Here is a 142,618-nt window from a genome sequence, read left to right on the forward strand (position 1 = left end):
GGGATGAAGCATTTCTTATTTCAGGAGGGAGAGAGTTCCAGAGGGCGGGGGCCTCGATGCTGAAGGCTCTGTCGCCGAATGTTCTCAGCCGGGTGTGGGGGGTGGAGAGCAGACCAGTGTCTGATGATCGTAGTTTCCGGGATGGAGTGTAGGGGTGGAGAAGGTTGGTTAGGTACTGAGGGGCAAGGACATGGAGGGATTTGTATGTGAGAATGAGGAGTTTATAGTTGAGGATTTTTGTGTGCTTTTGATCTTTTTACATTCTCATGTGCAATATCACTGTTCATTGTGTGCAATATTAATGTCCAACATGTGCAATATTACTTCTTTTCCAGTTTTTCTATACTTTACCTTTTTTATTTTACTTATTTTATTTACTCATTTTACTAAATGCATCTTACTTAATTGATATTCTTTTAGGCCTGTCATACAGCATTCTGTACAGCAGGGGACAGCCTGTGGCCATGGGAAATGTGGAGCCATGACAACATGTTGTCAAAAGTATAAGGACACCCTTGTCTACACTAGCATACCAAAAACTGTCAATAACCTGATATTTTCAGGTTGAATTTCCTTTCATTCTCACTGTGCAATATCATTTTCCACTTGTGCAATTTTGTTAATAGTCTGTTTATTGTCAATACTGTATATACTGCTCCTATTTTTATACTTCCTTCTATTTAAATGGTTCATATTTTGTTACACTTTGTTTAGCTCTTTTTGTTTACTGTGTTAGCTGATGCATCTTGTTTTTTTTGCACTATCCCCTTTGCTGCTGTACACTGCAAATTTCCCCACTTCGGGACTAATAAAGGAATATCTTATCTTATCTTATCTTATCTTATACTTTTTGTGTGCTTTTTATCTTTTTACATTCTCATGTGCAATATAACTGTTCATTGTGTGCAATATTAATGTCCAACATGTGCAATATTACTTCTTTTCCAATTTTTTTAGATTACTTTACCTTTTTTATTTTACTTATCTTATTTACTCATTTCACTAAATGTATCTTACTTAATTGTTATTCTTTTAGGCCTGTCATACAGCATTCTGTACAGCAGGGGACAGCCTGTGGCCATTGGAAATGTGGGCCATGACAACATGTTGTCAAAAGTATAAGGACACCCTTGTCTACACTAGTATGCATACATCTGCAGGACAGGTAATAATGCATACAGTGCACCTTCATAGACTAAGCTACTAGAGTTACCCTGCACTATACTAATTTTTAACAGTCTCTTCTGCACTTTTTAATAGTCGCTTCAGTTACACTGCACATGTGTTTTACCCCATACCCCTAGACCCATGTCCGCCCGTGACCCAGCCTCCTTCCCATAGGCCTTGGCGTTCCTTCAAGCTATCTCAACCTGATCTCAACATGGCAGCTTGGTCACAAACTTTCAAATTTTACCACTAAACAGTACACTAAAAGATGATTCTGAAAACATTTGAGGCAAGAAATAGGCATTAACGTAACATAATCTTGATTCATATTTGATCAGTGCTGCCTAGTTTGACCGTTTGGTTGGAGTTCGCGAGTGATTGACAGCCGGCTCTCATAAATAGCAGCTTGACAGCAGACCTCAGATCAGCTCTTACTGCTTGTTTTCCTCTGGTCTGTGAAATCTTGCAGATGCCGGACACCGGAGGACACCGGAGGACACAGAGGCACATGATTTTTTTCAGGTTTCTTATTTCATGTACTACTGTCACGATATAGCGACCGTTTTATAAAAATAACTTTTTTTAATCATATTTGCTCTGATCTCGCCTACTTCAACTTCAAAGACTAAATTATAACAAATTTGCATTTAGGTCTTTAATGCACATTTTTGCACACTATAAATATAAATCCTACTCACTGTACAGACAGTATATAGACATCTCCACATATACATATTGTACATAATCATCCAGTCCATGTACATCCATCCGGTATTTATTTCTTTGAACTATTTGTATTGTTTACAACTTCCGAACACTTGACTTGTAAATAGATTTTTAATTTAATTTTAATTTTTATTATTGTATTCTGTTATTGTTATTATTATTATTATTATTGTTATTATAGTCTATGTAAATACATTTAGAGAGCTGCATAAAAACAGAGTCAAAGTCCACGTATGTATACACTTGGCGAAATAAATCTGATTCCGATTCTGACTACATTGAGAGGGTACATACACTGAGAGGGCTCATCTCTTTGCAAATGAAATAAAGTATTGACTGAGTTCGTCTTTGCATGTGAGCTATTAATTAAAAATCAATTGAGTGTTTTTGAGAATCGATACAGTATCACAAAACATGATATCATGATACTCGATATTTTCAATATTTTCTTACACCCCTAATCGAGAGAATCATTAAGTTAGTAAACTGATTCAGTAATGTCTGTAATGCTGCAATATTTACCAAAAGTTACCTAAAATTAGCCACCATAAGTTACCAGACTAATTGAGGCTGTACAGTAGGAGCCAAATCCCTGAGCAGAGAGTACAATACATTGCTTATTAATTCAACTTTTCTTTTGTAAGAGTGATATTAACAATGTGTTATTTCTTCTTTTATAAGTTACACAGTGTTGCTCTAAGAATAGTCTCAATAATACAGGACATGTGCTTTCAACTTTTGTTCAACAGTTTCAACGTCACAAAATCAGACCCATAAATAAAATGTTTTTCCCAGTTTATTGTTACTGGCCTGCAGAAAGCCTTGACTTCAACCCCGTCCTCCATGACCCTGAATACAGATAAACATGTATTGACACTGGACAGATGGATAACACTTGGACTGCGTATGCAGCACTATACACCGTATGAACATTGTCATCTGTTATCATCAATGATTATCTCATAGCTTGTGGTGCTTCTTGGGTCCAGTTACGGCTATGGTTGACATTTTGGGGGGAAAGTTCAATGTCACATTATCTTTTTGAGAACAGCCACAAGTGTATGGGCTAAGGATTGAGGTAGTCCAAAGATCAGATGTGTTTATAACAGAATCTTACTGATTACATGCGCTCTCATCCGTCTCTCTGTCTCTCTCTCTGTCCGACTGCAGATTGTACTTCTCTCTCCATTCAAAACCCGACTTCCTGACTCGTTTTCTTCTCTGCTGGTAACACTGCTGTTTTTGAAGATGTCTAAAGAGGAGCACATTGTTTGCGGCGTTGACGAGTATTTCCAGGAACGAGGACCAACCGTCACATTTAGCAACCTGCACTACTGTGTCAAAGAGACACAGTTCTGCTGCAAGAAAGGCCCTGAAAAATACATCCTCAACGATGTAAGGTAGGACAAAATACATACCTGTGACTGTGTACGTGCACACACACAGATACACACAGTATAACAATATGTAATTGACTGCATTATCTGTCGATAGTGACTGTATGATTGCATGCCAGGGCTACCTGTATGACGTAACACTCCAGGTTCTTCTAAATTACACTATGGTTGCTATATATATATATATATATATATATGTATGTATATATAGTTTATTTCAGTTTCAGTGCTACTCTTCCGATGCTACTTCCTGTTGTGCAGTTATTGTCAAAATAGAACAATGATGGTATTTTTGGATCTAGAGCTGCAACAATTAATTGAGTAGTTGTCAACTCTTAAATTAATCGCCAATTATTTATTCCCCTGCGACAATATAGTCAGGGGTATATAGCTCTCCTGTCCGTTCATGTGTCACACTTTCGTTTCCGGAGCAGAACTCGAAAACTATTTAACTTCGGAACTTCAAATTTGGTATGATGGTTGACAGTGTGGTCTCGTTGTGCCTTTTGGGGGTTACAAGACCAGGGTGCCCAAAAAGTTTGACATTTTTACAAAAGGGCGAAACCTTTGTCCCTACTTTAGTAGGGGTCAAGCAGTGAGCGGGGGTTTGTGAGTCATGCTCACTTTTGCCTTGTTTGATAATCGATTAATCAGTTTGAGCAATTGTTTTAAGAAAAGAAAAGTCAAAATTCTCTGATTCCAGCTTCTTAAATGTGAATATTTTCTGGTTTCTTTACACCTCTATGACAGTAAACTGAATATCTTTGAGCTGTGGACAAAACAAGACATTTGAGGATGTCATCTTGGGCTTTGGGAAACACTGATCGACATTTTTCACCATTTTCTGACGTTTTATAAACCAAATAACTAATCGATTAATCAAGAAAATAATCGACAGATTAATCAACAATGAAAATAATCGTTATTTGCAGCCCTACCTGGATCTAATAATTAGTGAGAAATATAATCCGTTTCTGGATTACCATCTGGTTAATAGTGGAAATAATAAAGAAATATGAAAACAGTAATTCAACCATGGTTTCATGAGCAATACGCTATCAGGTGTTTGTAGTTGTATATAATAATTTTTAAATGTAACCTGTGCTTGTTTTACTTGTGAATCTTTAAAGCTTAAACATGAGAATGTTGCAAATTAAAGGTTTATCTTTGGCTCTTAAAGCTACAGTGTATCATGGTAGTAGGACATCATTTATTTTAGATTGTTTTATTATTTTAAAGTGATCTCTGTAAATAAATTGACTTGATTTTCTGATGGGTTGTTGCAGTGGCATCATGAGACCCGGGATGAATGCCATCTTGGGCGCCACCGGAAGTGGTAAAACATCGTAAGAAACATGTTCATGTACATTCAAACCATAGACTGTATATATAGATGGACGACGCATCTCCACTTCCTCCCACTGTACAAAAGTGAAGCCAAAATAACCCGGATACGGGAGCTATATTTATGATCAAATTGTCACATGTTCTATTACACAGACTCGTGATGGTTATAGAAAGTTGAAATTACATCTCCTCTCGTACAATTCCTGAGGCTCCAGCTGCGACTACTTCACTCAGAGCAGCTGTCAATCATGATGTCTCAGCCTTTTTATAGCATCAAATAACTAATTAAAACCAAATCTATCTGAGAAAGTGAACACTTGAACGTACATCAGTGTGATAAAAAACTACCTAAAGAGACAGAAACCATCTCTGGGAAAAAAATGATTTGATGTGAACTTTGACTTTTTAGTTTGGCTCATGTCCCATTCACTAACATGGAGGGGGTGGGATTTATGACCTATACTGCAGCCAGCTATCAGCGGGCAATTGAGATGTTTTGACTTCACTTTTGGGGATCTGTCATGTCGTCCATCTTTATATACAGTCTATGATCCAAACACACGCATGAACAACCCCAACCATATTAGTTTCTTTCTCTTTTTGACAGACTCCTGGATGTAATCGCAGGAAGAAAAGACCCAGCTGGACTGAAGGAAGGAAAAGTGTTGGTGGACGGCAAAGCCGTCACGACTGACCTCAGGCTCAGCTCTGCCTACGTGGTCCAGGTACACAAATACAAACACACATTCTTTGACTTGTTATACTTTGGATTCCTCCGAGTGCTTCGTGCCTACATCATCCATGTGTTTCCAGGATGATATCCTGATGGGCACTCTGTCTGTGAGGGAGAACCTGCTGTTTAGTGCCAACCTGCGTCTCAACCCTCGGCATCACACCTCTGCAGATAAAAACAGCAGGGTAGATACCATCATACAAGACCTGGGCCTAACAGACTGTGCAGGTACTAAGGTACAGTGCCACACACACAAGCTAATAGCTGCACATCACTTACTGCACAGCAGTGTTGGAAAGAGTCAGTATTCCCAGTATTGAGGGAGAACGCTGTAACCTGCAGCTGCTAAATGAGCTGCGAGGGCAAGTGAGCAGCATCTATGTAACGTTACGTTCACTAAAAGTGCTTGTTTTTGCCACCGTCAGGCTCAGATTGTTATTAGAAGTGTCTGACAACAATATGGAAAGGACCCTACAGAGAAATAAAACATTTTTCTTACCTTTATCTTGATCTGGTCTGTTTGTTATTGTTATATTTTAGATAACACTAAACTACACTTTCTGTACTCCAACACAACAAACTCTGCCCGGCTGGCACTCGTGTTTCCACAATGGATGTATTCCACTATTCCACCGTTGTCTTCTGGCAACATGTCACCTCGCCAGATCTCACAACGAGACTACTCCTTGAGCGAGACTCTTTCCATAATGTTGTCAGACATTTATAATAACAATCCTGTCATAGCACTTTTAGTGGACATAAATGATGATGCCAGCTTGCCCCAATAGGATTACATTGCAGCCTGGGAGCAGCTGCCGTCTACCGCACTCTCCCTCAATACTGGACCAGTTTCAGAAATTGTTGTCCCTATTAGTCAATTAGACACAAAAACATGGGACAAAAGAGTCCAGGTTGAAAAATACCGAAGTTACCCTTTAAATACTGACATTAAAATAGCCCAAAAAGTACATATTCAAAAACAAGTTCCTCAGTTACATTAACAAGAGCATTTTTTATCCTTTCCATTCAGTTTAGCGCCAAACTGTTTTTTGTGTGTATGTTTTGTGTGTGTGTGCAGATAGGGACAGAGTTTCTGCGTGGCGTATCTGGAGGTGAAAGGAAGAGGTGCAGCATCGGGATGGAGCTCATCACCTCTCCCTCTCTGCTGTTTCTGGATGAACCGACCACCGGACTGGATTCTAACACTGCAAACTGTATCATCAATCTGCTGTGCAGGTACAACACAATAACTAGATAATCCCACATTAGGCAACACATACTGCACACATACATAAGATACTAATGACAAATGAAGCACACAATGCTGCTGAAGAAGTCAAGGTTAAACGGTGGGCAACTTTATTACTGGTGCCCCATACATCAGCATCATCTTCACATCTACTGCTGTCTTTGTGTTTTATGTAACAACATGGATGCAAACAAATTCCCTTATGTGTGTCTAGGCTGTCCAGAAGAGGGAAGACGGTGATCTTCTCCATCCACCAGCCACGCTACTCCATCTTCAGACAGTTTGACCATCTGACTCTGATGCATAAAGGGGAGGTGGTGTACGCAGGAGCAGCAGACCATTCACTGGAGTACTTCACAAACCTTGGTATGTGTGTGTTAACTATGAAAGGGTGCAGGACCTTCACTATGAATGTGCTGTAATACAATGGGATGAATCCTTATATAGAAAAGGGAAAGATATTGTATTGCCATATGAATTCCTGATGCTTGACAGTCGGCTACCTCAATTTAGCTGCTGTTTTCACAATATTCTACCTTAAAGGGATAGTTTGGGTGTTTTGAAGTGAGGTTGTATGAGGTACTTATCATAGTCAGTGTATTACCTACAGTAGATGACGGTCGGCACGCCCCCAGTTTAAAGAAACAGACAGGAGTTACCGTACGGGAGCAAAGCAATGCACTGCTGTGGACGGAGCTGGCAGCAAAACATATTTTAGACACCTCGAAAGGCCCACCTAAAAAAATCAATATCAGTTTAAGTGTACACGATATTTAGAATATTTTCCAAATGGGAACTGAACTGAAATTGAAACTTATCTAAACTGTTTTTGTTAACAGAGTCTGCTGGCTTTGAAGAGAGCGTAGATAAGTTTCACATTCAGTTCAGTTCCCCGTCGCAAAGGGCCGTCTGACGGCAAGATAAAGCAGTGAAAATAATCTAAATATAGCGTACACTTAAACGGATTTTTTAGGTGAGCTTAGGTGAGGTGGCTAAAATGCGTTTTGCTGTCGGCCCCGTCCACAGCAGTACATTTCTTTGCTCCTGTGTCAGTACTCCTGTCTGTTTCTCCAAACTGGGGGTTAATACTTTAGGTAATACACTGACTATGGATAAGTACCTCATACAACCCCACTTCAAACCACCCGACACTGTCCCTTTAATATGAAACAAAAAATAAACTGGTTGTCTAGATGGTGAACTGCTGTTCTATTCAAATTCTCTAATACCCTGTCAGGATATTGTTTGCTTGTATAGAGGCACTTATTACAGTGTTGTGGATATTATGTATTTGCATGTGTGTGTGTGTGTTTATACAGGCTACCAAATTGAGTCCTTTGACAACCCGGCTGATTTCTTCATGGACATCACAAATGGAGATGCAAAATCAACATTAGAATCACTTACTGCAGGTAAAACTACACAACACACACACACAGTTTACATATTAGCACCAACAGGGGCTCTAGGCATGGTTTGTGGTGATTTGTGGCTGTCACAATAACATATTTTCACTACAGAATTATCGTGGAATTCACAATAACGATATTATGGCTATACTATATATACAGTATATATAGAGAGAAAATTAGAGAGAAAAAAATAATAATGCTATCAGATTCATCAGTCAAATTTATCTAACTTTGTCTCTTTTTTGGCAAATAAATTACACTCAAAATACAAGTGTAGGGAGGTGGAGAGAGAGTCTGTAACCAGATCTGTATATATAAAATGATTTAAGAGGCGCTGGATTATTTACACAATATTATCATATGTGTATTATTATACCCCATGCGACAACCTAGTCGGGGGTATATAGCACTCCGTGTGTTCGTCCTTCTGTCCGTTCGCGTGTCACACTTTCGTTTCCGGAGCAGAACTCGGAAACTATTCAACTTAGGAAATTCAAATTTGGTATGATGGTTGACATTGTGTTTTAGTTGTGCTTTTTGGGGGTTAGAAGTCCAGGGTGCCCATTAGGTAATTAGTTCATTGCCATTAATTCCATTAGTTCCAAAAGGGCAAAACATCTGGCCCTACTTTAGAGGGGTTCAAGCAGTGAGCGAGGGTTTGTGAGCCATGCTCACTTTTGCCTTGTTAACATGATATCAATATTTCATTTTTAAGTATCACGGTTATCGTCAATACCAGTATATCGCGCCACCCCTAGTTAGAATACAACTATGTGTGTAAGTCGAATTAGGCTAAAATTGGTTGTAATATTAAATTTTAAAAATATAGACAATGAAATACTAGATGATTAAAAAAAACACTTGTTGTCTGTCTGATGATGGTGACAAGATCTCATGTCTGTGCAACAAGTATGAAGTTAGAATCAGGAGGCGATGAGTTTCGCAGCCTCTAATAACTATACTGAAAGGAAATCACTGTGACGATGTCCTCCAAGAAATAGAATTTATCTTTTCTCAAAATGTCAAACTGCTTTGAGAAGAGTCAACGACTGCTATAAAACAGTTTACTATGCTATCCTTATTTACAACATGATGTATAATGGCCTCTCTGTTTCCACAGTAGAGTGTAAAAACCCACTGGCAGCCAAATACCGCCAGTCCCAACTGTGCCAGAATGTGCTGGAAGAGTTGAGCCATGTGAACCAGAGCGTTGCTGAAGGGGCCAAAGGTCAAGACAAGGCAGCCGACTACGCTACCTCTTTCCTCTATCAGGTCAGCCAACAATTCAGAAAACACATTAAAACATTGAATAAAACATCTTTCTTACATTAAAAAACTATTTCAAATAATTACCAGTTTGAGGGAATTAAAATCTCTGAGCCAAAACTGAAGTGAGTTTATGATGTTATGAGTTTAATGACTGTGCCAGCCAGCTGCTCAGTCAGTGTGCTTGGCTGCCCGCCGAACGAACCCTGTTTATAACTATAAAATACAATTTCTGTCTGTGCGTGTGTGTGTGTGTGTGTGTGTGACAGATGCGCGTGGTGTGTGGCAGGACAGTGCTGAACTCTCTGAGGAACCCTCAGACCTCTTACGCCCAGTTGGCTCTCAACATCTTCTTTGCAATTCTCGTGGGACTCATTTATTACCAAATGCCCTTAACAATGCCCGAGGCTTTACAGAACAGGTACAGTACGCACAACCTGCAGCATCACAGCCAGCCTAGTTTTAAATCAGTGTATCTGCTCTAAATTCACCTCTGCACTCTCTTCCTACTGTAAATGTCCCCTTTCCTCAACCCATCAAGGCCAAATTACAACAGAACTACTTAATGAATATAGAAGATCATATCAAAGGTTTTTCTTTATTGAAAGAATCAGCAATATCATCAATCCAGAGATGTTCACCCCCTGGACAAGTTGGCTCTGAGATACGTAAGGGATAACGTACAGCGAGCTGTTGGGATCCACCCCTCCGCTCTATTAATAATATATTTATACAAGCATAATATATGTTCAATGTATTCACATATTACTATAATGAGATACCTGTACAGTATCTATTTATTACCTTCAATGATCATAATTATCCTATGTTTACCGTCATTATTATTATAATCAGATGTATTTATTTTTTCTTATTCCCTTATTGATTTTTTTCCCCTATGCTTTGGCAACACAGATGTATTGACATGCCAATAATGCAAATTGAAATTGAAATTGAAGGTTTTCATAGTACATTATAGCATGTTGTAGGCAGTAATATGTGGTGACAGGGCAAATGTGAATATCTCCATTTCATAAGAGGCTGTGAGAATAATGGCTTGTGCTGTCAAGCCAAGAATGACCAAAATGTCACAAAAAGAGAATGTAAGCGGTCGTGTTTGATGGCTGAATTCAATTTGAAATACAGTAAATGAGTGAGATAGGTCGCCACGATGACAAGATGAGGAAACAAATTTTATAATGCTGTAATACTCGCAGGTTTATGGAGATATAACCCAGGTCAAATGACTGTTGCATAACTATCCATCATAACTGGTATCAGATAACAGATCTCTCTCTCTCTCTCTCTCTCTTTCTCTCTCTCTGGACGACAGGAGTGGAGCGTTCTTCTTCCTTATCATCAACATGGTGTTTGGGAATCTCTCTGCTGTTGAACTCTTTATCAATGAAAGGGCGATCTTCATGTAAGTGACAGATAAAGCTTGCTTGTGTGCGTGCTGAAGTGCAGACGTATGCAGAAGGTGCATCACTACGAAGAGCCCAGATAGATTTATGCGGATCACATTTCTCTTTTTACTGCTTTTTGAAAGATAAGGCTGGTGTTGTTCTAGGTTTTTCTAATTGTAAACAAATCCTGTGAGAAAACCAAAACCAACAATACGTTAGTCTGTCTCAATAATACTTTAAACGAACAGCGTGTAACATTTCGGGAGATCTATTGGCAGACATGGAATATAATGTTCCCAACTATGTTTTCATTAGTGTATCACCTGAAACTAAGAATCTTTGTGTTTTCGTTAGCTTAGAATGAGCACTTCATATCTACATAGGGAGCGGGTCCTCTTCACGGAGTCCACCATGTTGCTCCACCATGTTTCTACAGTAGCCCAGAATGGACAAACCAAACACTGGCTCTAGAGAGAGCCTTTTCCTGCTTTTACGTTACCTGAAAGCCACCGTAGTTCTCCGACACGCTTGGGAAACTGCGGTAACATGAGCCACAGAGTGCAAAACTGTGGTACCGCCAGCCGCCACCTGACTTACGTTGCTCCTAAAGTAACATTATTATGATAAGGATGGCCTCTGAGCGAGGTGGACGCCGTTTACACGGTTATGCACTTGGCGGCTCATGGTACTGCAATCTTGGAAAGACTGGGGTTCTTAGCTGATTGCAATCTGCAAACACACCACTAGATGTCACCAAATCCCAAACACTGTACCTTTAAGTACTTTCCGGCTTCCTTTTCTGTTTGTGGCACTTTTTCAGTAAATGGTGAATTTGTTGGGGACTATTTTCAGCTGTGGATTAATACACATTTGGTGCTATAGTGAGTATTTACTGGACGATGTATGTGGGATTGAGTCAAAGTAAACTGCGTGCTGTGTGTTCATGGTAATGAAGGAACATGTCACCCAGTGCAACAGTGTGCCTGATTTATGTGTTTTTAACAGTTTATGGAAAACAATAGAGCTCTACGGCACAGATGAATAAGCTATATGAGACCTCGGCTACACAGACAAGACTTCTTTCATGGGATTTGTTGACAAAATTGAAAATATTGAATATCACAAGCCTGATAATGTACAGTGGTAGCTCAACAGTGTGACATGAATTGTATCTGTTTTTCAAGGATTGTGAGTGAATACTGTAAATCCTTTACAATCCCATGCTTTTAACTCTGTCATTATGTTTGTATTTATGTGTTTCTTGAGAGTCTTTGTTTGACTTTGTTGATATTTGTTGCAGTCACGAGAACTCCAGCGGCTATTATCGTACTTCCGTCTACTTCCTGTCCAAGATCTTTGCTGACCTCATCCCCAACCGCATCATCCCCATCTTTGTGTTTTCAGCCATCGCCTACTATATGATGGGTAATTCTCATACATACACGCCAAGAATACTCACCATATTGTGTCATGTGGATGAGGAGCCAGTCAGCAAGTGCAGAGAAGAACAGGTGCTGTTTTATTCATGTCCTTGAGACGACTGTTGTACCTTGTCTGCTGACTTTAGGACTGCAGAGACGAGTGCCTTTGTCATTTTCACCAGTTGACTTGAGATTGTGAACAAATTATGAAGTGAATAAGTCCATAACTCTTTCTGCACAGGCTTGGCTTCAGGGGGTTCAAGTTTTGAGAAATAAAATCTAGATGACAGGGAGCTGCCTGTTCCAGTTTTTTACGTCTTCCTAATTTATGCTCCCACTGTTGATCTCTTTTTGTCTGGAACCTTTCATTTGACCTTTCTGCCATGTCTGAACCCACCAGGGGGAATCTGCTAAGAGCAAGACTATTTTATTAAATTCATACTCATTTCTGTCTCCCTGTTTTCATGTATCCACCACTCTTTCAGGATTGAAGCCTGCCGTTGAGGCCTTCTTCTGTTTCGCTCTGACCATGTCTCTGGTCAGTCTGGCAGGAGTCGGTCTGGCCTTCCTCGTCTCAGCGAGTGTATCTTCATTTGCCATGGCTAACATCCTCATTGCTCTGCCCTTCGTCTTCATGATGGTGAGATGTTGAGACCATAGACTGTATACATGACAGCTCCCCAAAAGTGAAGCCAAAACATCTGGACCGGCCCCTGGTGGCTGGCTGCAGTATAGGTCATAAAGCCCGCCCCCTCCATGTTAAGATGGGACATGGGCCAAACTAAAAAGTCAAAGTACACGTCAATTACATTCTTCCAAAGAGGGTTTCTGTCATTTTAGGTAGTTCTTATCATGCTGATGTCAACGTAATCTCATACAACGGTTTGTATGATATCTTACGAAACGTTATTTCTCTTTTTTCATGTGTTTTCCTACGAATGTCCAGCATCAATTTCCACTCAAGATAAACTTCCGTCTTCACAGGAAACAACTTTGCTTGGTTAAGGCAAGAAAACTACTTTGTTAGGTTTAGAAAATCTCATCGTTAAGTTATGCCACACCAAAAGTGGCGTAACTTAAGTACGGAAGTTACGTGACAAAAACTACTTTGTTAGGTTTAGGAAAAGATCGTGGTTTGGGTTAAAATAACACCGGAAGTGGCGTAAATTAAGTACGGAAGTTACGTGACAAATAAATCAACACTGACTTCCGGTTTCACACTTGACACAAACGCAGGTCTCCTTGGTGAAAGTCCTGTGTTTTTTGACCCACCCATCCACCTTTCTACGTGGCGTTCGCCGCTCTTTATACTTTCTCGTTCACAATGTTCACACGTTCACAATTACTCTGGAATTGTACGAGAGAGGAGATGTAACTTAAACTTTCAACAACCGTCACCAGTTTGTGTAATAGAACACATGACAATTTGATCATAAATGTAGTTATAGTGATATTATGGTTAGTTGTTGTGTCTTTCTAGCCAAACAGCTACCGTGGTGCTAACATAGCAGCTATGTGGCTAACGCTAGCAAGCTGCAGCCGTGCTCGGCTCGTAATTGGCTCGAGTGGGTGTGTGGGCGGGACCTCGACGGCTCCATCGCCCGATCACTACTGCGCCACAGACTTTGGCTCCAAATGACGTCAAAATCTCGAGACGGCAGCTCCCGTATCCGGGATATTTTGGCTTCACTTTCGTACAGTGGGAGGAAGTGGAGACGCGTTGTTATATATACAGTCTATGGTCGACTTACACAAAATACACATGATGTGCACTCTTGAAGATATATAGTAGAATTATTTTTCACGTGTATTCTTTGCAAATTTCTTTGCAAATTTCCCAACTGTGGGACCAATAAATGAATATCTTATCTTATCTTATCTTCCCTCTTTCCTCCCATGTTTAGGTGTTTGGTGGTTTTCTCGTCAACCTCAACGCCATGCTGAGCTGGCTCTCCTGGCTGAAATGGATCAGTATCTTCAAATATGGACTGGATGTAAGTTATGGAGGCAGAGTGAGAGCAGAAGGGTGTGGTTGTGAGACTGAGATCATGGGGTTGTATTTAATCTGGTCTTTATCTGTAGCGAGGAAGTTGTTCAGCCCAATCTCTTTGTCTTTCTCTCAGGCTACATTCGTCAACGAGATGTCAGGACAGTTTTTCATCAGCAACAAAACCTTGTGAGTGCTGAGCGATAACATAGACACTCCTTAAAACACAATACCCCCCCCCCCCCCCCCCCCCCCCCACACACACACACACACACACACACACACACACAGAGACACACTGAGCCTCTGTTATTTGTGCTGCAGGATACCAGGGGAGGTGTTTCTGGAAGCCCAAGGCATCGACTACTCTGTGTGGGGCTTCTGGCAGAATCAGGTGGCTCTGCTGGGAATCATATTGGTCTGCATGTTCCTGTCCTACGTACAGCTGCGACGAATCAACCGCTGGAAATGATGCCCATCTGTTTACGTATCCATCAACCATGCACTGTCTTTATCTTATTTATTTAACAGACCTCAAAATGAAAAAAAGGGGGTATAAAGAACATAAATCTGAGAAGTAATTGTTTCAGATGTGAAATAAGCTTTCTAACGTGATTATTTAAATATTAAAAATCACAATATTCATTGAACATTACACTGTCTCTCTCTCTCTCTCTCTCTCTCTCTCTCTCTCTCTCTCTCTCTCTCTCTCTCTCTCATTCTCTCACATAAACAAACACACGTGTTGTACCATTTGACTCCCAGGTGGATAAGCTGCCCTTAAGCACACTTGGTCTGTGCACGAGGGAATGTACAGCAACCGCCAAGCCGTCGTCTAAGTCCTCACAAAGCTTCTTACAGTGAGTGACACAACATTAGCCACAGTAAAGAAAAGATGTACAGAATCTATATATTATGGGGAATCTTTTAGTTTAAAAAAAAAAATCACATTTCTCAGTTCTCCAGGTAAAAAATAGTAGTCAATGCATAAAACTTTACCCTTTTTACTAACCCATTTGTGCCCAAAGACTATATTTAGTATGATACGGAGAAATGCCACAATATTTGTTCTGATTAGGGCTGTCAATCGATCCGATTTTCATTCACATATCTTGAGGTCAGAGGTCAAGGGACCCCTTTGAAAATGGCCATTCCAGTTTTTCCTCGCCAAAATTTAGTGTAAGTTGGAGCGTTATTTACCCTCGTTCGCGACAAGCTAGTATGACATGGTTAGTACCTATGGATTTTTTAGGTTTTCTAGGTTAATATGATGCCAGTATCTTCACTCTAGCTTTAAAACTGAGCCCGCTACAACCTGAAAAGTCGTGTTAATGCTTTAAAGAAATTAGTGGCATTAAAACGAATTTGCGTTAACACGTTATCATTGCGTAAACTTTGACAGCCCATAGTTCTGATTGGTCAAAAGTCTTGAAATCTGGTACAGACATACTTTGTGCATGTAGCCAACAGTACAACTTCTTTTTTTTTTTTTTTTTTTTTAATATTTAGATCACATGAAAAATTACACTATTATCAATAATCAAAGTAAGGATTTTTGAAAAATTATATTATTATATTATATTTCCCATGGGGCATGTTTTACACTGCATATATATGCATATATTTCATATTCAATTTGTTATGAGCTCATAGATACCAAATACGTGATTGTGATTGTCATTTTATTTTTAGTGTAATATACCTTTTTTGTTACAAACTTTATGCAAGTTTTACAAAAATATACTGATAACTCATCAACCCATCAGATTCATTCTGTAAAACTGGATTACAGGGCATAGAAAAAGATTCACATATGACAAAAATGAACCCTCAAAAGCTTCAAGGTTGGAGAATCATCATTATTCCACTCTTTCTGACAGCATCACATACTGTATATATATTCTGGATCATGTTGCACCAGCTATATGATGTTTACACTAAGTGACCAAGACTCCATGATTTTTATGGCAATAAATGGAAATATTCTAGATGTCTGGCGCATCATTTGAAATTTTCTTTCCCCGAAAATTCAGCGTATTTGAAATCTTAAGAATCCCTCCTAGAACTTTAAATAAAGTTCTGTTTCAGGTTTGAATCATGTTAGCTGCACAATATGAGTTTGAAACCAGCTGTGGTTTAAAAAGACAGCCCAGGTTTCATCCCTCTGAGAGACCCTGAATACTACAGTGTAGAGCTGCCAGCTGCACTCTCACCTCCTTATTCACAGCACAGTCAGTGAAGAGTTGTCTTTCCAGAGTATCACATGTAAGAATCTCCCATGTACACATTGGACACTCATAAAATAGTCAGTCTGACTGTGGGTATAAGCCACCGCACATCTCACGCAGCATTCTCCTCCCTTTCCTCTATCTATTTTTGCAAGGTACCGAACCGCTGCATCCTGTACTTAGAACCATCCAAGACGATTGTGATTGGTTTTTAAAGAAATACAAACAAGCCAGAGCGTCTTTTCCCCCTATAGGAAAATTATAATGTGTGGAGCCAGACCTTTCTTTGGTGCTGACACAGTACTGTGGAGATAAGTTTGGCTATAAGGATCACCAAAAAAGAATCTTTATCAACACATGGTTGCATGTGTCATTCAGTGTGTTAGAAACCTACGTTAATTTATTCCACCTTGTTGGAAATACAGAACAAATATTTTTAATGGGTTGACTCAAATGTTCTGTAAATAACCCAATAAATTATGATGCTCAAGTTTAAAACAAGTTTAAAAAATAAGATCTGTTGGCAAAATACGTTTAGTACTTATCAGGTGTTGAAATGTGCAGAGCAAATTTGAATGTCTTAAGTTTTACTTAAAAAAACGTTAAAGCCGAAATGGACAAGTAGTCAAAAATGCTCAGAATCACCAAAATTTGAATATCTACAGTCTCATGACAAAATGAGCAAAGTCCATATGCTGATGAAGACAGTTGGAAGCTTAAGCTAGTAAGTGAGCTGACCTTGAGATAAGATTGTCAAAATGTAATGAGGCAATATAAAAATTAAATCAAGAGTTCATTGCTATGGACTTCTGAGAGGAATTTGCAGAGTCCAAACCTCTGCATTTAACCCATCCGTAGGAGCAGTGGGCTGCTGTAAAGCGCCCGGGAAGCAACTTTGGTTTCAGTGTCTTCCTCAAGGACACTCTGACATGCAGACAGTAATAACCGATAATCGCACCATCAACCTTGCAGTTAAAAGACGACCACTCTACCTACTGAGCTACAGACGCCCTACTTACTTCCCCTCTGACTTTGAGAAGGAGGTGGATCAACAAAAAAAAAACAGCAGGACCAGAACATCATGAACTTGCTAAAATTCTTGCAGTTTCATAAAAACTTCAACACTGTCACAGTGGATGAATATCTTAGCAGCACTAAGCCCAGTAAATGAGAAACAGAGCACCAGCACATCTTCACATAACAACTAGCCAACACAGAAACAGAAAGTTCATTCTCAGGTTGGAAGACGACACCACCAACACTTTTTAGAAACTTTTCACACGGCTTGCACTGTTATTCAGGCTGTGTACCACCGTCACCGGTGTGTTTTCCAACCCACGGAGCCACTCTGTACATTTCAGCACCACCCGCTCATCCACTCTGTGGTCTTCCTCCTCATACTCCACATCGTCATACTTGTGTTGCTCGTTCAGAAGTGAGATTTTCAATATTGAAGTTATGTCTCTCAGTTCAGCCTCGCTGTTTTTAGCAGTGAGTCTGCTGTTTGGAGTGCTGTGTCTCTGCGTTGCCGGTTGATGCCTTTTAGAGGCGTTTTCCCTCCTGCGTCTGGAATCCAAGGCGCCTCCAGAAACGCCTCCTCCACTTCCGGCGTTTCTGGACGCTGAATGTTGGCGTCTCTCAATGTTCCTCCGCTGCAGCAGCAGAACGGCCTCAGGTGTGAGAGTCAGTGTGAAGCGGATTTCCTCCTGATTCCTGGCCCTCGCCTTCACCTCTGGTTCACTCTTTACGGAGCTCACATGTTTGAGCTGCGGTGTCTTAGACAGGGAATCGCCGGAGCTGGAGAATGGGAGGCTGTCTGTTTGTGATGAAGGTAGCAGCCTCTCCCTTCTCTTTGCATGCAGCTCTGCCGCTGACACTCCTTTGGCGGTTGGCAGATGACTCCTAGGTTGACTCTTCTTTCCCAGCTGCTTGAGGTTCGAAGCCAGTCGCTCCTTCACCGAGCTGCCTTTGTCTTCTCTTTGGACCCTCGTCAGAGTAGTGGTAGATGCAGATTTGTTGATAGGCCTCTCCTTCGCAGTCAGTCCTGACACGGAGCGTACAATCGACACAGGTGGGATGAACGGCATTTTGGCAACACACAAGATCAAATAGGAGAGGAGTTGAGTTTTGCAGTTGAAGGGCTGGAAGAGAAAAGAAGAGGGCACTAAGGAGGAAACCGATTGACCGAGGGAGGCGAGACACACTGGTGCATCCTCGGCCATGCAGGGGTCAGCAGTCAGTGTGCTGCTGCTGGGATCCACCAGAGCTCACCCACCCGGGAACAGCAGACATCCTGACATGTGACTTGTACCTGAGCAGCAGGAGGGCTTGGCATGGCACGCTGCAGAAGACGTGCATGACCTCAGGAGAGGGGAGCGAAGGGTTTTACTGCATCTCAAATGCTCATTACTCTGAGGCTCAAAGATCTAAAATAAACCTGCACTCTTCTAATCCTCTGGTGTGATGTCAGTGAGGGCACGTTTACACACAGTACACATGCAGGCTTAATCCACACAGGATGTATTGATGGCTAGAGTGAAAGTAAGCTGGGGATCTGTGTAGAACTGCAACGATTAATCAATTAGTTGTTAACTATTAAATTAATCGCCAACTATTTTGATAATCGGTTTGAGTCATTTTTAAGAAAAAAGATTCTCTGATTCCAGCTTCTTAAATGTGAATATTTTCTGGTTTCTTTACTCCTCTATGACAGTAAACTGAATATCTTTGAGTTGTGGACAAAATCAGACATTTGAGGACGTCATCGAAATCGATATTTCTCACCATTTTCTGACATTTTTTAGACCAAACAACTAAGGACACACCGATCCGACTTTTTCAGTTCCGATAGCGATAGCGATACCTGGGCTTTGAGTATCGGCCGATACAGAATACCGATCTGATACCGGTGTTTACAGTAATTTAATAAGCTGTATGCCTCACTGTGTGGAAGTAATCGTTCTTTTATGTGTCAGGCCTGACTTAAAGATTACTTTCCTAACTTTGTAAAACAAAAATGTAACAAATAAATTCATAGATAAAATTGATCTGAATTGTTATTTATTATTAAAATAAATTGTAAACCAGCAACTTGGTAAAAAATCTTCAAAATTAACAGAAATTACAATTCAAGTGTAAACCTTTTTAATGCAGCAACAAATTGGTCAAAACTGAAACGTGAAATAAAATTCCAGTATATAATGTAGATAGTATATAAACATAGAACTGAATTGAATAGATCGGCCCCACGCATTGTCACAGATATCCAATCCAGCTATTTGAGTCAGTATCGACCGGATAACTGATCCGGTATCGGTGCATCCCTGCAAACAACTAATCGATTAATTGAGAAAATAATCAACAGATTAAACAACAATGAAAACAATTGCAGCCCCTGGATCTGTGCATTGAGCTCTGTGGCGAAGGTAAAATCTGTTAACTAAGTCTAACTCATGAAAGTTACTTCTTGTCCTTAAATATAGTAGTTTGATGAATAAATAAATAACTCAAGATCCACTTACTAGCTTTTTCCACAGCATTCAACTGCATCTCCTGGTCTTTATCAGCAGATGGAAAAAGCTAGTAAGTGAATCTTTTTTGTCAAATGTTAATTTAGTTTGCAGGTATTGTTTGTTTGGAGCAAAATATACACATCTACTCGAGTCCGATCTCAGCATTTCCTTCTGTTGTGGGCTTTCTTTTATAAGAAAAAGGTAACACCTGCACACTACTCCTTGCCACAATATTTGTATTGTCTATGTTTCGATCCTACGTGGATCTTCATCAGGTCAAAGTGTTTGAAAAGTGGAAACCACTCCCATATTTATGCAAACAGCACACCAATAGGCAAACGAGCTCCGTGATGGCAGTTGTGGTTCATCCAAAACACCATTGTGATAAAACATCCACAGAGAAGGGTGTTTAAAACCCAATCTCTGTACATATGTTAAAAAAAAAAATTCTTAATGTAATATTTTTAAATGTAGAAATTGTATTTCCTGATATATTTGATGATGAATATGACATGTTTATAAATAACATGTTTCATATTTAGAAATATATTTATTAGTATGGTGTTTGTATTTCTGTTTTTATGTACTTTATCAAATTAACTGTTAGTGGATGTTTTATCACAGTGGTGTTTTGGATGAACCACATCTACCATCGCAGAGCTTGTTTGCCTATTGGTATGCTTTATGTATAAATATACGAGTCATTTCCACTTTTCAAACACTTTGACCTGATGGAGGTCCAAGTAGGATCAAAACGTAATAAAAATATTGTGGCATCTAGTGTAGGTGTTACCTTTTTCTTTACCGACGCTGTTCTGATGGCCTCGCACCTATACGTGATGTTTGTACAATTAATCTTCTTTTGCTTTCTTTTATAAAGACAGAAGACATGGGGGGAAAATTGCCACAGAAAACATTTATTTGACATGATTTTGTTACAAAACATGATTAAAATTGTTTTTAAAAAATGTGTGAGTGTGCGAGTGCAGGTGTGTGAATTTTTAGGATGGGTTACGGGTTTTGATTTTTGTTTGGTTTATATGTTGTCATCAAAATTTGTCAATAAAATTAATATTAAAAAAAAAATAGTTAAAAAAGATCACTAAATTCTACATGAAAGGAACCAACATGTCTTCACCTTATCTAGTAAACATCTAAACCTAAGTTATCCTGGCTGTGAAAAAAACACATTAGCATCACATTAACTTGTTTGTAGTTCACTGTGTTGGTGTTCATTCGCAGCATGTCCTCCAGTCTACGTGGAGGACCTGTTCACAGCGAGGACAAATGTGATAGGCGTCCTTGAAGTAGTTCACAAAAAATGGAATCAGGCAGCATCCAAGCACCAACCTGTGAGACAGAAATAATACATCAGTCTACACATTTTGAATATGCGATTGATCCTTGGTAATTAGATAACCAGATTTGGGTATGTGAATGAGTCTCTCCTCACCCGCATAACACAAACACAAGACACATCAGCCAGGCGTGCCTCCCGACATGGTAGGTGACATGCGAGGTGACCTGATCCTGACAGGTAGGGCATGTTGTCACAGCCGGAATGCGAAACAGCTCCTGTTCATAGCTCACAAACCCCAGCCTGGGAGGAGGGCCAGGGCCAGCAATCGCTAGAGAGAAGACACAGGGGGATGAAAATGTATGCTTCAAAATGTAAAGTTACAAAATCAAGATTTTCCCTCAACTTAAAGTGGAGATGAATCAGTCAACCAAGTTAAGCTGGTTTACTAAATGGATTTCCACTCTAATAAACAATTATATACAGTAACAAACATGACAAATGTCAACATTTAAAAGAAAAAAGGAAGCTTTGTTTCATCTTTTATGGCCAGAGCGCCGCCATGTTGCAGTACTCTAGCCTGTGACCTCACGAGGTTGGTTGGCTCGGCTGAGTTACACTGATACAATGGTAGAGACCGTGAAAGACGGACACTGAGGAGACACAGGACAGAAGAAAACAAAAGAGGGGACACTATTGTATTGTTCCTGTATGTACATTTGAGTTTTACAATGTTAAAACTAAGGACAAAACAGTGCATTTCATAAACTGCTGCTGAGACGGAGATCTGTAAGTTGCTGCAGCGCTGGCTAGCGGCCCTGAAAGAGCCCACCGACAGGCACTGAGTCCAGCTGCAGTTGACTGTCTCCCCATGTCCCGTCCTCTCCCCTCACTAATCACCTGCTGTCTCATTCAGACCGTTCAAAGACGCTAAGAAAATAAACGCTGAAAGCACTACTTTATTCTCAAGCCCACGTTATAGCGTTTGTTTACGTTACTTACGTAGCTTCAACATTAACATACCAAAGCTCCAATTACACAGTGAAATTTATCTCCAAAGCAAACACTAGAGACATCATAAACGGACTGTTTTGACCTTGGTTTTAACATTGTAAAACTCATCTTTACATCCAGGATACAATACAATAGTGTCCCCTCTTTTGTTTTCTTCTGTCCTGTGTCTCCTCAGTCTCCGTCTTTCACGGTCTCTACCGTTGTATCTGTGTAACTCAGCCGAGCCAATCAAACTTGTGCCGTCACAGGCTAGAGTACTGCAACATGGCGGCGCTCTTGCCACGAAAGATGAAACAAAACTTATTTTTTCTCTTAAAATGCTTACATTTGTCATGTTTGTTATATAATTGTTTATTAGAGTGGAAGTATTTTAGTAAACCAGCTTAACTTGGTTGACTGATTCACTTCCACTTTAACTTTAGGTCACACTATAAATCCTTAACATTATCTAATCAGTGCTGTGTGAGAGATTGAGAGGTTGGATTAGCATGGTATCATCATCCAAAAACAAAAAATGTGTAAATTCTACTTGTGCCTTGAATTGTGCAAAGAAAACATGTGCTCAAAATGTTTCTGAATAATATAATTTTTAAAATTGTTGCATGTCGTTGCATTCCATGTAAAGAGCAAAACTACAAGTAGAATTAAATCAGTATGTTTAAGTCACTTCACACTCGTGATTTACACACTTTCAGTAGTTTTGGACAATACAACACTATTTAATGGACGGACAACAACACTTTTCAACTTAATTCAGTCTAAAGGGAAGAATATCACTGAATTGTGAACAAAGAAAATGTGACATTCAGGCCTACTCTCCATGTTCAAAATGGAGGCAGATGTTAGGTGAGCATGTACCTGTCACAGGTGAGTGAGTTTGGGTGGAGCAGCCCAGATCAGGAGAGAAGGAGAAGGGTGGAGGTTGTGGAGGACTGAAAGGTGAGTTGATGTGGTAGATCCTCCCATCTTGCCCTGATTGACCTCGATCTGGAAAAACAAATATACACAAGTTGTTTTTTTAACTGTGAAAACTGATAATTTCAAGCTCTGTACATCAGGTAAATTGAGAGGGTATTTTACCTGTTGATAAGTACGATGGAGGTGTACGAAACTGCTGAAATGACTCCATTTAAAAGGTTGATGTACCACAGAGAAGAGAGTGTGAATGTGTTTTGATGTTTTCAGCTAGCAGCAGTTCATCTGGAGGTCTACCAGGTGTGATGGAGAGGTACTAATTGAGATCTCCTCTGATTGGTTTAAGGACCTATTACCCACAAGGCAATGGGGTGGCCTTTAAAAGAAAGCAAAAGTGATTTGGAGGTAAAAAGTTGCACATTTTTGTTGACTGCTCCTTTTGTGAAATGTCTCCAGAAACAATGCTGCACCTGTTCTGGTCCAAACACCAACACAATTTAGAAGGATGTGTCTTGTTATGTTACTGTTAATATTGACTCTGATTTTTTTGTTGTTGTTGTACTTGCATAATTTACTGTTTGGTTTCTACAATAACAAATGTAAAAAATGATTTTATCTAAATTTCATATTCATAATAAGTGAAAGCAAGTTTCAGGATGTAATTTGCATAAGAACAATTTACATCTGTGTCACTCTTTAACTTTTGTAAGAAATGTTTCACTTGATGGATCAATTTAAATGACACCTCTTTTATCTTATTTGTTAGAAGGAACTTTTGTGGTAAGGACCAAACTTTCCTCCAATCAATATCACTAACACAATTACTCCAATAAAATATTGCTGCCAGAATAGAAACCATGTTGTCCTGAAACAAGGCCCTTATTGTGGTGTTCATTCTCCTTTTAAAAGAAAAATAAACTTTAAAGGCCCATATTGTGCTCATTTTCAGGTTCATACTTGTATTTTGTGTTTCTCCTAAAACATGTTTACATGCTGTAATGTTAAAAAAAAAACTTTATTTTCCTCATATAATAATAAATTACATAATCTGTCTTAAATGCTCCGTTTTAGCGCATTTTGACAGAATTGCAACAGGATTATGTTGCTAGGCAACAGTTTGGGTCCATGTGTACTTCCTGACAGTTTATGACATTAACATACACTGCAACAGGAATAAACGTGGATACATTTAGAATGTTTACGTTTAAAACTGTGTAAAGGGTCTAAATATTGTACATTTGTGACATCACAAATGGACAGAAATCAAAACGCACAATTTCTGAACACGGGCTGTGTGTATTTCTCCGTATATTGAGCTTTTTGATACTTTCACAGTATTAATAAAGCACTGAAACCTGCTTTATAATATAAAAGACATGAAAATCTCCCTTTTTACAATATGGGTCCTTTAACTGATGGAGATTGAATTGGGTCAGGGGGTAGAGAGTAGTTTTCTTAGTAGTGCATATTCCATGGTATTCCCATATATACAAGTATGGTGCTTTCAGGGCCCCTGGGAAACGGGGGATGTATCTCAGTCCACACTAAACTGTGCCATAGCCACTGACTGCTGAATGCTGTGTGAGATTAGTCCACACTAATGCACTAGATGGTGGTGTTTTGTAGCCAGTTAGTCCAATGTGTATGTTTCTATTTGACCCACTAGAGGAGCTGTTTCTCAGTAGTCCTAGTTTGTGTGTGAGAGACGTGGATGTGAACGAGGTTTCTCTCAGAGTTGAATGTAACACAGCCACCGTGATGAGGCTCAGCTAGCTGTCAGACAGGCATCCACACACGGGTTAGCTCTAATAACGTTACCGGATGCTCCCGGTCGTCTCCTACCGGCCGTCTTGACACATCCCCTCAACATCACCTGGACGAGTTCGTGTCGACTGACCAGAGTCCGCGAATTCGGGTCCAAATCCCGATCCAACCTTTTCCCCTTTACAGCTAGTAGCGTGATTTAGCTTCACCGGCTAACCGAGAGAGAACCGGACTGACGAGGTGAGTTAGCATGACGGGCTAGCGGGATGTAGTGCTGCTTCCACCGGGAGGAAAGGCTTCTCTTCTCTAAGGAAACACCGGGGTCTGACACAGAGACCAGAGGCCGAGTGGTGAACGTGTGGACAGCAACACGTCTTTATAAATGTGTCTTATAATGAGTGATCTGGCTGCTAGGCCTCTCTCACACCGGTCAACAGCACGCGAGCAGCTTCATTATTAACTTGCTGGTTATGTTTGGCTGTTAACGATTTACCGAGTGAAACGCTGTCATGGCAACAAGATAGCAGCTAGATAAGCAAGTCAACTTGTTTAACTTTAACATGTTTGACACGCCTTTTCTCTCGTAAAGTTATGACTTTATTCTCGTAATATTATGACTTTATTCTCATAATATTACGATTTTCTTTCTCATGAAGTTATGACTTTATTCTCGTTTTATTGCGATTTTATTCTCATAATATTATGACTTTATTCTCATAATATTATGACTTTATTCTCGTTTTATTGCGATTTTATTCTCATAATATTATGACTTTATTCTCATAATATTATGACTTTATTCTCGTTTTATTGCGATTTTATTCTCATAATATTATGACTTTATTCTCATAATATTATGACTTTATTCTCGTTTTATTGCGATTTTATTCTCATAATATTATGACTTTATTCTCGTTTTATTACGATTTTATTCTCATAATATTATGACTTTATTCTCGTTTTATTGCGATTTTATTCTCATAATATTATGACTTTATTCTCGTTTTATTACGATTTTATTCTCATAATATTATGACTTTATTCTCGTTTTATTGCGATTTTATTCTCATAATATTATGACTTTATTCTCATAATATTATGACTTTATTCTCGTTTTATTGCGATTTTATTCTCATAATATTATGATTTTATTCTCATAATATTATGACTTTATTCTCGTTTTATTGCGATTTTATTCTCATAATATTATGACTTTATTCTCGTTTTATTACGATTTTATTCTCATAATATTATGACTTTATTCTCATAATATTATGACTTTATTCTCGTTTTATTACGATTTTATTCTCATAATATTATGACTTTATTCTCATATTACAACTTTTTTTCTCATAATATTGTGACTTTATCCTCGTAATATTAAGATGTTTTACTCGTAATATTACGACTTTATTCTCGTAAAGTCTCCTACACGTCTGTATATGTGTCTTATGAGTGATCTGGCTGCTAGGCCTCTCTCACCGGTCAACAGCACGCTAGCAGCTTCATTAACTTGCTAGTTGTGTTTTGCTGTTAACGATTTACCGAGTGAAGCCGCTGTCATGGCAACAAGATAGCAGCTAGATAAGCAAGTTAACTTGTTTAACTTTAACATGTCATGGTCAAATACAACTTGGTGATGTTGTTTTAGCTCACATTGGCTAGTTGAAGCAGCCTTGGGTTTAGCTAATGTACCCAAAGCTAACAAGTGGAAACATTGCATTAAAGTTGTTCCAGTTGAGAAGTAATCAAACATACTTTTTTATTATCTATATATAATGTTGTCTGCTATCTGTGGAGCTTTACAGCCAGTACAGGCTAAAGTTTAGTTCAGCTGCTGTTGCTCTGTTGGTTTGTTTTGTTGCTAGTTGCTAAACTAAGTTCATTTAAATAAGTCCTAGCAGCTTTTGCACATATTTATGGAAAGGTTATCCCTTTTCTCATTTATGATGTCTTTTTTGACCTGATATTTCAGTGTTTTTGTATATTGTTCTTGTGGCCTTCTTTTCTTTTTGCTGGGTCCTGATCCCAGTAAGCATTTGAGTACTCTTTGTCATGTTTTTGGTATGTCTGTCTGTGCTCTTGTCTGTGCTCTACCTTATTGTCAATACGGATGTCATCCTCTATTTTTGCTGCAAAACAAATCTACCTACGGGTACAAATAAAGTCACCTGAACCTGAACCTAAGTTTTGCTGTGACTTTGCAGAGTTCCCCTGAAGGACCACACCCAGACAAGATGTCCCTTCATCAGTTCCTGTTGGAACCCATCACCTGCCACGCGTGGAACCACGACAGGACACGTAAGGATCAGATATCTCCTCCTTTATTGGAGTTATACTGTATCACTACTAACTTCTACACCACACACACTTAAAGGTCCCATATTATGCTCATTTTCAGGTTCATACTTGTATTTTGTGTTTCTACTAGAACACGTTTACATGCTGTAATGTTAAAAAAAAACTTTATTTTCCTCATACTGTAAGCCTGATTATGTCTGTATTTACCCTCCTGTCTGAAATGCTTCGTTTTAGCGCATTTTGACAGAATTACAACAGAATTGCAACAGAATTGCAACAGAATTGCGTTGCTAGGCAACAGCTTGGGTCCATGTGTACTTCCTGTCAGCTGATGACATTCTCATACGCTGCAACCAGGAAATAAACTGGGACACATTTAGAATGTTTACGTTTAAAATTGTGTCAAGGGTCTAAATATTGTATATTCGTGACATCACGAATGGGCAGAAATCCTGACAGCTTGTTTCAAATGCAGAGTTTCTGAATACGGGCTGTGTGTATTTCCCTGTGGATTGAGTGTTTCGATACTTTCACAGTATTTATATAGGACTTAAGCCTGCTTTATAATAAAAAAAAAACATGAAAATCTCACTTTTTTATAATATGGGACCTTTAAGAAATTACTGGTTACAAGTATTGCGTTGGAAAACAAATGTCAGTGCAACTTCAGCCACAAAAAGCATATTGTTCCACTGTTTGTTTTCAGGATTTGTGAACTTTTACTCTGAGTAGTCCTGCTTGGTAATTGGCTGATACCAGAAACTGGTCTAGCTTGTTTTGTTATGTGTACTTCCATCCCGTCAACCTGCTGGTCTTTACTTTTTTTTTCCTGCAGAGATTGCCATCAGTCCAAATAACCATGAAGTCCATATCTACAAGAAGAGTGGCAACCAATGGGTTAAGACCCATGAGCTGAAGGAGCACAATGGACACATAACAGGTATTTAATCAGACTGCATTAGATTTCTGTTTTCGTATGACTAACCCACAAACACAGAAGTGTGTCATCAACACCAGTTGACACACATGTCTGAGTCTGAATTATCTATTTGTATAGAAGCATACATCAGACCGGCAACACGTCATCCAGAGTAGGCTTGCATGACCATGCCCCTTTTTGGGGGGAAACAATCCCGTGTCCCTCGTTGACGTTAACAGAGTAAACAGAAGTTGATACATGTCTTCAAACTTCTACTTTAAACAAACCGCTAATAAGTAGTAACAACGCTATGCCGAAGAGTTGCTGTGTAGTTGGTTGCACCAACAATAAAGTCAGAAACACTGACCTCTGATTTGTTCCCCCACCATGTCCTAAAAAAAGATATAATAGAGGGTCTTTATGGTTCAAAGCTATAGACCAGTTTGGGGGAAAGAAACTCACTGTAACAGGAGAGAAAATAACAAAAAGCTGTTGTGTGGCGGGTTAACCGAGGCTTTCACACTGAGATATGAGGCACATACGATACGTGAATATTCACTGTCAGTGTGATAAATTGATAAAGTGATGCTGGTGACAGTGACTAGCATGGCTAGCTAACATTAGCTTGAATGTGAGGCTGCTGCAATAATACAGTGATACATTAACGTAATAGCAGCATCAGACTGTCGTCTCCAACTAAACTTATTAGACGTGTATAAAACAAACGTTTGTATAACGAGATGAATGCATACAAATTTGTCAAAATTCCAATCCAATCAAACGTCAAATTGCATTGAAGTCTATGGGATCTTCGGTTTTCTATCTCCCAAAAGGGGGCGCGGCCTTGACATTTTGCAAAGTACCCATATGTGCCAGTCTTGTGTATAATTCACTCCATGATTGTTGTTAATAGTCAGCCAGTAATTACATAATCTCTCTTCGTTGTATTGTAGGTATTGACTGGGCTCCCAAAAGTGACCGTATAGTGACATGCGGAGCAGACCGTAATGCCTATGTGTGGTCCCAAAAGGAGGGGGTATGGAAGCCCACACTGGTCATCCTCAGGATCAACCGAGCCGCCACCTTCGTCAAGTGGTCTCCACTTGAGAACAAGTTTGCAGTTGGCAGCGGTGCTCGACTCATCTCTGTCTGCTACTTTGAGTCTGAGAATGACTGGTGAGACTATTTGTACAGTTAGTTCATCTGTTGACATCGAATACAACAATAGACACAAGGTTACGGCCAAATTGATATTTCTGATTATTTTGCTAAACGTTTTGATTGGGAGTACAAATAAGTTATTCTTGCACTTTAACATACTGTACATTGTAGTGTGTTGTCACTTTTTTAAGTGTAGTATTGCAGTTAGGTTGTGTTATTTATCTTCTTCTGTAAAAAAAATCCTCCACATTAACTACTAATTTATGACTTTGGGACACAGCAACAACCCTAAGGCTGCATTCACACCAAATCAGGCATTGCTTAATTAGCGCAGGGTTGTGTGGCGTTGTGGGAGTGTCACTTAAATGACCCATTTAACGACAAGCGACTCCCTCATGGCAGGGATGTACAGCTCTTGATTGCTGGTTATGTGATTGGCCTTTCTCCAAAAGTTGATTCTGTTTCAACCTTTCATCTCAGGCCACTGCGTTGTTGTTTTTTTTCCCCAACACCCCCTGCGGTCCACACTGTCGCAGCCTAAACACACTACCCGCATTCAAATGCTTGTCATGACTGGCGTTTTCACCGCAACGCCTGATTTGGTGTAAATGCAGCATAAGACAGATGTTGTCACTGTATTTCCAAATGACTGATAAAGATCCAGTTCAAGGCCCGAAAAGTTCTACTTTCCAGCACTGCGCCAGTCTGTTCTGTTTCACTTTACTCATTGATTCAGTTTTTGCGGGTGTAATAAGTCTCTCAGGGCTCCCTGATTCTTCATCTTCATTTTTGTTTTGGGCACATGGATGTATTGTGTTAAATTGACAGCAGACATTAAAACAAACAGTTACGTTTTGCTGAACTACACTCATAATTGTTGCTGTCTCCCATTTGAAACATAACATTGGTATATAAGATTCATTGATCATTCAATTTATACATAAATATTAGATAATGCTGAGTTTTTTTCACATTCATATTAAAAATGTCTGTGCTGTTTCAAATGCTTCAGGTGGGTGAGCAAGCACATCAAGAAGCCAGTACGCTCCACCATCCTCAGTCTGGACTGGCATCCCAACAACATCCTGCTGGCTGCTGGATCCTGTGACTTCAAATGCAGGTGAATGCCGTCAACAGTGAAATGGGACGAGAGATGAAGAGTAAATGATTGAAAGCCTTCCATCGTCCTCACTCGCTCTTTTGCTTTGTGTTCTGTTTTTTTTTTTTGCTACCACTCTCCCCACCCCTCCCTCTCCGGCCTCTAGGGTGTTCTCAGCCTACATTAAGGAGGTGGAAGAGAAACCAGGCCCCACACCCTGGGGCAGCAAGATGCCATTTGGGGCTGTGCTAGCAGAATTCGGAGGAGCGGGTCTGTATCTTTGTCTTTTATGTGATATAAAAAAAATCCTTTTTGCAGTAACCCTTTGAACTAAACCATTTTGTTTCTGTACACTTTGTGTTTGTTAGGTGGAGGGGGTTGGGTCCACTCTGTCTCTTTCTCAGCCTCTGGTAACCGCCTGGCCTGGGTCAGCCATGACAGCACTGTCACTGTGGTGGACAGCTCTAAGACTGCCAGGTATGTTCATTTCTACCCATAAAGGGATCTTGTTTATGGTTGTAACCAGCAGGTTTCAGATTAAACATGCCCTGTGGATATTTATAGTAAACAAAGGTTTTGTTTACATTTAGTGTAAACGCATTGTCTGTGTCCTTGAGACCTGAGAAATGTGTTCAGTGCATTTCCTTCATCATAAAAATTTGATTAAGCATTTAAAATCCTGTATTGTTTAATGTTTACTAGGTCAACTAATATTCTAAATTCAACACCGAATGCACCGCATGACGGGAGTCATTATTTTTGTAGTGAAATGAGGAGGTATCATATAGATAACTCCTCATTTCAACTTCGTGAATCAGCCGTTCTTCATCCATTGTGGAGCTTTCAAAGCGAAACGACACAAGTAAATAGAAACAGGGTGTTCAACAAAAGTTCAGCTCAAGATGACGCGCTGTGCAGTGCTGCGTCACTCGCGGCCAGTTAGGACACAGTGTCATGGAAACAATGCATAAAAATAGATATTCAAATTGGTCGAACCTATGTGTTTTTTTGGAATGAATATTCAAACTTAATTTTTGGCCAATCTTTACAGCCCTAATGTTCACTAGCTTGCTGTCTTCTTCTTTACTGACTTTGATGGTGCATTGCTGCATTTTTCTTTAGGGCCGTGTTAAAGCCACTTGTTGATCAGTTTCATAGTGTAAAACCATTGTCAGGACTGCGCTACTAGAGGTTTAAAACTCCTCAGATTAACTTGAATTAACAAAATAAATATTGGGAATAATTTGTTAAGCTTTTTGTCAGCCACATGAAATTAAGATGGAAAGATAAGTCAGAAATGATAATTACTATACAATAAATTAAGATGTTGGCATCACATATGCATTGTTAAATATTTCAGTGGGTCAATATTAAGTGCCAGTACACTCACTAGCCCTTTCACACTACCTGTTCAAGGCGGGACTGTTGCGTCGTTATTCTGCTTCGCTGTTCTGTATGAAAGGTATGGAGTCAGACTTGGGGGGGAGGGCAGAGGTGTTCCGTTGCAGAGCCGGTGGTGGAGGTAGTCACAAAGCCAAGCTAATGTCTGTGTGAAAGGGACAGCCAAAGCGGAGGGACTACACACACACACACACACGCACACACAAACACACACTAGACGCTGTTATGTTAAACGTCACGTCTCTTTTGCTCCCGTGATGCCGCAGCATTATGCCACCATTGTTTGGTTCAGTGTGAAAAAGCAAAGCCGACCTGAACGCGGATTTTCTTTACGGCAGTATTGCGGAATCTCTGCGTAAAAAGGGCTCGAGTGACTAGAGTTGCAATGAAGGAGATAATGCTGGAAATGCAGACAGTATAGTCTAAAAGGATTGACATGAATGAGGACTGTAAAGTTTCAGCTAGAGGAAGAAGATGATTTAGAATGTGAGCTGGCACCTTGTTTTCAGAGCAACTAAAAATAAAAAAGGAGATAAAATGTTCATCCTCTAAACCAAACAGGGAGATGGGATTTCTCTGTTCAAGCAACAGATGTGTGTAGATGGGAAATGAAAAGCGATTTCATGATCTCCAAAAAATGACTAACCCCTTTCATAAAATTAAACTCTTCGTCCACACATTCATCATGTTGAAAAGACGATCCATCACAAAAACAAACATTTACAAAATGAATGTGGTGATATTTATAGAATACCTTTTTGGTGTATTCTCTATATTATCGGCCACTATACATAAGCCATGATTTGTAATCTGATCAGCTGCTCACTGTACCAGTAAGGTGAGAAAGGTAAACAACCACTTACATAATGACATGCTCTTGTCAACAAATTGCAGGTGACATGAATTGAGGGGGCAGTGCAAAAATTACAACACGTTCAGCCTGGAAACCTGCAAACACTGCAGCGAGCCCAGTTTTATGTTTTTGATCACAAAACTGTCATTTCTGTGGCAACAACAGTTTTGAAATTGTTTACAGTATGCTGCCTGTTTTAATCTTTTTACAGTACAATAATACCAGTTGATTCTCAAGATGATAATCAATTTGTTTGTGTTTAGTCCTTCACAGCTGAAGACGGAGTTCCTTCCTCTCCTCAGTGTCATTTTTATCTCAGAGAACAGTCTAGTAGCTGCGGTAAGAATAAAAAACATACACAATACATATTTCCATGCACAAATATACAGTAATGTCAATTTTAAATGAATATCCTCTGCGTCTTCAGGGCCACGACTGTTGCCCCATGCTGTTCCGTTGCGACGATGGTGGAGCGCTGACATTTGTGTCAAAGCTCGACCTCCCAAAGCAGAGTATCCAGAGGAACATCTCCGCCATGGAGCGCTTCAGGAACATGGACAAGAGAGCCACCACCGAGGACCGCAACACTGCCCTGGACACACTGCACCAGAACAGTATCACGTGAGTCGCACTGACTGGAATTATTGAAGGGCAGGACAGGGAATCTATCTTCAGACACCTTCACAACAGTTCTTATTTTAGGTTTAGATACTCGCAGATGTTGAAAATGTTCAGATTTTATTTCAGTAAAAGTTACCCAAAGATAGAGGAGTTTTAGTTTTCAAAGTTTTCACAAATTAGTTTGAATGTGTGATTACAATTTTGAGTTGCCCCTGTGCTTTACACATTGTGTACATACTGCAGGTGTAAAATGAAGGGATTTTGAATGTTTACAATTTTCAGTAATAAAGAAAAAATAAGGAATGAGTCAACTTTGGTCAGTTTAGTGGCTGCACTGAGAGGTGTTTGTTTGTTTGTTTGTTTGTTTGTTCTCAGTGAGTGGACACTACATATTTGAAACACCTCTCGGTATAACACAAGACAAGTCAACAGCACGACAGTGGGGATGATGATTCATGATTTTCGAAATTTCAAATTGTAATTCAATTATAGAAAATGTAATAGTTTATGCGACTATGTATTGTCTTAAAAATGACAATTTTACAATCACAAAAATCGAAATAAACCCTTAATTCATCAAGTTAAATGTGAAAATGTGCCAACCATAAAGTTGAATCAACACTTCTCTAAAACAGTGTTCAAATTTCTTGAAATGTGGCACAAACATCCTCTTGGACTCAAGGACGAACTGATTCGATTTTTGTTGTCAAAAGTCAAGGTCGCTATGACCTCACAAAACACACTTTTGGCCATAACTCAAGAATTCATAGGATAATTATGACAATTTTGCACAAATGTCTAACAGGATAAAATAATGAAGTGATGACATTTTGGACAGACATGGATGTAAACTGCAACTTGACTGGTTGGCATAGGCATACAACCGCGACGCAGTAATTCTAGTTAACTGTTTGTTTTTTTTCTAAATCCCTACATAAACCGAAATGTAAAAACAACAGAACATGTACAGGTTTTCCGCCAGTGTATTGCAAGCTTGGCGGCCCACCAGGTCTAAATTGACTCCCCGCCAGGCCTAAGCATCGGGGAATTATGTATTTTTATGATGTTTTTTCAGACTAAAATGTGTTATGCAAGAGACGAACTCCTATAAGGAATAACTCGTAGGTTGTGTGCTTAACGTTGGCGAGTGTCTGTGTGCGGTACAGACGGAGAGAGAGAGAGCTAGGGAGCATGTGTGTGTGACGGACTGATGGCGAGTATGATGGTAACCGTATAGCTGTGAGCGTAGCGTTGGATGAGCCCAGTGATGTTTTGTTCCGCTAATAAGCGCATTACCCAAAATGTCTGACTTTTCCATTTAGGATCAGAACCATTACACTCTTGTCATGGTCCATCATTATGATTTTCTATATTCTAACTTCTTCACCCCTTTAATACTGTCTTTATGTATCTGCATATCTGGTCCTTAGCCAAGTGTCTATCTATGAAGGAGACAAAAGGGATTGTCGCAAGTTCTGCACCACAGGCATCGACGGAGCAATGACCATTTGGGACTTCAAGGTACAAACACACACACAAATCACAAATCCTCTTCAGGGATTAATGTTCCCAGATTCTCCCGGCTCTAACTCTCTTGTGTATTTCTGTGTTTACGTCCTCAGAGTCTAGAAGCGTCTATCCAGGGTCTCCGCATCATGTGAAGAAATGTTGTGAATGAATGAAGAAAACGCAGCAGGCCTCACTTCTCCCCCTCGCTCCCCTCCCAGCCCTCACCCCCTCCGCTCTTGCGACGCAGCCAGTAACACACACACACACACACACACAGCTGACCACCTAACCAAGTGTCTGCTGAAGCACTGATCAGACCGTAACACACTCTTGTTGGGTGTGTGCAAACACTCTCTCACACACACACACACAAACACTAAAGTACACAAACACGCATACACTACACGCACACACACACTGAGCTGACGTGTGACATCACTGTTGATTTTTTTTCTGTTTGTTTTTAAATGAAGGTTAACCAGGTGTCAAAGTGGGAAGGTCCTCTGACACGTATTAAAACGTGACGTGAAATGTGTGTTTTTATGTTCTCTAACCTCCTGTACCAAAAGTTGAACACTAAAAGGTGTGTTTTATCCAAAAGTCAGACTGTATTTCACCTCAGATCAACCTGAACATGATCTCTGAATATCAATGTTTAGTAGAACGGAGGACGTGATGCTTTACTTCCTGGAGTCTAGTAAATATTCTCCAGCAGGTGAAGTCATTGTTTAGATTAGGACCCGGGTTATTGATATTCTGAGGACATGTTGCTGGTTGGTTGTACAGGATCTGATGGTGGGGAAAGAAAGCAGCTGTCTAAACTGTGTGCGGAGTCACGGCTGGCCAGCACCAAGCTCTGTAGCTACAACACTAAAACCACACAAGATGGAGGATTTCTATGTAACTGATCATGAGGTAGACATGAAATAAAGATGAAGTACATTTACAGTACAAAACTCACTCGACTGCTCTCTTCCTTTGTCTTTGCCTCTGACAGAACAGATACCTTTAGAGGATGTGCAGTACTAGTTTGTTTTGTTTTTAATGTGCGTTTCATATCTGTGCTTGTGTGCTGATTTCTCAGGCAAAGAGTAGTTAGAGTATCGGTTGTAGAAGATGACTCCTAGATTCAGAGTCTCTGCCAGAAAAGTTTGTTTCCTGAAACGTTAGATGAAAATTACCATGTTGTGTACCATGCTCTAAAGTAACAATCTGTGTTTCTTCATTGACCTAATTGTGCATTTATTACAAAATGCTTGAATTACACAAGGAGGCAGCTGGAGAAGATACCCCTGAATCTTCAGTAGTACTTCAGGTTCATATCATTACTCTTCTAAGCAGCCATGGATTTTCTTTGTTTACTGTATTTGTAATGCATTTTGAACAAGTCTTAAATGTTTACAACCGTGCTGGTGGCTCTGTGAGGCTGTACTTAGGTACAGCTGTGCTCTGAATGCTAACTAAAAGGACCTACAAAAGTCCAGAGAGGCCTTAATTCAACACTTTTTATTCGCGTTTTGTTAACTTTTCTTTTTGGCATCCGTAGTGTGGCCCTGGCATTTTTTATTAATCAGAAGAAAGACAAAAAGAAAAATATTTCCCAAGTTGTGTTGTATAAGGAGGAGTCAGAGGCCTAGATAATCTGGGAAAGTAACTGTTAATATTAAGTAAATGCACCGTCATTACTGTACATATGAACTCATGTACTGGTGACATAGTCTGATTTGTTACTTTATCTATTTGTTTTGTTGTTTAAGCCATGCTAAGATCATGGCTTTAGGATGGATGGTGATGTCAGTCTGTCAGTGGACCACCAAACTGAAATATCACAACAGCTATTTGGTGGATTTCCATGAAATTTTGTTTGCATTTAAAGCACACACATTCATCTACACGAACTACCATGAGGTTATATTTGTCCAATTCTTTGGTTTATGACCAAATACCTGCAAAACAAATGACATCCCATCAGCCTCAGATGTACTTTGTTTACTGCCAATACCCATACTACCATACTATTTAGTATGCCAGAAAAAGATTAAGTATGTCCCAATAATAGAATACCAAAAAATACCAGGATGTCCTATTACATCCGGTCGCATTTTGCATTATGTAAGACACCATGCTTTTCCCATTATTCTGTTAGCTAACAATGACAATGTTAACATGCTGATGTTTATGCTCTACACTGCATTCCAAATCTCATACTTTTTCTTTTTACTTTTAGTACTACAGCTGACCTTATAAAGTACGTACTGTTGCATGGAGTATGCGAATTAGTGGGACATACTACCTTGTCATAACATTCTGAAATTTGACCCTCTTGCTCATATATCCGCTGCAGAGGATTGTGGGTCAGAATAGCCAGAAAAGCATGCTGGCTTGCATACTGCAAAATGCAACCGGATGTAGTAGGACATCCTGGTATTTTTGGCATGCTGCATTTGACATACTATGTATTGGGACATACGTAATCTTTTTCTGGCATACTAAATAGTATGGGTATTGGTAGTAAACAAAGTACATCTGAGGCTGATGGGATGTCATTAGTTTTGCAGGTATTTGGTCATAAATCAAAGAATTGGTCAAATGTAACCTCATAGTAGTGTGTGTAGATGAATGTGTGTGCTCTAAATGCAAACAAAATTTCATGGAAATACACCAAATAGTTGTTGAGATATTGCAGTAAATGACAGACATCGCCATCCCTCCTAAGAGCAGGGCAAAAACAACAAAATAAATTGTCTGCTGTGTTACTTTATCTATCTCACCAGTACACTATATAGCGTCATAGTAATGAGGGTGCATTTACTTAAAATTGAGTTACCTTCCCCGATATGTCGTTATTTAGGTCTCTACCTCCTCTAATGCAAACAAAACTCTAGAAATATTTTTCTTTCTTTATCTTTTTTTCTGATAAATAAAAATGGCCAGTGTCAGACTCTATGATACCCATGAGAAAAGTTAACAAAATAGAAATAAAATGTGTTGAATTAAGGCCTCCCGGGTCCATTGTAGGTCCTTATAGTTAGTAAAAAAAAGAAAGAGAGAGAGAATAGAGGGAGTTGGCCCTTTAGAAACACCCGCTCTTCACATTGTCCACTATGACAAATATTATAGTATTTCGTTTTAAATAAGGAAGCTTTACTGGCACAGAAGAAAAGTGTGTGAGATTTAAGATTCTAAGATTAATTTGTTTGCACAATATAACAAAGCAACAGAAACAAAAGAAAAGAAGTTGTGCAGGTGAGATTAAAAAACTCCAGAAAACATTAATGCCTGATTTTGAATTTCAAGAGGGAAGTGAGGGAATCTCTAAAGGGGAAGCATAAAAACTTTGGAGTTGGGATATCTGAACTGCTTTAAAATCAGGAAATATAACTCAAAATACACGAAAAACGGAGCAAATTTATTCTACAGTCAATAGCTTTTTTTCTTCTGACGCCACCCGTTCCTCCCCCCTTTTGCAGTTTACTTTTCTTCCCTCCCCGTCTCCTTGTTCCTCTTTCTTTATGCAGAAGTGCCCATACGTCCCTCCCCCTCCTTTTCCGTGTCTTTCATGCTTCTTTTCGCTTCCCCCTCAGTTTCCACTTCCTCCTTTTTGTAGAGCATTGTATTGTGTTCATGCTCCTCCCTCTCCTCTCCTCTCTTCTCCTCTTTCCCCTTCTGTTTCTGTTAAAAATGAAAAGTCTGCTCCCATTCTCTCACATTTTCCAACTGTTACACCCATTTTCTGCCTCGAGCGTGAGCCTGCTGAAACTTCCTGTATGTCAGAGCGTCACTGTACCCTCCTCCACTTCCCCCCTCTGACCTCTCCTCAGCTCAACTTCCCTCTTCCTGAGCTCACTCTGTCGTTGGCGTTCGCGTTGACTGGCCAGAGTCCGCGAGCTGAACACCCTCATCTCTATTTGATCCACCACCTTCCTCTGCCTCCCTCTCTCTCTCTCCCTTTCTGCAGCTATTCACCCATTCATCTCTGCCCAGCCCTCAGGGTAAGTAGCCTAGAACATATTTAACAGTTGACTGAGTATGTTTAGACATGTCAGTAACGCGTACTCGCACATACACACACGCACACTTTGTAAGTGTAATGCATTTTCAGGAAAAAGTTAAAAGTGTGCAACAGGCACTCAAACCCACAATCAGAGCACAGACGCAGAGACGCACAGAGCACATTTGGATGTTATTATGTAGAATTTAGTTTTTGAATTAGAGCGTGAAAAATGACTGTGATGGAGATGGTTGTCTTTATTTCCTGGGTGTGTGTGCTTTTAGTGTAAAGTTCATTTGGGGGATGTGTGATACTCTGCATCATTCCTCTCATGCTTCTGAAAGTCTGGATTTCATTAACACAACCTGAGAGATAAGCTCAGTGTTTTTCTGTGCTCAGAGAATCAGCTGATGATGTGTTTTTTACATCTCAAAGTACCTCAAATAGTCTGAAGCAACTCTTGAGAAATGTATCTCGATAAATAAGTCTGCAAATTGAATTATAGTTTGTCACTTTGTGTGTTTTCTTTCCCTTTCTGCTTTTAACAAGAATCTTTCAACTTCTGTTTTTCTAGACTTGACTGTTATATCCTAGCTCACCAGCCGCTAGTTCCTCACACCCCTTCCTGGTCTGCTTCTAACATCTGATTGGCCATGTCGTACTACAGTTTCCTGCTGGAACCAATTAGCTGCCATGCCTGGAACAAAGATCGTACCCGTAAGTCTTGCTCGCCGTCTCTGATTGGTCACTCGGGGCTTGTGTTTCCGTGGCTCTGAGTCGTCTCCTCTCTAAACTGCAAACCATTTCAATCACAAGACATCATGGAACATCTTGCTTCAACTACTAGAGTCTGCGCCAAAGAACAAATAGTGTAATAGTCGGAGGTCTGTGATTGGCTCCCAGGTGGGAGAAGGTATTTCCTGTTTCCTGTAGCAGTCAGGGTGGCGTCCGGGGGCCTTTCTGAGAGGCTCTTGTGCTCTGTTAGCTGCAGGAAACTAAAGCCATATTTGGCTGTTTTGATCAGAGCTTTGGTTTCTGGGCAAAGCGGATGTAACAGGCTACTGTGGTGGAGTCATACAGTCATATAGTTCCACTCAACTTGTAAGCTGAAGTTTGCTCAGCTTGCAGGCTGAACGCTCACCAAAAAAAGCACAGTAAAGCACCCACACTGCTGCTCTCAGACGAACACGGCTTCTGACTCATCTGCTGACTAAAACATGTGCAGGGTTTGCTTCAACATCATGGGAAGGAAGGTTGCAGTTCTCGCACATCGTCTATTTAAAGATACCATGTGTCTGTGTGCTGCCTGCAGGCAGATACAGACTGCTTTTCTCCAGTTTTCTCTGTTCTCATGAACCAAGTCAGCTGTTCTGTGTTCCGCTCCACTGATCAGACCCACAAACTTCTCCTGTCAGTCTCTCTGTACTTTGTCCTCACACTGATGAATATCCTGTTAATGTGTTTCACTGATTTGCAGCGCTTCCTCTGTGGATACACAGTGTGTTTAAATGTGTTTCTGTGCTCCAGAGATCGCCCTGTGCCCCAACAACCACGAGGTCCACATCTACAAGAAGGATGGGGCCAAATGGACCAGGATCCATGAGCTGAAGGAGCACAATGGGCAGGTGACAGGTGAGACCCAGTCACACAATCACAGACACAGGGATTTAGCTTTAAAGCTGAAGTCGGTAACTTTGAGCAAATATGATAAAAAAAGGATATTTTTATAAAACGGTCACTATATCCTGACAGTAGTACATGAGACAGATAATCTGAAAAAATCATGTGCCTCTGTGTCGTCCGGTGCTCCTGGTGGCATTTGCAAGATTTCACAGCGCCGAAGAAAAACAACCAATCAGAGCCGAGGAGTCTGTACTCTAATGCTGTCAATCACTGCCCACGAACTCTGATCAAACTGAAAGCGCTGATCAAATATGAATCAATATTCTGTTACTGTAATGCCTATTTCTCACCTCAAATGTTTTCAGAATCATCTTGTAGTGTATTGTTCAGATGTAAAATGAGAAAGTTTGTGACCCAGTCGCCATGTTGACAGTCGAACCAAAACCAAGCATTGCCCACCGGCTGGAGCGCGCTTTCCTTTATTCTTCCTTTACACCAAAGTTTCACATTGTGGTTTTATGTTGATGCCACAGACTCATCCCTCCTCGGCACAACACAAAGCGCCTGGGTCAGTCCTTCATGCTGGTAGCCATCAGGCTCCACAACCAAGGCTGACCCCCTTATGACAACTATTAGGACTTTTAAGAAATTTAAACATGCACTATCTGGCGCACTTTACACTCACTTTACACTATACATCCTATATACCACTTTATTGCTGACTGCACATATGTACATATTACATTTATTTATTTATTTATTTATTGTACATACTACATTTATTTATTGACGGACTGTACACACTATGTTCACCCATTCACTCTGTATCTTTTATATCTCTATTATTGTCTTTAGAATTTTTGTATACCTTTACCTCTCCTGTGATTCACTCTGTTTGCTGATGTTGCTGCTTTGACACCTGAATTTCCCTCCGGGGATTAATAAAGGTCCATCTTATCTTATCTTATCTTATCTTATGTGGAGGCCGAACTATTTCTGACCGGGAGCAGTGACTTCTTGGTGTCTGTTTCTAGTCTTTGTGCTAATACAAGCTAATCATATGAGCATACAGACATCAAAGTGGACCTTTAACACTTCCATCTTCCATCTCACTTCTTAAAAAGAAAAAAGAAAAAGCATTCTGATCTGTCTCTTTAACACAATTTTAGCTGTTCATCTGGGAGGATTGCATTTCCAATTTGTTAGCTCTTGAATGAATGTAACATAATTATCAACCTTCTCATGTAACTTGCGGTAAGAAAGCAAATAAGCGTATCTCCCAAAATATAGAATTATTCCTTTAAATATATATCATGATGCATGCACAGAGATCAGATAACAATAAGAGTTTCTTTCTCCTGCAGGTATCGACTGGGCTACAGAGAGTAACCGTATAGTTACTTGTGGAGCGGACCGTAACGCCTACGTGTGGTCCCTCAAAGAGGGCACATGGAAGCCCACCCTGGTCATCCTCAGGATCAACCGCGCCGCTCGCTGCGTGAAGTGGTCGCCACGAGAGAACAAGTTTGCTGTAGGCAGCGGCTCACGCCTCATCTCCATCTGCTACTTTGAACAGGAAAACGACTGGTGAGGTCTTTAGAGGACAGCTTCCTGCTCCTCATTTACATGAAAGGCTGCGTTTAATGAACCATACGCTTCTAGCATGCTGTGCTGTTATTTCTAGGTGGGTGTGTAAGCACATCAAGAAGCCGATCCGCTCCACCATCCTCAGTCTGGACTGGCATCCCAACAACGTCCTGCTGGCTGCTGGATGCTGTGATTTCAAATGCAGGTATCTGTGGATCAAAAGAGGCACACTGATGTGTTACTACACTTGTGATGACATTTTAATGACTACATTTAATTCTTTCAACTACTACTTCTGTCTACTCTGGACATCTGGCACATATTGCCTTTCTGTCCCTCCTTATCTTCCTGAGGTTCCTCCCATTTTTTTCCTGATAAAGTTATTTGTGTGGAGATTTTCCTTCTTCGAATCAATGCTCCAAGGATGGATATTACTGTGCTGTACAGATTGTAAAACCCTCTGAGATTTTTTTTGCTTCATGAATAAACTTCAATTGACACAGACCCCTAATGTAGCTCTAATCAAAATCATAAATACAATCTCGGTTCATGTCAATACAATCTCAATTATCGGTCTGACGACAGATAAGCCTTGGGGTCAAGCGACTATATTTCTGAGGTTCCGGTGTAGCCAGCTGATATCCGGGCCAAGACGTCCTTTTCCGTGCGCTGATCATTGTTTACAGTCCGGTTAGCTACTTGAGATGCGAGACTGGAGTTGAGAGACGACGTGTACGACCGGATTGTTTCACAAGTAGCCAGTTTACAAGCTCATTTTAAACCAATAAAAAGCTAAATCATCGTCAGACGATAACCGGTGGGTTCCCAGATTGCATCTCGGCCAATGGGTTCCGCCTCTTTTGCTCACCACACGGTTTGTTTACTGGCTGCATTCAACCAAAGCTTGCTCCAACATGATTGGTCAATACTACTCAGACTACAAACGGAAACCAGAACGCTTCTGATGCCAAAATCTTGTCCTGTTTAGTACAGATTCTACATGTAAATGCAGAATCTGTCTATAGAGATTATCATAAATATAAACAAGGCTTAACTCCTAGTCTAATCTAAATCAAAAGTCCAACCCAGTGGGCAACTCCGGGTTCTTAAACTTTCATTATTTCTAATAGCCAGCAGGGGGCGACTCATCTGGTTGCAAAAAGAAGTCTGATTGTATAGAAGTCTATGAGAAAATGACCCTACTACTCACTTGATTTATTACCTCAGTAAACATTGTAAACATGAGTTTATGGTCTCAATCGCTAGTTTCAAGTCTTCTTCAATACTTGTATTTAGCTGATTTTCATAGCACACAAATACAACATAAAGACAGCACAGAATTAATAATAAATCAAATTTGTCTGGACACTTTCTTCCTTTTATCGTGTTCACATCCACCCCCTCTCGCCCATAGGGTGTTTTCCGCCTACATTAAGGAGGTGGAGGAGAAGCCCGGCCCCACCGCCTGGGGCAGCAAGATGCCGTTCGGAGAGATGCTGTTTGAGTCCGGCGGGTCTGGAGCACCAGCTGAGACCTCAGCTGGAGGTGGAGGTTGGGTTCACAGTGTGTGCTTCTCACACTCCGGCAACCGCCTGGCCTGGACCTCCCATGACTCCACTGTGTGTGTCGCAGAAGGAGGCAAGACTGGCACGTAAGAGAGGGTGGGGCAGCATACCTGTGTGTGTGTGTGTGGTGTGTTTTGTGTTGTGTGTTTTGGATGTGCACTCTGACCTTTTTTACGACTCCACAGGGTGAACAGTCTGAGCTCTGAGACTCTTCCTCTGCTGTGTGTCACCTTCATCACTGAGAACAGCATAGTAGCAGCTGTAAGTATTCAATACATATCCAACATTTATTCTGTACATATTCAGTCATTGATTAATACGTTTATTTTGTTTTATCCACATTTACTTATTTTATGTGTGTGTTTGACTGACTGATTGGGGAGCTGCTGGACAATGGTTACAAATCCATTCAATCAGAGAACCAAATGTGAAAAGTGCGATACAAACAGACTTATTGTAAGAGTCTGCAGTTTATACAACCAACACATTTCAACACTGAGCCCATAGATGTAAAACAGTTTTATTTTGTTTTATATCTATGATATGTCAAAATTGCCAGAAAAATATCATAGAAAAATATAATAAAAAGATATAATAGAAAAATATGATATGGCAGAGTGACAAAGAAAAATACATTTTTCAGACCGCAAGTTACAGGTCCTGACCGACGAGGTGCAGATGCATTCTTCAAACCTTTAAAGGAATTTAAACATGACAGAGAGAAATGGATTTAATATCGAAGTCTGTCAGTATAAATGTGCTTCAGTTACCACCAACTCTCTGAAGAAGTTAATAATTTCACTGTAACTGTGTGTGGCTGTCAGCGCTGATCTCGTTTGCATAGAAAAGTACCAAGTTTGCACCAAAAGTCTTTATATTACCTAATTTACATATGTGAAAATAGCACAGGAGCACCGAAACGCTATTATCTTGCCAGCACAGTTAGTGATGCATCTCATCCTTTGAAGGGGCTTTGAGAATTACACGTTAGTTTAGTTTTGTCTTAATTGTGCAGGTTTAGCAGCCGCAAAAGCCACGCAAAGCTTTTGTGAATTCACCCCTGAGTGTATTACAACTTTATTGCTTGTCAAGAATGTGATATTTCTTCTTTCAAAAGTTACATACTCTTGCTTTAAAGCCACGATGTGTATAGCTTTAACATTTGTTTACTTTGGCGCCTCCCAGTGGTGGTGTTAAAAAAAGCCATTATGACAGACGGGGACACATCCTGAAACAAACGCCAAAATAATTTGAAATATTCTACACATAATGGCTTTGAGCTTTCTAGCTATATCTGGATGTCACCAAGCGATACTTAGTCTCATATTACCATAGTGATATTATATCCATATATAGAGCATCTTCCAGCTCCATCCTCATGTGCTTCTGTTCCTCCAGGGCCACGACTGCTACCCGGTGCTGTTTGTGTACGACGGTGCCAAAGCCAGCTTGACATTTGGTGGCAAGCTGGACGTTCCTAAGCAGGCGGCCCAGAAGGGCATCAGTGCCAGGGAACGTTTCCAGAACCTGGACCGTCGGGCCTCAGAGACCAAGAGCACCGAGATGGATCTGAACACCCTGCACAAGAACAGCATCAGGTGAGGAGAGAAAATGAAGTGCATGCTAAGAGTCTGGACTGCAGGTACGTCTTCAAAACTGTTGGGTTTCGAATTAGATGTATATTTCTAAGTCAAGAGTAAGTAAGATCTGATCTGAAAACTTGTGTAGGAAGTGAAATTAAGACATGTCTGATGAGTGCATATCCAAAAAAAGCATTTCATTTTATTTCACGGCTTATGATGGCACAATGTTTTTCTCATTAATGCAGGTAAGAGTGAAAATAAATGTCTTAATTTGGGATTTGGGGATTTTACTACCTTTGCAGTTTCCTCAAAGGAAAAACACTTATTTGTTTTTACACCTAGAAATATTAATTTATTTAAATTCAATAGTATAGCTACTTATTTACAATGCATAATTTCTTATTTATTTTATCATAATCTCTGTTAAACATGATTTCTTTGCAACATCAAATGCTTGTGTTTGACTTGTCTCAAACTATATTTCAGCCACATCTCACTGCTGGAAGGAGGACGAAACAAGTGCACCAAGTTCTGCACCACTGGTATGGATGGAGGAATGGTTCACTGGGATGTCAAGGTAACACACACACACACACACACACACACACACACACACACATTACAAAAATAACCGGATGTGGTCAAATGTTTATTTGTGCCATATCCTGTCTACATGATGTTTTCCCAGATAATATATATACAAAGAATATATGAATATTGTTTTTGAATATGTGTCACACTTTTTTTCAGACTCTGGAGTCTGCAATGAAGGACTTAAAGATAGTCTGAACCGAAGTTTACATCACTCCGCCCAAAGTATATTAGCTTCTGGTGATATGAAGAAAAACTGCTGCCTTATTACACAAAGCTTCTTGGCCTTATTTTAATCAGGTATTTTTTTATATACAAGTTAAACGATCAGACTCGGGTCAAACAGTGTTTGTAATCCCTCTGAAGCTCTTTGCTGAGCTTGTTAAACTCAACACTGTATACAGAGGGACTGACCACAGGTCTGCAAACGGTACCTATTAGTATAATCACAGAGAGCTTCGTCTGAGCTGAATGCTTAAAGCTGGAATTTTATATTAATCATGATGAAAGGCTACAGTATGTGTTAAAAGCTTATGCTGGTCATAATATGCATTTAATAAATGATTGCTGTTGCAGTGCTCAACAATGCTTGGTTCATTACAGCTGTGTCACATAGATTATTATAATAATGTGGAGGTTTTAACAACATGAGGAAGTTGAGCTCTATATCCTGGTAGTGTGGAGACGGCTTTGAATTAGCATTTGGTCCATCCTATAAGATAACATTTACAGAAAATGTAACAGTTCAATGAGAAAAACATTTTTTAATATAACCTCCCATGATAACCTGTTTAATGCACTACTGTCAGGATATAGTGACCGTATTATAAAAATAACTTTTCTAATCATATTTGCTCCATTTCTACTGCTGCTCTCTAATGTGGATTCTACATTTCCCATAACTTGCCAGTAGGCTATCGTTCATATGGACTTTTCTGGTGAATATGGTAAACACAACCCCATTTGAATGCACCATATCTTTCAATAGAGCCTAACTGCCTCGTAAAAGTCCCTGTTTTTCAAGCTCCATTCCTCACCTCCTGACTTTATGTATACAGAAAAAAATAAATAATATATATATTGTATATATATATTATATATATGATATTATATATGATATTATATATATATTATTTATATATAAATATAATATATGTTATTTAATACATATTTTTTTATTTAAAAAAAATATATATATACAAATAATATATATATATTATGTATGTATAAATAATATATATATATTATATATCTGTTTTTTTATTTATTATTTTTATTTTATAGTCTCCCCAATTTCCAATCGATAACCCAGATGACATCACTGTGACATCATCAGGCGGTTATCTTTTTGTCAGACTTGACAAAGCTCCTCCACAGCCACAGAATATATATTAATAACTGTTTTACTAACCAGGGTAGTGTTTCTGTTTTAGCTGAACACAATAATAAAACCCATAACAATCATCATCATTACATTATATAGCAGTCCTCCTCTCATCATCATCATCATCATCATCATCATCAACCAGCCTCAGATCAGATCAGTGCCTGCAGCGCCCCCCAGAGGCAGAACCCTGAAGTGCACTCAGACAGGAACAAATGGGCATAGCATTCTCCTCCTCAGCCATGAATCAGTCCCTCACAACATGATGTGGCATCCTTCAGTGATGAACAACAACCGTCCACACCGAGTCGTGATGAGGTGAGCCCAGCAGAGACACACAGACAGAGAAACAGAGAGAGACAGACCACCGAGCATCAAGCCCACCACCGTGCAGGGACAGCGGCTGTCCCCCTTTGGAGACAAGTCCCCCAGACGCCCACACTTCCGGACTGGAGCCTCTGGAGTGCAGCTGCTGGGTCGGGATGCTGCGTCCGTCTCCCGGTGCTCCCGGTGCTGCTGCTGCTGCTGCTGCTGCCAGAGAGACATGAGGATAATAAGACGACGACGATGCTCGTTACGTTACATTAGAGCTGCCACGTTACATCCCTGAAGTGGTCATTCGCTCATCACTCAGAGAGAGAGGGGATCCAGGCTTTAGCCATATTATACATACTGTCTGTCTGCTGTCAACTGTTGCTGATTGTCACTGTAAATGAATCTTATAAGGTAGGTGAAATCATCTTATTTAAATACATGAATGATGGAATAACATAGCCTCCTATGATTAGAAATATTTATAGGGAAAAGCACAAATGTCATATTAAATCACTATTTCCTCATTCACAACATCTCTTACTAAAAGGCAGGAAAAGGGTATCCAATATAGGCTCTCTCTATATATATACCTACACAAATATACTATGCTTATCTTTGACCTGTTAAAATCTATTATTGCTTGGTACTTTTTCCTCATATATTTTGCTGCCTGATAGTGGGTTTTAATGATGAAGATGAGGAGGAGGAGGAGGAAGAGGAGGATGGGAACAAACTGTTAAAAAAAAGTCAACATTTACATTTACAACATCTTATAACTGATGATAATACTCTTATCATTATTAACATACACACACCTGCCACGTCCCTCCTCCTCATCATCATCATCCTCCTCCTCCTCCTCCTCATCATCATCATCATCATCATCATCATCTTGCTGTCTCTTCTGTTTTATTCCCTTTTCTATTTGCACTCTCTTTCTGAAAACACACATCATTAGGCCACACATAAAACACACACATCCTCTCCTAATATTTGGACCCACACATGAATCAAATGGGTCCACGCTGTTATTTTATTGGGTTTGGTTCTGGATGGGTTTAAAAGGTCAAACCGAGCAGACCATGGGGCTGGAACTGCATAATTATTTCATTGCCAGTTAATGTGCTGATTGCTTTCTCCATTAACTGATTGTGCGGTGTGTGTGAAATGTCAGAAAATAGTACATAATGTCCATCACAAGTTCCCAGATCTCAGGGTGAAATAACATAGTCTATGAAATAACGTAGCCTATGATTAGAAATATTTATCATATTTGCTGCCTGATAGTGGGTTTTAATGATGAAGATGAGGAGGATGAGGAGGAAGAGGAGGATGGGAACAAGCTGTTAAAAAAAGTCAACATTTACATTTACAACATCTTATAACTGATGATGTGATAATACTCTTATCATTATTAACATACACACCTGCCACGTCCTTCCTCCTCATCCTCCTCATCCTCCTCATCCTCGTCATCCTCGTCATCATCATCTTGCCTTATTCCCTTTTCTATGTGCACACTCTTTCTGGAAACACACATCATTAGGCCACACACACAAACACACACATCCTCTCTTATATTTGGACCCACACATGAATCTGGGTCCATGCAGGCTGTTATTTTACTGGGTTTGGTTCTGGATGGGTTTAAAAGGTCAAACAGAGCAGACTTACATATATGCAGCTTACACCGATATAAAGAAGCTGTAATCAGCATGTTTGTGCTATTTTTGCTTGAAAAAACGACTGAAACGATTAATGGATTATCAACATTGTTTCATCTCTAGAGCAGAATCACTGACAAGACCTTTTAAACCCAAATGTTTTCTTTTCACTGTGAGCACAATCTCCTTAGCCTTTACTTAAAATCCAAAACTGTCTCCTGTGTGTAAAGCCTGGGTTCAATGTGTCGTCATGCTATATAGACTGAAGGCAAATGATCATTATTCAATATAATATGAGTTGGCCTGCACGAGTACACAGCTACAATATTTTAAATACTTTAATAATACAAGATAATACGTGATTATGTTTATTGTTTTGCTGAAAAATATGAAAATTCTTGCTTTGTTTGCGCGTCTGCCCTTTTTCCTCGTCATTCACATCTTTATACTTTTAAACAATTGATTAGTCAATGGACATAAAATGAATCAGCAACTATATTGATAATTAGTTGCAGGTGGATGTGGATATATATTATTCAAATGTGGATATTTGCTGGCTTCTCTGTGTTTTATATCATTTAAAATTTAATATTTTGCTCGCACCAAACACGGCATTTGAAAACGTGTGATGGGTATTTCTCATTATTTGTTTTATAGATATTATATATATACGAAACAATTAATCAAACAAATGTGCAAAATTCACAAATTAATCAGTAATAAAAAAATATTGTTTTGACATCTTTCATTCAAACATGCAATGAAGTCAGCTACGGCTATAAATATTGGTTATTTGGATATTTCCACAATTTTTTGTTTATTACACTTTGTTTTTATTGTTTTGATATTTCCACTATCATTTAAAAAACAAAAAATTAATGAATTCAGCACGAGGTGACATCTTCAGAGTGCTTGTTTTGTCACACCAACTAACTAAAACCCAGTATATATTAAATTTATAGTGATAAGCAGCTATAACAAAAGCAACAAATCGTTGCATTTGAGAAGCTGGAACCAGACAGTATATGACATTTTTGCTTGTGACTTAAACGATTCATTTATTATTAAAATTCTTGCAGACTAATTTTCTGTCCGTCGACTAATCAGTTATTTATCTAATTGTTTCAGCTCTACTGGAAAGGTTTTCCTTCTTTTCTATTAATGTATATACTTGATATACTGATACACAAAGAGCAGGACTTGACCATGAAACAGGCTGGAAGATTAATTCATGTTAACTGGACTATTTTGGTCTTCACGGTTCAATAAGACAATAAGCGCGTTCCTTCTGTCCGGCCTGCTGTCGTATATGAGAAGAGTGATCATGATGTTTCCGCAGCTCTGCTCCTCTCCGTCCACTTAGTGTGTCTCTCTGTCTGGCCTCTGGCCTGCTAATTATCAGCCAGCTTGATGAAGTCATTAATGACCCGGCCAAGCCTGCTGGGCCTGGCACTGACACACACACACACACACACACACACACACACACACACACACACGCAGACACACACACACACACACACACACACGCACAGACACACACACACACACACACACACACACACACACACACACACTCTCAGTAACTAAAGACAGTCTGTCAGTGGATGCAGGGAGAGGAAGCCTTTTATTTGGGACAGGACGGTGTATTTTCTGGGCTGGGTCAGTTAGTATTAATAACTCTGAATGAGTGTCACTCTAAAAACAGCTGCTTAAGGATTAGTGTAGGAGAAAGAAACAAATCAATTAATTAATTATTAGTAATTTTTTTTTTCCACTCCTTCAGTTTTACCTCCTGATCGTCTACAGAAGGATCAGCACTGTCGTTTATATGATTTAAAAAGGTTTGAAACAGCTGACGTGTGGGAGGAGAACATCATGTTCTACCGTTTCACACACCAGCACAGAAATATAAGATCTAGGGTTGCCCCCTCTTCCATTCGACCGATTAGTCAACTAATCGGTTTTGGTCTTAGCCGACGACGATTTCTTGTTTTTTATACTTTTTTCATGCTGAATGATTTTTAAGAAACTTATGAGCACGTCTCTGGTAAACACCAGATTTAAAGTGATGCTTTAGTGCGATTCTTTCTGGAGAAACTCAGTTTTCCAGATTTGTCGATTCAATGAACTAATCGATTAGTCCAGTGTTTATCAAAGTGTGGTCCGGGGACCCCCAGGGGTCCGTGGCACTCTGTCAGGGGGTCCGTGAAAATAATTTGTTATAAATTATAAAATTGTATCATTAAAAAGTGCATATCTTCAGATGGGACCATTTGCGCCAATAAAACAAGCATATTGTGTCCATTACTCCCACCCATGTTAGCTTTGGGCCAATAGAAACTCTGATATAATTGTGACACATCCCGTCAATCTGTCATGAATCAGTCACTTCACTCAGGGTGCAACAAACCGTTCCTGCTGCTGCTTAGCTTAGCTTATTGGCCAGCTGGCGAGCATGGAGAAATATTTGAGTCAGTCCACATCGTCAAGTGACGCTAAGACCAAACTAGCTAAACTGAGAAAATATGACGACAGTTTTATCAAGCGACAGCGATGGGAGACCAAAATGCGTCATGTGTTTTCAGGTGCCAGCGGTCGAAGCCATAAAGCCGGCCAAGCTAAAGCGACATCTGATTACAAAGCATCCAGAATATCAGGGCAAAACAAAGTGGTGTTAACATGATTCAGATTGAAATGTGTTTCTGTTTATCACTATCAAACAGGTCTGAGGTCCCTGGCCCCAAAAAGTTTGAGAACCCCTGGTTTAGTCGACAAAATCGTATGAGTGTTAGAGAAGAATTTCTTTGGTTGACAGCTCTAGTAAGATCTAAGGTTGGACTGAAACATTTGTGCAATTCTGTAGGCAGAGTTTTATCTTTTTCCCTTTTTTCCTGCACCTCTTAATGGATGTATATTTATGTTTATATAATGTATGGATGATGCTGTTGATCTTCTACCTTTGGCTGAAACATCTTAAGGTTTGAAAGAATGAATAGATTGTCCTATGCTCAAAAATTCACATATATATGAATCTTTAATTGGAGTGGTATTCCCTTTGATGGCTGCCTGTTTCTCACTCTGAGTCCCACCAATCTGAAGACTGTGTGTGTGTGTGTGTGTGTGTGTGTGTCTGTATGTGTGTGCGTGTGTGAGTGTGTGTTAGAAAGAGACAGAGACATCGCTAAATCTAGGTCTCTTATGAAATCTGGCTCTGCAAGATGCAGCATAAAAATAGGGAGGGGTTGTGGTTTGTGTGTGTGTGTGTGTATGTGTATGTGTGTGGTTTGTGTGTGTGTTTGGTTTGTGTGTGTGTGTGTGTGTGTGTGCACGTGGACGTCTTTGTCCATTTGCCTTCCTGCATGTTAATTCAATCATCGGGAAGCAGAGAGGAGACTTGGTCGGGGAGCAGGAGAGGGAGATGGGAGAGATGAGCAAAAGAAAGATGAAAGAAACGAGGAGTTTTCTGGTGTGGGAAGAAAAAAAAAAAAAGACAATCCCTGCTCGGTGGTTTCCATGACGACAGTGACATCACTGATGGGGGTGCTATACCTCCTGAGCTTCTCTGTGTTTGTTTGGGTTTCTGTTCAAAGGACAGATTTGAGTTTATATATATATATATATATATATATATATGTATGTATGTGTGTGTGTGTGTGTGTGTGTGTTTGAGTGTGTATGCAGGCACATCTGTACATGTGAATTGTTTATGAAAGAGATCATCAGGACAAACCCTCCGTCGGTTCAGTCGGTCCGTGGTTACCCACTGTTGCCAGGCAACAGCAGTCATGGCAACAAGTTGAATCTAGCGTTGCTAAGCAAAAGGACAGGATGGGGTGAAATTTTATGAGCACTATTGAGATACAAACATTAAAGATTTTTCAGTTGGGTTTTTTTATTCATTAATTTTCATTTTGTTTTGTTATACTAAGAGTAGATGTACAACATCAATGTGCTGTTGAATCTCCTCATTATTATGTGTTCTCGTTCTTGTTTCCCTGCTGGTTGTGTTAATGTTCCGGGTCTAGCGATGCCCACTTCTTTATAAAAATACACTTCCTCGTTCCTTCATGGCATATTATAAAAAAGGAAGAAGAAAAAACAATTATAGCTCACATGAAGCCCTTATGATTCCCACAAATTCTTCTTGTAAGGACATAAATAAATAATATTGTTGTTTTTTATTATTATTATTTTCAGCTGTGCTAGTTTGTAGAGTAGGGCTGCATGATTTTGAAAAAAAAATCAAATTGTGATTTTTTTTTACTGAGATTGCAATTGATATATCAGAGGGGATGATCATTTTTACATAATAACTTTCATTGAAAAACATATTAAAAAAAATATTATGGTGTGATATTTTCAGTGATCTACAAAACAAAGATGTTTTCGTAAGTCTGTAGAATATGATGTGTAGGCAGGACATCTCTGTAGCACCACAATATTTAATTTAAAATGGTATTTTAACACACATTTCGCCTTTAACAAATATTACGCCTCCTGCGATTTGAAAATTGCAGATATCATATTGCGATTTAGATGTAGATGTAGAGAATGTCTCCTTGTTGCATTTAAGCAAAACTAATCTCAATGCAGATTTTAGTTCAGATATTAAACATTGTATTGAAATATATCAAATTAAATCTGTTAATTTTCTGATGTTTCCAGGTTTATGAACAACCGTGTTCCTCCTAACAAGAGATACCAGCCCACAGAATATGAGCATGCTGCCAACTGTGCCACGCATGCGGTGAATGCACACACACGCACACACACACATACATACACAGGCCACAAGAAGTGATCATTAACCTCACAGATGAAATGAGACACAGGAGAAAAATCCAGCACTGTTACAGAACAGAGAAATGAGAGACAACGCCAGCTTCTTTTTAAAACTACACCTACATCATGTACTAGACTTCCTGCATGTTTTTGTCTGTTTGTCTATCTCATGTCTCATTTATGTTATGAATTCATCTAGTTATGGATAATCCCCAGCCTGCTGGGCAGCTCACTGTTGCACTTCCAGTCAGAGGACCAATGGGAGCGGCTGTCGGCCTGGGTGTACGGGGCGGGGCTCAGCTCGCTCTTCATCATCTCCACCCTGTTCCACACTGTGGCCTGGAAGAAGAGCCACCTACGGTACATACAAAAACACACATTTCAACACAATACTTGAACTGGATTGTAATATTGCTGATGATATTTATGGTTAAAAGATATAAGAGGACACTGAAAAAAGCAGCCTGCATGGCCCCTTGTAGACGCAAGTGAGCATCAGTCAAAAAAGTGAGGCGACACACACAAGACTGAACGTGATTGACAGCACAATATCACTATATATTTCACATGTTTGGCAGTAATGTTAGCTTACCTGTCCAATAGGAATTTTGCCAGCTTAGGGTCCGTTTTAATACCTAAAACCAAACAAAGGTCCCTCCATGAATCGAAGGCCCGGCTGATAACTTTTTTTTTTTTGTGTTTCCGTGGAGTTTATGTTTGAGTCTGAGTCGTGGTGGGGTCTGGTCATTTGTTGGCGTTAGCGGACTCCATTTCTAACCAAACGTTAGCTGTGGTTGCACACTCTTAGCCCTGAAAAGAGTAAAGGCACTAACGAGCGCGCATGACGTCAAATCCGTTAGATTTTCCCGGAAAAAACGGACCCACATTCTCCACTTTAAAAGCAGTCTACAGGCTGATAGAAAAAACCCAGAAAGTCATAGAAGGTCTCATTTTTAAGGTTATGTTACAACCTGTTCACACTGGCAATAATCTATTAAAAAACGTTTATACGTGTAAAAGCTTTACATACACTTCCTTTAATATGTATATCCCCACACACTGATGCTACATGTATAAACAGTGTCACTCAGTTGTCATGAGGCTGTTTGGTCCCTCTCTGCAGGTCTGTGGAGCACTGTTTCCACATGTGTGACAGGATGGTGATCTATTTCTTCATTGCTGCCTCCTACGCCCCCTGGTAAACAAACTAGCCTGCTATATGTATATTTGTATGTGTATATACAGTATTTGTAGTTATGTGTTCCTGCTCTATGCTCTACCAGGCTGAACCTGCGGGAGCTGGGTCCCTGGGGGTGTCACATGCGCTGGCTGGTTTGGGTCATGGCCTCGTTTGGAACCACCTACGTCTTCTTCTTCCATGAGAGGTCAGTTCATACGTTCATTCATTTGCTTTTATCCGTGTTGCACTTCTGACAAAATAATCTCAAGTCAAAGGTCCACCTATCAGCTTTTTCTGAGCTTACAACTGCATCCCATGATCTTCTTCAGTGATTTCCCCAAATTTAAAATCTCTATGTGTGGAAATGGTTAAGAGGTGTGTAATGTAACTTGACGCTGTAACAACGCATCACTTCTAAACTATAAGTGGACATGTTTAAACACCAACATACTTTCTAGACTTCAACACCAATTCACCTCCGTCTTTCTTGTTTTTAAGGAGTTGTAACATCAGTCCTTGTTTCCTGAGCTACTCTACTTTATCAAGCTTTGTTAAACATGTAATAAAATGCATTCCATTCATGCAAAGTTTCAAAACAACCTCTGGACAAAAAGTGCAGGAAATGTCAGTCTACTGTTTGAAAACTCCAATATATGGAGTAAATAAATGCGTGAATAAATGCATTTTAATGTGAAAGCAGAGTTGTTGACAATGGCTTTCGCGGTCTGCTAACATTACTAAAAATGTGAAGCACATGCAGGAAGTGGTGAAGTATCAGTGGTAGCTTCACAAACGTTAAGGATGAACACAAATGTAAACTATATTTAATGTGTTTTGGTGGCGTCTGGTCGATACCCAATCCACTTACTAAGGGCAATATCCATGCCTATAGGTCTACAACTTAATTATGAAAAGTCAATCCACAAACGTTGTTAGTCTTAATGTTAACCGCCATTAAAAGGGGAACATATGACAACCCAGTCAGTTTTTTGTGGGCTGACTAAATCAGAAAACATGTGATTCAACAAGCCATTCAGATTTGGTTCCCCTTCCTATGTCACATGCAGGCTCATTAGAATATATCGCCCACAGCTGCCCTTGCAAAGTATGTACTGTTGCATGCAGTGTGCATACAATTGGGACATACTACTTCGTCATAACATTGCGCCTTGAACTTTGACCCTCTTACTTATCCGTTGTGCAGAGGATTGTGGGTCAGAATAGCCAGAAAAACATGCTGGCTCGCATACTGCAAAATGTGACCGGATGTAGTAGGACATCCTGGTATTTTTGGCATAGTGCATTTGACATATTATGTATTGGGACATATTGAATATTTTTCTGGCATACTAAATAGTATGGTAGTATGGGTATTGGAACTCACAGTACCTTTGCAAAATTGGTAAAAAAAAAAAGTCAATCAGAGCAGACTGAGTTTTTTCAGGAGAGGGTCTTAAAGAGAAAAATGGAGCGCTTCAAACAGAGGTATATTCCGACAGACAGTATCAGAAAAATAATGTGTTTTTTGAACATTAAAACGTGTAATCATGTTCTAGTTGAAACCCAAAATACAAATGAACCTGAAAATGAGCATGAGTGGACCGTTGAGTTGACATTATTTTGGCCCAAAGTTAAGACTAATCTTCCATGCTGAAATAATCCTCTCTGTTTCAGGTATAAGATCACAGAGTTGATCTGCTATACGGTGATGGGAGTATTTCCTGCCCTGGTCATCCTCTCAATGGTGAGCATGCTCATCCAGACAAGTCAAGTCAATTTTATTTGTATAGCCCAAAATCACAAATCACAAATTTGCCTCAGGGGGCTTTACAAACGGTACAGGATAGGACACCCTCTGTCCTTTAAAGTACGACCCTCTCAGTCTCACCTGTAGTCTCTGAGGTTTTGTCATTTCCTCATTGTAACGTCTTGTGTGCTTCTTTGCAGCCGGAGCAGTCGGGGTTGTGTGAGCTGCTGGTGGGCGGAGCCTGCTACTGTCTGGGGATGGTCTTTTTCAAAAGCGATGGCATTGTCCCATTCGCTCACGCCATCTGGCACCTGTTTGTAGCGATGGGAGCAGCCATACATTATTACGCCATCTGGAAGTACCTCTATGCCCAGCCACCCAATCAGGTCCAGACCTCCAGATGACATCAGCGCTGACCTCTCAGGAAGTAGCTCCTCCGATTGAGCAACTTTCAAGGGGATGATGCGAGCTGTGTCCCAAATCAACGGTTGCCTCCTTTTGAAAGCAAGTGGGCCGAACATCCTCCCCAAATAAGACGGTGACGCATCACAGTAAAAAAAACTAAAGATGCATTTAAGTGATCCTTCTCAACTCATAAAGTAAAAAAACAAAACAGGTTCATCACCAGGAAGTTGCACTCAATCAGCCAGAACAGAGTATACAGCCACTCTAACTGCTCTGTGAGGCTGTGCTTAGGCACAACGGTGCTTTGAGCTAAATGCTAACACCAGCATGCTTACATGCTCACAATAACAATGCTAACATGTTAATGTTTAAAAGGCATAATGTTTCTTAATTAGCACTTAACACAAAGTACAGTGGAGTCTGATGGGTATGTCTTTAGTTTTGCAGGGGATCATCAAAGTTACAATTCATCGTGAGGGGGAAGTTAATGTCCGTACTGCACTTTATTGAAATCTATCCAATGCACATAGACCATTTAAAGCCAGAAATGGTAACCTCATGGTGGTGGTAGAGCATTGGGGATCACCAAAGTCATTAAAGGGATAGTTTGGGTGTTTTGAAGTGGGGTTGTATGAGGTACTTATCCATAGTCAGTGTATTACCTAGAGTAGATGATGGTCGGCACGCCCCAAGTCTGGAGAAATAGACAGGAGTTACCGCAAGGGAGCAAAGCAATGTACTTCTGTGGACGGGGGCAGCAGCAAAACTAAAGCTAAAGCTATTGTGTTACTTTGGTGAATCCGAAATAACCAAAGTCACACAATAACACAAACAAACTAACCTCTGTGTTCTACTAGGTAAATTACAGTTGTTTTTCAATGGAGTCTGGTGGCTTTAGTGAGAGCATAGATGGATACAACTGCTTCAGTTCCTTGTCGGAAAGGGCTATTTGACGGCAAGGTAAAGCGGTGAAAATGTTATAAATATAGCGTACACTTAAACTGATATTGATTTTTTTAGGAGGCTAAAATACGTTTTGCTGCTGGCCCCGTTCACAGCAGTACATTACTTTGCTTCCGTGCGGAAATCCTTTCTGTTCCTCCAAACTGGGGGCGTGCCGACCGTCATCTAGTGTAGGTAATACACTGAATATGGATAAGTACCTCATACAACCTCACTTCAAAACACCGAAACTATCCCTTTTAAGATACACGTTACAAGTTATCCATGAATGTCTGTACAGAAGTTTGTGAAAAATCCCTTGAAAAGTCAAGGGATTAGCAAAGTCATTAGGATTCATCCTCTGGGCAATTCCATACCTTCTGACCGACCGACATTGCCATCTCTAGGCTGCTAGCATGGATAAAGAACCAGTAGTCAACCTCAGGCAGGTTTAACGATAACTGAGTTCACAGTACCAGTTAGGACGTTTCACCTTAACACATGATAATAATAATGAATTTGATTTATATAGCACACTTTGAAATACATCAAAATCTCAAGGTGTACATGATGGACAACTGCAGTGTACTAGAGTAATGGTAAATGTCTCCATATTACCTCAGCTTATCTTAATTTATGCCTGGCTGCCATTATTTACATAATTTATGAGTTGATGAGGACATCTGAACGCACCATTAAGCAATTGCCCGGCATGCAGTGGATTGTAGGATACTGTGGTGGATACTGGAAATAATTCACCAGTTGTTTTTCGCCAAATGTGTCAAGAAAAGAAGGCTGCGTTTGGGGGACACTTTGCATTTAGGCATTGAGTTGTGAAAAGGCGGTGGCCCGTGAATCAGGACACAGCTTTTGTTTTTGTTTTCAGCGATCCCGTTTAGTTAAATCTTACGTTATTTTTGCAGGAACGTTGGTTTCATTCCAACGATCAGGGGTTAAATTACTATTCTTGGAGACTTCTCTCCATGTGGTGCACATCCAGATTCAGTGTTCAGAAGCTGAATTGAAGGCATTGTCTTATTGTCAAGAGGAGGACAATGTTTACAATTAGCTGACTTGACTATCACAATTAGTTTCAGGACATTATATAAAGTATTATCATCATTAAAGGGCCAGTGTGTAGCATTTCGGGGGATCTATTATCAGAAATGGAATATAATATTAATAATAATGTTTTCATTTGTGTATAATCACCGGAAGCTAAGAAGCGTTTTTGTTAGCTTAGAATGAGCCCTTCATATCTACATAGGGAGCGGGTCCTCTTCATGTAGTCCGCCATGTTGCACCGTCATGTTTCTACAGTGGCCCAGAACGGACAAACCAAACACTGGCTCTAGAGAGTGCCTTTCAGGTTTTTACGTTACCTGAAGGCCAATGTAGTTCTCCAACATGCTTGTGAAACTGCGGTAACGTGAGCCGCAAAGTGCAAAACCGTGGTACCGCCAGCCGCCGTCTGACTTCCGTTGCTCCTAAAGTAGTGTTATCTAAAGTAGTATTTACACTTGGTGGCTCACGTTCCCGAAGATTTGGAAAGGGAGGAGTGAGCGGAGGGGTACTCAGTTGGTTGCAATCTGCAACCACACCACTAGATATCACCAAATCCTACACACTGTCCCTTTAACAGAATATTTTTGTTTTGATTGCATTTAGGAGGTTGCAACATCAGTAATGTACTATTCCAACTCAGAGTGCTAGATAGTATTTTTACTGTTATTGTTACTAGTTGTGCTATCTACACTGTAGTACACTATATGGTTTAACAGCGGTTGTTTCAGTCAGTGATTTACTGTGATTTCTAAATCAAGCATGACTGTAGAAAGACCTTTTATTTTATGTTGAACATACAGATATTCATTGTGTGCTTCCACCTGTACCAGGCTCTACACAGTAGATTATCAATTATCAATAGCTTACTGTTGTTGATTATAGGTTTAGTAAGTGAAGATTTATACAGTATATATTTATTAATGACGTGCAGTATATGTTGACTTCATCTATATTTTCTTCTAATGTACTTAAAATATCAGCTGATTATCATCTGCATCTTAATGAATGGGACCATTTGATAGAATCTGTTAATGGTTGAACCTCAGAAGGGGAAACCACTGTCTGATTCAGCACTGCCAGAAGACTTACTGCCGTACCTGATAGCACACTACTACCATATACGTCTCACACTTGAAAGGAAACTGAAGCTATAGTATTGTTGAACAATCCGGCCCAATATTAAGGCATCTCAGGTGTGTGTGTGTGTGCATGTGTGTGTGTGCGTGTTTGTATGTATCCTATCTGACTCCCATGAATCCAAAGCCTGTAATCGGCAGAGTCTATGTTTACACGTGAACGCATGTACCTTGAACACATAAAAAGTATATTTGAAATATGTATGTGCTCTTAGTGTTAAGCTGTATGTGGTGGCACACGGTGTATTGGACGAGCTTGTATCATGTGATAAATGTGGCTAGAGGACCAAAAGGTCACACCGTCTGTAATATTCATAGGTGTTTTTTAAAACCTCTTGCTCCTGTTCAACATCTTTTCGCTGCCGTCTGTCTCTCAGGATTTGGATCATTTGGGCTTAAAAGCCTGTGAAGCCACATTCAAGGACCACTAAAGCTGCTCCGGTTGTTCGGCGGCTGTCTGTAGCAACGGAAATTATCAAATAGCTGTGAAACTGCTTTCTTTAATGCTGGCACCGCTCCATACAGCTTCAGTTGCTTACTCACTTCCCCAAGTAGTCCCAAAGGTTTTCTGCAAGCTTTACATATGACTAATATTCAGCCGATTAGACTGTTGTCAGGCTTTTAAATAGGCCTTATCAGTCGCTATATGCCCCATAGATGTGGGTCAATAGCGGCCTGCTACACCCACTTGTAGGTTTTTAATCTATTCACATGGTAGATCACCGAAAGAAGGTATAAAAGAAGACGACAGCGACTTCTAGCGACCGTAGTAATTATGACAGGAGCAGAAGCAGAAGTCAGGCGCTGTAGTATAGACAGTGTGAAACTCCCTAAGGGGTGGAAGTGGAATGATGGGACATAAAACACAGGGTTTTCACCCTGGAGACCGGAGTTCTCCTCCTGTGTGAAACAAACAATGTGTAGTTGTCTTTGTGTTCGTAGTTATTTTAACCCAAAACACAATATTTTTCCCTAAATTTAACAAAGTGTTTTTTTGCCTAAATCTAAAAAAGTTGTAGTTGTGTTGTTTAAAACTAAAGAAGTTGTAGATGTGTTGCCTAAACCTAAAGAAGCCTTTTTGTTTGCGTTCAAAATGTGACGTTTCATTCAGTTTACAACGTGTTAGAACGTGTTGCTTTTAAGTTTCACTTTCACCTTTACACCGTAGTAGACGTAGTAGGCCCCTACTGACCCACATCTATGAGGCTTGTAGCGACTGAAAACGCCTATTTAATGACCTGATAACAGTCAAATTGGGTGCTTAAATTTATAAAGTAACCAAACAGAACAAAGCTTTAAGGCAGATAGAAATTGATATACAACCACTAGCCTACATGTATTACTGCAGCAGATTAATGTTTTTAGATTATAATAAAGAACAAGAGAGCATACATTTACCAAAGCTGCACAACCCTCTAAATTTGCTGTAAGATCCACAATATTTGCATTTTGATTTGCAGCAAAATGCACTGTGATAAACACTTATGAAATGCATTTTCATTCAAGTAATTGCAGTAACTCTAGAGCAGTGGTGCCCAAACTTCTTCCCTTGGAGGGCCAAACAGGCAAAAAGCAAACACCTATTGTATTGCATTGTTAAGATGCAAAATGGGACTGGATCCCAAGTTTCCTTAATTGAAATGCCTTTTGCCCGTATGCCACTGTCTCTGCCTCTCCATTTTTTCCTTACCTCACTCGCGCCAGACTGACTTCCTGCGCAAAATGTCACTCTGCCCGCCATGCTCAGATTATGAAAAATAATTAATAATAAGGGATCCTATTAGGGCTGTCAATCAATTAAAATATGTAATCGCAATTAATCGCATGATTGTCCATAGTTAATCGCAAATTAATCACATATTTTTTATCTGTTCAAAATGTACCTTAAAGGGAGGTTTGTCAAGTATTTAATACTCTTATCAACATGGGAGTGGGCAAATATGCTGCTCTATGCAAATGTATCTATATATTTATTATTGGAAATCAATTAACAACACAAAAAAACTCACAAATATTGTCCAGAAACCCTCACAGCACTACTGCATTTAGCATAAAAAATATGCTCAAATCATAACATGGCAAACTCAAGCCCAACAGGCAACAACAGCTGTCAGTGTGTCAGTGTGCTGACTTGACTATGACTTGCCCTAAACTGCATGTGATCATCATAAAGTGGGCATGTCTGTAAAGGGGAGACTCGTGGGTACCCAGAGAACCCATTTTCATTCACATATCTTGAGGTCAGAGGTCAAGGGACCCCTTTGAAAATGGCAATGACGTTTTTCCTCGCCAAAATTTAGAACAAGTTTGGAACATTATTTAGCCTCATTCTCGACAAGCTAGTATGACATGATTGGTACCAATGGATTCTTTAGTTTTTTTCTAGTTTTATATGATAGCAGTATCTTCACTCCTGCTTTAAAGCTGAGCCCACTACAACCTAAAAATCACAAGTTGTGTTAATGCATTAAAGAAATTAGTTACGTTAAAACAAATTTGCGCTATTATCGCGTTAACTTTGACAGCCCTAGATCCTACATATTAGAGCATTTTTACCTTACAAAAAATAAAACAGTGTTAGTTATTATTTATTTTTTTTTGGACTAGAAACATCTGCTGTGCAAATCAAACTTTGGGCCAGCTTTGGCCCACGGGCCCCACTTTGGGCATCCCTGCTCTAGAGAAAATTAGGAAATTACCTTATTTTACAATATTAAGAGGTAATTTTTTAAAAAGTACTAGATCCACACCAAAAAAACAAATCACTTGTTCCTTAAATGGCCAAACTTTACACTTTATAAAAAAGATATATTGCTAACAAACAAAGAAATGGGACTGACAACATCTTTTTGGCTGAAGTAACAAATAATACTATCAAAGTATTATCGAACAAATCTGCACATTTTTAACAAAGCAGCAGCTGTGCAGGAACTGTCTCCTTTGCTGCCTAACTGCCCCTGAACAGGTCGTCGCAAATATACTTTGATGCAAAACTTCATAATGTTCCTTCCTCAATATAACTATTGCAGTTACAACTTACCAACCAGCGTATGAATGCATCATTATACTGTCGGGTCCAAAAACCAAATCAGCTAGTGACAAAAAAACTCAAAAATTCAACAAAATGCATTCATTACTTTCTGAGACATCCGGCCAACAAACGCACCGGGTTGAAAATAACTTGGAAGTAACACAAATCTTTGTTGTTATCATTGTTTACCATTTAGTTTTTAGTGATTAGGGAATGGTAATTTAATGTCAGAACAAATTTATTGTCACAGTGGACTGGGAATTAAATGAAACTCTTCAGATATATTCCCAAAATTAGGAGTACCTTTTAATATTTTAGGTGTTTACTTGAGCCTCTGAGAAACACCAAATGATGGAGCGTTTACTATTTCGGAGTACTCGGGGGTATTAGAGCCTATCACAGCTAGTATTTTGACTTGCCCTACAGGCAGGTTTGGTGACGGCGAGATGAAGTATTTGACGTGTGTCTGTCTTGTCTTGGTTATAATATCTGTCTCATTCAGACATACAGTGCCCACCTGACTTTGTATGGAGTTTTATAAACTCTCCATGACGCCTTCATGGACCCTCTGTACATTGTTTATAGACGCTCTGTGATTGTGGAGCTGCTGACTCTGTTCTCAGTGCTGCTGGTGTTTTCTTTCTGGTCGAACCAGACTGATTATATTATCTCATATTCTTTCTCTCTCTAGTTTTCATATTGTTTTGTTGTTGTTGTTGTTGTTGTTGTTGTTGTTGTGTGTCTGTGGTGCTTTCGTGCTGTGATAAGCTTATATGATGCCAACAATGCTTTTATCTTTTCTATTTCTCTTGTAATAAAAAAGCTTTTTCATTCAGTATATTCCTGGACTCAACATTTTATAATGTTTCAGAGCTCTTTGGAGAAACAACTTTTTGTCTACATAAGCTGAAGGTAAGACTGCAGCAGTTTATTGCTGACTAGTTGTTATCATACAATGAAATATAAAGATATAAAAATGAAATATAGCTATTTGGATGCTGCACATGCATTTTTACATGCATTGTTGACAGTGTAATCTTTGGATCATTGTGTGATATTTGGAATCCATGTTTTTAACTCCCTATTCTGAATTAACCAAACTTTAATGTCAACGATACTGAAGTAAATCAGGCAATTCGATAAGATTTAGGATCACATATCCCATATTTGAGAAGACGTTTGTGGTTGTGAAAAACACATTACTTTTATTAATATAAAACCAATCAGCATGTGGAGGGAATACAATCTATAATTTAAGGTAGTCATTCTTGTACATTCACCCATTTCACATTTAATGAGTGAGAGTTACATTTGACTACCATATATTTTATATACTTATATATACATACAAAGAAAAGAACACTGTACCTAATGTGAAACATGGAGGAGGCTAGGTTATGTTCTGGGGCTGCTTTGCTGCATCTGGCACAGGGTGTCTTGAATCTATTCAGGGTGAAATGAAATCTGAAGACTATCAAGGCATTCTGGAGCGAAATGTGCTGCCCAGTGTCAGAAAGTTTCGTCTCAGTTGCAGGTCATGGGTCCTCAAACAGGACAATGACCCAAAACACAGCTAAAAACACCCAAGAATGGCTAAGAACAAAACATTGGACTATTCTGAAGTGGCCTTCTATGAGCCCTGATCTAAATCCTATTGAACATCTGTGGAAGGAGCTGAAACATGCAGTCTGGAGAAGGCACCCTTCAAACCTGAGACAGCTGGAGCAGTTTGCTCACGAGGAGTGGGCCTACATACCTGTCGACAGGTGCAAAAGTGTCATTGAGAGTTACAGAAATCGCTTGTTTGCAGTGATTGCCTCAATAGGTTGTGCAACAAAATATTAAGTTAAGGGTACCATCATTTTTGTCCAGGCCAGTTTCATTAGTTTGTTTTTTAAAATGATTCTGCTGAACCACAATTCAAAAACAATAGCTGATTTTCATTAGTTAATTTTCAGTAAATTTTTATTTATTATTACTTTTGTCAGTTTCAAGTTATTTCAGTGACCATTGTGGGTTTTTCTTTCTTTAACAGAAGGGTACCAACAATTTTGCCTACGTGTGTATATATATGTAATATAATATATATATATATATATATATTATATTATATATGTACTATAATATATATATAGTATATATTATAGTATATATATAATATATACTATATATATATATATAAAACAAATTACACCTTCCCTTACATGTCCGGCATTTGAAAGATGATTAATATAATTACTTATTTCATATTTGTTTTATTATTATTTATTTAGCCTAATAATAATTAAACTATTTGTATCCTGCCACTGCCTGCCTCCATGTTGTGCTAGTCGTACCGCCGGTGTCCACCAGGCGGCGGTGTGTCTCCGTAAACACTCGGGTGGCTGCCAAGTCAGAGCAGGTGCGCCGAGGTGAGGCAGCTCGGAGACTGGAGAGAGAGCTCGGGTGTTTCCGTCGCAGCTCGGAGAACAGTGAACCACCGCTGTGTGGATGTGAGGAATGCGGTTGCCGGGGCGGCAGCAGCGGGCATTACTGGACACTCAGACGGAGCGGAGGAGATGTGCGTACAGAAACCGGAGCTCTCAGCCTCGGTTGGCTGTCCACCAAGTTAACGGGCTGTGTTTTTTGGATGTATGCGGGTGATACAGCACTGGACCGGCTGGGTGTTTGTTTCTCCCTCCTTATTGTCCAGGTCTATGTTGTAGAGGAGCGAGAGAGGAGGATTCCCCAGCAGCACCATGGAGCCACGCATTGCAGGCAGCGTGAGTACTAACGCAACAGACAGCCAGGAGAGGAGAGCCCTCAGGGGACTGGGCTAGTCTCTCCTGGAGCTGGAAGAAACACAACTTTTACAGCATATATTTTATTTATAGACAAACTACAGCTTTTTATACCACCACCCTCGTCAGTTGGTACATTTTAGTGTCATTATAGTTTGTTCACGTGTCGAAACAACAACGCTAATTGATAATTCATTGTGTGCTTGATGATTAAGACACACCTGCGAGAGGCCGACCTGCTGGGCGGTGTGTTGTAGCTTTTAGTGCCGCTACCTGACGACCCATCAGCGGATTCATTTCTGAGGATTTTCTCCTGCCTTTTGTTGCTATGGCGGTTGCTACTGACGACCACTGAGCCCAAACAGACAGATGAAGACCACATTAAAGGGCACAACAGCCACAAGTTATGCACAATATCATGTTTATAGCGTGTTTATCATAGGTTTCCTCAACGCAGTCTTTATTTCTGACCTTCATGGCAGTCTAGACAAGGACAGACAAGCGAGGTGGAGAAGTTGTTGTGACATGATGATTAATTGTAACACTATACCTCCATGGGTCACAAGACTACCACTTAAAGGTCCCATATTATGCTCATTTCAGGTTCATACTTATATTTTTGGGTTTCTACTAGAACATGTTTACATGCTGTAATGTTAAAAAAACAACGTTATTTTCCTCATACTGTCAGCATGAATATACCTGTATTTACCCTCTGTCTGAAACGCTCCGTTTTAGTGCATTTTGATGGAATTGCAACAGAATTGCGTTGCTAGACAACAGCTTGTGTCCATGTTTATTTCCTGTCAGCTGAGCAACCAGGAATAAACTGGGACACATTTAGTAATGTTTACGTTTAAAATTGTGTGAAGGGTCTAAATATTGTATATTTGTGACATCACGAATGGGCAGAAATCCTGCAGCTTGTTTCTGAATATGGGCTACGTGTATTTCCCTGTGGATTGAGTGTTTCGATACTTTCACAGTATTTATATAGGACTTAAGCCTGCTTTATAATAAAAAAAACATGAAAATCTAACTTTTTTATAATATGGGACCTTTAAGGCCTCCGTCTCTCTCGGTGTCTTGTGTGGACTGCAGGAGGGGTCTGTTGGTCCCAGGATTGAGTTAACTGCAGCCAAGTAGCCAGATTACTGTGGATTAGCAGGCATTTAAAATAGTCACGTTATCCCACCAGTGCCTGCAGAGTCAGCTACAACAACACCTTTTAGGCTGCCTGCCAAATATTTGCTGAAAGGAAATGATAATATATACAGTATATAAGTGGATAACTGCACAATCAAAAACAGACGTTGCTGCTTTCACAGATCTGCTGGCTGTAAAAAATGTCCAGTTGCTTCCTGCATGTTAACCTACATGAATTAAGGAGTTCATCGGTTCAAAAGAGTTCAAGCAAAAGCCAAGAGTGAAGCGTGACTCACCTTCTGTGGGGACATGAACTGGAAACAACACCTGTTTGTTGAGATATATACTTGACCTGGATGCACTGTATTGAATCAGTTGAATCAAGTTCAAGATTATATTTTTTCACAAGACAGTGCACTTAAATGTAAGGGAAACAATGCAACACAGTCAGAAACTGGAAAATGAAAAATATATATATATATACTATATTTTAAACGGGTGGATAGACAGAAGATAAATTGGCAAAAAGGCAAACATTTGTTGTATGGAGGACAGAACCTGCCAAAATAAAAAAATAAATCGATAAATAAATATCATTAAATGTATAGCAAAAATAATATTAAAAATAAATGTAGCCATTAATGAATTGATAAAATGTGACATAAATCAATATTTCTGTTTTAATTTGCTTATTTATTTATTTATCTTTCTATTAATTCACTTATTTATTTACTCTTCTATTTTATTTTCCATTTTACTTATTTATGTATTTATTTTTTTTATTTATTTTTACATTTATTTATATTTATTTTTAAATGCACATATTTATTTATGTATTTTTGCATTTATTAATTTATTTTGCATTTCACACCCTATTTATTTCCCCAAACTTATTTATTTCTGTATTCTTTTCTTTATACATTGTTTTTATGTATTTCTCCCTCATTATGCAAATGAGGGGGTGTCACTCAACGTGTGACATGGGGCCCAGGGTCCGCATATTGTTGGTTCCAACTTTTCAAATGTGATATTTTGCTGCTTTTCTCGGTTTTGGTTTTGTTTTGTTCGGTTTTGTTTAATTTAAATTTGATTGTACATTTGAGAACTTCATCTTGTGCTTTGGGAAACACTGATCGGCATTTTTACATTTTCGAACATTTGATAGACCAAATCGGTAAAGAAAAATAGTTGTTAGTGTGTCGGAGAAAGAAAAGTTATGCTTTTAAAAAGTGCAAAGTAGCTCTCCATTTTTTTAAAGAATTTAAAATGAACCTATACTGTTAATGTGGTATATTAAACACGGGATTTGAATGTAATATTTCCCATAGCTGATGATCAACCAATGTTTGGATTTAAAGATGTAGAGGTGAGTCCTAAAAGACTAAATGAGACACTGTGATTAAATGCTTCCAGTGAACTTAAAGTCTGAAGTCAAAGGTCGTTTAATGTATTAGGGCTGCGCAAATAATCCAAATTTGATCAAAATCGCAATGTGGATGAGGAGGAAATAGCAATATTTGTTAAAGGCAAAATGTAATTTTAAATTAAATATTGTAGTGCTCCAGCAATTCCTGGCCTACACATTATATTATACAGACTAAAGAAAACATATTTTTTTGGTACAGATCCCCGCTAAAATCACACCATAACCATTGTAATATGTTTTTCAATGAAAATGAGAAAAATTATCATTCCCTGTAATATCGCAGATCATATCGCAATTGCAATATCAGTCAAAATAATTGCAATTAGATATTTTTTCAAAATTGTTCAGCCTTATAATGTATTGGTAATCTACTACAGACACAACTGGATTTTTCAATAGTTGTTTTTATACAAAAATCCACTTTTTATCTGCAGGTTTTGTTGTGATCTCAGCTGTCTACGCCCAGAACGCAGTCAAAAAATATCTTTGGCAATAATATGATGTTTTGTGTGTGAAAACAGTTCTGTTAAGAAATCATTAAAGATCTAAAAACCACAGCGATATTATCTGAATCCCAGAGGATCTGGAAAACAAGTTGACCTCAATGATCCAGAACTCAACTGGAACTCTTCAGTTCTGCTGTAAACTGACATTAACATTGTGTTTTGTTTGCTTCTTCAGTGTGAAAGGTGACAGTTAAATGAAAAGCATCTGACCCTCAACTGTAAACCTTTACCGGGTGCTGCCGCACATTGGATTGACTATACGTAACAGCATCAAGGTACTTGCCAGATACACACACACACACACACACACACACACACTGGCACACACACTGGCACACACACATACACAGTTTTTGTTATCTATCATGGTCTGTTTATGGTGAATACATTTTACATAATAGATTTAGGGGGGGATTTTCTTTACCTTCCAGATCTACAAATGTTTCACAAGTAAGTGTAAGATGTAGCCGTGAGTCCATCATCACCTTTTATGCATGGACTTTTTGCGTGTGAGCATTTTGAGTGTGTGTGTGTGTGTGTGTAAATATTTGAATCCTTTACGATGGAGACAAAATAAAACATTACAAATGTATTTCCTTGCTCACCAGTTGTGGAGTTTGTGAACCCAACAGCAGCATCATGTTCTACGGATCTTCCTCTGGGGCCAGTATGTCCCTACCGTCCAAGAGCCGCCTGAAACGCCAGAGCAGGACCTTCACACAGGTACACACACACACACACTAAGACATACACGTACAGACATACACACTGCAATTTCGAGGAGTAAAGAAACCAGAAAATACGATTAAATGGTTATCAAAATAGTTGCCGATTACTTTAATAGTCGAGGACTAATCGATTAATTGTTGCAGCTCTAGTCCAGTGTATCCTATGCTAAAGGAGATAATAAAGGAAGCATTGAAGCACCTTTGCTTAGCATTTACAGAATTCGGCCAGCTCTTATCATGGCTTCTACTTAGATGCTTCTGGGTCATCTCACTCAGTTAGGAACCTTCCTAAGCAAAAAAGCCAATATTCCTGCAAAACGTCAGTTAACATTGTCACTGTGAGCATGCTGATGTTAGAATGAAGCACATTCAGCTCAAAGCTCCTCTGTTATTGAGTACAGCCTCACATAGCTGCTAACGTGGCTGTAGACTGTTTGTTCTGATTCATTGTAATTTTCCAATGCTTTGAGCACCACAAACACAATTCAGTTCACCTCCAGTATACTGGGGTTATGGCAGAAATCTCAAAGATGGATATCTCTAAACCTTGGCAAATAAAACCAAAACAATCTGCATGGCTTGATATAACTAGTGGCAAATATGTTTGTGATTTTGGTGAACCAACCCTTTGACCTTTGAAAGAACAGTGTGTAGCATTTAGGGAGATCTATTGGCAGAAATGGAATATGATATTAATAAACATGTTTTCGTTAGTGTAGAATGAGACGTTTATATTTACATATCCGGGTCCTCTTCACGGAGCCGGCCACCATGTTTCTACAGTAGCCCAGAACGGACAAACCAAACACTGGCTCGTCATAGGGTCATTCACGTTTTTCACGTTTTTGCGTCGGCCACCATAGTTCTCCTACACGCTTGGCACACGGAAGGAGTTTCAGTTGGTTGCAATGTACAACCTCACGAATAGATGCCGCAAAATTCTACACACTGCACCTTTCATATACAATGCAGGGAACATACCGTATACTGTCTGTGATAAAGTGGTCCTGCAGTGCATTCAGTATTGTTTGTCTGTTCACCAGGTCCTGTACCGTACGCTGAGTTACAGAGACCGTGTCCCAGTAGAAACTGGAACTAACACTCGTGGGGACCGACGCTCGACGACTGAACCCCCAGAGCGACCGACGGATGACCCGGCTGAACTCTCCACGCAGAGCTCAGCCCCCGGGGTGCTGAAGATTTTTGGAGACGAAATTTGTGCCGGTGCCAACTACAAGAGCGTCCTGGCCACGCCGCGCTCCAGCGCGCAAGAGCTGGTCAAAGAAGCGCTCGAGCGTTACTCCCTCAACAAGAACGCTGCCCACTCCTACGTACTGTGCGACGTGATCGGGCGGTTGGAGGGGGGAGGCGGGATAGGAGGAGGGGGATGGCGAACTGAATGCCTGCGTGCGATGGGGGACAACGAAAAGCCGTTGTTGCTCCAAGAGCTTTGGAAACCCAGAGAAGGACATGCTCGCAGATTTGAGCTGCGCAGGAGAGCAGAGGTGGAAGAATTCAATGCCAAGGAGAAGGACACCATCACTGCTGGTGAGGACGCACACACACATAAACACACACATATAGACAGACAAGTACACCCACGCACACACACACAGCAGCTGGTCTAATTCCCTTCCTTTCTTGACATGTCAAACTCAGCAGAAAAGCACAGCTCGTTACCTCCTCTGCTGTGTGTGCGTGCGTGCTACGCAGAATAAGAGCTTTCGTCACAGTTATTATCCTGTAGAGAAGATATTGTTCCTGGGTGATAACCAGTGTGACGAAGGCAGTGTTTCATTTGGGTTTTTATTAGAAACACACACACTTGAATGTGCAAATGAGCGCTTAAAGAAAAACACACACACACAAAACAGTGCAGTGGAAATGCACGGACAGCTGGTCGATTGATTGAGTGAAAGCTGAATCCTTTGCAACCGGAGGTGTAGATGGGTGTGGGCACTCCAGTGTTTTTATGAATGACACATTTCCTACTACAGACACAATATCAAATACCTGCTCACAGCTGTACTGCACAACACCTGAAAGTGATATTACAGCTCCCTCTATTCTGTAGATAGATTTCAATGTGTAAACAAAAAACAAACTCATTAAAACTACTGTTACGACTTCACATCTGCAATGCAGTAATATGAACGTGTGAGTCTGTTGAAACCGTGAAGTGACCTTTATGTTGATTGGTTCACAGATGATGGATGAAAAGTTTGCTATGCACACTCACTCGCCCCTGTGCATCCTGTTGAAGACATTTATAAACACCCAGTTATTGGACAACAGTCTTCAGAGAGTATTTTCAGTCTCACAGTCACACATTGCACTTTGCAGCCACACTAACATTTCTCATGAAGCATGCCAGGGTTTACTGGTTGCTATGTCAACTTGTGTGGCAGCCAGAGAGTCAGTCAACAATCTTTTTTTTTTTACTGTTGTACAGTTGTTGTACACGTTTTGGACAGGACACAAGACAATATTAACCAACCGTGTAAAAGCCATGAAAAAGCATAAGGTTTGTGTTGTATATTTTTTTTAACAATTCCCATGAAAAGACCAAAACCCATGATGGGTTAAGCTGCCTTCACATGATAAGACATTTGCTCTTCACTCATCGTGATGTAGAGCGCAAAGCCTTGCAGAGGCAACAGGTATAATATGTCACCAAAAAGAGCGCAAGGAATGCCATCCACTGTTTCTAGGCAACAACAGCAGTTGTTGCTGTTATCTCATTGGTTGTGCTTTGAAAGGTCAGCGACAACTGAGGTCAAAGTTAAAGTAATTTGAACTTTGAGTGCATCGCTTGGTGGCGATTTCAAGCGGTGCGCCACGGCAAGGGTAGAGCTTCCGCCTAGTCGGGCAGCACCACTCTCCCCATAGGAAAACAAAGGCACAGCCAGCGCAGAGCAATTATACCGCTGATCATGTGTAGACGGCTTTAGACCATCTCTCAAGGCTGTCTGACTTCCCTACACTGTCTGTATCATAAAAAAAATAGTTTTGTTTTTAAAAGGCCATTGAGTGCCTGTATTTATGCACATATTTAGCACATTAAATGTTCTTTTCTGCATGCGACAGGTCCATCCTTTTTTTTCATGTGTGCATTATCACTATGAAGCCTCTTTCCACTGTTTCCCATGGATTTAAAAAAAAGTTTTGGTAATTTCTTACAACAGCTGGTCACTTTAGTTTTTAGCAAACATTACTCAAGTAAAACTAGTTAAAACTTGTAAATAGTACATTTAGTGAGGATTGTTTTTTGACCCCGGATTAATACATTTTGTGTGCTAGTGAGTAGTGTTGTAATACTAAAAAACAGTCTTGATCTCAAGACCACTTTTTTGAAGGTTTCGGTCTTGTCTCGGCATCAAACGCATTTTTACTCAGTCTTGTCTCGGTCTCCGATAGAGGGATTTTATTTCAAGACCGGTCAAGGCCATAACTGCTTGGATATCACTAATCGGTTGGCAGTAAAAGATGGCAATAAATGAGGTGAATGAAGAGGAATCTTCATTTGTTTTTCTGTGGGTGTTTTTATGAGAATATGGATCTTTCAGATCAATTTGAGGAGTACCTATGCTTTGCATGTGAGACATTTCATCATAAGTGTGTCATGCGGTGTGGAACTCTCATTGGTCTGGTCTTTGTCTTGACCGGGTCTCAACCCCTCAAAGTCTAGGTCTTGTCTTGGTCTCGGTCTCCTTACACGCTTTCATGATTTGGTCTCAGTTTAGGTGGTCTTGACTACAACACCGCTGATAAGTATTTACGGCAGGACTATGCATGGTGGATTGACTCAAATAAACTGCAGTGGTCATTGTCATAAAGGAACATGTTACATGTTAACCCCACTTCAAAACACCCAAACTATCCCTTTAAATACGATGTGGACATCAATGGAGCTCTATGGCACAGAGGAATAAGCTATATCAGGTTTTAAAAACACATACTTGTTTATAGGATCAATTTGTTGTTGGTTTTGGTCTTTTCATTGGATTTGTTTATAATAACAAAAACAAAGATTATCACTAGCCTTCTCCTTTAAAAGCACTCCTCACTGTGCTCAGAGACATTTCAGTTACAGTTACACAACAAAAAATGTAATCACAGCAAAGAATACCTTCTGGGATGAAACTGTTCACACTAACCTTTTCTCTTTTGTGTTAAAGTATTTGGAAAACTCACACACCCGGGAGTCTCTTTCTCTTTACTTCTGTCTGTCACTTGTTGTATTTTTTTCTCCTCTGGTGTATAGTGTGAGCGTGCATGCACATGTGTGAATTGTGTGTATTGTTACACACACTTTTTTAATATGAGATAGCACTTTAAAGGTACGGTAGGATTTTCATTAATTACGTGAACACATCACAGCCAAATTAATTGTATTATCAACCTCCAATGATACAATCTACATTCCCAATTCTGCTTGTTTCAGTTATCATAAAATCAAAGATAAAAACACCCAAATTGGACTAAATGAAAGCACTAGCAGACTATAGGTGCTATAGTTTGTATGCTATTATTGCCTGACTTTGAATATGTCTTACTAATTTGACAGTGATATGTTAGAGGGGAAAATCCTGTACCTCATACCTTTAACTGTATCTCTCCTTACTAACTCACTAGAAGCACCACAGACTCTTTCTTGCTCCACAGTGCATGCGCGTCTTGTGGTGTGCGAATGGCGTTTGTGTATATGGGGGTTATTCTGTGCTTGGTGTTTTGGTGAGGGGGTGTTTTCTTCAGACTCCCCCCTCCCTCCCTAACCCCTCCCACCCTGCTGTAGGGCCCAAAACCTCCCAATTCCTGGCGGCTCTAATGGGTCGGTCTGGGCTGGGCAGACACAGGAGCTCCCCCCTGCGGTCTGGTCGAGCGGTACAGTCCGGCTCTAAAGGTGGGGACTGGCTTCAGGTAGGGTGGCTGTCAGTCATTGCCATGGAGACCACCTCTACCTGCGTTGTCACCAGCGCCACCCTCATTGCCAGTGATTCAACCAGTGTGAGTGTGTGTGTGCAGAGCCATCGCATGGCCTCAAATGAAAGTCATAGGGGGTTCACCTTTCATCAGGTTCAGTGTTGTCAGCCAACATGTGCTGCTCCATCCAGCACCATGTACGTCATTTGACTGGTTTGTTTTACTAGATTCCACTCAGCTCACACATGACTGTCATGTACTGTACTTGACCCAGACGTCACTCATAAGTCAAACATACATGCTAACAATGCACATGGCACGTTTCAGTACACGTTCTTCTTATTTCCTTCTGTGTCCTCAACCTCACTCTCTCTCTACCTCTTCCTTTTGCTTCTTTTTATTATTCGCCACCTGTTCTCCCTCTCTCTCTCTTACTCCTCCTCTCTGCCTCCCTGTAGATATTAACGCTCAGGCACGTAAGCTCCAAAGGAACAGGGCGAAGGGGACGCTGACCCTGCCCCGGTCCAGCAACTCATCCTTCTGCCGCAGCCTCAGCGAGACCAGCCTCAACCAGGTGGGGCCTCACACTGAAGTCCAGTCAGGAGAATTGATTATTATTATTAGTGCTGTCAGTTGAACCAAATATTTAATTGCGATTAATCGCACATTTCTTTTTATCTGTTCTAAATGTACCTTAAATCAAATCCATTGTTGTTAATGTTGGTGCACAGAAGGCGCGCTCAAAAGCGAGAGCAATGCTGCGCCCAGAGATAAAAATACATGTCATGTGATGAGGAACAACCAATCACAGCCGGCTGATATCTTCTTTTTATGTTTTTTACGGCAAATATATGGAGGAGAAGTTAATCATTTTAGTGCAGGGCTACCCAGAGCTTTACAAACTTTACTTGTTCCACCCTTTCTGTCCAAGGACATGTGGCTGATAGGTCAGCTAAACTGACACAGAGAAATCAAGCAGTTTAAACTGCATTTAGCATAAAGAATATGCTCAACTCATAACGTGGTAAACTGCAGCCCAACAGGCAACAACAGCTGTCAGTGTGTCAGTGTGCTGACTTGACTATGACTTGCCCCAAACTGCATGTGATTATCATAAAGTGGGCATGTCTGTAAAGGGGAGACTTGTTGGGTAGAACCCATTTTCATTCACATATCTTGAGGTCAGCGGTCAAGGGACCCCTTTGAAAATGGCCATGTCCGTTTGTTTGGATCGTTCTTTAGCCTCCTTCACGTTACGTACCAATGGATTCCTTAGGTTTTCTAGTTTCATGTGATACCAGTATCTTCACTCTAGCTTTAAAACTGAGCCCGCTACAACCTCCGAAAGATTGAATAGCAGAGGTTAATACAAAATTGTAAGTTGCGTTAATGCAATAAAGAAATTAGTAGCATTAAAACGAATTTGAGTTAACTTTGACAGCACTAGTTATTCATGAAACTGTTGCCAATCTGCCTGAAATCCTGAATGCATGTGTGTTTCTGTGTGTGTGTCTGCAGCTGGGAGTGGGAGATGAGCCCAAGCGTTATTACTCCACGCTGCCAGGGCCTTTAAGGAATCGAGAACGTGAGGCGGCCTCCAGCGGCCGGAGGAAAGAGGAGGCGAGTCAGGGAGGAGGAGGAGGAGTGAGGCACTCTCTTTACCAGTCCCCGCACCTCCTGCTGCTACAGGGATACAACCGGCAGGTGAGGATAGGGAGGAAGTTCATGTGTTGTGTTTAGAGACGTCCAGTATATCTGATTATGTGATGGTTGTTGTGCAGGACTGTTTGGTGTACCTGCTGAACAGAGAGCAGCACACAGTCGGCCAGGAGACTCCATCAGCTCGCCCCAACATCTGCCTCTTCTCTCCCGACATCCTGCCCCTCCACTGCCGCCTGCGCCGAGTCCCCGCACCCCGTCGCCATGCCAACAACAACAACAAGGGAGAGGAGCTGGGGGAGAGTCAGCGCTCCTGTGTTGCCGTCGAGCCGGTGCTCCACGCCACAGTTCTGGTGAACTTTTCCCGCTGCGAGCGCTCCACCACGCTGCGACACGGTGACCTCCTCTCCTTCGGAGCGCATTACATCTTCCTGTACAAGGACCCCACGGGCGCTAAGCCTTTGCCTGCTCAGACCTTGGCACGCCTTCGCTCCCTGGGGCAGGTTTACGATGCCGGGGCAGAGGAGGGAGAGGGCGGCGCTCAGACTTGTAAGATGTGCGGTTCTGTGCTGAAGGACAGAGCAGCACAGGTGTCAAGTGTTCCTGCAGTCAGACGCAGCTTCAAGCCTCACCTGGTAAAACCCAGCAGCGGGGGGACAGCAGCAGGAGGGCCCCTTAGTATATCAAGAGGGGAAGGAGGAGGAAGAGGAGGTCAGAAAAGACGGCTACAGCTGGATTTTGACCAGACTCATGAAGACCAGCTGTTGAACAGGATTGTGTCGCTCATAGAACCTGGAGGTCTGTGCTCTGATTTATAGAGAATGTCAGTGTTACTTAGACAAAGCAATGTTTGTATCTCAATGGATGTATTGTGATGCAATTATATGTTATTTCACCAGAATTACTAAAAAAAAATAGTGGTATCTAGCCATGCAGATAGTTTTGGTTTATATTTCTCTGACGATATTCTGCCGTGACTCCAATACAGTGGAGGTGAATGGGTTATTAATTTGTTTTGCTCAAAGCATTGAAAAATTATATTTTTATAGTTTTATATTTGGTAACATTTTTTATTTATTAACAGGGTTCCTACGCGGTATGGAATTTGATTTTAGTAATTTCCAGGTCTGGATAAGTATGGAAGAAAGATAAGCGAATATGGAAAATATTTGTGTCTATTGCCTATTATTTTTTTTTTATAAAGATCTTAATTGAGTTTCTCAATTTTCAGAATTGTCCCTACAGATATTTTGGGAGAACAGAATTGAATTCTGTCCTAACAAAATATTAGTAGGGACATGTCCCTACCGTCTATATGCAAACGTAAGCTCTTCTACTACATAAACTGTAATTAATGTTAAAACTACTGCCAAAAAATCGTTGGTTTGCGCCCTCTGGGCACTCACATTGAAATGTCTCTCCAACTCAAAGTCCCGGTCTGAATTTCAGTCATAGTCCGCCCCTGTGCAGAGCTGCCTGTACGTCCCAGCCTGCAAAATATCCCCTCAAGTGGAAAGTGTCCAACTATCTGCATAGGGCTGTGGACTGAACGGCCACAATGGGTAAATGCAAGTTTTCCAAGGGGCTGGCTCGACAACCCTATAAAGCCTGGTTGGCTAAAGGATTTAAAATGGGAAAAGAAAGATAGATGCAAACTTTGTGTAAAAGCATGGGGGAGGCAGCAATTGTAAGCCAGATGCAAAAGCAAAAGCCCTGTAGTCATGTCACAGCATCCTCTGCACCAAGTCACAAAGCTATATATGGTTTGAAAAATCGACTGAAAAGTCTGGAAATTTGAAAGGGAAAATGTGTAGGAACTCTGTACCAAGGAAAATTAGATGCAGAACAACAACAGGAAGACTAGAATGAGGTTGTTAAACACGAGACAAATGTACAGGTACAGTACGCAGGGATTTGGGCGCAGTCGGCCCTTAGTATTGACAAAAAAAAGGAAATAAGGACACAGGGTCAAACTGGTTCCTGAGAGAAACACTCCCATTTCATCCAGTTTTCTTCACTCTTGTATTTCTGTAGTCGAAGTTTATTTATAGTAAGAAGTGTCCGTGAAAAGCAACACCTCTTCCCAGAATCGGAGACCTTGTTACTCCAAATAATCCACAGACCTCGCTGTCAGCTGTTTTTATAGGAACTGATTCAGAGGCTGAAAGTAGTTCAAGTGACTTTTTTTTCTTCTTCTGTGAGCTGCATGATAATATAGATACCACTAGAGGTAAATGAGAAAACATTGTGCTTCCTAACTTTTGGAGAACTGACCCTTTTAAACTCCTTCTCAGGAGATGACCATAAGCTGACTCCTGCCTACCTGCTGTGTCTGTGCATACAACACTCTGCCTCAACGTTCCCACCTGGGAGTTTTGGAAAACTGCTGCTCAAGATTGTCCGACGAATCCAGACCGTCGCATGGGTCAGTGTCTACATGTCTGTCTCTCTGTGTCTAACTGTCTCTCTGTATCTGTCTGTCTGTCTCTGTGGTACTTTGGTCTCTGCGTAAGATGACCTCATGTGGAGAGAAACTGGTCAGCCATGTCAGGTCAGCTGAATAGTTAAACAGGGTGGCAGATCACATGTGTTGTACTGTATTACAAACACGCACACACAATATTCTGCTCTGTCTATACTATGAACTGTCTGTCTCCATAGCAACCTCTGCCACTGTAGTTTAGGGATTTAGATGAAAATCAAATGTACAGCTGACTCATTAGTTAACTTATAGAGTGTTACGTGGCAACAATTATAATACTCAATTAATCAATTAATTTAGATGCTAAATATTTGTTGGCTCCAAATTCTCAAATGTGAGGATTTGCTGCTTTTCCATGTTGTATATGATTTTTTAATTGAATATCTCGGACAAAACAGTTGTGTTTGACATTTTTAAGTTTTTGTTTAACATTTCATTGGCTTATATTCAATGGCAATGATTCATCTAAAAAAAAAAACGCATGATTATAATCAAGTCTCACAAATCGTTCGCTGCCAACTTAGAGCACAATTTTTGATGTTCAGTTCTGCCGACACATTTGGGTCAGTATTAATGTCTGAGCCCTACAAACTTTTGACAAATGTCTTCAACGTTGGAAACCAAAATGCTCAATCTACTGGTTGAGGCTGATTTTCTTTGAGTTGATAATGTGGAATTAGAAAGGTCACTGGGCTATAGCTTGTCATGTTTTTCTTTATTTGCTGTGTGCATCTTTTCTCTTTTTTGTGTTGTATTTTTATAAAAGTGTATAGATTTTTGATATTAGCAGAGGTGGTTTCAGATGAGGTGATGCCTCCTGTGATAAAACAGTGTGAGAACCCAGAATATGGTAACGAATATGGTATATAGCAAAAATGGATGTTGCAAAAAAAATTGAGGTGGGGGTCATCTTATAAATAGAGTAAGCTTCTATTCAGTCCAGTGAAGCACAACGTAATTATCAACATGCGTCTGTGTGTTCAATTTTGTAAATATGATAGTGGTATTCCTTTCTGCAGGTTAGTGATATGGTCATGAAGTGTGGTTCTCCTACGCACATCCTAAAAGTTTAATGAGCACTTAATTGCTATGTGTGTGTGTGTGTGTGTGTGTGTCTTGCAGGAGAGGACAAAGGATCTGGCTCAGAAGCAAGCTCAGCAGTGAGTATCGCTTTCCAACAGAAAGAGAGCATGTGTGCTCATGTACCGTTCTTGAGTATGTATGTCTGTGTGTTCAGTGTGTCAGTGTGTCTACCTAACTGTGTTTAACCCTTCACTCTTTGTATGTGTGTCTGTGTCCAAGTAGCCAGGACCCGTCCTCCCTGTCTCTGCTCAGTATCTCAGACCTGATCCCTGACCTGCAGACCATCTTCTTCTGGATGTCCAACTCCATCGAGATCCTCTACTTTATACAGCAAAGAGCACCAGCGTACACACACAGCATAGAGACACTGCAAGGTACACATGCACATGCACACGCACTCACACACACACACACACACACACACACACACACACGGAGAGTCTGAATGATGAGTGTGGAAACAACTTGGCTGAATAGTCATTACTCACACTGGCATACAGTACACTCTGATACAGCTACGTCCCTCCCTCCCTCTCAGCATATCTCTCTTCAGTAGGCCTCTATCTCTCTCTGATTTGTGTCTAGGGTCAAAGGAGTCGTTGCTATCGGCGACCATATCAGCCAACGAGGAGGCGATGACCATCTTGGAAGAAGTGATCATGTACACTTTCCAGCAATGTGTCTACTATATCACCAAGGTAATCTGTCACCGCGGCAACGGTGCCATCTTCTTAATGAGCAACGAGATACATTTTTTATCTTGTTTTTTAAAAACTGAGCTGGATGAATAATAACAGACCCTCATTCACACAGTGGACCTTATTGAGTTGTTATACACACACGCACAATAAATACTAGATGAGGTCAGATTATGAATGTTAGAGGTTATTTTGCAATTTCAGATCACCTCCATCATAACCCCCATCTGTTTGTGTGTGTGTGTGTGTCCAGGCTCTTTATGTAGTGTTACCAGGTTTGTTGGACTGTAATCCATTCCCAGTCGACAGCTCTGAGCCCTGCTGGAAAGGAGGTGTCGGGTTTCCTGAACCTGTACGCAGGGTCCTGCAGGTAAGCACATGGATTGTACTGTGTTGTAGTACAGTTAAGCATTTCAGGATCATGAAAATTGTATTGATTATTCATTTTTGATAAATTATATCTTGTTTTGTAGCTTAAATAGATTAGATTTGAAGGTTCTCTATGCGATATCCAGTGCATTAATATAGCAGCAAACAACTATTGTCTATGTAAAGATATAGAGGAGTATGTCTACCTGAGCAGAGAGTGAAGTCACTCTCCCTCTGTGTGTATTATCAGAACTTCTTACAGCTGATAACGCCGTCCTGTCCTACGGCACCTTCAGTGAAGGTCAAACATTTAAGTGAAGTAACAATAAGCAAAACACATTTTTGAATGGAGGGGGAATTTACTATAATGAAAGAATTGTCAATATAGTATATGACTATTTAATGGAGAAACCAAAAAAATAAAAGAATAAAATTAGGGACCTGAACATTTTGGGGATTTATTTTAAAATAAATTGGAAATATTAAGAAAAAAGGCGAAAAAAAACAAAACACGTTCAGTTTTCTAACGGTCTCTGAATTTTTGTCCATGAATTCCTACAAGAATTTTTTTTTTTTTTTTTTTTTATCAGTCTCAGAAATTAATATTTTATCATGGCCCTGTTGAAGAGATAAATGTTTTGTTGAATATGCACACTCGACATGACCTTGCTTTGGTGAACTTTTCTCTGCAGAAAAGATGCATAGAAATGGCAAAATGACAAAGACTTTATGTGAAAGAGGAAGTACAAAGTCATTTAATTTTAAAGGGGACCTATTATGCTTTTGTGCTTTTTCCCTTTCCTTTAGTGGGTTATACATTTTTTTGTGCATGTAAAAGTTCTGCAAAGTTACAAAGCCCAAAGTCCACTCCAAAGGGAGTTACTCTCCCCCACAGAAACACTGATCCTGAACTGCCTGAAACACCTTGCTTGAATTCCTGCCTTTTCTTCTGTAACCCTCAAACAGGGGTTTATTTCAAAACAATGACCCGCTAGCTGTACATTGTCCCGCTTATTACACGGCTACTTACTGAAGAAACCAATATTTTGAAACAAAAACAGTCTGCCAGAGTCCGACATCTGAACTGCGCCCATACATAGCAACGGTCTGTTATACATAGCAACGTTCTATTATAGAGAAATTACAGAACGCAGTGACTGACCATTCAAAATTGAGTATTCAACACAGCCGTGTAATAAATTGGGTTATGACCGACTGAAGTTAATCAGCAAATTATCAGCAGCATGTGTGTACAATTTCCTAACTGTCAAACACACTGATGCATCTGAAGGGGAGATGTTCTGCTAAGAATGAGACACACTGGTCCACAGGTCAGAGTGGACTGTTGACACCTTCCTTTAATTTGTTTCATGCAACGAAAAATATTGTCAAGGTCGAGACGGACAAACTCTGGCTTCCTTTTCCACATTTATTTATATTTTCGTTCTAAAAGTATTTGTTGAGACCTTTCTGAAATTTGCTTAACACTTTAAACCTACATGACCTGCCAGGGGGGCATTTCTTTTTAAGTCAAGATACTGAATATATCAGGCAAGAACTTGATGCACAAGACACTAGAATATTTCCATTTGATGGAAAAGTGCAGCCATAAGTCTTTGTACTCTGTGTAAACATCCTACAGCTTCAATCAAGAGATGGAAACTGCTGATACAGAATATATATGATGATATATATAGTTTTTTGTTCATATTTGACAGACACAAGCGTGTCTTTTCATAGCAACAGTATTTCTATGCTCACCTGTGTGTTTGCATATGTGTGTGTGCAGGTGTTTCAGAATGGCCAGGAGCTTTTGCAGGGCTACCAGGTCCACCCGGAGATTCAGGCTCAGATGTTCGCTTACCTCTTCTTCTTCTCCAATGTGTCACTGTTTAACCAGCTAATGGACAAAGGTAGGGTAAAAAGCATACACACTTGCACGCCATTAGACCTCCCTCAGAATTTGTACAGTTGTGTGTGAGAGAGAGAGAAAGAGAGAGAGAGAGAGCGAGAGCGTGTGTGTCCTTGTGTCCTTGTCAGCATTTTGACAGAGACTAACCCAGATTTGTCCTCAATGACCTTCTCCTATCTGCACTCTGTTTCTCCCTCCTCCTCCTCCTCTTCCTCCTCCTCCTCCTTGCCTTCCTTCCATCCATCTGGCCATCAGGGGGTGAGACAAAGAAGAGTAGAGGTGGGGTTGGATGGAGGAGAGAGAGAGGAGATGGAGGAGGGGAGGGGGGAAGAGGGGAAAAGGTCAGAGTGAAGGGTAAAAGGCTGGAAGGGCTGCTCATTTGTTGTGATGACCTTGCTAATAGTCTATTACCTTGTCTAAATACAGAAAATAGTCATTTACCGCCGGCTATATCCATGTGTCCGACCACCTATCACTTCGAACCTCTCCACGCAACCTCCCCTCTGTATCTTTAGCCAAACGTATACACACTCACACACACGCCATATGTCTTCATTAGCCGGTGTAGACAGCAGAGATCACATGTCTGGCAAAGGGAGGAGGAGAAATACCTTTATATTCATGCAGAGGCTACCCTCTCCCTCCTCATCTCCACCTCCCTCTCTCCGTCTGTCTGGCTTTCTCTTTCCCTCCCTCGCTCTCCTTTTAGTGGCTCATTGATATTTCTCCACTGGTGGTGTCCATGGTAACAGTGAAGTGAGTTTGTGGCAGGTAACGCTGACGTTGACACTGGGCGCTCTGCAACACTCACTCAGTCAGACCGGTATTATGGCAACTCAGGAAGGGATGTGATAGTTGGTGCAGATTTGTCCCGTATTTGTATGATTGTAATGTTTGTACCTGTGTTGTGACACCTTTCGGACTGTTTCTGTGTTGAGTGTGTGTTTGTAAACCAGCTGCTATGTAGCATTGTGACACATTTGCTAAGAGGTTAAGTGATGTCTTGTCCGTTTGCGATGCCTCACACATAGATTACTGTATGCCTAGACATAAGCCTATTACAGAGGAGAGTGTGTGTATATGTGTGCACCCAAAACATATGGCAGAATATTTGAATGGTTGTGTGTGTGTGTGTGTGTGTGTGTGTGTGTGTGTGTGTGTGTGTGTGTGTGTGTTGCCTCACATAATGCTGCCAGTTTATTGTCTGCCTGAAACTACCTGTCGTGTCTAACTTGAAGAGAGAGAAACTCTGTGGTATTGTAAATTGTCAAGTGACAGAAACTGGCATTGATTGTCTGATCAGATTCATGTGACCATACAGCTCCTGATAATAGGACTGTTGATTTTGGCTACATGCACCTGACACTATCTTTTGAGAATCCTGAATTGAACAGTGAAACTCTCTCATAGTTGTTTGACTTCTAAATATCTTGCCAGTTTTAGACTATTTTATTCAGGCAAATTCTTGTACCGCTGATTATATTTCGACAAGGGCTGTCCTCGACCAAATAAATTCTTAGTCGGTTAACACTCGCACGATTTTGTCGGCTAATCAATTAGATGATGTAATCGGCAGATCTGTCAAACCGAGTTTCTCCACAAATAATCACAAAAAACGATTAATCGACTAAAGAAATCTTAATCCACTAAGACTAAAACAAGGGGGCAGCCCTAATTTTGCCAACATTTAACATTTGAAAACTGTGGCTTCTTCTGTTGAATGAAAAAAGGGTGTTGATTATATCATAAAAATTAGATTTCTCAAAGTAATGGAATTTAAAGGAATACTTCACTCACAAAATGACCATTTGTATATCAATTACTCACCCTGTGTTATCTTGAATTCATGAAGAAAACCTTGTCTCACACACCTCCACGGTGAACGGAGAATGAAAAAACTGAGAAAAGTCAATCAAAACATCATATTACAAACTCACACAACTGGTGCAGTTTAATCCAACTCATTTATCCAGTGGTATACTCACTACTTCCCAAGCATATGGATGTTGGCTAAAACCTTACTATTTAAAACACTTCCGCATAAACAGTCTCACACTTGCGCAGGTGAACTACTTGTCTGTGTGAGTGTTTAAAATAGTAAGGTTTTAGCAAACATGCATGTGTTTGGGAAGTAGTGAACATATGACTGTTGCTCTCAATTCGTCAAGACTTTTTTTCTGTTTTTTGAGTAAAGTAAGTTTAAGACATTTTCTTAGCAGAAATACTAAATATTCACTTGTTCTAGCTTCTAAAAAGAGAAGATTTGCTGCTTTGTTTTATGTGATAGTAAACTTGAATATCTGCTTGTTCCACTGTTGATCAAACAAAGCAAGCCATTTGAAGATGTCACCATGGGCTCTACAAAATTGCACGGGTATTTTTCACTATTTTCTGCCATTTTAAGGACCAAATGATTCATCAATTAATTGAGAAAATAATTGGCAGATTAATTGATGATGAAATAATCGTTAGTTGCAGCCCTATATGAAGTAGATGACAGTTATTGTGTGGGTATGGAGGCTCATTTTACATTGCAGTTTGTATTTGGAGTGTGTACTTTTGTTAATTGTATGGTGCTTGTGTCTACTTGCTGAGTGCATATGGAAGGTAGCTAGTAGCTAAATCTGGTACATCTCTTCTCTTTGTATGAGATTAATTCTTTTGTACATAATCCTCAATTATAAAAAAAACAAAAACATATTGCTTTGGCATCTGTACTCACTCAGGTGTCATTGGCATTAGTCCAGTTGTTTGTTATTGTTTGTACCAAACCCCAGCAGAGGCCTGAGCTCACATTGGGGGTTCAGAAAGCTTAAATAGGAATTATAGCTGTAGTGAGGTAATGGAACGACAGATTGACAAACTATGGGATGCAATCTTGACAAAATACCAGATTTCAACTTATCGCCTGCTTAACTTGACACAAAACTTCCTTTCCGTTCTTTGAGGCGATACAGAGAAAGAAAGGATTACACAGAGTGAAGAATGCCGACTGTGTGCTGGCTCGTTGTGAGCTGAGCTCCTCTGCAGCAGTCGATTTGTATTCTGCGAGGAGCAGGTGGCTGGTGGCTGTTGCTATTGTTTCATTGACTTCAATATCAACTTACTTAAAAATTAATGTCTGTATTGTCGTACAACATTAACACATGCAGAGAAACACACACAGTCTGTCTTGTAATCTGCCTTTCTCTCAGACATGCACACACCCAAGAATAGAAATCTACTGCAGTGTGAAAAGAGAGAGACTGTGTGTGTTTCTCTGCATGTGTTTTTGTTGTAAGACAATACAAACATTAATTATATAAGTATGCCCACACACTTTGGTGTGTGTGTGAATGCATGATAGTATGTTATAAAAATGTCATAATATAGTATGCCATTAAAATGTCATGAAAAAAAGTAGGGATGCACCAATTTTTTCAGTCCCGATAATACCTGGGCTTTGGGTATCGGCCGATACAGAGTACTGATCCGATACCAGTGTTTCATTAGTTGTATTATTGTATGTAAGTGACTGGGATTATTCTTTTATGTGTAAGGTAACATCAGACTTGACTCAATATTGCTTCCCTGAACAAAATGCAACAAATAAATACATAGATATAAATTTACTGAATTGTTATTTATTATTAAAATAATAAATTGTACACCGGTTACTTGGTAATGAATCTTCAAAATGTACAGGAATTACAATCAAAGTGTAAACCTTTTTAATGCAGCAACACATTGGTCAAAACTTAAACGGGAATTACAATTCTTGTATATCATGTATAAAGTATATGAACAGAATTGAATTCAATAAAAATCATAGTATAGTATGTCAATAAAATGTCCAGAAACGTCATCGTTTATGTCTGTAAAAAAAAATTATAATACTGCATGTGTGTGTGTGTTCAGGTCCATCTCGCGGTTGGTTCCAGCGCTCGAAGGTGTTGCAGATTCAGGCATGTTTGCGGATGGTCATGGAGTGGGCAAGCAGGTCCGGTCTGGGACATCTGGCAGACAAATTCTTCACCAAACTCAACAGCACTGTGTCCATACTGGCCACACCCCCACAACAGCTCACCCAGGTACCACACACACACACACACACACATTCAACCACAATCTTATACAAGATTGCTAACTAGCACTAACTAGGTGGAAATACTGTAAGGTAAACAGGGCTAACCATATTAAAATGTATTTCAATGGAGGCCATCAGTAACAAAGTATTCCAAAAAACGGTAACAGAGAACAGGAAAGCTTTGATTGACTGTACTCAATTTTCTCGACTGCTTTAATACATCAGCCCGAGCTGTTGTTCATGAAGCAAGTCACTCTGATCGGCTATTGATTGATGATGTCTTTGAAAAGGTTTAACCAGGATCAACTTGTGACTGCTGGCTCATCGTCTCTCCTGCTGTGATTGCTTGGCTGTGTTAAAAAAAAGACCTCCCAGGACCTCTGATTAATTTCTACTCTCCTTCCTTTTTTTTCTTCTTTTTTTTTTCTTCTCTGTGTGCAGTTGAGTTGGCGAGCTTTGTCCAGTGAGCACCCGGCTCTGAAACCTGTCCAGCTGCACAGGATTCTCACCCAGTACCAGCTCACAGCAGAGATAGGCCCCGTCCCAACATGGCAACCCAGCAGCGAGGACGAAGCATATATATACAGAACAGGTACATCATGTGTGAATTTGTGAGCGTGAGAATGGACTTTTCAGTGAAGTAGACGACGAAGTAGTAGAAATGAGAGAGAGAAACAGTAACAGGCTGATGGGGGAGCTGTATGGATCAGGCCTTTAATGATGTATGTGTATAGATGAGTTAACATCAGTTTGTGTGTGTTTAGTGGACCTCCTGGAGAGCTTTGAGAACCACCCTCCCATAGTGCTGCCCAGCGCCGGCTTCAGAGTGGACCTGGACAGCGAGTGTGTGGAAGACAGCATCTACAGGCAGCTGCTCTACATCCGCCACTACCTGTGGGGGCTACGCACCAAGACACAAACACACACCAACACTCCCAGTGTGCACACACACTCCAACGGCACCAACACAGCCGACTGGCCCGACGTTCAGGTCAGAAAACACACACTGCATACTGTCAAATACACACACCTAGCAGTAATCCAGGCCATGTGCCTCGGCAGCTGTGGTTGTCGAGGAGTTCCTCATAATCCCATAGATGAAAGACAAAAACCCTCTACTCCAGCCAACCCGCACACACATACACATACTCACTCACAGAAACCTAGACATGGTTAAATCATGGTTAATCTGATTAGTCTTTAGGCTGTCTAATTAGTGGGAACGGCTGACTAGACCATAATCCCTAGTGTTACTGCACCCTCATATGTACACATATACACACACACAGAAACACATATACATTCACAAATATGTGAATTTGTCTGTAAAATAATTGTGCATCTCTTTAATCAGACTGTTATCTAGGAACAAAGCTTTTTGCGCAGCGCAACAAGAAAACTTTTTCATAAGAGAAAGATAAGAGGAATATTTATTTCCCTTCCATTTTCTAATCATTGCACCCTCGTTTTAGACCTCATACAGTCTTCTAAAGTCTGTCTGTCCAATCCCGACACAGAGGGAGTTGTTGCCTCCGGCCCACAGCAGTCCCCGCTCTGGGGGTCCTGGGGACGAGGTGAAGTCAGAGACAGGAGAGGAGAGAGGACGGGACAGACCCCCAGGCCAGTCACACACACACAGCCTCAGAAGGAACGGCACCATCCACCACACTCGGACAGCAAATCCAGACCCGTCCTGCCTCTTGACGCCTCCCAACACCCCGCTGTACCCGGAAGGAGGAGGAGGAGGAGGAGGAGGTCATATCGTAGGGCCCAACACCCAGACTAACGGCTGCACCAGCAGAACTGTGGCAGAGTGTAAAAAGACCAACGGACTCATCACCAACGGACTGGACGGTAAGCTGTATAAAGTACAGGAGCTGGACAAAAATAACAGGAACCCATAAGCAGTATATTGGAATCCAGAAACACCACAATTAACCCTCTGAGACCCACAATAGATCTGTTTTTTGGTCTTTTTTGGGGGGGTACAGGGAGTCTTTAGGGGGGGATAGCAGGTCAACAGTAGATGTCACATAGAAGTGGTGTACATCATCTGAAAGATGAGAACCTGAAGATTAATTTGAGATACAGCTCAGCACTGTGTGGCAAGTTGTTCTAGTCATAAATCAGAAATAAACATGATTTTATTAATTAATTTATTATTTAAAATATATTGTTTGGTGCAAAATTTAACCATTTTTTACCACTCGAGAATTGATAAAAATGATCAATAATCCCTCCAAAATACCACATAAAGACACCAAGACCTTGAGGAACACCATAGAAAAAGCCATGCTGTGACATTTGGTTTCAAAAACTTTTGACATTTTGAGTTTTCTGCAAGAATTGCATTTTTCGGTGATTAAATGGCGAGCACTTCTATTCTGGAAACTGCTCAGAAACCCCCTTATTGTCAATCTACCTAGGAAAGCCATTCATCCTCTGAATGTTCTAGGTCTCTAGTTTGTGTCTGTAAAGGTCAGAGGTCAAGGGACCCCTTTGAAAATGGCCATGCCAGTTTTTCCTTGCCAAAATTTAGCCCAACTTTGGAGCTAGAATGACATGGCTGGTACCAATGGATTCCTTAGGTTTTATAGTTTCATATGATGTACCTTCACTCTAGCTCTGAAACTGAACCTGCTAGAGCCTCTGAAAAACAGTAAAGTCGGTCGGGATCGCGGGTCTCAGAGAGTTAATGGCCTTAAAAATGACCACTGTGTAATCAACACCTCTGCCAAAGTCTTAAAAAAAAGACTTAACATTATAAGCTTTGCACAAGTAGTATTTTTCATAGGCCTATTGTACTAAATCACATATGGTGTTTTTTGTTATTTTGTCCACCTCAAATGTTCAGTTTAAATTTTAAACCTTGCAGTTCATTATACACAATATTAGGGATTCACCGATCCAAATTTTTCCAATTTGGAAACCTCAGGGTTTCTGTTGCTACTCAGTGCCACGATGGTACCGGTGCTATCTTTTTCCCAAATTTAAAATCTGTATATCTCGCTGCAGGGAACTCATTTTTATTTAAGGTAAAACAAGGCCAGAGTTTGCTGTGGCACTAAAAGCTGAGCCAGACATGTCATAGCAGAAACACTGTATTTGATGAAAGCATTAATAAAACTGTATTTAATGTTGATCGGTTACGTCATGGCCAACACCTGATCCTTGCTACTACTTACTTACTAATTAATTTCGTTAGTGTTTCAGATCGGTGCATCCCTATACCATACATTATCAGTTCACAATATACACACTGCATAAAAAACTGTGTTGCATGCACATGATCGTGAAGATAAAGCTGCTAGTATCACAAACAAATTCCCGCTGGAGCTGACCAATGTGAAAAGTGTTTACACTCTACTAGAAGACATTTTCTCTTATGTGGCTCCGTCTCCCTCTCTTGCTTGTGCTTCTTCATTCAGTAATTTTCAAAGACAACAGGACATATATTGATAACACCTGCACAGAATTAGTGACATTCCAAATTCACTTAAAGCTGCATTCATTAATTTTGTTTATATTAAAAGTTTAAATGTCTACAAGAAATGTTAAAGGTGTAGCAATTATCCCACAAACAAATTATCACCAACTCTGCACCAACAAAGATTTTTAGCCTCTTTTAGCTCATACATTTGGCTGCATAAACGTTCTGATAAACTCACTGTATGTTACCTGCCGAGCACCAAACGGCAGGAAAACGAATTTAGCAACTAGCTGTTGAAGAATGTGTAACAGTTGGAAATCAGAGCCAAAATGAGAGCTAATATTAGACTTACATTCATAACCTGTACTGGAACATGATTCCAATTGGTGATAATGTTGCTTCCCGTCCGCTGGATGTGTAAGTAGGCAATTATTTTCTAACATGTTAACCACAAAAAAATGTATAAGGTGATCATACTGTATCAGAGTTTTGTCTCCTTCTGGTTGTTTTGGAGTTCTTCTGTCCCCTAGTGGACAAAAAATGGTGGATGCAGCTTTAAATTTGCACTTCTTCTCCTTTGTGGAGTTCTGTAGTTGAAATGCTTGAGCCTGTTGGTCAGCTCTGTGCCTCACATGACCATCTCTCCTGTGCAGTTTCTACAGTGTAGTGAGTGTGACATCTGCAGGCTCTTGTGAGAAGCACATGTTTGTGTGTCAAATTAGCTTTGTAGCATTTCGCATGCGTCTCAGTTTCTGTTTGTGTGTCTTCTGCACAGCAAGACCTCCTATGTTTGTCCAACCCCATAGCGAGACCCTGTGTGTGTTTGTGTGTGTGTGCGTGTGTGTTTTGTGTGTATTTGGGTGTCCTCTGCAGGGTGTATTAGTGGGTGTGAGTTTCCTTTCCCTGTATCCTCCCCTGGCGCCCCTCCCCTTCCTGATGACTTGTGTGTGGTGTTTGTAGTGGAACTGGACAAGGGACCCTACGGACTGGGCATGGGACTCATAGACGGACTGGTGAGTAGACGGATATATAAAAACAGATTTGACATTTTATCTTACCTGTCAGTCCAGGTTTCAGCAGTCTGTTTTTGTGTTTGTGAAACAGCCGGTTCACTACTTTTGCAGAATATATTAAAAACACAAACGTCTTTAATCATTGAGGCCAGATTCTAAAGCTGCGTATTTATAATATTATACCAGATACTTTTAATATTAATATATACTGATACAATGCAACAATATTTTGGGAATAAAAATAATTAGTAATGTGGATGTGAGGACCAAACATTGAATATTTATTTATTTTTGCAATTATATCTTCATTCAATTTTCAATGAATGTGCATCTCGGGTAGATGCACAAGACTGTACTTAAATACAACATTAATACGTATTGATAAACTGTGAAAATGCGTATAGAGTAGTTTGTTGAAGCCACTGGAGATTTGCGGAATATACTTCCAAAGCAGTATATTCTGTAACTCTTAACTTTAACACCCACTATTTATTATTTTGTAAGCAATATATAAACATGTAATGAAATTGTTTGTAATACACTATAAGAAAGAAGTAGCCATAAGAACATTTGAAGTGTTTAGAAATGTACAGTGTTATCAATAATTACAACAATTATTAACATTATCTCAAATGAAGATCTTATGTATTTCTCCTATGAAAACTATGAAATTAAAATGTAAAAAAACAGTCATGTCAAAAAATGTCATGAAAGATGAAAATTGTATAGCATGTCTAAAATGTTTTGTAGAAAAAGTCATAGTACAGTGTCACAAAATGTCATGAAAAAATCATAGTATGTCAAAAAAAGTAATTATATAGTATGTCGAAAAAATAAAAAATTCATAATATAGTATGTCAAAAAAAATTAAATAAAATCATAGTATAGTATGTCGAAATATTTCATGAAAAAAGTCACTGGATTGTATGTTAAAAAAAAAAAAGTCGTAGGAAAGTATGTCGAAAAAAAATCATAGTATATAGTATGTCGAAAAAATTATGTCATAGTATATGTCGAAAAATAAAAGAATTCATAGTATATTTCGAAAAAAATGAAAAAGTCATAGTATGTCGAAAAAGAAAAAAAGTAATAGTATAGTATGTCAAAAAAAAGTCATACTATATTACGTCGAAATTTGTATTAAAAATTCATAGTATATTGTGTCGAAATTTAGTTTTTAAAAGTCATAGTATAGAATATCGAAAAAATAAAAAAAGTCAGTTTATTGTATCGAAAAAAAAGTCATAGTGTAGTATGTCGAAAAAAAGTCATAGTATAGTATATCAAAAATTTCATTGATAAAATCATAGTATAGTATGTCGAAAAATTTCATGAAAAAAATCACAGCATGTAGAATAATTTCATGAAAAAACATCTTAGTATAGATTTTGAAAAATGTCATGAAAAAAAGTCATTGTATAGTATATCGAAAAATTTTATTGAAAAAGTCATAGTACAGTATGGTGACAAATTTCATAGTATGGAATAATTTGGGAGTTTGCATGTTCTCCCCGTGTTAGCGTGGGTTTTCTCCGGGTACTCCGGTTTCCTCCCACAGTCCAAAGACATGCAGGTTAGGTTAATTGTGGACTCTAAATTGCCCGTAGGTGTGAATGTGAGCGTGAATGGTTGTCTGTCTATATGTGTCAGCCCTGCGATGGACTGGCGACCTGTCCAGGGTGTACCCTGCCTTCGCCCAATGTCGGCTGGGATCGGCTCCAGCCCCCCCGCGACCCCTAACGGGATAAGCGGTTGCAGATGGATGGATGCAGATGGATGGATGGAATAATTTCATGAAAAAATGTCATAGCATAATATGTCAAAAAAAAATTATGAAAAAACATGAAATTTTCATGAAATTTTTTTATGAAAAAGTCATACTATGACTTCTTTCGACATACTATGACCTTTTTGGTACTCTTTTGTTGACATGCCATATTATGACTTGTGAAATAGATCACGGTGGTAGATATCTGGTTGGAATACTGGAGGTTGTGGGTTTGATCCTTATGTGACACAGACTGTTTTCGGGTCTAACTTCTAATGACAAAGTCAAATATACGAAGAGAACAGAACCAAGTGCGTGTGGCATTGGTGGCTTGGTTGCTAAGTTCCCGGTCCTGGCTGCGGCAGAGCAGGGTTCGATCCCCACCCTCACATCGATGCCCGGTGCCCGACAGTGGAGTGAGACGAGCATCTCCTCCCAGGGTTTACCAGAGATACGATTTATGCAAATTATACTGTATTGTATTTTGTAACAATACAAATTATACCGTATTGTTACAAAATAAATATAATATATAACTCTAACCCTGAGTTCAGGGAAACGGGATGGTTCTCTTCCTGGGGTGGTGATTGCTTGACTGAATGGCTGTGGTGACTCCTTCCGCAACTGCCTTGAACACATGGTCGTGGCGCCAGCGGTAACGGCCAAGGCTTTATGGCTGCTGAGATGTTGAAAGAGATAATGAAGGGAAAATAAATAAAGGGTTAGGGTTATGCACTATACAGGTTAGGGTTAGGGTTATATATTATACAGGATAGGGTTATGTATCATACAGGTTATATATTATACAGGGTTAGGGTTATATATTAGGGTTAGGGTTAGGGTTATATATTATACAAGTTAGGGTTATATATTATACATTTCAGGGTAAGGGTTATATATTATACAGGTTAGGGTTATGTATTATACAGGTTAGGGTTAGGGTTATGTATTATACATTTCAGGGTAAGGGTTATATATTATACAGGTTAGGGTTATGTATTATACAGGTTAGGGTTAGGATTATATATTATACATTTCAGGGTTATATATTATACATTTCAGGGTTATATATTATACATTTCAGGGTTAGGGTTATGTATTATACAGGTTTATTTTCAGAAAAACAAACACAGGGTTAGGGTTAGGGTTTATTTTCAGTAATATTTGTTACAATTTCTGGTTTTCTGTTGCATAACCCCCCAGTCGTATCTCTGGTAAACCCTGGGAGGAGACGCTCGTCTCACTCCACTTTCGGGCACCGGGCATCGATGTGAGGGTGGGGATCGAACCCCACTCTGCCGCAGCCAGAACCGGGAATTTAGCAACCAAGCCACACGCACTTGTGGCTGTTCTCTTCGTATATTTGACTTTGTAATTAGAAGTTAGACCTGAAAACAGTCTGTGTCACATAAGGAAGTGAAAAAAAGGTCATAGTATGTCGAAAAAAGTGAATAAAAGTCATAGTATAGTGTGTCGAAAAATTTCATGAAAAAAGTCATAATATATTATGTTGAAAAAATTAAAAATGTGATAGTCGGAAAAAAGACAGTATAGTATGTCGAAAAAATAAAAAGTCATAGTTTAGCATGTCAAAAAAAGTCATAGTATAATATCTTGAAAAAAATTAAAAAAGTCAGTTTATTATGTCGAAAAAAATGTATAGTATGTCAAATTTTTTTTAAAAAGTCAGTATGTCGAAAAATGGAAAAAAAAGTCACAGCATAGTATGTTAAAAAAAATTCATAGTATAGTATGTCAATTTCTTTTAAAAAGTCATAGTATATAGTATATCGAAAAAATTAAAAGAATTAGGATTAGTAGAGGTTTTATCTCTTTATTTTTTAACTTATTTTGCAAGCACAAGGAATTACTGTATTTCATAGTAGAATAACTGTTGTCATTTTGATTCAGTGTTTAACACATAACTAATTACAAATGAATGACTCAATAAATTGTGGAGAAATTCCCACACGTGTGAAAGTTCAATAATGTTAGTTTTGTTGAAAAAAATTCATAGTATAATATTTCAGAAAAAATTAAAAAGAAATCATAGTATAGTGTGTCGAAAAGTTTTTTTTTTAAAGTTTCGTAATGTTTCAAGTGTCCTGTATACGTTTTAAAGCACACATGCCAGATATTAAGGAGCAAAATTAGTGGCCAAGTATTTTCATTGGTTGCAGTATAGATTAATCAATCAGCTCTACCAGATGCTCACCTCAATAATGGACCCACTCATACAGTACAACACCTCTCCCTCCTGCAGCACACTCCTCTCAACGCTCCAGGCATTTACATCCGGACTCTGATCCCTGACGGACCTGCTGCCTCCGATGGCAGACTGAGGATCGGAGATCGCATCCTGGCTGTGAACGGGACAAGTCTAATAGGAGCAGACTACCAGAGGTAAAGGGGATGTTCCAGTGGTGCTGTTTGTGACCTTAACAATGGGCTGCTGTAGATTAAAGATACTACCAGGTGATATTGACTTTGATGACAGAGTGAACAGTAGGAATGCCAATTTTGAATTTTTTTTCTAACCGACAAGATTAGTGCGTTTCATGCAGCGGTGCTGTGGCTTTAGGGCCTATCGATAAATCGATGCACAAACGGGTTAAATCCATCACCAGCTGTGACAAGTGACAAGCCGCTCCTCTAAGTTTTGCTCAGCTTTTTATTAAATTTTTTTAACCAGTTAAACAGTTAATTATTAACATCCCTAGTGAACAGTCATCCTACAATGTTAACTATACCCATGGCTGTCAGCCTCTTAAGCCGATTGATTGGTGCGAGCCCAGACAGTCATCGTTTCTCTGTCTCTGCTGAGCTTCACGTAACTGGACTCTCTTTCTCTCTCTACTTCCTCCTGTACGCTCCTTGCAGCGCGGTGGATCTGATTCGTCTGGGAGGAGGTCGCCTACGTTTCCTAGTGGCCAAATCTGACCCCGATGTCTCAGAGAAGATCAGTGCCTCCTCCTGCTGACCACCTCTGAGCAACTGCTGCTCCACTAAGACGCGCACAACACGGGACTAGAGGTAGGACAGCGAAGACGACGAGGGTTAAATGTGTGCACTGATGACCGGCGTAAACACACACCCCATGCGTACATACGCAGCATGAAATATGAATGTGAAACCTAGCGTCACCACAGCACAAAGCCAAGCAATCAAACTGGAGATAACGCTCCATGACTCCACTCCACAGCTGCCAGACCTGCTTCCCTCACGGCGACTCCTACTGGGTTTGTGTGACGGACCGAATCCCTAACCCACTGCGACATCAAAGGAATATGCTGCGAGGAAAAGTTGCCTAATTAATCAGCGTTTGAGGCGGGGTGAGGTCTAAATCAGCCAGTATGCAGTCTGTTGTGGTTTAAAGCACAGTAGATTGTAGGCTTTTACTTTCTCTTTAGTCAGTGCTCGAAGCATGTGCGCATATTGGACTTTTTTCCACCTGTATTTTAAAAATAATTTGTATTAGTAATTCAGACATTAAGTAGCATGGTAAAATAGCTACCCAGCTCTCAGACAAAAGGGACTCTGAAACTGTCAGACACAAACTGAAAATGTTCTTTACGATTCTAAAAGCATTTGCAGACAACAAGGTGAACGCCTGATGTTTTATAATCCTGTTTGTTAGCAACTCCCAAAGCACCATCACTGTCTGCTCAACAGACTAAACGATTGTGTATGAATGTTGACTTTATACTGGAGAGTGGGTGGAAGAGGAAGCAAACTCAAGACATACAAGCCCAGCTCTCCCATTTCACATTTAACCTCATTGCTGGACTCTATACCTCCACTGGGAAAAGAGATGTGCAGCTGTTGTGTGACATTGATTTATTAAATACTGGATCATCAAGACAACATGCTTCCCTTCAGAGTTTCTGATGCACAATCCTGGCGTGTATAAACCACACTTTTATTGTGTATATATGCTCTATGTATCTGGTTATGAGGTGTAAATAGTCGTTTGTAAATATTTAACACTTGGTCACATATTGTTTGGACATTCAAAAGAGAAACTGCATTTTGGGAACTACTCAATCACTTTTTTTTCTGAAATATATTGGTCACTAAAACCTGAAACCTACTGATGGAAAAAAAGAAACGGTAATTTATGGAATGACTCAAAATGTTATCAATTTAAGTATTATGAACAGGAATACAACATGTGCTCTGCAGAACTGCATGTTACTGCTCACACAGGTTGTTCGCTGCAGTTTTGCTTAAAAGGGTAAATACACCTAAATTACAGACAACGCTTATTTTACCACTAGTGGTATCTAGCCGTGCAGATTTAAGGTTTCAGGCTACGTTTTGAGATTCTTGTCTCTGAAATTTCTGCCTCTAACTCCCCCCTGGTTGTTCACAGTATTGTCAAAGTAAGGAATAATGCACAGCGGGTGGTCATTGTTGTGAAATAAACCCCGACAGGGCGATGCAACACCCCTGGGTTTACTTCACAACAATGTCCTGCTAGCTGTACATTATCCCCCTTATTACACGGCTAGTTACTAGAATTCAATCATTTGACACAAAAAACGGTCCTCCAGAGTCCGACATCAGAACTGCGCCCATAGCAACAGTCTGTTAAAAAGAAATAACAGACCGTAGAACGGCGTGATTGACCAATTAAGAGTATTCAACAAAGTCGTTTAATTATTACATTTAAAACGTTCAACAGCGGTCGTCTTTCCTGACATAGTGTCCCAGTTGCTCTGGATAATCTACTATGACCTCACTATGGTTTTTAAAATAAATATGTCTTTGTTGTAAAGTAGTCCCAATGAAGACTGTTCACTGTGAGGTCTGTGGATTATCCAGAGTAACCGCAATATTTTGTCTAGAAGAAGTTGCTGATTATTCTTTTAAAGTTACTTTTCAATGCGGTGAGCACAAAACAGGATTCATTCCACCTCCATTGTATTGGGGTGGAGGCAGAAATCTCAGAGGCATATCTAAAAATCTAGGCAAGCAAAATCCAAACCATCAGCACGGCTAGATACCAGACAGGACATGTTATTTGGCTGGACTGACCGTTTAAAAGAGGCTCAGCTAGAACAACAGGTCACCTTTTTATAAAGTCCTTAATTCAAAGATTGGGTCTCTACAGAAAAAAGCCAAAAAGAAAGGTATCACACCCATATACTATATTTGATTAAGTTAAAATAGCCAATATTTGTACCTGATAAATGATCAAAACTAATTGACTAATCGTTTCAGCACTAATGTTGACAATGGTTGACGTTATTGTTACTAGAGGTGTAAATCATAAGTTTCATCACAATACGATATATCGATTCTTTGGACAACCATTCAATATTTGCTGATATCCCAAAGTCTGCCACGATATGATTTCAATTTGATTCAATTCAGGGGCCTGCGATCAATATGAGACAATTTCATATATATGTAACATAATCAGTTACATTCATATCAACTCACAAAAAGCAACTAAATTAGGATTTGACAATTACAATTTGTTTTACTGGGCTCTTCCTTAAGAATTTCAAAATAAAGACGTATCTTAAAGATGATGTTATGTGTCAATGTTGATCGTTGAATCGATGAATTGTTACACTGTTTGGTTTACTGGTTATTTTTATTATGATTTACACAATGGTTAAAATTTAAGTCCGAACGTTGTTTCTTTTTTTTTCCATCAGCTTTGTTGTACTCTCCACTTTTGATTCTGTTCATTTCTTTGCAGTAACACATTTTTATTTTTGTGCATTTTAAAGTTTGTATGACATTGACCTCATGCATGTCTATTCTTCTCTGCTCATTATTTATACTGTTGTAAAAATGATGGTACTTAAGAATAAAGATTGTTGGATACTTGCATCTGTCTGCTTAGAAACCCAATGTCACCAAATGTAACAACAGGGTGACAGAGACTGGAGACCCAACATGGCTGACACCTGGTCACATAAGAGAAGACGATGTTAATACTTAGGTCAATGAGGAATTTTAATTTGTGCTACACATTTTAACAAATCACAAAAAAAACAGGAACATTTAAAAATACATATACTTCTCTATTTCCAGAATGTTTACGTATTGACGACAGCTGTTTTTACATATAGCAAAATATTTTTTCTTTTTTTCCGAAATCAGAAAAAATACCTTCTAAATAGCTTTGTCATTTAGCAGATAGAGCAGCATACAATCATTACGCATCTTTTTTTTTTTTTTTTTTTTTTCTAATGTGCAACAACAATCACTGAATTCTTGCGCAAATTGTGCCTGATTGCCAGCTAAAAATGAGGCCTATGCGAGGACATTCGGGAAAGCTAAAGGCAGAGTGAGAATGAGAGATTAGAGAGGAAGGTGAGGGGGGAGAAAGTGCTGAAGAATATCTAATTAAGGCAGTGTCTGTGACAGGGATTTGCCAACAGCGTGATGCCTCTGTAGAGACTGCAAAGACAGAAACTGCTCACTGAGGAGAGGTAGACTAGGAGAAAGGTTAATGCATTTAGGGGAAATTGAAAGCAGAAGAGTGGGGAGCCAGTAGTAGAAAATAAGTCAAAAGTACCATACAGAAAGAAAGAAAACAAGACGAGAGCAGTTGAAATTTGTGGTCATGTGTTGGTCCCCGCCCTTCCCCTGATAAAACTGATATAAGTCTACTGCTGCAACTTAACTGTCACTATTGTAGTGTTGCCGATCATGTACTGTTAAAGAAGCGCTGTGTTAAACTAGCTAAAAAGGTAAAGCTGTCTAAAGGTTAAAATAAAATGACAAAACAAATGTAGAAATATTTAAGGCTTTAAGGATTATTACAATAATGCTTTTCTGTGCTAAGACAAACAAAACTGTACGCACAGGCTGTTCCATTTCTCCTTTTACCACTACTGAAACAAGAGAAAAAAAAAATTAAAACAACAATCAGTTTGTCTACATTAGGTTAGCTCCACTTCAATCAACTCCAAATAGTTGCCTCTTTTTTGTTTGCCCTTCTCTGCTGTCCAATCACCCAGATCGTCCTGAATCTGAGGAGCTTCACACTGATAAACCAAACTGAGCTGAAGTGAAGCGAAAACTGCAAAGTCCTGGTTTGTTATTCCTGGATTTCCTCCGATCTCTTCTTCCAAAACAATTCCCACTTCTTTCTTTTTGTGCTTTACAGAGAAGGCAAGAAGGATAGACGCCTCACATTCTGGTCTAGGCCTTAATACTAATATCTTTATTTTCCAAGGCCTCGATCAGACAGAGGGTGTTTTAGCCTGAGTTTTTTTTGTAATTGTTTTCAATGACTGAAGCGTTTTGCATCTCTGAGCGCCTCGCATTTATCCGCTCAGTGCTCCTCGCGTTTTTACAGAAGAGCCCTGAATGCCTCGAGTTGAAAAGAATTCTACTCAGAACGCAAAAGCTCCCGACGTCGTTAGCGTTTTTTTCTAGGGCTGTCAAAGTTAACGTGATAATGCGTCTTAACACCACTAATTTCTTTAATGCATTAACGTAACTTGAGATTTTTATCTTATAGAGGGTTCAATTTTAAAGCTAGAGTGAAGATATTGGTATCATATGGAACTAGAAAAATCTATCCATTGGTACCACCTATGTCATACAAGCTTGTTGTGTAGGAGCCTAAATAAAACTTTTGGTGAGGAAAAACTGACATGGCCATTTTCAAAGGAATCCCTTGACCTCTGACCTCAAGATATGTGAATGTAAATGGGTCTTATGGGTACCCACGAGTCTCCCCTTTACAGACATGCCCACTTCATGATAATCACATGCCGTTTGGGGCAAGTCATAGTCAAGTCAGCACACTGACACACTGACAGCTGTTGTTGCCTGTTGGGCTGTAGTTTGCCATGTTATGATTTGAGCATATTATTTATGTTACAGTACCTGTGAGGGTTTCTGGACAATATTTGTCATTGTTTTGTGTTGTTAATTGATTTCCAATAATAAATATATACATACATTTGCATAAAGCAGCATATTTGCCCACTGCCATGTTGTTTTATTAAATACTTGACAAATCTCCCTTTAAAGGTACATTTTGAACAGATAAAAAATGTGTGATTAATTTGCGATTAAATATTCTAATCGATTGACAGCCCTGTTTTTTTCTCATTGTGGTGGTATTGCTGGATACCCGGAGCTTTATGACTTTACCAACCGTAGTTACGAAGATCTGAACAGAAAACAGCAGGAGGCAAATTAGTGTGGTACTTCAGATTTCGGGTAAGTTGTTTTCAATCATTTAAACTGTACTATTAACTATTTGGGTTGCGCACAGTTCATGGTTTGTAATAAGGTAACGTTAGCACTCATTCGGTGGTTGCCTAGCAACAATTAAAAAAAGACGCAGAAAACTGCAAAAAAAAAAAAGCTCTGTCTGATCAGTCAACAAAAAGACAGTGTTGTGTGCCTCACATTTTCCACCTGCAAAACGCGCTCTGTCTGATCGGGGCCTAAGAGAGATATAACTTGTTTTTCAGTAAGGATTGCCTTATGATGAGTACAATCATATTCTTAACAGTCTCCCAAGCCCCATCAACGGTCTGGGTATGCACAGCCAGGTCCTCTTTGTCCACAATTGTGTCAAACTACACAATATATCAACTCTGATCGTCACAGTTTCTTCTGTAAATGACTCTGATCAGAAGTGCAGGAGTTCTTTGGCCTGAGAGTGACGGTAACTGATGCATGTGATCCATCAACTTGAGGAAAGGCTGTATCTGAGATATTATCCAACATTCACATAGTAAAAGTAGTGCTGAAATGATTTTAATATGCATAATTCTCTCATAAGCTTAATATCCTTACTTGCGTTGTCAATGAACAAAGGATTACATTAAAAAGACTGTAAAGCTGAAAATGTCCTGAAAGATTTACTTGCTTTTTACATTCAGAATGTATTTGAAAGTTTTCATCTATTTTTGACCAAAATATGTTCCTTACAATTTAATTCCCTTCTGTTGAGAGAGGCTGCCTGTACATGTTTTTGGCCGTGTCGGCTGCAGTCATATCAAATGAGTATAAAAGGCGAAGCAGTTAGGGGACCATAAGGAGGCTGTCCATTGGGTACCTGGTAAGAGGCCCTGGCTTTTACTTCCGAGGGTCGTGGGTTTGTGACATCATGGCAACGATGACGGGCTGCTGAGCAGGCGTGACTTGATGCTGAGCAGATTCAGTCCCACCCTCGTCCTCCATCTTTGGCCGCTTGGCCTGGGGCTCACCTGGCTGCTCAGCTAAAGATTCTGCACTGGGCTGTCTGCTCACCAGCACTGGAGGGGAGCTGGAGGCCTGGGCAGCCAAGATCTGGAGAGGACTACTCAGGCCTAGAAAGGAAAGGAAGAGAAAAACAAGTTAAGTGGAGTAAGTATCTGGATGCCTTAAAATTCATTGATGTGGTGTCCAAAAAATAATGACAATGACTTTTATGACATAACATACTATGATTTTTTTTTGACATACTATATTTTTTTTATGAATTACTATAACTTTATGACATTTTTATGACATACTACACTATAACTTTTTATTAAATTTTTTTATCATACTAAACTATGACTTTTTATGACATTTTTATTATACTATATTATGACACTTCATATCTTTTTATGACTTTTTATGATTTTTTTTAAATACCATACTATGACTTTTTAATGACATACTATGACTTATTAATGACATTTTTACTATACAATAACTTTTTAATAAAAAAATGTATGACATACTATACTGTGACTTTTTATGAAATTTTCATGGCATACTACACTATGACTTTTTATGACATAGAATGTCATTTTAAGACATTTTTTATGGCATATAATACAGTGAATTTTTTTTAAGGTATAGTATTTTATGGCATACTAGGTCTGCAAATTACATATGAGGAGATTTAAAGCTTTCAGAATAGTTGAAATAGAGTTTCTCTAGTGCCTGTGCTGGTGTAGGTATAGCTAACTGCTTAAAAGACTCAAATGACATGAGTTCTTGACAGGGGAATGCATTATAGTTTATATTATATAAACTATAATGTATATATAGTATAGTATAGTCCATTTATTGCCTCCATTCAACTCTTGGTTTTCTGTAGTATAATCATAAGAAACAAATGCATACATCTATGAACTAAGCAATCAATCAATCCATAGATAGAGATGTAACCAAATCTATGGTTACAACATAATTCAAATATATGATGTCCAGAAAAAAACTAACACTGTCAGTAACGCATGAGGGAAGCAGGACTGGAGACACTTAAATGCCAGGTCTGTTTGCTCTGAACTGAACTGAAGTAATCAGTCTCCACCTGAGTAGATCTGAGCTCATCTAGAGTCACTTACTCCCATCAGGAGAGCTATGTAATAGATCTCTAAGCCCTCTAGGGGCAGTGTTCCTCAACAGTACAGAGGGAATCATAACAGTAGTCCAGGAAGGGACGCCACATTTTCTCAAAATAGTCGACAGACCCTCAGAGTATAAACCTAAGATCCTCTAGTTTTAAGTGCTGTATGACATCTTTTAATGATAAAATGTATTTGGGAGGTGATGGGTTTTCCCCTTTTAGGAGAACTAGAATGCATACCTGTAACTTTATAAAGATTGCTTAATCCCCATCTTTTAAGCAAAAACATAAATCTATTTTCATCATCGGGACTGGTCAATGTGTAAGGCACCGATTGGTGAAAAATCTTACCAGATGCATTAGCAAGGCTGGTTGCTGTGGCAACAGCAGCAGTGGTGTGTTTGCCGTTCTGAGTAACAGGACGAACAGGAAGTTGATGTAAACCTAGGGCCAGGTTTCGCCCATCCCCGCCCTGCACCGCACTGTCCACAGTCTGGATCACTCGCTCTCTGTTCAGCTGGGCTTCTTGATAGAAACACAAACACACAATGCAAACATGTAAAAGCAAAACTAACCAAATCGTTTATGGAAGTGCACATGTGTGATCCCACCAAAACTCAAAGATGTGGTTAGATTATGTTAGTTATATTATTTATTGGTTCATGCACATCCAAATCCTCAACCCTCGTGGTCTTCAAAGTGAAGAAACATTTACCAGACATGAACATAACTTCATATATATATATAACATTATATTGTTAACAAAGAACTTTACAGTATATACTGCACCAAGCTCGGCAAGTAAAATCTAGCAACATTCAAACGCAAGAAAATATGTCCCTATGTAATATAATAAGTGACACATGGTCTGGATTTTGACCGACAACGTTTTAAATAATTTATCTTCACAATCCTGCAGGAAACGCAAAAACAATTATAAAATACAACATGCTCACAACAGCTGTAAATAGTTAAAACTGGAGATGAGCAGATCAACTTATGTAATGATCAGGTACTAATGTATCACATAATACAGACAAATAGAGCACTTCTAAAATAGATTCTCATGGCTGTACCTCTGAGCTCGCTGTTGCCCTCTGCTCCTCCAACAGAGGGAGCGCTGTACCCATTCGGAGGGTTGGAAGTTAGAGGGGCGCTGGTAACCACCCGCACCATGGTGATAGAGGACTGAGTGGGGTTCTGGAGCACGTGGATGGGCTGGACTTGGCCGCCGCCACCTGGAATGAAAGCAAGGGCTTTCCCCGGGCCTGAGGGCAGGGCTTTCGGGTGAGGGGGTGCAGCCATGATGACATGCTGACCATGGGTAGGTGATCCTACGCAGAGACAGAAGCAAACAACAATCTCAGCTGTATAGTGTGTGTATGTGTGTGAAAGTCTTTCAATGTAATTTATGTAGGCTTACCTGGGGCACTCTGAGAGTACCTATACTCAGGTACAGATGACAGTTTGTTAGCCAGCTGTTCGTGGTGGTCGTGGGGGATAGGAGAGCCCTCCCTGCTCAGACATTCAGGAGTTTGCAGCCCGCTGGATGGAGGAGAAAGAAGTCCCTGGTGGGTCGGGGATGCAGGAGCACTCCTGAAAAAGAACAAATGAAGGGAAGAGAGACAGAAGAAAAAGGAGAGAGACCAAAGAAATCAATTAATACATGAAGAGACCTCTAGTAACATACAGAGCTCCTTCACTGCCAGTGCCCTCTGCTGAATATATCAACCTAGAAATTAGACTTACTTTGTTCTATCCAATCAAATGATAGCCAGGAGCAGAAGCAGAGAGAAGGGAGAAAGGGTTAACGGAGTCAAATCAGAAGCGACAGAGCATGTGTCTGAGTGTGTCCGACAGTCTTGTGTGTGTGTGTGTGTGTGTGTGTGTGTGTGTGCAGCTGAAGGCCACAGGTGACCCACTTACCTAGAGGAGAGAGGTCCAAATGGCGTCCTAAAGCAAGCCACCCCTCTTTGCCGTCTTTTCCTGAACGCTTGCTCCACCAACTTGCTCTCAGAAGCAGAATCCACACGCCAAAAACTCCCTTTGCCGGGCTCGTCCTGAGAGCGGGCCACTTTCAGAAAGTAGCGGTTGAGAGACAGGTTGTGTCTGATTGAGTTCTGGAGGGAGACAAAATCAGTATTTCTTTTTCACTGTCACACAAAAATATTATTTGATAGAATATCTCACACAACCCTAAACAGGACAAATATTTCAGGACACAATTTAATTTTTTTATTCTGAAATTACTGAAAGTAGTTGTAGCTATATAACTGTTGATAAGTCTTCTGATTTCATAATAGAGCCATAATCTTCTAAATGTTACCAAGCTAACCTTCCCATTAGGACTGGGACAATTCACCTATCTCCCGATTTGATACTATCACGATATTTGGGTACCGATTTGATATTTATTGCGATTCGATATTACGATTTATTGCGATTTCTGTTAACTTGTTTGACGCTAGACCATGAGAAAAAGTTGAAGCACACTTCCAGAGAAAATATCTAAAGTGATACATTAAAAATGTTTGATTTTCAGCATGTACGTAGTCAGAGATGTCCTGGAGTCAAAAATAGCAGTCACTTTGAATTGCCCTGTTGTTGAAATGTGCTATACAAATAAAGCTGCCTTCCCTTGTCTGCCTATCAGAAATTATTTATTATGTTTTTCCCAGCAACCCAAAAATCCTCAATAAGGACATTTCCCTCACAAATTAGTGGTATTTTCTTTTTAATTTAAAAAGGGACATGTAATGTTTTATACTTCTGGTGAAAATAATCCAAATAATCTTAATTTCATATGTATTTTGTAAATACAGTCCCCTTTGTTAACACCTTATTTTGAAAACTGGACGTAATCACACGTGTATACTTCTGCTAACATCACCAAGTCCGCTGTTAGCTCTTCGTAGCTCTCCCGTCAGCTCCGTTCTCTTTATACATCCATGGTCAGCTCCATCAGGACCGTTTGAATGCATTTAACATAAAAGTCAGTATATGGGTGCTGTACAGTTGTAGCGTTGGCTGATTTGACCACAGAGATGCGAGTGATGGCTGGCTTGACCGCACGTTACCGCAATACGATAACCTTTCCTGTCCATGACAGAGTTAGCATGCAGCTCTGCTTTTCCTGGTAATGTATGAAACCCAAAGTGTTTCCATACTTAACTGTATGTGCAGTGTTTTGAGTTAAAATGTGAGGGTGCAGGTCGTATCCATGGAGACCCTCCGTCGTTTTTTCCACTTTCTGCGGTTTGTTTTGGTGATGGATACGTAACCGATACGGCGTTACGTTATTCAGACTACAACAATTAAAGCGGTAACGTCCTTCTACCTCCGCAGAGACTCAAATGAAGCAAATATATTGATTCTGGCATTAAAAAAAATCAATTTCAAAATCGTAAAAAAAAATAAAATACATAGGTGAATCGATTTTTTCCCCCCAACCCTACTTCCCAGACTGTGTGGCTGTTAAGTTTGGATTGTCATGGCAAACCATGGAAAGCCATTACCATTCAGGTCAAGACAGAAAGACCCTACCTGCCAGCCCTTGTCTGCAGTGCGATAGTAGGGGTAGTGTTTGGTGATGTGGGCGTAGATGCCACTGAGAGTCAGTTGTTTGTCCTGGGCAGAAGAGATGGCCTGGACGATCAGCTGTGCATAGGAATAAGGTGGCTTGGACTCATCCTAAAGGAGATACAAGAATTAATATCCACACATTCTCAAGCACATATTGTACAAGCAAACTCTTTGAAGATTAAAAATGATGTATTCTTTGACAATTAACTAATTTCAATGTTACTGGGTCTTCACCTTGGGGCTGTCTCCACCAGCCGACTCCCCCCGCTGCTCACTTCCCCCACCTCTCTGCTCAACAATGCTTCGTCTCTGCTCAGAAACAGCCTTGGCAGCATATTCAGCTGCTAACTGGAGGTCAGAGGTCACGTTGCGTCCATAGCGATACCCTGATGACCCTGCCCCTCGTGGACTAGCCGGACAGGAGTTAGGAACACTGGAGAAGAGAGGAAAGAGTCTGTGTTAACGGCTTAAGGTGGTGGATTAAGGCCACTTCAGTCAGGGTAAAAATACATATGCAGGATGCATTAAATCCCTTCTTAATGAATGAGCAATCAATGATATGAGTCATAGCTGCTGTGGTCGCTACACAGCTTCATAGTATCACTTAGCAGCTGCTCCTGGGACAACAGGTCAACAAAGTCTCACTAGACCCTTTGGACAAATACAACCTATTATGTATGTGCATAAACAAGCAATGGGAGAGATTAACTTAATACAAAATTAACTGATGAGTCAAAATGAAGCTCGATTCAAGCAGATATGTATTTAAATGTCATCCATCAGCCTCAAATTGCTTCCTTACCCCAAAACAAAGCCCAAATTAGCAATAAAAACTTCCTAGAATCACTAATAAACCATTACACAAACAAATGGACTTGCATTTATATAGCGCTTTTCTAGTCTTCCGACCACCTGAAGCGCAGTAAATAGCAAAGCGGTCCGTTTCATTACTTTGTATTCATGTAATAAATATACAAATGTCAATTAGATGGTAATCTGCATTAGAAATGATGCACAACAACAAATTTGGTTATAATAATAATAATCCGCTTGCATTGATCTATTTGACCCGGATAGACATGATCACTATAAGCGGTTTCCACTGTATACCATTTCTGCCAATAGTCTTATCAATAGTTACACACTGGTGCTTTAATGGGATGCAAGAAATAAATAGACACAAATAAAAATAATAAACACACGTCTTTCTAATCTTATTATAATCTGTTAACTGTATTTTAATTTGAAAAATCTAGTGCCGCTTAAAACAATTATTCCATATCAAAACTGGTATTTTGAACATAATCCTTTTAGCACATTAGTGACAAATTTAGTGCAATAATACAAAGACATAATTTGTCTTACACACACACACAAGAGCTATTTTGGAAAAATGATTACAGCTCAGCGAACAGCTAGCAGTTCTAAACACAACAATGAGAAAAAATACTCAAAAGTATGTTAATTATTAACTAGGTTTTATCTGGTGCTGTTGAGACACAGAACACAAGGAAAACCCAGTAACTTATACAACACACACCTGCTTCTGTTAGTACAGTAAACACTGGTTTCTGGGAGAGTCAGTGTGCTTTGATTTGCCTTTGGCAACAGAGCCGAAGATACAGAGATAGTAACACACACACACACAACACACACAACACACACAACACACACAACACACACACGGAGAGAGATATGTTTGTATTTTTTGGCTGGGGAAACGAGGCTGCAGGCTCTGTTTTGCAAGTGACTTTGTAAGCTCAGCGTTGAAAAATGAATGAAGACAACCAGAAACTTTTAATGTGCTCAGGGACATCTTAAGTATTAAAACATGATTGTATCTGTATATCTACATACTTAAGCTTCATTAAAAGTTATGTGTGCCTCCATGAGGGAACACAGGTTTGTCTTTCCTTTGACGCTATAACAACAACCTTTTCACCCCCTCTGCATTTGTGCATGGGCCAGCAGAGTGAATGCTGGCAGGGGCAGAAGAATGTTATTGTATACAGTTCATTTAAGTTGCCAAACAGGAAAAGTGACTCTTAACACGCTGGGAAGAGACGCTGTTGGAGTTTAAGTGGGAGCACATGCTTTTACACAATACTTTTCTGTTGTATGTACTGTATGTGGATACTGTCAAGGAAGGTGGCACAACAATCTGCCCGAAAAAGGCCACAGTGAACGTGGTGGAGAGATGTATGAGCAAGCGTCTTTACTCTGTGTGTGTGTTGTGTGTGTGTGTGTCCACGTGCGAGAGAACAGGAGCTGAGTGTGGGGAGGGGGGGCTCTGAAAAGGAAACCACGAATGGACGGAAAAACGGCCTACAGGCAAAACAATCTGCCCGATAGCCAATCACGCGCCTCGAAGCTGCAGCCATTCCATATAAGGCAGGCACACACAAGCTGACATTGGTGGGGATGTAGAAACCAACACTGGCCACCAGAGGGTACAATCAGCACCGCCATGCTTGCCAGTAAGCACATGCTTGTATACATTTATAGAGCAGTGATTTTTAAACATGTGCTATCGCAGCTTATTAAGAGTGCAGGTTTCCATCTCAACAGATACACTGCAGCAGCTGATGAGCACACCATCAACCAGAATGGTGATTATCAGTGAAAATGAGCTGATAGAGTATGTGGTTGGTAAAAACATTGCAGGCCTTTGGGACAGTTTGACAGGAGTAAATCCAAAGGAAACAAAGCCTCACATGTTTGCAATTGCATACACATAAATAAACATGTACAGACCCAAGGCAAGGTGAGAAAGTAAATTGCCAATATACTCTGATAGTTCTAAAACACATATTGTATGATCTATCAAACCGTTATAAAGTGCTGTTTTGTGAAGCAGTCTAGGTGAATGTCCCTCCATCACTGATGCCCATTTTGAATAACAAGCAACCTCCTATCTTGCCAAAACAAAAAGTGTAAAATGTAATACACTTGTGTTTAATTGATAGAGCAAATCTTTATAAACCTCATGACTGATGTAGCATAAGGGCTGCAACACAATTATTTTCATTACTGCCTAATCTAACAATTATTTTGTAATTTAATCGCTTGATCTACAGATAAAAAGTAGGGCTGTCAATTGATTAAAATATTTAATCACGCTTAATCGCATGATGATCCACAGTTAATCAGGATTAATTGCAAATTAATCTCTCATTTTTTTATCTGTTCAAATGGTACCTTAAACACAGATTTGTCAAGTATTTAATACTCTTATCAACATGGGAGGGAGCAAACCATGCTGCTTTATGCAAATATATGTATATACTTATTATTATTATTAATTACACAAAACAATGACTAACATTGTCCAGAAACCCTCACAGGTACTGCATTTAGCATAAAAAATATGCTCAAATCATAACTCAAACTGCAGCCCAACAGGCAACAACAGCTGTCAGTGTGTCAGTGTGCTGACTTGACTATGACTTGCCCCAAACTGCATGTGATTATCATAAAGTGGGCATGTCTGTAAAGGGGAGACTCGTGGGTACCCATAGAACACATTTTCATTCACATATCTTGAGGTCAGAGGTCAAGGGACCCCTTTGAAAATGGCCATGCCAGTTTATCCTCACCAAAATTTAGCAAAAGTTTGGAGAGTTATTTAGCCTCCTTCCCAACAACCTGGTATGACATGCAGTACCAGCGGATTCCTTAGGTTTTCTAGTTTCATATGATGCCAATATATTCACTCTAGCTTTAAAACTGAGCCCACTATAACCTAAAAAAACTAATTTGTGTTAACGCGATAATAACACGTTAACTTTGACAGCCCTAAAAACATATACACAGTATATCGACAATAAAATGCTAATTATAACTTTATAACTCCCCAGTTTTTGTCATCATATTGCTTGTTTTGTTAGACATGGCTGGATGGCACCGACAAGCATTATTTTAAAATCCCTTTTAAATCATGGTTTAAATAATGTTGCACCAAACCCTAAAACTATCTTAAAATTAAGAAAGATTAAATTGAAACCTCTCTTAAAACGTCAGTTTAGTTTTTATTCTAAATCTAGATTAAATTTAATTCTGTTGCTCCAAAACTTTAAACTTCCATTTAAAATGTGATCCTATGAACTTTAAAGTGTCAGTAGGCAGTATATTTTTGTCAAAAATTCCATAATAACCTTTCAGCATATTGTAATTCAAGTGTTCTGAGAGAAAACTAGACTTCTGCACCTCCTCATGGCTCTGTTTTCAGGCTTTAGAAAATCTAGCCCGTGACGGGAGACTTTGACCAATCACAGGTCATTTCATTGAGAGAGAGCGTTCCTATTGGCTGTTCTCCAGTCATGTGACCAGAACTTGCCGTTCCTTCACCAGATTTCACAATGGCGGCGGCGTCACAAACTTTCTCATTTTACAGCTAAACAGTGCACTACAAGATGATTCTGAAAACATTTGAGGCGAGAAATAGGCATTAATGTAACATAATATTGATTCATATTTGATCAGCGTTGCCTAGTTTGACCGTTTGGTCGGAGTTCACGAGTGATTGACAGCTGCTCAGAGACGGCAGCTGGACAGCAGACCTCAGATCAGCTCTTACTGCTTGTTTTCCTCCGGTCTGTGAAATCTTGCAGATGCCGTTAGGAGCACCGGAGGACACAGAGGCACATGATTTTTTTCAGGCTACCTGTTTCATGTACTACTGTCAGGATATAGCAACCGTTTTATAAAAATAACTTTTTTTAATCATATTTGCTCCAATCTGCCTACTTCAGCTCTAACTTTACACTTACGGTTTCACTTTTGAAATGGCTGCCTTTTTGAGATGGATTGATTCAAGTTCCTTGAAGAAAGTCAAGGGACAGACTCAACCCAGTTGAGTTTTATGATACTGCTGCTGAATTTCTCTCAAGATACGGGTTCAACAGGGAAACTTTTATGGAGCTGAACAGGAAGATTGCAACAAGAGACAGTCTCTGTTTTCCTTATTGTGCTGTTCTCTGTTTTTTTTCTTATATTATTTGGCCATATTGTTCAATTAATTCAGCCAACAAGTTTTTCTCAAAGGAGGAGAAATTAGAGCTTCTCTGCTTAGCCATCATGAGTAGGCTAACGTTAGGCTAACTAACTGACTTTTTAGCGTTAGTTAAAGGAACAGTGTGTAACATTTCGGGGGATCTAGTAGCAGAAATGGAATACAATATTCATAACTGTGTTTTCATTAGTGTATAATCACTTGAAACTAAGAATAATTGTGTTTTCGTTAACTTAGAATGAGCCCTTCATATCTACATAGGGAGCGGGTCCTCTTCACGGAGTCCGCCATGTTGCTCCACCATGTTTCTACAGTAGCCCAGAAAGGACAAACCAAACACTGGCTCTAGAGAGAGACTTTTGCTTTCGCAGACTGCAAAACCATGGTATCGCCAGCCGACCGTCCTCCTACAGTAGTGTTATTATGGTAAGAATGGCCTGGTCACGTTATTGCAGTTTTGGAAAGGGAGGAGTGCGCAGAGGGATACTCAGTTGGTTGCAATCTGCAACCACACCACGAAACACTTCTAAATCCTACACACTGTACCTTTAAGGAATACAGCATATATTTTAATTTGGGTACGCAAGCATCTCCATATTCATTCAACTCTATTTAATTCTGGTTTAAACTTGAATTTACTAAATTGAGATCAGCCTTAAATTGTGCAACAGAGCTCTGCTTAATTTGCAATCAGGATTTACTCATTTAAAACCTAGTCTTCCTAAACTCTGATTAGAACTAATCTTAGATTAAATTAATCCCTGTTGGTGCAAACCCAGCCCAACTATCAGTTTACTATCACATAAAAAAAATGTATGATCAATCAATGTCCACCTGTTGGGGTTCATGTCATTGTGTGTGTGTGTGTATGTCTGTGGGTCTCTCCTTACCTGATGGTGCCTGTGGGCGAGGGCAGCGGAGAGCCAAATGACCTGATGTGCTCTTCATGCTGCTGCATTGTGGGAATGCTGATTTTGAGGGGGGAAATGTGGGGCAGAAGCGGGCGAGGGGGAAGAGAGGGCTGCTCCCTCTCTCTGTGATCATCAAGCTGCAGGAGTGACATGAACTGGATCTTGATTACTGTACTGGGAAAACGAAACACACACCTAGAGAGCAGGATAGCAGGAGGGAGAGATGGTGGAAGCCACGGGACAGAAGGAAAAAGAAACAGAGGCAAAGTTTGATTAGTGCATTCTCTCCTTTACAACGCTCTATAGCTAATCATTATAACCTATTATTCTATAGAGACTGTTCTGGAGCTTTTAATCATATCACATGACCTTCCTCAGCAGATGGAGTTTACCCAGTTGACATAGAAATGTATATGTTTAAATTCCCATTTTTCTGCGAACTTAGCTGCAACAATTAATCAACTAGTCGTCAACTATTCAATTAATCACCATAAACTATTTTGATAATTGCTTTATCAGTTTGAGTAATTTTTTAAGACAAAAAAGTCTAAATTCTCTGATTCCAGCTTCTTAAATGTGAATGTTTTCTGGTTTCTTTACTCCACTATGACAGTAAACTAAATACTGTATCTTTGAGTTGTGGACTTAACAAGACATTTGAAGACGTCATCTTGGGCTTTGGGAAACAACATGACATTTTATAGAACAAACAACTAATCGATTAAATCGAGAAAATAATTGACAGATTAGTCAACAATGAAAACAATCGTTAGTAGCAGCCCTACTTTACAGATTTATTGTCTTTAGACTCAAGCTTCTTGTCTTAAAGTGCTCAGGAAAAAGGAAATTTAAAATCTGCCACAAATAACAAAATGCTCGTCTTTTATTTAGAAATATGAACCCATATCAAGCAATGGCACTTTCTTCTTCACTAAAGGGATTTGTTTGTAATATAAACAATATCTTTAGTCAACACCTTTTGTGAACAAGAAACTAGTTTGGCGTAGACTAAACACAACACCCGCTAACCTGCATTACCTCTTCTTTATGCAGGTCTGGACAACAGCCTCAATAAAAGCAAGGATTAGTCCAAGCTCAAGTTAGTTCAAGCATAAACAAAATCCCTGAAAATAAGTATGTGTGTGATGGATTGAGTAAATATTTTACAATGGAAACTTAATGCCTAATGTAGGTTTTGATGTTTCCGAGAGGGTTCAGGCAGCAATATTCAGTGTAGTTAAGTCTTTGTGACTGCAACCATCCTATCTGCCCAAATATGATGATTGTGCCTTTGAGCAAGAAACTGAATCCCTACTAATTCTAGGGGTGCTGCGCTCCGGCTCAGACCTCCCTGTGGAGATGAACAAATGAAGAAAGAAAAAAATCCACACAGAACCACAAATGTGTTGTAAGCAGTTTCAGACAGTTAAATCAGTGTTCCATCGTTTCTCTATAATTTGTCTTCTGAAAAATTGCAGCTGCTAATCCGATGCTGGACCCATGTACAGTCTTGCTCACAGCTGTCTCTGCCTAGAGCAGGCCATCCTCAACAACTGACTACCCATGCAAGAAGAGCTCTAGTGAGAGAGGACAGAGACTTGTGGCAACTCTGAAGGATCTTCAGGGTTCCACAGCTGAGATGGAAGAGACTGTGCATACAACAACATTTTGCTTATTTCCTTCACCAGCCCCAGCTGTATGCCAGAGCAGCAAAGAGAAAGCCACTGTTCAAAGAGCTCACATGACATTTTGAATAGTGTTAGTGCTAAAGAGCATGTGAGAGACTCTGAGACAAAGTGGAAGAAGGTTCAATAAGTTTAAAGGAGCTCTATACGGGAATTCAGAGCAAATCTATGATTGAGGCATTGCCTCTGCACGGCTCTCAATGTGGCGATGACTGAGCCGGATGCTAACGGAGCTTACAGTACAAAAAACGGCAACAGTGCTGACAGAGCCAACAGTGTTAAACTGGGGGGGGGAATTGGAGGGTGGGCTTCTGCGACGACGTCGGTCGGGACGGCGTTATCAGCAGTAACCGGCATATGAGCGCGGGGCAGAGCAGCGGTCATTAGCTAGCCAGCGAGACACACAAACATGGACTAACATGCATGTGTGGCTATGTAAACAAAGCTTAGAGAAGCTCAGATTACAACAAACACAGAGAGAGTTGACATCATTCTCTGCTCAGGACAACATAACTCCATTATATGTTATGATAGCAAATAGTTGTTTGCTGCTATAGAGAGGGGAAGTCCCTCCCCTTCTGGTGGACCAACATGGGACCTTGTTTCTGAAAAAAGATGAACGGTAGTCAATGGCGAGAGAAATATTTTTTTGATCCCGCTTGAAATGCACCATGAATCAATGAATGATGTTTGTAAATTTAAAACATAATTTTGCAAGTCAAGAAAGTTGCATTTTGTTGTCACACTGTTGAAGACTGTGAAATACGTAATTAGAAAGACTACACACCCAAAAGTTGCATAAGTGACTCTCTCTCGCTGAAGCTACGATTGTTGTGTGTTTCGTACTGGGATGTACTCACACAAGCTTGTTCTTTCGCTTCCCGGCTGATAAAAAGACCAGGAGTCTCTGGGTAAAACACATCAGGGAAGATAACGTTTCATCTGTGCGTGGAACATAGCTAAGTTATCTAGCTAGCTAGTGTTGGTGACGTTTATCATACGAGATGATGGATGTAGTTCACTGAGCAGTTTCACACAAAACTAAATGATACCATGACAAACCTACGACAAACTGACACTTTTTTTTGACTTGCAAAATTATCTTTTAAATTGACAAACATCATGTGTGTGATTCATGGCGCAATACAAAAGGGATCAAAAAAATATTTGTCTCTCGCCATTGACTACCGTATGTATTTTTTTACAAAATAAGGTCCCATGGGGTCCACCGAAAGGGATTTCGCTTCTCTATATTAATGTTCTGAATGTCATAGAGAACCTTTAATGGGACCACAAGTAAGCTACCTCGCCATCATACTGGCACTTCATCTGAAACACATCATGACCAATATTATAGCCTACTGTGTGAATGCTTCACTGCTGCAGGCCACTGAAGGCTTGAGAAGGTAAGAAGGTTAATAAAATGCAACAAAATACAAAAACAGAGTCATAAAGAAAATCTGCTGCAGCCTACAGGAGAACTATGACTTGGGATAAGTATTTTACAGTAAGACAATAACCCCAAACATAAAGAAAACCCATACATGAGTAACTTAAAATCTGAAAATCGAGACAGGACTTGAAAAGTGCTGCTCACACTGAAGAAAACTGGGAATAATTGGCAGTCTCCAGATGAATCACGATGATACAGACTAGACCACACAGATTCAAAGCTGTAATTTTAGCCAAAGGTGCCTTTACTGAAGTTTGACTTGGAGGGGGTGAATACAGGCAACTTTTTGTGTTGTTTTGTGCTGTATTTGTACCTTCAACAATGTGAAGATGTGTTGATATCAAAGTATCTTCCTGCTAAGCAGTGTCACAAAGCCTGATGAATTCAATGTGATTTAAAGCTGTCATATTATAATGTATATAAGTGCTGTAAAAGTACCATGAAAACTAAAATTAATTGCCCTCTTCTATTGTTAAAGATGTTCCAGACTTAGCTCAGCACAGTTTTCCAGCTAGCTTTTATAATCCTGAGACAGGCCCAAGGGCCAGAGCAACACATGTGCTGAATGTGGCCTTGGTTTTTAGTCTTGTGTTTACTCCATGTGCTCCTGCAATGAGGATGTCATTTCAGCCTGCACTTCCTGTTCAATAGCCGACACACCCCCAAACAGTCTTTGCAGCCAATCAGAGAGGATAAGAGCACCCTCCACCCTGTGACTGACACACACACACACACACAAAGTCAAAGCTTTTAGTTGTTTAAGAAGCGACCCCATTAAACGAACCAATGAAAAGCAAATATTTTGCACTTCCCAGTGGCACAACTACAACAGTAAAGCTAGAAACCGTATTCAAACCAACAGATGGGTTCCCTCTTGATACAAAAACATTGAAGCATTTCATGTTTCATTACAAAACAAACACACCTTTACTCACTAAGACTCATGATCTGAGCGGTCAGGGTGCGTTTGTTTACATTAATGTTAATGTGACGGCGACACATTTGGCTAGAAAGCTTCACAACTAATAAGATAATCGGCCTGGAACTGTTTGAGACTGTTGAGCAGCCAAAAAGACACTCATGTGGGGGAAAAAATAGTGTTTTAAAGTTTGGATATTTTAGAAAGCAAGCTCTACCACAGAATGACAACATGACTATGTGAAATATCAAAAGGAACTTTCCTTTTTTTTTTTTACATTTTCTAACTAGCTTGTAGGCCAAATTAAGCTAAGTTTACTAACAAACTAACAAATTAAAAACATTTATAGTTTCACAGCTCAAGTGGAGAAACATTGGCTTATTATGTAACAGCTTCACCGTCCAAACTAAAGGTTTACAGTGCACTAAACCAAAGCTACCAGGCTCTGATTAGGGGTGCCATGACTAACTTTGTATCCCCGTTTGAACATGGAGATTGTTATAAATTTGGACTATGAACTATTAAAAGAATTCGTAGTTATGTGTTCATGTAGCCTGTATATAATTTATAGATGTTTTAAAGTTTGATTTTGGTGTCCTGTAAAGGGGGTGAAACATACTTTAACGGGGATACTTAACTAAATGGTTTAGGGCAAAAATACATTTCTGATCTTCTGCTATATGTTATGAACCATCCAGACCTCTCAGGTCATCTGGATCAGGTCTGCTTAGTGTCCCCAGAGTCAAAACTAAACATGAAGAAGCAGCGTTCAGTTTTTATTCACCAAATATTTGGAACAAGCTCCCAGAAACCTGCAGGACCGCTCCAACTCTGAGTTCTTTCAAATCAAAGCTTTCCTGTTTGCTGCTGCTTTTATTAAACCAGATAATGATCTTATACTGCACTAGAGCTTTACTCTTGTGTGTTATACTCTATTTTAAAGCTTTTATCCTAGCTTTTAATTTTTTTGCTTGTTTTTACTTTCTAATCTATAGTGTTTTTATAGCTGTTTTAATTATGTCTAGATGTTCTTTTGCACTTTGTCTTAATGTTCTTGAATGTTTATGTAAAGCACTTTGAATTGCCCTGTTGCTGAAATGTGCTCTACAAATAAAGCTGCCTTGCCTTGCACTTTTATTTTTAGTTTGTTTTTATTTTCTAATATTTAATGTTTTTTATGTTTTTATGTTAACTGTTTTAATTATGTCTTAATATTCTTTTGCACTTTGTCTTAATGTTCTTGAATGTTTATATAAAGCACTTTGAATTGCCCTGTTGCTGAAATGTGCTCTACAAATAAAGCTGCCTTTTACTCTTGTGAATTATACTCTATTTTAGCTTCTATCCTAGCTTTTATTTTTATTATTTTTAATTTATTTTCTAATCTTTTAATAACTGTTTTAATTATGTCTTAATGTTCTTTTAAATCAAAGCTTAAAACTTTCCTGTTTGCTGCTGCCCTTTATTAAACCCAGATAGTGATCTTATACTGCACTAGAGCTTTTACTCTCGTGTGTTATACTCTATTTTATAGCTTCTATCCTAGCTTTTATTTTTAGGTTGTTTTTATTTTCTAATCTTTAATGTTTTTTATGCTTTTATAGCTGTTTTAATTATGTCTTAATGTTCTTTTGCACTTTGTCTTAATGTTCTTGAATATTTATGTAAAGCACTTTGAATTACCCTGTTGCTGAAATGTGCTGTACAAATAAAGCTGCCTTTTACTCCTGTGTGTTATATTCTATTTTAGCTTCTACCCTAGCTTTTATTTTTAAATAAATTAAATTGATTTTATATAAACCCAGATAATGATCTTATACTGCACTATAACTTTTACTCTTGTGTGTTATACTCTATTTTAGCTTCTACCCTAGCTTTTATTTTAAGCTTGTTTGAATGTTTATGTAAAGCACTTTGAATTGCCCTGTTGCTGAAATGTGTTCTACAAATAAAGCTGCCTTGCCTTGCACTTTTATTTTTAGTTTGTTTTTATTTTCTAATATTTAATGTTTTTTATGCTTTTATAACTGTTTTAATTATGTCTTAATATTCTTTTGCACTTTGTCTTAATGTTCTTGAATGTTTATATAAAGCACTTTGAATTGCCCTGTTGCTGAAATGTGCTCTACAAATAAAGCTGCCTTTTACTCTTGTGAATTATACTCTATTTTAGCTTCTATCCTAGCTTTTATTTTTATTATTTTTAATTTATTTTCTAATCTTTTAATAACTGTTTTAATTATGTCTTAATGTTCTTTTAAATCAAAGCTTAAAACTTTCCTGTTTGCTGCTGCCCTTTATTAAACCCAGATAGTGATCTTATACTGCACTAGAGCTTTTACTCTCGTGTGTTATACTCTATTTTATAGCTTCTATCCTAGCTTTTATTTTTAGGTTGTTTTTATTTTCTAATCTTTAATGTTTTTTATGCTTTTATAACTGTTTTAATTATGTCTTAATGTTCTTTTGCACTTTGTCTTAATGTTCTTGAATATTTATGTAAAGCACTTTGAATTACCCTGTTGCTGAAATGTGCTCTACAAATAAAGCTGCCTTTTACTCCTGTGTGTTATACTCTATTTTAGCTTCTACCCTAGCTTTTATTTTTAAATAAATTAAATTGATTTTATATAAACCCAGATAATGATCTTATACTGCACTATAACTTTTACTCCTGTGTGTTATACTCTATTTTAGCTTCTATCCTAACTTTTATTTTAAGCTTGTTTGAATGTTTATGTAAAGCACTTTGAATTGCCCTGTTGCTGAAATGTGCTCTACAAATAAAGCTGCCTTGCCTTGCACTTTTATTTTTAGTTTGTTTTTATTTTCTAATATTTAATGTTTTTTATGTTTTTATGTTAACTGTTTTAATTATGTCTTAATATTCTTTTGCACTTTGTCTTAATGTTCTTGAATGTTTATATAAAGCACTTTGAATTGCCCTGTTGCTGAAATGTGCTCTACAAATAAAGCTGCCTTTTACTCTTGTGAATTATACTCTATTTTAGCTTCTATCCTAGCTTTTATTTTTATTATTTTTAATTTATTTTCTAATCTTTTAATAACTGTTTTAATTATGTCTTAATGTTCTTTTAAATCAAAGCTTAAAACTTTCCTGTTTGCTGCTGCCCTTTATTAAACCCAGATAGTGATCTTATACTGCACTAGAGCTTTTACTCTCGTGTGTTATACTCTATTTTATAGCTTCTATCCTAGCTTTTATTTTTAGGTTGTTTTTATTTTCTAATCTTTAATGTTTTTTATGCTTTTATAACTGTTTTAATTATGTCTTAATGTTCTTTTGCACTTTGTCTTAATGTTCTTGAATATTTATGTAAAGCACTTTGAATTACCCTGTTGCTGAAATGTGCTCTACAAATAAAGCTGCCTTGCCTTGCACTTTTATTTTTAGTTTGTTTTTATTTTCTAATATTTAATGTTTTTTATGTTTTTATGTTAACTGTTTTAATTATGTCTTAATGTTCTTTTGCACTTTGTCTTAATGTTCTTGAATATTTATGTAAAGCACTTTGAATTACCCTGTTGCTGAAATGTGCTCTACAAATAAAGCTGCCTTTTACTCCTGTGTGTTATACTCTATTTTAGCTTCTATCCTAGCTTTTATTTTTAAATAAATTAAATTGATTTTATATAAACCCAGATAATGATCTTATACTGCACTATAACTTTTACTCTTGTGTGTTATACTCTATTTTAGCTTCTATCCTAACTTTTATTTTAAGCTTGTTTGAATGTTTATGTAAAGCACTTTGAATTGCCCTGTTGCTGAAATGTGTTCTACAAATAAAGCTGCCTTGCCTTGCACTTTTATTTTTAGTTTGTTTTTATTTTCTAATATTTAATGTTTTTTATGTTTTTATGTTAACTGTTTTAATTATGTCTTAATATTCTTTTGCACTTTGTCTTAATGTTCTTGAATATTTATGTAAAGCACTTTGAATTGCCCTGTTGCTGAAATATGTTCTACAAATAAAGCTGCCTGGCCTTGCACTTTTATTTTTAGTTTGTTTTTATTTTCTAATATTTAATGTTTTTTATGTTTTTATGTTAACTGTTTTAATTATGTCTTAATATTCTTTTGCACTTTGTCTTAATGTTCTTGAATGTTTATGTAAAGCACTTTGAATTGCCCTGTTGCTGAAATGTGCTCTACAAATAAAGCTGCCTGGCCTTGACTTTCAGTTTTAGTTTTAGTTTGTTTTTATTTTCTAATCTTTAATGTCTTTATGTTTTAATTATGTCTTAATGTTCTTTTGCACTTTGTCTCTATGTTCTTGAATGTTTATGTAAAGCACTTTGAATTGCCCTGTTGCTGAAACGTGCTGTACAAATAAAGCTGCCTTGCCTTACTCTAAACAACCATCCAGCCACCGACAGGTAGCAGCTATGCTAACCGCCTGCCTGCACTCACTCTCTGGGTAGCGCCAGTGGCGGCGCCCCTCTCCGCTGGAACACCCCGTCAACGAACACGCCGTTCTTGCCCAAGCACCGGAGGGAGAAGCCCGGCTGGCTGTCGTCTCCGTCGCCGTTGTCGTTGTTGTCGCTGTAGGTGACCTGCAGGTGTCGCCGTGAAATGAAGCTCGAGTGACCCATGTTGATGTCCACGGAGCCGTGAGACGAGTTCCGGCCTATGGTGACCGTCCTCTGGCGCATCACGAACTCAAAGTCCCGGCCCTCGAGTCTGGCCAGGGCCTGCGGAGCAGGACAAGCGAGGCGCACGGGGAAAAGCCCGGCGGTGTTGTTGTTGCCTGGGCCGACGCCGCCGCTACGGGCTTCCATCATCATCGGAGGACCCAGGAGGGCGAGCGACGGCTGGTGGTGGTGGTGGTAGGAGTGCGAGGTCACCGCGACGCGGACGGGACTGCATGGTGCCGACTGGAGAGCCAGCAGAGCTCGGGCTCCGGTGTCGTCCCGGTAGTCTGCCATCTTCTTTCCGGAGGGGTCAACACACTCACAACACACACACACACTTTACTTCTCTCGCACACACACACACAGCAGAGAGAGAGAGTTGCAACGTGAGTTTTTCGGGGCCAGGGCACTTGTTCGCTCCGTGGCTGACGGAACAACATGGAGTCCGAGATCCGAGTGCAAGAAGTGGACCGGAGTCTGCAGCAGCAGGACCGGGACTGGTTGCTGCTGGTAGTGATGTGTAGGTCGCGAACGAGCAGGTTCAAAGAGCCGGCTTAAGTGAACGATAATGGTACGTGTCCACAGGCTCCGCAATTTCCACCTTCCCCATTCATTGTCTATGTAAGCAGCCGTGCAGCCGTGCAATCCATTCTCTTCATGGCGAAAAAAAGCCATAGTATAGTATGTCGAAAAAATAAAAAAAAAGCCATAGTATAGTATGTTTAAAAAATTAAAAAAGTTATAGTATAGTATGTCGAAAAAATGAAAAAAAGCCATAGTATGGTATGTTGAATTTTTTTTTAAAAGTCAGTATAGTATGTTTAAAAAATGTAAAGTCACAGTACAGTATGTCGAAAAAATTAAAAAAGTCATAGAATAGTATGTCGAAAAAAAGAAAAAAAAGTCATAGTATAGTATGTCGAAAAAGTAAAAAAAAAAAAAAAAAAATTCATAATATAGTATGTCGAAAAACTAAAAAAAGTCACAGTACAGTGTTTTGAAAAAATGAAAAAAGTCATGGAATAGTATGTCTAAAAAATGTGAAGTCATCGTATAGTATGTCGAAAGAATGAAAAAGCCATTGCATAGTATGTCAAAAAACAAAAAAAAGAGTGATAGTGAAAAAGAGTAAAGTATTTAAAAAAAAATTAAAAAAAGCCATTGTATAGTATGTCGAAAAAAGTCATAGTATGTAGTAGAAACGGAGCGTCGCAACGCCCGCTCCTCATTTGCATAAAGTTGAGGGCTCGTCTACTTTATGTAAATCACGGGCGTCCGACGCGACTCGCCGCCTCTCGAAACTCCCGAGAATCTTTTAAAATAAACGTTGTCGATCCAAAATAAAGACAGATTCAGCAACTGCATGGCTTATTTCTCGCCTCAAATGTTTTGAAGAAACACATTTCGGTGAAATATTTTCGTGAAATAAGAGAAGAAAGTTTCCAAACGAGCCATAACAGTTTTTTTTTTTTTTTTTTTATTAATTCAAGGCAGAATGATAGGATGATCCTCTCCGCGCCACGGGCACTCCATGCAGTGACTGTGACTGAATGTTGTGTTAATGACGTCCGTGCGACCAATCAGGTGATGACAGACAAGGAGGACATGTCATCAAGCAGGGAGGGGCGGCGCGCTGACGATCTACAGGTACAGAGCAGGAGGGAGAGGAGGAGAGAAAGAGAGAGGAGTGCGGTGCGCGAATAACAGACAAGTTGAGTGATAATCGGAAACGAAGCAGCATGTAAAATTACGGTATTCTGGAAATTATAAGGTTCAGTATAATTATATTTAATAATTTAAGTGATATATGTGCACACATACTAATCATAGGTCAAAACAGCTAAAGCCAAATTTGGCTGAATTATAAAAAGGCAGAGAAAGAGCCGTTTGGGAGCTGAAAGAGCCGGATCTTCTTGGTGAGCCAAATGATCTGGCTCACTAAAAAGAGCCGTAATTCCCATCACTAGGTGCTGCGTTCATGGCCTCCTCGTAAACTGCTGCTTCAAGGATAAAAAAATAATACAAGACTCGACAGTCAATGCAGAACTTGGGTCTAACAAACACAATAAACCAATTCCCTGTCTTGTTTTGTATATTTTCCTTGTGCTAATAAAATAAAAAGGGTCCAGCCGATCTTCTTCATGTTATAACTATTCAACAAAACCACGTTTATGCTTCTTCTTCGTCAACATTATTGCCATCCTGCCTGCAGGTTCTTCCCTGAACGCCACATCCGGGCACCTCGGCCCTGATAGGTTGCAGTTCATGACGTCACACCAGGAAACTGCAGGTTGAGTTCAGTGCATGGATGTATCATGGGATGTATGGTTCAGTAGTTTCTCCAGATTTATTATCTACTGTGGTGTTATTCAGAAATGCCAATTCATTAGTTTCACTTTCCTGGATTGCAGATCTGAATAAGTTTAAATCAGTGCAAATGGTTCTCTGAATTAAACAAAAATATAAAAAAAAAACTAAATTGATAAATCCCACAAGTTACTAAAAGACACTAAATTGAATGAATTGTGATTACTTAATTGGCCTTTAATAATGCTCATTATAACAGTCTTTTAATCATGGATTTTATCTTGGTCTCTGTCTGTGGATGTGTGTGATTTTGTTGTCTGTACTGTTGACCTGTTTTTATTCTGCCTATGTCTGTAAAGCACTTTGGTCAGCTCATATTGTTTTAAATGTGTTATAGAAATTAATTTGACTTGACTTGACTTGACTTGACTTGACTAATATATATCCATGGGGATTACAGTTCTTTATGTTATTTTTATCCCACAGTTTGAAGATAACTGAAAAATGGTGCATTTAATTGACAGGTCTGGTATAATTTTACAGCTATTTTCAGCAGATAACCTGTGAAATTTTCCTCAATCCCATCCTCAAGTACATGTGGTGTCCGCAGTGTAGCTGTATATATACAGTATATGTCTATGGCTGGTTTGCCCACCTCAGATTTCTTTTTTTTTCTTTTTTTTTATCTCTACCCTCTGTTTATAAACATGGAAAGAACAAGGTGGTTGAAAAACGTGGATAATGGATCTATGAAGTAGCAGGAGCATATGAGCAATGAGCAAAAAATGAAAACAGATCATCCACAGGAGAGCGCTGTTGTGATATAAAACAGAGACACAGGCACACACACAGTAATTACAACAATATCACAGCAGGCCACATAATGCACATTATTATTGAAATATCTGGTAAAACATTAACTCCCCGCCTGCCCTGGCTGATATCTAAATGAACCCTCTTTATTATTTTTATTTCAGTCCCATATTTCACACAGAGTGGAAAGAAATACCTGAACACCTGCCAAATATAATGAAAGCCTGTGCAATCAGCCTACAGTAAATATCAGTCAAGCTTTTGTTATCAGAGAGGTGTTGATTTAACTGTATAGTTAAGCTACGAGACAATAGCGGGTGGTGCTGTTGTGCATATATATTGTAAGATGTTTTTTGTTATTTTGTCCACCTGCCATCTGGGAAAGAAATGTTCCTCATATTTTTAAAACTTCTTTGTAAGTATCAAAATTAAAAGTTATGATTTTGTTGTACAGCCAAATTTTGATCATTTGTAGCCCTTATAAGTTGTATGTTTTATTTATTTATTATTTATTTATTTGCACATATATAAAATTGCACAAAATTCAGTCAATGAAAAAAAAAAAAAAGAATTGTAACAGGAGAGGTCAAGAAGCCACAGGCTTATACAAAGGACCTCCCCCCAACCCCAGGAGAAAAAAACAATAACAAAAAAAAGGAAGAAAGATCTAAACTAACATAATTTAAAAAAAACAACAAAAGTTAAACAACAACAAGAAATACACAAGATGTGCAGAAAAACCTAACCAAACAGTGTAAAACAATCCAATAAAAAACAATGAAATACATACAAAAAACAGTACAGAAGAAAAGAAAGTATATCTTAACATATCAAAAGATAATTAGACATCATTAATTAAATGTGATGATAATTTCCCTTTAAAATGTTCTAAGGATAACGAGCTCTTGATAACATGTATTTTTGGTGTTCCTTATTTGTACACCCCGATATCTGATGTTTTGTTTTGTAAAAAGGCAGGTGAAGATGATTAACCTGTCTAGTATTATGTGAATGAATTTGAGAATTAGATTTAAAGAAGTTGCTTAACGATGATGGTAAAGAAGAAGGCAAGAACATATATTTATATATAAACACACATATCTGATGAATATTTATGTCATTAACTGAAAGAATGTTCAGTTTCCTGAAGAGTGGAGCATATTGCCATAACAGTCATCAAATCACATGTAAGAATGACAATGCACATGAGAAAAATCCAACCTATCCTTTATTGTGAACACAGGCTTTACAAATTACCCATTTGTCACTCAGTTTAGGATGAATATTGATAGAAGCTCTGACAGAAAAAAAAAAAGAGAGCTAACTGTTGTGCATATGATGGTAAAAATGGACATTGTGTTTATTCACAATAGGTCTGTATGCAACATAGTTAAAATGATTATCCTTTATCTTGTTGTTGTTAGTTTGAGGATTCAGAACGCGGCACCAGCTTCAGTTTGATTGGTCGTTTTGGCATCAGCAGGCCCTGGATGTCCATCTCAAAGGGGATCTGGCAGGAAATTAAATAATTAAGGTGATAGACATAATGGTGAACAAAGTCAACAATGTATGAAACACACAAACAACTGGCAGCATTGCAGAATGTAGAAACCGCATGCAAGGCTTTTGATCTTTGAACAGACAAACCTTTACAACACTCAACATTGGTTATCTTTGCCCTTATATAACCCTCAATATCCCAATCAAACTAGCAATAAATAACATTTGGACAGTGTAACTCATACACCATAAAAAAGGATTACTCATTCTCCATAAAAAAAAAAAAGCAATAACAAGCAGTGTAAAGATGGACATCTGTGGTCTCACCTCAGTCTCATTACACACAGAGAAGCTGAATTTCTGCAGGATCTCCACCACTGCTAGCCTCATCATCATCAGAGCAAATCGCATCCCAATGCAGTTCCTTGGTCCTGCCCCGAAAGGCATGTACGTGTACGGATCAATAGCCTCCTTGTTTTCCTTGCTGAACCTGAGGGCACACACACACACACAATAATGTATCAATAACAGAAATGAGGCAATGACCTGCAGAGCTCAGGTCCTTTCTGTGGTAAACCTGGTAAACCTAAACATATAAATTCTTTCCATACCTCTCAGGTTTGAACACCTCAGGCTCGGGCCACACTTCAGGGTCCCGGTGAATGGGCCATGTGGGTACCAAGATAATCATATCTTTTGGAATCACAAGGCCGTTTATCTCCACAGTCGCTTTGGCCACGCGCTCCAGACGTGGGGCAATGGGGTACAATCGGAGAGACTCGTTGATGACGCTGTCTAGATACTCCATCTGCATCAGAGCCTGGTACTCAATAGGACCCTGCACAAACACAAAGACACACACATGACAAGACCGCCACTCTGTCATATTAGGCAAAGTTAGGAGCGACAAGGAGCGCTGAAGGGATAGGCTACAATGATGGTTGATTGAGGTACTGAGGTTAAAAAACACTGTTACTGTCCTTTATAGATTTAGATCAGAAGACAGATACCACTCTCATGTCTGTCTGGTACATATAAGGATACAGCTTTAGAGATAGAAATAGAGATACTTCTCTCAAGAGTTGGTGGAAATCAAACCACAGCTAAAAGAAAAGTGAATATGTGACTTAAATTCATCAAGTGGGCAGAAACACAACTCCTGGTGATTGTTAATGTTGCTGTGTGCCTGCTGGATGTGTAAATAAGCATGTTGGCCATAACGACTTTATATGGTGATAATATATCAAATGTACAGGTTTCCTCTGCTCACAAGTGGCCAAAAAACAATAAAAGTAGCTTTAAATTGACCATTTTGAGACCTTCCTGCTACCTGAAACGTTGTCCCCACCCCACTCCCAACGCACCTTGTTAGGGAAGGTGGAGTCGATCTCCTCCTGCAGCTGCTTCATGACATGAGGGTGTGTCGCCAGATTGTAAGCCAAGAAAGTGAGAGAGCTGCTGGTTGTTTCGTAGCCAGCAAAGAGGAAAATCATTGCTTGAGAAAGGATCTCATGATCGCTTAAACCTGGGGAGATAGCAAGGAGATATGATTTAGAATAGCTTTAAGTTGTGCTTTTATGTGTGTGCAGATACTGTATGTGTGTGTCACCTTTATCCGGTTCCTCTTTACTGAGGTCATTGTTTTTCTGGGAGTCAATCATCAGCTGAAGGAAATCCACTCGACTCTAAAAGTAGACATATATGAGAATAACTAACTGAATCTGCTGATATAAATATACAGTATCTAGATACGCACATGCACAGAGAGTCATACCCTTTGCTTGCTGTTTTCTCGGTTAGACTTGATCTTCTGCAGTGCAGAGTAGAAGAAGTCCGTGACAGACGCAGGGAAAAAGGAAAACTCCATCTTCTCAAAAATAGGACCCATAAAGGGGAAGGAAGCTGGAATTAAGCAGAAGGCAACACATTTATCAAAGAAACACGACAGACTGTGACTGTAAACATTCACAACACATACAGTATATGTTTGGTTTCCCAGCCAGGTGAAGGACAAAATTATAAATAGCTGCATTTTATAGAAGCAAAATGAATTCTGTACCAACAATGAGGAAGAGAGGGCTAAAAAGGTCAAACTTCAGCATCTTCTTGATGTTAGTGACAAAAGGGTCTGAGGGGTTGTTGAGTGAATCAATGTCGACACTGAAGGCTGTGCTGGTTACTACATCCATACTGTAGGGTCCAAAGAACCTAAAGAGCAAACAAACACACCAGAGATTTAAAGGTGCAGTGTGTAGGATTTAGAGGCATCTAAAGGTGTGGTTGCAGATTGCAACCAATTGAATACCCGTTCGCTCACTCATCTCTTTCATGACTGCGGTAATGTGACCCGCCAAGTGCAAAACCGTGGTAACGCCGCTCGCCTCGCTCAGAGGCCATCCTTACCATAATCACACTACTTCAGGAGTAACGGAAGTCAGACGACGGCTGGCGGTACCACGGTTTTGCACTCTGCGGCTCATGTTACCGCAGTTTCACAAGCGTGTCAGAGAACTACGATGGTCTTCATGTTGGAGCAACATGGCGGACTCTGTGAAGAGGACCCGCTCCCTATGTAGATATGAAGGACTCATTCTAAGCTAGCAAAAGCACAACCATTCTTAGTTTCAGCTGAATATACACTAATGAAAACATTTCTGCTAAAAGATCCCCCTAAATCCTACACATACTATACCTTTTAAAAGAGTTAACGTTATACATTTTCTGGAATCATTTTAAATGAATTCAATAAAATTATAAAGTGTCCTTACTCCTTCAGCTCTAAGGGCTCATCCTTGTCTGCCTTCTTTTTCATGCTGCTGACCAGGTTAGCAGAGTGGTGCTTCATTATGTCCAACATCTGAGGCACAGACAGGGACAGATAGACAGAAAAAAAACAGGCTTACTGAAATACTGGAAAATATAGCACATAGTATAAAACACTGGCACGGAGTTGCTGTTGTTTCTGTTTGTGTTTCCTCAAGATCAGTGGTTATCAACCTGGGGGCCAATACCTTAATAATAGTTAAGGTTAGGCATCGACCTCGAATAGTTAAAGTTAGGCATTGACCTCGAATAGTTAAGGTTAGGATAGGTCGTCAGGCAGTGAGTCTCGCAAGAGCTTTTTGCAAGTTTTAGCAAGTTTTTGCAATTTGGGGGTTACCTTCTAGACACGACCGTAAATATCGCTTTATTTTAAGGGGTCACAAGGAATGCAGGTTGGGAATCACTGATCTAGAAAGAATATAGTCAAGATGGACCTTGGTTGAAAAATGTTCTGTTCAACATTCAAGAAAGGGCAGAGGAGGTGCAGAGCAGGAGGGGGCTGTACCTCTTTCAGTCTTCCTGAGGTGAAGGAGGGAGAGAGGACACCGCGGATCCTCCTCCACTGGTCGTCCTCAGCGATGGACACGGCATCGTACAGCGCCCCGTTCAGACGGAAGTTCTGTAACAGAGTTAGGATGAGGATGATGATGAGGAGAGCTCAAGCAATCACAATGAGTGACTGAATGTGTTATATCGTGAGTGTGCGTACTCTGCGATTGGTGAAGAACGAGTAACACTCCTTTATGAGAACAGCTTTTATCATGGCAGGATCTGTGATGCACAGCACGGGCTGACGGCCATCAAAAATGCTGAATATGATAAGAATAGAACAGAATGTGAAAAGAGAAATAATAAAACACCAGGTGAGATTTGTATGCAGTCATATACAAATATACCTCGTAAAACAGGCACAAAACACGATAAACAGAGATACTTTTTGTATACCAACAAGTGGCTCTAAGGACAACAATGAGATATACATTATATGCTTGCAGAAACACACACACACACACACACACACACACACACACACAGACACACTTTACAACATGCAGACTTACCCCCATATCTTCCCATATTTCTTGAAGCAATCCATGTCAAAGTTGGTGAATCCCTGTGGACAAAAATAATAATACACAGATTATGAATTGAATACCTTCCCTAAATCTTCGGTCCACTCTAACATGATGGAAATATTTCTATTTTGAAAAACTATATTTAAATATGTGAATGTGAATGTGAATAGGGCTGTCAATCAATTAAAATATTTATTTTACTGCCACTGACTACACTGCCAACACGCGGTCCAAGAGATTTTCTAATTTTACTTTATTTTATTTATTCACTCACCTATTTATTTTATTTCTTTGCTCCATTTCTACCCTATACCATCCCCTTTAGTCTGTGTTAGTAGTGGGTATGTATATCATTGTATGAGTGACTGATTTGTTATTTGTAAAAGTGGAGTTTCGAGCATATGGCCACGCTCAGGGCTCTCTTTCTCCTATACCTATGCCACCAATTCAGGCTTCTAACACATGGGACTTATATGTTTTATTCTTTATTTTATATCTATTATATCTAGTATTCTACCAAATATTTCTGTTGAATTTTCTTATAAAAACAGTCCATAGCAAGGTCAGGACAATGTTTCTGAAAAGCAACGTTTTGCAAATGTAATTTTTTCACGACCACCACCTGCATTCACCTGTCAATTTACCCAGAAGAGACAAAATCAAAACATTATGAACTAATCTGTTCAGAGACCTAATGTAAACACTACAACCACACCTCCTATGTCACTGTCAAAACCCAATGGGAGTTTTAACATTGTAATAAATAACAGGGGCACTCATTTTAATAAGCAAGCATAGTTTCATCAGGGCAATCAATCAATCTCACTCAATATTAAGCCTCAACATTTCAATACAAATGTTGATTTCCCCACTCTGTGAGGTGTTCCATTACACCAATATGTACCTTGCCAAGCCTGTTGACTCTGCTTTAAATCTATGGTATATTGCTTCTGAAAAGTTATGTTTACCAACCTTTCTATATGCCAGCATAGTGCCGAAAAACGGGACCGGATTGGGACCAGGGACGCCCAGTTTCTTAAATGTTCCAAAATGCCAGCAGACATACCTGTAAAACAAAAACCAAAAAAAAACAGAGTGAGAAGAGATTTTTATCATACACACATAAACACAGAACAAATACCTGGAATAAATAATCTTAAACACTTACACAAAGATTAGTGTAATGAGAGCCACCAGGAGGGTCCATGTCTCAGCGGAGAGGAGGAAGCCCATCTCTGTGCCTTTTCTCTCTTCTTTCAATGGCAGCACAAGCTCCACTAAACCCCAAATCACAGACCAAATGGTTTTATGTCCTAGATGACACACCTATTGCGTGCATTGTGGAAGTGTGTGAGAGTTGAGCCAATGGCAGGCGGCCAGTGTCATGTGAATCATTGACAGAAAGAGACAAGGCAAAAATTATGTTTTATTAGCTCTTATTTATTAGTCATCGATGACGGTGCAGTTTTGGGACCTAAATTATTATATTGCTTGTGTTAAGAAAGATAGAACACACGCAGAGTTTATGAAAACATCTTTAAGTAATATGTCATATATTTACTTTTAGAGTATTATTTTTTTTATATCTCCTGCTATTTGTAATTCAAATGTTCCAGGAATACAAATATGCAAGTAATTTCAATTTCTTCTTGGCTCACCCTATATTTCTTGGTATAAGTGGACAAAATAGAAACACAAACAAGCCATTAAACACACTTTTTTCCTAAATGTATTTAGAGACATGTTCTCGGGTGTGTGATTGTCAAATTGTTTTATTTAGACATATTTTTTCATAATCTGCGCTCATATAAAGACATGTTCAGGCATAGATCCAGATGCGTGGGTGACAGAAACTCGAGCACATGTTGTTATTGCTGCTCAGGACGGGAAGTGGCTAAAGGTCTTTGGCAACACGTGAAAGGATGCCACACCTCCCGGACACGCAGACAGAGCTCAGTCACCTCAAATCTGAGGTCAATACAGATTGTCCGAGCAAGACAGAGCCATGAGCTATCTTCCTTTCTTCTCTCTTGAAACATGGATTCTACTGATCACATTTATCTGCATATTTGTTATGTAAGTTTGATTATTATTTTGTACTTCAGGTGAAATTAGCCACATGAAGGAATGCACCAATTTCCTTTCGAGTTAAAAGTGTTTGACTGACACTATGTGACTTTAAAGATATGATTTAATGCTTTTCTGTTCTTCACAGGTATGGCAAAGGGACTCATGGGATATTTGAGAAGTTGGGGATCCCAGGTCCAAAGCCGTACATGTACTGGGGCACAGTTGTCAGGCACAACAAAGTATGTCAATCTTTATATATCATTCTTTCAATTCAAATGAGTGAATGATTAGTGATGAATATGTCTTCTCTGTTACCAGGTTTACTACTTGGATGACCAAGAGTGTGCTCGGAAGTATGGGAAAGTGTGGGGGTGAGTCTACAGAACTTTTTAAAAGTGAAAATGGGTGTTTCTGCAACTACGGTCACTTTTGACTCACCCAAATTAAAAAAAATCAACCTCTATGAATTTAAATTTTAACCATCAGAGTATTTAATACACATAAACAGGTACACCAAATCACATATAGTCGTTAAGATTTTATGGTTTTCATCACTTGTTCTTACTAAATGTCTATATTATTTTGAAGACATTTAAATTAATTTTCATCAAGCTTTGTGCAGCATTGTAAATATAGATTTTTTTTCTCTCTCTACACCCTGAAAAATTTAGACAGTAACCATAGATGTAGGTCTTCATACACAAAAATGATAAAACATGCTGTGTTTTATGACAGATATTGCAATTCTAATGTCTAAAGTCCTTACCACAACATATAAAGCTGTTGCAGAAATAACCTTTTTACTAATATTGCAGATTAATGGCAGCTAGCAAGGTCTGCTACGTTAGCTTTGGCTCTTAGCATCGACATATACATGAATTCAACAGTAATATTGAGTTATTTTTTAAATGTATTTCCAAATACACAATCACTTATCTAGTCTAATCTGTTTATAAATGTAGCCTATGTTATTATATTAGATAACATAATGTCTGATATATGATAAATGGGTACTGTAGATAGACAGAGCGAAAACCAATGACCAGGGTTGGACCAGGGTAGGTTAACCCTGGTCCAACCCTGGTCATTGGTGTGAAAGTGGTATAACCTGTATGGTAAGGACACACAATAAATACTAATAGAAAAAGGTGATGTGAAACTTGTTTTTCTTGATCTTGAAGGTCACATGTGTGGGTGACTCAACTCGTCAACCATGTGCTCAACTTTTGTTTTCATGGAAATTAGATATGTTTGGCTTTAAATAAGACTTTTACTGTAGAATTTGTTCAGTGTCGTGGTAAGTACTCACAAGTGTGGGACAGGTGCATTTCGCTGAAAAATCATATAAATGATTTGTGAACAAAAAAAATTATTTGAATATTGTTTAAAATAATATGTGTATGAAACAATTCAATTTGAAATAATAAAATAATAATAAAGTATCTCAACATTGAAACCACAGTTATGGGACACGAAGAAAAGTTGTGTTTTGACCCATAAAATGCTTCATGAATTTTATTAACTAACATTATTTAGTAATTATTTTTTATGTCAATATGGGTAATAACATTGGGTATATATTTATCAAACATTGCGTGGCAAATTTGAACATAAATCCAAAATTTCATTTCTGAGACTTCAAAATGCCCGTAATTGCAGAAACACCCAAATATAAGAACCAAGCCTCATACCAAGCTACCCATTATTATTTAATGTTTTGTGAATCCGTTTGCTTGACAGGTTTTGACCTCTCACTTGGCTGCTTGTGTCACTGCACTGGTGTTATTAATGGCAGAAAATATTCTGCTGATACACTGACAAGAGTTTTACACTGAATGCCCAAAATGTAAATGTGTGATTCTGTAAATGTCCAGAGGATTTGAGTTCAGGAAGCCCATGTTGGCTGTGGCGGACCCTGACATGCTGAAAACCATCCTGGTGAAGGAGTGCTTCACCTACTTTACCAACCGGAGGGTGAGAACACACAGGATTAACACTGAATGGTACCAAACACAGAGTCATAAAGTGATACAATATTCATCGATTACAGCAGAGTAATGCTGCCTTCAAATGGAACTTGAAGAATGTGTTTTTGAAATGGGAAGTCAAGTAGGGGCAGGTCATTGGTTTTAAGGGTGTCACCTTTTCCCCTTCAAAACTGGTGAATGGTCATGCTGGAAACAAGAAATAGGCAACAAATCAATTAAATAATAAAAAAATTCATGAGCTTCCTCATTTAAAACTAGAATTACATCCAAGTGGATGTTTGGGCCAAATGTAATGAAATTCCCTCCGGGCGTTCCTGAGATATCGCTTTCACGAGAATGGGACAGATGTGAGGGCACAGTGACCTTTGACCTTTGCTTTGACCACCAAGATCTACTTAGTTCATCCTCGAGTCCAGGTGGACGTTTGTGCCAAATTTAAAGAAATTCCCTCAAGGCGTTCCTGAGATATTGCGTTCATGAGAATGGTACGAGAATGGTCGTTAGGTAACAGTTGACCTTTGACCACCAAGATCTAACCAGGTTATCTGATAACAGGCTAATGCTGGCATGTCAACATGCGCACAACTAACTAACTGAACTGACACATTAAGCACGTTAACTGTCTGGACTGCCAACAGTCCAGCGGAGTGACATTGCCATCCCTAGAGCCACCGCTAGTTCAGCTAAAACATATTGTAATAATGTGGTACACACCTCATCTGAGTGACATATGAATGTGGGAAATCCTTGGTATTTCAATTATTTTTTATTTAATAAGGCTGGTGTTATGTAGGCTGGCTTATTATAGGGTGTTGCTACCCTGTCTGTGGCATTCAGTACCAATAACATTTATTCCTACTGAAGATAAATCAAAAATATACTTTTTCATTTAAGAAAAAGGGCTAATCTAATTTCCCAAAACAGCTGGGGACTGTAGTTTTTAACTATTGTTACTCAAACAGGAGTAAATATCTGCAAATGCATCCACATTTGGTGCTCTAGTGCAGGGGCTCTCAAGCTTTTTGGGGCCAGGGATCCCTTACTGGGGAGAACATTTTCTAAGGACCCTCATAATCGTAACACTGATTAATCATAATACTTACTACCATTTATACTCTTAGATGCCATTGGAACGATTTATATTCTAAAACTTTTCAACTTAAATACTTCAGACCTGTTTCATAGTGATAAACAAAATTCAATAAGATGAGTCTGGGAATTTGCCATGTTATTGAATGTTAATACCACTTATATACCTTTAAACAGAGGGTGATTTTCTTCCAGTTGCATTTGGACTCAAGTTGACAGCATTTATAGCCTACATTTCAAGTAATTGATTTTAAAAGCTTTCAGAAAATGAACAGTAGAAAGACCGGCATAGTCCTAATAAATCCAGATATTAAAACTTACCAGTCTAAAGCTGACTTTCAGTAAGTGCTTCAACTTTAAAATAATTAACTTATTGCTGTCTGTCGCATCATATCAGAGTAATGGACACAATATACTTGTTTTATTGGTGCAAATGGTCCCCATCTGTAGATATGTACTTTTTAATGATACAGCACAAATCGAGCGTAGCGTTAGTTCAGGCAGGCCATGATGTCAAGCTCTGCTCATATGATGGCTATCAGCTGATAACAGCTGATGTTAAGCCAGCCAATCAGCTGATGCATCAGCTGACGGATCAGCTGATTCCTCTCTATGCATTCATTGGTCAATTTCATACAGGGCGCCTTATTTAAGCTGCTTCAGCCGGCCTACCGTTGCTGCTTCCTCTACAAGCCGCTCGCAACCCACCTCCACCCCACCACCTCCTTTTAATACTGTTTCTAGGGCTGGGCGGTATGGCCTAGGATAATATCGCGATATTTTAGGCTATATCGCAATACACGATATATATCGCAATATTTTCAAATATCCTCTAAGCACTTCATAAATGCTCAGTTTAACCCTTTGATGCATACAATCACACCAATATAATGATCTTGTAGTCCCTGCAGCATATGTCTGCATTAAAACCTTCTGTTGATATTCATTAGTGGTTCTTTGGAACAATTTTAATCTTTCATACAAAAAGCGATGGCTTGGAAACATTACATGACAATTTGTGTTCGATGTTCGCGATGTAGTCGTTTTCTGTACCGCGCGGGGGACAAGCCGAGATACATCGACTATATTCGATGTGTCGCCCACCCCTAACTGTTTATGACTTAATCAATGTCAATTCTGTTGTCATTGATGCCGGCTCTGTTCTGCACCCAGGGGGGTCTTTGCTGCTGCTCTCCCTGCCTTTGGCTTTCCATGTCTGCACATGGAAGGGCAAGGAGGAGTGCTCTCCTTGCCTCATGCTACCACATAGGGTCGTGGATCCACGCATGCGAGTGGATGGGCAGGGAGGTCCCAGAGCAGAGCCATACCGCCAAATATAATGTATATATTACTGCAAATGGGATTAGTGTTTTTGACTAAAGTGGTCCTGACTGAATTATATAATTTATAGTAAATTATTTTGCGGACCTCACATTGAGAATCACTTCTCTAGTGAGATTTAACAGCAGTAGGATGGCGTATGTCAGATTAACAAAAAATACTATTACTGTTAACAGCTATTCCACAAATGCTTATAATTGTAAACCCACCAACACATGCGTACTGACCACTATTCCCCTTCAGAACCTTCGTCTGAATGGAGAACTTTATGACGCAGTGTCTACTGCCGAGGATGATCATTGGAGACGGATTCGTAACATCCTCACACCCTCCTTCACCTCTGGCCGTATAAAAGAGGTAAGAGTTGGCAATTTTTTCTTAACTTCGTCGACTCATATTTGGGTAGATTGAAAATATATCTATATATATTCATCTTAATGTACTTTTTTCCTTTGTTTAAGATGTTCAGCATCATGAAACATCATTCCCGCAAACTGACAGCCAGCCTGCAGTCCAAGGCGCACAATAATGAAGTCATCACTGTAAAAGAGTGAGTAATACTATGCTATAAATGGTTACTAAATATCTAGTGTACGTTTTTTACCACCTTTTTTATTAGTGGCAGACTAACCATTAGATTAATGACACAAAAAAAGGATTTGTCTACTATTGAAAATGTTAAACTTGAATTATAAATTGGCTTATTTAGATTATTTAGATATTTTAAATTTACTCCAATTGTTTAGCAGACCCCAATTGTTTTTAAAAAAATATATTTTATTTATTTTATTATTATTATTTTTCTCCTTTCCCATTTTGTTATTTGTTGTATATTGTTTTCTTTATACCGTGGAATATATTTAAAAAAAATTTATAATCAAAAAATGGAACATGTATACTCTATGTACCAACTGTATTGAACTTTCTTAATAAAGTAAAAAAAATAAAAATACAAATCAGTGAAAAACCTTCATTGCCCTTTGATATGAAATGTGTAGTATCTGGAAATGGATGTAGAAATTAAAAATACAGTTTAAATATAAAAACGTGTCCTTAAAGGTCGAGTCTTCTGAGCTAGACCCTAATCATCTAGTCCCCACTATCGAGGCAAATATGCTCTCTTAATGCTTTATTTATTTATTTCGATATAGTATAAACAATATTATATATGAAGCACTAGACAGTATATCATCTTCAAACCAAAAGTGCATAATTACTGTACACACAGTTACAATATACACAAAGACTAATCTGTAATTTCAATGTTTATATATACATATTTGCGACACAGCTTATAAGGTTTACCATTTCCTCTCCTTTGATTAAGCAATTATTTTTTGTAAACATTAACGTTTGCACTCAAGTATTTTTCAACCCAGCTGACATTTCTTTGTCCGTTACTACGACCTGTGGAGCAAACAGGATAAAATCTCCTTCCCGTGGCACCGGTTTCAACCATTAATCAATGATTCGTGTGTATTCAGCTTCTTTGGAGCCTACAGTATGGATGTGATGGCGAGCTGTGCATTCAGTGTGGATATGGACACAATCAACAACCCTTCAAGTCCCCTCGTCACCCATGCCCAGAAGCTGTTCAAAATCTCCATACCTCTTTTCTTTTTCCAAGGTACATCACTGCTTTTGCATGACACCTTTCTTTTATTTATATTGATGTAAACAGTGATGTTTTGTGGCTTAAATTATTATTGTTAACCCCCCTTTCCTTCTCAGGGTTTTTTCCTGTATTTCTTCCTCTCTTGGAGCTGCTCGGTTTCTCCTTGTTCCCTAAGAGCGCTACTGATTACTTTAAAACGCTTCTGGAGAAAGTCAGAGCAGAACGCAGTGGGAGCTCAAACCAGGTCTGGACAAAATACACATCTAGTGGTATAGCAGTATGTCTAATCTTATGTCATGGTAGATATGTACTGTATATCACGATAAAGGAAAATTTCCAGAAGTTCAGTAACACAATTGACTAAACAATCTCACTGCATTTTATAGCTGTTGTGGAGCTTTCAATCATATCCCACGATCATCAGCCCAGTTGTCATGGAAACACATACAGTAGATGTTCAAACTTCCATTTTTTCCCATTTAAAGGCACAATGAGTAGGATTTTTCCAAAAAACAATGTATAAACAAAAATAATCCCTCTCAAACATCACTTATGACCTACTAGAAGTGTGTGGTGGTGTCTGTATCTGCAGAGACCCTGCAGCCCTCTGCCTCTATTTTCTTATTTTGCTGTGTTTGTAGGAGTCAACTTCTCTAAAAATGTAGCGACCAGGTACCAGATTGTAAGCTATGGAAATGGCAGGCACAGCGCCAAAAAAACAGAAATATAATGACGCGAAACACTAAGCTGACAAAGCTCGTTCCAAAGCGAGAGTGAATCTGGAGTTGGCTTTCACCCGCTGGCGAGCACTGTAATGCCTAGTTCACACTACATAACTTTAGCCCTGATTTTCTGCTCCCCGACAGTTTTTAGAGCTCCCCAACAAAAGCCCCAGATCAGAGGCAAATCGGCGTTGGCTCGCTGCTCGCACATCGATGCCAGAGCGTCATGTGTGAACTGCTCAAGACGCGAGCCGATGCCTCGCAGACACATTCCAGATACAGTATCTAGCATGCTAAATATCTGTACCTGTCGGGGACTCCGGCCACGAGCTACAGCCAATGAGAGCGCAAGATATGGGTTGAGGGGAGACCTGGGGGAGGAGGGGTCGCCCGTAACAATAGAAAAAGATGAGGTTGCACCTAGAAGAATAAATATTAAAAAAAGAGTGAGGAAACCGGTGGAAACAGGCTATTTTGTGAACACGTGCCGATAACAACATCAGTCATATAGTGTGAAAACGACAACGACTTAAAGACTCCCAATTACAAAGACAGCAAGTTGTGTAGTGCGAACAGTACTGTGATCTGACGACTTTGAAAGTTGTGTAGTGTGAACTTGGCTTAACGCTCGTTGAGCCGGGGAGGAGGGGCCAACTTTGAATGTTGAGTTTACAAACCGCAACCGACAAATCATACTCATTGTGCCTTTAAGGACTTCTCGTCTATGTTGGCTCAAAATTTTATTTCAAAGTTATTCCTGACCTCAGAGTCAGCAGTTGACTAAACAATCTAACCTCAAAGTCCATTTTGTAGCTTTTCTGGAGCTTTCCATCATATCACATGATCTTCAACACCAAATGTTCGATCATCAATGAAAAGCTCTTTCCAAAGTCAAGAATGAACTTTGAAACTCAACTTTTAAGCCAACATGGATGATAAATTCCTTAAGGTGCTCAGAAAAACTAGAATTGCCGCCTCGCGGTTGTATGCCTCCGCTAAACAGTCAAGTTGCAGTTTACATCCATGTCTGTCCAAAATGTCATCACTTCATTTTATCGTATTAGATATTTGTGTGAAATTGTCACAATTATCATACGAATTCTTGAATTATGAAAAACGCGTTTTGTGAGGTCACAGTGACCTTTTGACCACCATCAGTTGATCCTTGAGTCCAAGTGGACGTCTGTGCCAATTTTGAAGAAATTCCTTCAAGGCGTTCCTGAGATATCATGTTCACGAGAATGGGATGGACGGATGGACAACCCGAAAATATACATTAAAAGTAAATTTGAACATCTACATTGTCATGACAACTGGGCAGACTCATTTGCTGATAAAGATCATGTGATAAGATCCAAAGCTCCAGATCAGGCACTAAATTGACCTTGAGGAGAGATTGTTTTGTCAACTGCTGTTTCAAAGGTAAAAAAAATAATTTAAAACTCAACATTTATTGATAAAATACCAAGACGGGAATGACTCTCGTTGACTAATCCAGTGAATTAAATACCTGACAAATAGAAGTACTTCACTGCATTTACAGAACACTAAAATCCCGTCAATCCAAATATTCCAAAAGTCCAGTGCTCATACATTTGCAACATAAAATCAAAAACCAAATCTCTGTCATCTCATGGTACACAGTATGTTGTCTAACTGCACAACCATACTCATAAACACACTAATTATCTGACCCATTCCCAGAATTCGGGAGATGTCCTTGAACACATGATCAACTCTCAGACTGCCAGTGATCCCAAGAAAGAAAAGCAGAATAAGGGTAATTACACAGCGGCATCACACAAATACAGAAGCACCAATGTAGCCTCAAATGTATTCAAACCAAAGTTTTTTTTCATCTCCCTCTCTGTTCATGCATCCCACCTGTCCTGACAGGTCTTACTGATCATGAGATATTATCTAATGCCACAATGTTTGTGTTTGCTGGTTACGAGACGAGTGCCACCACTCTCGTTTTCTTGGCCTACAATTTGGCAAGAAATCCTGAAGTCATGAAACGCCTACAAGAGGAGATAGACTCCACTTTCCCCAATAAGGTAGACCAGAAGTTTCTCTGCATTGTATTTCATTGATGAAACTACAGTTTTCAAAATCTGAATTGTGTTTAATCAAACCGTGATATGTATCTATCTATAGGGTGCAGTCCATTATGAAGATCTGATGCAGATGGAGTACCTAGACAGCGTCGTCAACGAGTGTCTGAGGTAATGAGCATGTTCTTGTACTAGTTGATGCTAACAATGAAAAAGTTAAAATGCTAATGTTTAGCAGGGAATGTTCACCGTGGTTGCCGTCTTACTTTGGCATGTTAGCATGCTAATATTTGCTAATTTGTGCTAAAAATTTAGAATAGCTGAGGCTGATGGGAATGTCATTAGTTTTGCAGGTATTTGATCATAAACCAAAAATTGGACCTGATGATAGTTCTGAAAGAAGAGTCAGGGGCTCACCAAAGTTATTACAATTCATCCTCAGGGGGACATGAATGTCTTCACCAAATTTCATGACAATCCATCCAATATTTGTCAAGGTATTTTGGCTAGGGCTGTCAATCGATAAAAACATTTAATCGTGATTAATCACGATTGTCAATAGTTTGTCACGATTTAATCAGAATTTTTTTATCTGTTCAAAATGTACCTTCAAGCGAGATTTGTCAAGTATTTAATACTCTTATCAACATGGGAGTGGGCAAATATGCTGCATTATGCAAATGTATGTATATATTTATTACTGGAAATCAATTAACAACACAAAACAATAACAGATATTGTCCAGAAACCCTCACAGGTACTGCATTTAGCATAAAAACATATGCTCAATCACCTCAAGGCCAACAGGCAACAACAGCTGTCAGTGTGTCAGTGTGCTGATTTGACTATGACTTGCCCCAAACTGCATGTGATTATCATAAAGTGGGCATGTCTGTAAAGGGGAGACTCGTGGGTACCCATAGAACCCATTTTCATTCACATATATCAGGTCAGAGGTCAAGCGACCCCTTTGAAAATGGCCATGACAGTTTTCCCTCTCCAAAATTTGGCATAAGTTTGGAGCGTTATTTAGCGTCCTTCTCGATCTAGTATGTCATGGTTGGTACAAGTGGATTCCTTAGGTTTTCTAGTTTCATATGATACCTGTATCGCTACAACCTAAGAATTGCAAGTTGCGCTAATGTGTTAAAGAAATTAGTGGTGTTAAACAAATTTGTGTTAATGCATTATTATTGCGTTAACTTTGACAACACTATCTAGAACAAAACATTGCCATCCCTGTAACCAAGCCATTAAGAGTTGCTAAAAAATTAGAAAAGTGCATCTCTCGACAGTAGTTACCCTTTTAAATTTTGGAACAGTACAACAAGGGCTTAAAACTTACCCAGCCATGAAACAATAGCAAAAATCACAAATTCTAGGGCAACCAAAACACTGTGGTTCAA

At 39.4% G+C, this 142,618-nt stretch overlaps 10 protein-coding genes and 1 long non-coding RNA gene across 16 annotated transcripts in view; 6 read left to right on the forward strand and 5 right to left on the reverse strand.

The window, feature by feature from the left end:
• The first annotated feature begins 2,597 nt into the window (after positions 1–2,597).
• Positions 2,598–14,766, forward strand: abcg2b (ATP-binding cassette, sub-family G (WHITE), member 2b). Of its 2 annotated transcripts, none has more exons than XM_037764590.1 (15): positions 2,598–3,293; positions 4,577–4,636; positions 5,245–5,362; positions 5,451–5,606; positions 6,449–6,606; positions 6,834–6,985; positions 7,939–8,031; positions 9,155–9,303; positions 9,567–9,718; positions 10,631–10,720; positions 12,004–12,128; positions 12,610–12,764; positions 14,029–14,118; positions 14,248–14,300; positions 14,436–14,766. In XM_037764590.1, the coding sequence occupies exons 1-15, from the start codon at positions 3,142–3,144 to the stop codon at positions 14,581–14,583; spliced, it is 1,851 nt and encodes a 616-aa protein (XP_037620518.1). In that variant the 5' UTR covers positions 2,598–3,141; the 3' UTR covers positions 14,584–14,766. The 2 variants fall into 2 exon arrangements, with proteins under 2 accessions (XP_037620518.1, XP_037620517.1); XM_037764589.1 differs by having other exon boundaries at positions 2,601–3,293; positions 9,152–9,303.
• A 2,155-nt stretch (positions 14,767–16,921) lies between these two features.
• Positions 16,922–18,770, reverse strand: LOC119485488 (proline-rich protein 18-like). Its single transcript, XM_037765126.1, has one exon. The coding sequence runs from the start codon at positions 18,559–18,561 to the stop codon at positions 17,605–17,607; it is 957 nt and encodes a 318-aa protein (XP_037621054.1). The 5' UTR covers positions 18,562–18,770; the 3' UTR covers positions 16,922–17,604.
• A 1,978-nt stretch (positions 18,771–20,748) lies between these two features.
• On the reverse strand, positions 20,749–23,414 carry LOC119484278 (lipopolysaccharide-induced tumor necrosis factor-alpha factor homolog). Its single transcript, XM_037762991.1, has 4 exons — positions 23,243–23,414; positions 23,021–23,149; positions 21,305–21,479; positions 20,749–21,201 (listed from the first exon to the last, which is right to left on the reverse strand). Exons 1-4 carry the CDS (start codon positions 23,289–23,291, stop codon positions 21,084–21,086), a joined length of 471 nt encoding a protein of 156 aa, XP_037618919.1. The 5' UTR covers positions 23,292–23,414; the 3' UTR covers positions 20,749–21,083.
• Positions 23,415–24,748: 1,334 nt separating this feature from the next.
• arpc1a (actin related protein 2/3 complex, subunit 1A) lies at positions 24,749–35,665 on the forward strand. The gene is made up of 11 exons (XM_037764917.1): positions 24,749–25,081; positions 27,049–27,142; positions 27,978–28,082; positions 29,015–29,237; positions 30,235–30,342; positions 30,488–30,591; positions 30,690–30,798; positions 32,839–32,914; positions 33,003–33,196; positions 34,627–34,717; positions 34,819–35,665. The coding sequence occupies exons 2-11, from the start codon at positions 27,079–27,081 to the stop codon at positions 34,855–34,857; spliced, it is 1,113 nt and encodes a 370-aa protein (XP_037620845.1). The 5' UTR covers positions 24,749–25,081; positions 27,049–27,078; the 3' UTR covers positions 34,858–35,665.
• A 2,706-nt stretch (positions 35,666–38,371) lies between these two features.
• arpc1b (actin related protein 2/3 complex, subunit 1B) lies at positions 38,372–46,231 on the forward strand. The gene is made up of 10 exons (XM_037765260.1): positions 38,372–38,697; positions 39,271–39,413; positions 40,224–40,328; positions 41,684–41,906; positions 42,004–42,111; positions 43,321–43,557; positions 43,657–43,732; positions 44,870–45,069; positions 45,541–45,631; positions 45,805–46,231. Exons 2-10 carry the CDS (start codon positions 39,350–39,352, stop codon positions 45,841–45,843), a joined length of 1,143 nt encoding a protein of 380 aa, XP_037621188.1. The 5' UTR covers positions 38,372–38,697; positions 39,271–39,349; the 3' UTR covers positions 45,844–46,231.
• Positions 46,232–47,399: 1,168 nt separating this feature from the next.
• Positions 47,400–57,333, forward strand: LOC119483728 (monocyte to macrophage differentiation factor 2-like). 2 transcript variants are annotated; one of them, XM_037762128.1, is made up of 7 exons: positions 47,742–47,755; positions 53,677–53,758; positions 53,993–54,153; positions 54,917–54,991; positions 55,077–55,178; positions 56,648–56,717; positions 56,921–57,333. In XM_037762128.1, exons 1-7 carry the CDS (start codon positions 47,742–47,744, stop codon positions 57,122–57,124), a joined length of 708 nt encoding a protein of 235 aa, XP_037618056.1. In that variant the 3' UTR covers positions 57,125–57,333. The 2 variants fall into 2 exon arrangements, with proteins under 2 accessions (XP_037618064.1, XP_037618056.1); XM_037762136.1 differs by lacking the exon at positions 54,917–54,991 and having other exon boundaries at positions 47,400–47,755.
• A 6,370-nt stretch (positions 57,334–63,703) lies between these two features.
• Positions 63,704–77,318, reverse strand: LOC119485806. The gene is made up of 3 exons (XR_005206375.1): positions 77,308–77,318; positions 73,841–73,843; positions 63,704–64,122 (listed from the first exon to the last, which is right to left on the reverse strand). It is a non-coding gene; the product is annotated as an uncharacterized LOC119485806 (long non-coding RNA).
• On the forward strand, positions 69,589–97,149 carry radil (Ras association and DIL domains). Of its 3 annotated transcripts, XR_005206374.1 has the most exons (21): positions 69,589–69,607; positions 69,766–69,880; positions 70,929–71,433; positions 74,681–74,788; positions 75,267–75,382; positions 76,327–76,512; positions 76,590–77,265; positions 78,762–78,892; positions 80,072–80,109; positions 80,255–80,406; positions 80,618–80,730; positions 80,984–81,100; positions 82,889–83,012; positions 86,909–87,081; positions 87,519–87,669; positions 87,842–88,068; positions 88,595–88,931; positions 91,381–91,520; positions 95,552–95,691; positions 96,169–96,321; positions 96,491–97,149. XR_005206374.1 is itself a non-coding variant. In XM_037765575.1 (20 exons), the coding sequence occupies exons 1-20, from the start codon at positions 69,597–69,599 to the stop codon at positions 96,266–96,268; spliced, it is 3,660 nt and encodes a 1,219-aa protein (XP_037621503.1). In that variant the 5' UTR covers positions 69,589–69,596; the 3' UTR covers positions 96,269–97,149. The 3 variants fall into 3 exon arrangements, 2 of the variants coding, with proteins under 2 accessions (XP_037621503.1, XP_037621505.1); XM_037765575.1 differs by having other exon boundaries at positions 96,169–97,149; XM_037765577.1 differs by lacking the exon at positions 74,681–74,788 and having other exon boundaries at positions 96,169–97,149.
• Positions 97,150–101,288: 4,139 nt separating this feature from the next.
• On the reverse strand, positions 101,289–122,238 carry foxk1 (forkhead box K1). 2 transcript variants are annotated; one of them, XM_037765578.1, is made up of 10 exons: positions 121,594–122,238; positions 113,081–113,296; positions 107,414–107,612; positions 107,141–107,287; positions 105,524–105,717; positions 105,347–105,352; positions 105,021–105,193; positions 104,674–104,931; positions 103,949–104,122; positions 101,289–102,584 (listed from the first exon to the last, which is right to left on the reverse strand). In XM_037765578.1, exons 1-10 carry the CDS (start codon positions 122,106–122,108, stop codon positions 102,352–102,354), a joined length of 2,115 nt encoding a protein of 704 aa, XP_037621506.1. In that variant the 5' UTR covers positions 122,109–122,238; the 3' UTR covers positions 101,289–102,351. The 2 variants fall into 2 exon arrangements, with proteins under 2 accessions (XP_037621506.1, XP_037621507.1); XM_037765579.1 differs by lacking the exon at positions 105,347–105,352.
• Positions 122,239–126,144: 3,906 nt separating this feature from the next.
• Positions 126,145–131,656, reverse strand: LOC119485560 (cytochrome P450 3A40-like). The gene is made up of 13 exons (XM_037765219.1): positions 131,502–131,656; positions 131,306–131,399; positions 130,319–130,371; positions 129,967–130,066; positions 129,763–129,876; positions 129,203–129,291; positions 128,494–128,642; positions 128,209–128,336; positions 128,044–128,119; positions 127,799–127,959; positions 127,046–127,272; positions 126,762–126,924; positions 126,145–126,444 (listed from the first exon to the last, which is right to left on the reverse strand). Exons 1-13 carry the CDS (start codon positions 131,564–131,566, stop codon positions 126,355–126,357), a joined length of 1,509 nt encoding a protein of 502 aa, XP_037621147.1. The 5' UTR covers positions 131,567–131,656; the 3' UTR covers positions 126,145–126,354.
• Positions 131,657–132,250: 594 nt separating this feature from the next.
• The window catches only part of LOC119485559 (cytochrome P450 3A30-like), an 11,565-nt gene continuing 1,197 nt past the window's right edge, over positions 132,251–142,618 (forward strand). The window contains exons 1-11 of the mRNA XM_037765218.1: positions 132,251–132,409; positions 132,549–132,642; positions 132,722–132,774; positions 134,278–134,377; positions 137,065–137,178; positions 137,283–137,371; positions 138,306–138,448; positions 138,553–138,680; positions 140,863–140,938; positions 141,055–141,215; positions 141,316–141,383. Coding sequence (XP_037621146.1) covers positions 132,339–132,409; positions 132,549–132,642; positions 132,722–132,774; positions 134,278–134,377; positions 137,065–137,178; positions 137,283–137,371; positions 138,306–138,448; positions 138,553–138,680; positions 140,863–140,938; positions 141,055–141,215; positions 141,316–141,383 — 1,097 coding nt within the window. The 5' untranslated portion in view covers positions 132,251–132,338. The remainder of the gene's footprint in view (positions 132,410–132,548; positions 132,643–132,721; positions 132,775–134,277; positions 134,378–137,064; positions 137,179–137,282; positions 137,372–138,305; positions 138,449–138,552; positions 138,681–140,862; positions 140,939–141,054; positions 141,216–141,315; positions 141,384–142,618) is intronic.

Source organism: Sebastes umbrosus, chromosome 3 (assembly GCF_015220745.1).
Source record: "Sebastes umbrosus isolate fSebUmb1 chromosome 3, fSebUmb1.pri, whole genome shotgun sequence".
Taxonomy (NCBI): Eukaryota; Metazoa; Chordata; class Actinopteri; order Perciformes; family Sebastidae; genus Sebastes; species Sebastes umbrosus.

Bases quoted from the DNA above. Each gene is read 5' to 3' on its own strand.
- abcg2b (XM_037764589.1), top strand. From the start codon at position 3,142: ATGTCTAAAGAGGAGCACATTGTTTGCGGCGTTGACGAGTATTTCCAG. The intron at 14,119-14,247 runs GTAAGTTATGGA...TCTTTCTCTCAG, and splicing joins TCTTCAAATATGGACTGGAT to GCTACATTCGTCAACGAGAT. The intron at 14,301-14,435 runs GTGAGTGCTGAG...TTTGTGCTGCAG, and splicing joins TTCATCAGCAACAAAACCTT to GATACCAGGGGAGGTGTTTC.
- LOC119485488 (XM_037765126.1), bottom strand. From the start codon at position 18,561: ATGGCCGAGGATGCACCAGTGTGTCTCGCCTCCCTCGGTCAATCGGTT.
- LOC119484278 (XM_037762991.1), bottom strand. From the start codon at position 23,291: ATGGAGTCATTTCAGCAGTTTCGTACACCTCCATCGTACTTATCAACA. The intron at 21,480-23,020 runs GTACATGCTCAC...TCTTCTCTCTAG, and splicing joins AACTCACTCACCTGTGACAG to CGATTGCTGGCCCTGGCCCT. The intron at 21,202-21,304 runs GTGAGGAGAGAC...TCTGTCTCACAG, and splicing joins CTTGTGTTTGTGTTATGCGG to GTTGGTGCTTGGATGCTGCC.
- arpc1a (XM_037764917.1), top strand. From the start codon at position 27,079: ATGTCCCTTCATCAGTTCCTGTTGGAACCCATCACCTGCCACGCGTGG. The intron at 30,343-30,487 runs GTGAATGCCGTC...TCCGGCCTCTAG, and splicing joins TCCTGTGACTTCAAATGCAG to GGTGTTCTCAGCCTACATTA. The intron at 32,915-33,002 runs GTAAGAATAAAA...CTGCGTCTTCAG, and splicing joins AGAACAGTCTAGTAGCTGCG to GGCCACGACTGTTGCCCCAT.
- arpc1b (XM_037765260.1), top strand. From the start codon at position 39,350: ATGTCGTACTACAGTTTCCTGCTGGAACCAATTAGCTGCCATGCCTGG. The intron at 43,558-43,656 runs GTAAGAGAGGGT...ACGACTCCACAG, and splicing joins GAAGGAGGCAAGACTGGCAC to GGTGAACAGTCTGAGCTCTG. The intron at 45,632-45,804 runs GTAACACACACA...ACTTTTTTTCAG, and splicing joins TGGTTCACTGGGATGTCAAG to ACTCTGGAGTCTGCAATGAA.
- LOC119483728 (XM_037762128.1), top strand. The intron at 54,154-54,916 runs GTACATACAAAA...CCCTCTCTGCAG, and splicing joins TGGAAGAAGAGCCACCTACG to GTCTGTGGAGCACTGTTTCC. The intron at 54,992-55,076 runs GTAAACAAACTA...ATGCTCTACCAG, and splicing joins GCTGCCTCCTACGCCCCCTG to GCTGAACCTGCGGGAGCTGG.
- radil (XM_037765575.1), top strand. The intron at 76,513-76,589 runs GTGAGGATAGGG...GTTGTTGTGCAG, and splicing joins TACAGGGATACAACCGGCAG to GACTGTTTGGTGTACCTGCT. The intron at 80,407-80,617 runs GTACACATGCAC...ATTTGTGTCTAG, and splicing joins CAGCATAGAGACACTGCAAG to GGTCAAAGGAGTCGTTGCTA.
- foxk1 (XM_037765578.1), bottom strand. From the start codon at position 122,108: ATGGCAGACTACCGGGACGACACCGGAGCCCGAGCTCTGCTGGCTCTC. The intron at 107,613-113,080 runs GTAAGGAGAGAC...TCTCTTCTCCAG, and splicing joins TCGCCCACAGGCACCATCAG to TGTTCCTAACTCCTGTCCGG. The intron at 105,718-107,140 runs GTAGGGTCTTTC...GTCTCCCTCCAG, and splicing joins CTGCAGACAAGGGCTGGCAG to AACTCAATCAGACACAACCT.
- LOC119485560 (XM_037765219.1), bottom strand. From the start codon at position 131,566: ATGGGCTTCCTCCTCTCCGCTGAGACATGGACCCTCCTGGTGGCTCTC. The intron at 130,372-131,305 runs GTTGGTAAACAT...TTTTGTCCACAG, and splicing joins CTATGCTGGCATATAGAAAG to GGATTCACCAACTTTGACAT. The intron at 130,067-130,318 runs GTAAGTCTGCAT...TATCATATTCAG, and splicing joins AAATATGGGAAGATATGGGG to CATTTTTGATGGCCGTCAGC.